The sequence below is a fragment of the Mesoplodon bidens genome (assembly GCF_964165515.1).
Source record: "Mesoplodon bidens genome assembly, chromosome: 14".
NCBI classification, from domain to species: Eukaryota; Metazoa; Chordata; class Mammalia; order Artiodactyla; family Ziphiidae; genus Mesoplodon; species Mesoplodon bidens.
The window spans coordinates 10,759,382-10,883,439 of NC_138170.1; the positions used below are offsets into that span (position 1 = coordinate 10,759,382).

Below are 124,058 nucleotides of genomic sequence, written 5' to 3' on the forward strand. Positions count from 1 at the left end.
ACAAGTTGAGAAGGTTCCCCTTTATTCCTAGCTTACTGAGGCCTTTTTGGTTTTTTGGGGGTTTTTTTGGCCACACCACTTGGCTTGCAGGATCTCAGTTCCCCGATCAGGGACTGAACCCATCCTGGCAGTGAAAGCACCAAGTCCTAACCACTGGATCGCCAGGGAATTCCCATTACTGAGTCTTTTTAACACAAACAGATGTTGGATGTTGTCAAATGCCTTTTCTGCATCAATTGATATGATTATATGCTTTTTCTTCTTTAGCCTGTTGATTTGGTGGATTTATGAGTTGATACTTGAACACTAATCCAGTCTCGTATTCCTTGTATTATGGTATATAAAACTTTTTACACATTGCTGGAATGAATTTACTATTTCATGGGTATTACTGCAACTAAGTCCATGAGATATATTGGTTTATAGTTTTCTTTTGGCTTACTGTCTTTATCTGGTTTTGGTACCAGAGTAATACTAGCTTCATAGAATGAATTAGGTATTCTCTGTAGAGATTGTATAGAATTGGTGTTAATTCTTCTTTAAAGTTCTGGCAGAATTCTCCAGAGACACCATGTAAGCCTAGAGATTTCTTTTTTGAGAGTTAAAAAATTATGCACTCAATTTCCTTAATAGCTGTAGGGCTATTCAAATGATCTGTTTAAGGGAATTCTCTGGTGGTTCAGTGGTTAGGACTCCACACTTTCACTGCCAAGCCCAGGTTCAATTCCTGATTGGGGAACTAAGATCCCACAAGCCTCACGTGGCCAAAAAAACAAAACAAAACAAAAAATAACAAGAAAATACAAATGATCTGTTTCATATTGAGCAAGTTGTGGTAGTCTGTGTTTTTGAGTAACTGGCTCATTTCATCTAAGTTGTTAAATTTATATGTATAGAGTTGTAGTATTTCCTTATCTTTTTGATGTCTGCAGAGTCTGTAGTGATATCCCATTTAATTCCTGATATTGATAATTAGTGTCTTCTTTTATTCACTGTCAGTCTTGCTGGAGGTTTGTTAATTTTCTTTCACTGATTTTCTCTATTGTTTTCCTATTTTCGATTTTGTTCATATCTCTCTTTATATTTATTATTTTCTTCCTTCTCCTTGCTTTCAGTTTATCTTTCACTTCTTTTCCTAGTTTCTTGAGGTGAGACTTTTCTTTGACCCATGTATTATTCAGAAGTGTGTTGTTTAGTTTCCAAGTGTTTGGAGATTTTCCTGTTATCATTCTGTTATTCATTTTTAGTTTGATTCCATTGTGTTTGGATAACATACGCAGTATGATTTCAAATTCTTTTAAATTTACTGAGAATTGTTTTATGGCCCAGGATATGACCTATCTTGATATATATTCCATGGACACCTCATAAGAATGCATATTTTGGAACTTCCCTGGTGGTCCAGTGGGTAAGACTCTGAGCTCCCAATGCAGAGGCTCAGGTTCGAACCCTGGTCAGGGAACTAGATCCTGCATACATGCCACAACTAAGAGTTTGCATGCCGCAACTAAGAAGTCTGAGTGCTGCAACTAAAAAAGATCCTGTGTGCCACAACTAACCCCAGTGCAGCCAAAATAAATAAATAAATAATAAATTAAAAAAAGAAAAGAATGCATATTTTGCTGTTATTGGGTTGGTACCTATAGATGTTGATCAGATCCTACTGGTTGTTGGTGGTGTTAAGTTCTTTTATATCTTTGTTTATTTTCTGTCTAGCTGTTCTATCAACTATTGAAAGAAAGGTGTTGAAGTCTCCTACTATTATTGTGAATTTGCCTATTTCTTCTAGCTCTGGTAGTTTTTGTTCCACATAACTTGCAGCTCTCTTGTCTGGTGCATACATATTTTTAATTGGTATGTCTTCTTGGTGGATTGACCCTTTCATTATGATATAATGGCCACCTCTACCTCTGGTAGTTTTATCTGCTCTGAAGTTGTCTTTATGTGATATTAACATAGCTACTCCTACTTTCTTTTGATTAATGTTTGTATGATATCTTTTAAAATTCTTTTACATTCAGTCTACTTATATGATTATATTTGACATGAGCTTATTGTAGACATAATATAGTTAGGGCATGTTTTTTAATCCACTCTGCCAATCTTGTCCTCTAATTGGTGTATTTAGATCATTTACATTTAATGTAATTAATGATATGTTAGAGCTTAAGTCTGCCATTCTATTTTTTGCTTTCTGTGTCTTCTCTTTGTTTTCTATTTCTCTGGTTTCTTTTTCCCAGACATACTGTGGATTACTTGAACTTTTTAAAAAACACATTTATTTATTTATTTATTTATGGCTGCGTTGGGTCTTCGGTGCTGTGTGCGGGCTTTTCTCTAGTTGTGGCAAGCAGGGACTACTCTTCATTGCAGTGCGTGGGCTTCTCATTGCGGTGGCTTCTCTTGTTGTGAAGCATGGGCTCTAGGTGCGTGGGCTTCAGCAGTTGTGGAATGTGGGCTCAGTAGCTGTGGCTCACAGGCTCTAGAGCACAGGCTCAGTAGTTGTGGTGTATGGGTTTAGTTGCTCTGTGGCATGTGGGATCTTCCTTGACCAGGGCTCAAACCTGTGTCCCCTGCCCTGGCAGGCAGACTGTTAACCACTGTGCCACCAGGGAAGTTCCTACTTGAACATTTTTGAAGAATTACATTTTGATTGATCTATAGTGTTTTTCCCCAACTTTACAGAGATATAATTGATATATAACATTCTGTAAGTTTAAGATGTACAACATGTTGATTTGATACACTTATATATTGCAAAATGATTACCACTGCTATGTTTTTTTAATTAACTATTTTAATTACCTATGTTTAAAATTTTGGCAAAATATACATAACATAAAATTTACCATATTTAATCATTTTAAATATGCAACTCAGTACATTCACTGTGTCGTACAGCTATCACCACTATTCATTTCGGTAACTTTTTCATCATCCCAAACAGAAACTCTGTACCCCTTAAACAGTAACTCCCCATTTTTCCCTTATCTATAGTATTTTTTTTTTTTTGTGGTATGTGGGCCTCTTACTGTTGTGGTCTCTCCCATTGCGGAGCACAGGCTCCAGACGCGCAGGCCCAGCGGTCATGGCTCACAGGCCCAGGCGCTCCACGGCACGTGGGATCCGATTCCTGGACTGGGGCACGAACCTGCGCCCCCTGCATCGGCAGGCGGACTCTCAACCACTGCGCCACCAGGGAAGCCCTATCTATAGTATTTTTAATTTTACTCTTTGTAAATTTTTTTTTTAGTGGTTGCTCTAGGTATAACATTATACATATTTATCACAGTCTACTAGTGTCCTTTTACCAATTCAAGTTAAGTATAGAAACCTTATCTCCCTTTATGTGTTGCCCTCCCTGTTAATTGTCTTAAATACTTACTCTACATACATTTAGAACCACGTCAAACAGTGTTATAATTTTTGCTTGCACTGTAAATTTAGAAATTTAGACAACCCAAGAGGAGAAGGAAAGTCTATAGTACATACCAATATTTTTGCTTATTATGTTCTTTATTTCTTTCTGATGTTCCAATTTTCTTTTTTGTTTTCTTTGTTTGGAAAATATTCTTTTTGGTATGTCTGCGGGTGACAAATTCTCCTTGTTTTCCTTCAACAAGAATGCCAAGATTTCCCTTTCATTACTGAAAAATATTTTCACTGGACATAGAATTCTGCATTGACAATTCTTTCCTTTTAGTACTTGAAAAATGTTGTGCCGAGATTGGTTCAAGATGGTGGAGTAGAAGGACGTGCGCTCAGTCCCTCCTGCGAGAGCACCGGAATCACAACTAACTGCTGAACAATCATCGACAGGAAGACACTGGAAGTCACCAGAAAAGATACCCCACATCCAAAGACAAAGGAGAAGCCACAATGATATGGTAGGAGGGGCGCAATCACAATAAAATCAAATCCCATAACTGCTGGGTGGGTGACTCACAAACTGGAGAACACTTATACCACAGAAGTCCACCCACTGGAGTGAGGGTTCTGAACCCCACGTCAGGCTTCCCGACCTGGGGGTCCGGCAATGCGAGGAGGAATTCCTAGAGAATCTGACTTTGATGGCTTAGTGGGATTTGATTGCAGGAATCCAACAGGACTTGGGGAAACAGAGACTCCACTCTTGGAGGGCACACACAAAGTAGTGTGCGCACTGGGACCCAGGGAAAGGAGCAGTGACCCCATAGGAGACTGAACCAGACCTACCTGCTAGTGTTGAAGGGTCTCCTGCAGAGGCAGGGGGTGGCAGTGGCTCAATGTGAGGACAAGGACACTGGCAGCAGAAGTTCTGGGAAGTATTCCTTGGCAGGAGCTCTCCCAGAGTCACCATTGGCCCCACCAAAGAGCCAGGTAGGCTCCAGTGTTGGGTGGCCTCAGGCCAAACAACCAACAGGGAGGGAACACAGCCCCACCCATCAGCAGAGAAGTGGATTAAAGTTTTACTGAGCTCTGCCCACCAGAACAACACCCAGCTCTACCCACCACCAGTCCCTCCCATCAGGAAACATGCACAAACCTCTTAGATAGCCTCATCCACCAGAGGGCAGACAGCAGAAGCAAGAAGAAATACAATCCTGCCTGTGGAACAAAAAATTCATTCACAGAAAGACACACAAGATGAAAAGGTAGAGGACTATGTATCAGATGAAGGAACAAGATAAAATCCCAGAAAAACAACTAAATGAAGTGGAGATAGGCAACCTTCCAGAAAAAGAATTCAGAATAATTATAGTGAAGATGATCCAGGACCGCAGAAAAAGAAAACAGGCAAAGATCGAGAAGATGCAAGAAATGTTTAACAAAGACCTAGAAGAATTAAAGAACAAACACCTAGAAGAATTAAAGAACAAACAAACAGAGATGAACAATACAATAACTGAAATGAAAAATACACTAGAAGGAATCAATAGCAGAATAACTGAGGCAGAAGAACAGATAAGTGACCTGGAAGACAGAATGGTGGAATTCACTGCTGTGGAACAGAATAAAGAAAAAGAATGAAAAGAAATGAAGACAGCCTAAGAGACCTCTGGGACAACATTAAATGCAACAATATTCGCATTATAGGGGTCCCAGAAGGAGAAGAGAGAGAGAAAGGACCCAAGAAAATATTTGAAGAGATTATAGTTGAAAACTTCCCTAACACGGGAAAGGAAACAGCCACCCAAGTCCAGGAAGTGCAGAGAGTCCCAGGCAGGATAAACCCAAGGAGAAACACACTGAGACACACAGTAATCAAACTGACAAAAATTAAAGACAAAGAAAAATTATTGAAAGCAACAAGGGAAAAATGACAACATACAAGGGAACTCCCATAAGGTTAACACCTGATTTCTCAGTAGTAACTCTACAAGCCAGAAGGGAGTGGCATGATATATTTAAAGTGATGAAAGGGAAGAACCTACAACCAAGATTACTCTACCTGGCAAAGCTCTCATTCAGATTCGACAGAGAAATCAAAAGCTTTGAAGACAAGCAAAAGCTAAGAGAATTCAGCACCACCAAACCAGCTCTACCAAAAATGCTAAAGGAACTTCTTTAAGTGGGAAACACAAGAGAAGAAAAGGACCTACAAAAACAAACCCATAACAATTAAGAAAACGGTAATAGGAACATACATATCAATAAATACCTTAAACGTGAATGGATTAAATGCTCCAACCAAAGACACAGGCTCGCTGAATGGATACAAAAACAAGACCCATATATATGCTGTCTACAAGAGACCCACTTCAGATCTAGGGACACATACAGACTGAAAGTGAGGGGATGGAAAAAGATATTCCATGTAAATGGAAATCAAAAGAAAGCTGGAGTAGCAATACTCATATCAGATAAAATAGACTTTAAAATAAAGAACTTTACAAGAGACAAGGAAGGACACTACATAATGATCAAGGGATCAATCCAAGAAAAAAATATAACAATTATAAATATATATGCAGCCAACACTGGAGCACCTCAATACATAAGGCAACTGCTAACAGCTATAAAAGAGGAAATCAACAGTAACACAATAATAGTGGGGGACCTTAACACCTCACTTACACCAATGGACAGATCATCTAGACAGGAAATTAATAAGGAAACACAGCTTTAAATGACACAATAGACCAGATAGATTTAATTGATATTTATAGAACATTCCATCCAAAAAGAGCAGATTACACTTTCTTCTCAAGTGCACACAGAACATCTCCAGGATAGATTACATCTTGGGTCACAAATCAAACCTCAGTAAATTTAAGAAAACTGAAATCATATCAAGCATCTTTTCTGACCACAACTCTATGAGATTAGAAATCAATTACAGGGGAAAATTTTTAAATACACAAACACGTGGAGGCTAAACAATACATTACTAAATAACCAAGAGATCACTGAAGAAATCAAAGAGCAAATCAAAAAATACCTTGAGACAAATGACAACAAAAACATGACGATCCAAAACCTACGGGATGCAGCAAAAGCAGTTCTAAGAGGGAAGTTTATAGCAGTACAAGCCTACCTCAAGAAACAAGAAAAATCTCAAAGAAACAATCTAACCTTACACCTAAAAGAGCTAGAGAGAGAAGAACAAACAAAACCCAAAGGTAGTAGAAGGAAAGAAATCATAAAGATCAGAGTAGAAATAAATGAAATAGAAACAAAGAAAACAATAGCAAAGATCCATAAAACTAAAAGCTGGTTCTTTCAGAAGATAAACAAAATTGATAAGCCATTAGCCAGACTCATCAAGAAAAAGAGGGAGAGGACTCAAATCAATAAAGTTAGAAATGAAAAAGGAGAAGTTACAACACACACCACAGAAATACAAAGCACCCTAAGAGACTACTACAATCAACTCTATGCCAATAAAATGGACAACCTGGAAGTAATGGACAAATTCTTAGAAAGGTATAACCTTCTAAGACTGAACCAGGAAGAAATAGAAAATATGAACAGACCAATCACAAGTAATGAAATTGAAACTGTGATTAAAAATCTTCCAACAAAAAAAGTCCAGGACCAGATGGCTTCACAGGTGAATTCTATCAAACATTTAGAGAAGAGCTAACACCCATCCTTCTCAAATTCTTCCAGAAAACTGCAGGTGATGGAACACTCCCAAACTCATTCTATGAGGCCACCATCACCCTGATACCAAAACCAGACAAAGACACTACAAAAAAAGAAAATGACAGAGCAATATCACTGATGAACATAGATGCAAACATCCTCAACAAAATACTAGCAAACAGAATCCAATGCACATTAAAAGGATCATACACCATGATCAAGTGAGATTTATCCCAGGGATGCAAGGATTCTTCAATATATGCAAATCAATCAATGTGATACATCATATTAACAAAATGAAGAGTTAAAACCATATGATCATCTCAACAGATGCAGAAAAAAGCTTTTGACAAAATTCAACACCCATTTATGATAAAAACTCTCCAGATAGTGGGCATAGAGGGAACCTACCTCAACTTAATAAAGGCCATATATGACAAACCCACAGCAAACATTATTCTTAATGCTGAAACACTGAAAGCAGTTCCTCTAAGATCAGGAACAAGATAAGGGTGTCCACTTTTGCCACTATTATTCAACATAGTTTTGGAAGTGCTAGCCACAGTAATCAGAGAAGAAAAAGAAATAAAAGGAATCCAAATTGGAAAAGAAGTAAAACTGTCACTGTTTGCAGTTGACATAATACTACACATAGAGAATCCTAAAGATGTCACCAGAAAACTACTAGAGCTAATCCATGAATTTGGTAAAGTTGCAGGATACAAAATTAATACACAGAAATCTCTTGCATTCCTATACACTAATGATGAAAAATATGAAAGAGGAATTAAGGAAACACTCCCATTTACCACTGCAACAAAAAGAATACAATACCTAGGAATAAACCTACCTAGGGAGACAAAAGACCTGTATGCAGAAGAACATAAGACACTGATGAAAGAAATTAAAGATGATACAAACAGATGGAGAGATATACCATGTTCTTGGATTGGAAGAACCAACATTGGGTAAATGACTATACTACCCAAAGCAATCTACAGATTCAATGCAATCCCTATCAAATTACCAGTGGCATTCTTTACAGAACTAGAACAAAAACTCTTAAAATTTGTATGGAGACAAAAAAGATCCTGAATAGCCAAAGCAGTCTTAAGGGAAAAAAACGGAGCTGGAGGAATCGGACTCCCTGACCTCAGACTATACTACAAAGCTACAGTAAGCAAGACAATAGGGTACTGGCACAAAAACAGAAATAAAGATCAATGGAACAAGATAGAAAGCCGAGAGATAAACCCACACACCTATGGTCAACTAATCTATGACAAAGGAGGCAAGGATATACAATGGAGAAAAAACAGTCTCTTCAATAAGTGGTGCTGCGAAAACTGGACAGCTCCATGTAAAAGTATGAAATTAGAACACTCCCTAACACCATACACAAAAATGAACTCAAAATGGATTAAAGACCTAAGTGTAAGACCGGACACAATAAAACTCTTAGAGGAAAACATAGGAAGAACACTCTTTGACATAAATCACAGCAAGATCCTTTCTGACCCACCTTCTAGAGAAATGGAAATAAAACAAAAATAAACAAATGGGACCTAATGAAACTTAAAAGCTTTTGCACAGCAAAGGAAGCCATAAACAAGGCAAAAAGACAACCATCAGAATGGGAGAAAATATTTGCAAACAAATCAACAGACAAAGGATTAATCTCCAAAATATATAAACAGCACATGTAGCTCAATATTAAAAAAACAAACAACCCAATCAAAAAATGGGCTAAGATCTAAATAGACTTTTCTCCAAAGAAGACATACAGATGGCCAAGAAGCACATGAAAAGCTGCTCAACATCACTAATTATTAGAGAAATGCAACTCAAAACTACAATGAGGTATTACCTCACACTGGTTAGAATGGGTATCATCAGAAAATCTATAAACAACAAATGCTGGAGAGGGTGTGGAGATAAGGGAACCCTCTTGTACTCTTGGTGGGAAGGTAAATTGATACAGCCACTAGGGAGAACAGTATGGAGGTTTCTTAAAAAACTAAAAATAGAATTACCATGTGACCCAGCAATCCTACTACCGGGCACATACTCAGGGAAAACCATAATTCAAAAAGACACGTGAAACCCAATGTTCACTGCAGCACTATTTACAATAGCCAGGTCATGGAAGCAACCTAAATGCCCATCAACAGACAAATGGATAAAGAAGATGTGGTACATATATACAATGGAATATTACTCAGCCATAAAAAGGAAAGAAATTGGGTCATTTGTAGAGATGTGGATGGATCTATGTCATACACAGTGAAGTAAGTCAGAAAAACAAATATCATATTAATGCATATATGTGGAACCTAGAAAAATGGTACAGATGAACCGATTAGCAGGGCAGAAATAGAGACACAGATGTAGGGAACAAACGTATGGACACCAAGGGGGAAAAGTGTCAGGGAGAGTGGTGGTGGTGGTGTGATGAATTGGGAGACTGGGATTGACATATATACACTAATATGTATAAAATGGATAACTAATAAGAATCTGCTGTATAAAAAAATAAATAAAATTCTAAAATTCAAAATAAAAAAGAAAAATGTTGTGTCACTTCCTTCTGGCCTGTGTGGTTCAGGTGAGAAATCTGCTGCAATTTGTTTTGGTTTTCCCCTATACAGAATGGTGTCATTTCTTTCTGGCTGTTTTCAAGATATTTTCTTTTTCTTTATTTTTCAGAAGTTTAATTGTCATATGTCTTGGAGTAGAATTCTTTGGGTTTATCTAACAGTATTTGGTATTTGTTCAACTTGAATTCGTAGGTTTATATCTTTTGCCAAGTTAGGGAAGTTTTCAGGTATTATTTCTTTGAATACTTTTTTGTTTTGTTTTGAGTTTTTTTTGGCGGTACACGGGCCTGTCACTGTTGTGGCCTCTCCCGTTGCGGAGCACAGGCTCCGGATGCACAGGCTCAGTGGCCATGGCTCACGGGCCCGGCTGCTCCGCAGCATGTGGGATCTTCTGGGACCGGGGCACGAACCCCTGTCTCCTGCATCGGCAGGCGGACTCTCAACCACTGCGCCACCAGGGAAGCCCTCTTTGAATACTTTTTAAGTCTTCCTCTCATTCTCCTCTCCTTCTGTGACTACAGTGATATGATTGTTACTTTAAAAAACAAAACACCCCACAGTCACTGAGACTCTGTCCATTTTATTCCAGACGATTTTCTCTCTTTTGTTCAGAGTGGGTAAGTTCTACTGGTCTGTTCCTCAAGTTCACTGATCCTATCCTCTGCTATCTTCACTCTATTATTGAGCCCAAACAGCAAGTTTGTAATTTTACTTATGTATTTTTCAGTTCTATCATTTCCATTTCATTCTTTTAATAATTTCTCTATCTTTGCTGAATTATTTGTCTTTGTTTCAAGAAAGTTTGTAAATGATTGAAAATTTTTTTTGATAGCTTTAACGTAATTATCAGGTAATTCCAACATTTGATTCATCTCATTGTTGGCATCTATTGATTGTCTTTTCTCATTCATGTTGTGATTTTCCTGGTTGCTGGATGAGTAATTAAAAAAAAAATGGATAGTGGACATTCTTGATAGCATATTAACAAAGCTCTGGATCACATTTCATCTTCGTCTTCTTTTTCCTTTTTCTTTAGCAGGCAGTCCCCTGTTGAGATTTAGCATATGGGCGGCTGGGTATGTATGTTTAGTTTCTCTCTAAGCCCTGCCAACACCACCTTGGCAAAAGTGGCGCACTGACTCACGCTGCCTTGTCACAAATAGGTGGGGTGGAAGTTCAGCACTCCCCTTGCTCCACTGACAACTTCCCAGTGAAATCGGGGCACCACCTCCCACTGTCTTGTTGCCTCTTAATGGGGTTGTAAGCTCAGCTCCCTGCTCAACGTGTTTGATACCACTTGCTGGGGGAATTGGAGCACCACCTGCTTTTGCCAGGCAGGAGATGGAAGATCAGCTTCCTGACTCAGCCCTGCCAAAACCATCCTGCAGAGCAATTGGAGTGCTGCCTGCACGTCCATGGATTAAAGGGTGTTGAGTGGAAAATTAAGTCCCTGCTCAGCTCTGCTGATACCATGCTAGGGGGAGAGGAGGCAGTTTTTTGTGTGTTTGGCTGGAGTAGGACGGATATTGCCAACAAAGTTTTCATTGTTAGGCCATTCTTTTTTCCATTTGTTGGTAAGGGCTTTCCTTGGAGCTTCTGTCTGTGCCTGTTTATGGTGCTGGGTTGAAGGCTTCTGCAGTGCCCCATCTGAGATATGAGAGGAAACCTGTGAATTTACCACCATGGCATTTCTCAAGTTCCAAGACCCCTACGCAGCCTAACTTCTTCCTACCTTTCAAAACATTCCTAAGTTTGTTTTCTGTGCTATGTCCAGAGTTTTTTAGGAACAGCCTGGAGGAATGGGATTACTTCATGTCTGTGGAACTGGAAGTCTTAAAAGGCCATTTTTAAGCACTTACTTAGTTTACTATCTGGAGTCTCCCCCAGGTTGTCAGAAGTCATGAATCTTGTACTTCAACAATTTACAACCTAGACTCTGCCCTGAAGAGATGCACAGTAAGATACATAAACAGATGAATCAAACGTATACATAATAAGAGGACATAACGGCACCCCAAATTTTTATAGGGCTTCATGGTTTACACTTTCTATATATCTACATATACATATATATTCTTCTACATTTACTAATTACCTGTATACATTTACTACTGAAAACATATTTATATTACTTTATGAATAAATATATATAACTCAGTGATGTTGCAATGTGGGTGAAATAGATATTGTTATTTAAAAAAAAAAAAAAGGATGTTTGGTTAAGATTCTTACCAAAGAATCTTAAGTAGAAGTGTTACAATTTTTGTGAATTTTAGCCCTAGACTCCTATTACCTAACCACACTACTTAGGATAAATGATCTTTTGTTTTATTAGAAACCCCATGTTAACAAGTAATCATGGAGCATAATTTTGCTTTTTTGAGGTACACTGCTTATGGGTTTTGGAGTCAGACAGATTCAAATTCAAATTCCAGCTCCACTGTGTATTAGCTGGGTAATCTTCGAGAAATTACTTAACCCCTGTCTGCCTCAGTTTCTTCATCTGTAAAATATGGATAAAAATATTTACTTCAAAAGATTGCTTTGGATAATCACACATTTAAAGCAAGGTGCCTGGCATATTGTAAGCACTCAATAAATGGCAGCTATTATTATTACTAGGATAAATAAACAAAGCCAAGGTGGGTAAAAAACCCATTGCATTTCCATAATGAGGAAGTAACGATTCAGAATCAAAGCTTTCAGAAGCAGGGAGGGTGCACCTACCCATTCCTGTTCTGCTGTGTAGTACCTCCCATGTTGCTTAATAAACACTGACATCTCTGCAATTCTAGAACTGGAAAGGACTTAAAGGTCATCTATTTCAAGCTTCTCATTTTATACATAAGGAAACTGAGCCTGAGAGGGGTTGAATGAATTACTTCAGGGTTACAGCGCTAGCAGCCTTCTGGCTACACCTGACCTGGTAAACCACACAAAAGAGTGAGCAGGAAACAAAGTACAGAAAGACACCAGGATTCCAAAAAGAAAAAGATTCAGACCAATAAAACTTGAGGGAGCAGGTCCAAAAGGTGTAAATACCTCCCTACGGGACGTCATATATGAGGGCAATGCCTACATATCATCCTCGTAGAGATCTATAAGGGGGTATCTAAACCAGAAGGCAACCAGTGAGTGGCTTACAGAAGGGGTGAAGGCTACATTGGGATGGGCTTTGCTGGTGAGAGAGGCTGTCTTCTACAAACATTACTGATGCTGAAAGAAGGTGGTAATGGATACAGAAAGAAAGGCATTATTGTCAACACTGCCTGTCCAATCCCTAACAGTAGGTTATTATGGCAGGCAAGTATCATCCATGTCGGCAAACAGGCATGTAAGTGGCCATATGCCCCAAACCACAGAGGAGATATAAAAGAAGTGAAAAACATTCAGATCAATATTTTTTGCTAGTAGCTATGCTTTCACCCATTTCTTTTTTTAAATTTTATTTTTGACTGCGTTGGGTTTTCGTTGCTGCTCGTGGGCTTTCTCCAGTTGAGGCGAGTTGGGGCTACTCTTCGTTGCAGTGTGCGGGCTTCTCATTGCTGTGGCTTCTCTTGTTGCAGTGCACGGGCTCTAAGTGCACAGGCTTCAGTAGTTGTGGCTTGCAGGCTCTAGAGCACAGGCTCAGTAGTTGTGGCGCACGGGCTTAGTTGCTCCGGGGCATGTGGGATCTTCCCAGACCAGGGATCGAACCTGTGTCCCCTCGAACCCGTGTCCCCTGCATTGGCAGGCAGATTCTTTCTTTCTTTCTTTCTTTATTTTGTGGTAGGCAGGCCTCTCACTGCTGTGGCCTCTCCCGTTGTGGAGCACAGGCTCTGGACGCGCAGGCTCAGCGGCCATGGCTCATGGGCCCAGCCGCTCCGCGGCATGTGGGATCTTCCCGGACCGGGGCATGAACCTGTGTCTCCTGCATCAGCAGGCGGACTCTCAACCACTGTGCCAACAGGGGAGCCCGTGGCAGGCAGATTCTTAACCACTGCGCTACCAGGGAAGTCCACCCATTTCTTAAATTATTCTTGGTAGCAATTTCCAGAAATGTCCATGTGGAGATTATTTTTTTGGCTTAAAAATGATGAAAATTGATGTTTAAAGAAATGATGAAAAGGAATGTTATTTTTTGTAATCCAGCATCTCATAATAATGCATTTTGTCAATTTAACCTTACTTTCATATTGGCTGTCAGCTAGAACAGTCAGTAAATGAGCAAGGTCTCTTTCACAAGGTCTGTTTTTTACAATTATAAACATAGTCTTTCTTACTCATATCTGAAAGTGCATTTTGCATAAAAGCATATTTTTAAAGCAGTGTTTTTATAGATTCTCAAATCTGAAAGATCAAATTTTGACTTTTTCTGTCTTACCTCTGTCTAGTTTCAAGCTAAGAATAAGTCAAAATGAAAAGAATACATATGAGAATAAGGGTGAATGCTAAGTTATAGTTAACTATTAAACATTTCAAAAAGATGGCACAAGCAGTTCTAAAAACTTCTTTTTGTTAGAGAAATGTTAAGTGGACAGTAAAAGCGGTTTACAAAATAGTTACATATAACGAGAGCTACATATGGGTCTGTGTGTATACGCAGGAAAAACTCTGGAAATTCACCCCAGATGTTAAAACTGATTTTTTTTTCTGGGTCTTGGGATTTCACGGGTTCATTATTTCTGCTTACCTATTTGTATTTTCTGATTTTCTTACAATGAACATGTATTTTGGTCATAAGACAAAGGGGTTTTTTCCCCTCTTCTTTCTTTCTTTGGATTGTTTTCTTAAATGTTACAGAGAAAGGAATCTGGAGTGGAGGGGAGGACCAATGCAAAGACCAGAATAATTGCAAATGAGAGGTTCTCTAGACTGAACAAAATATGGGGCAGGAGTCCATTTGATACTGGACGGGGTTTTTGTTTGTTGGCTGGTTGGTGTTCGTGTGTGAGTGAATTATTTTTTGTTGTGTGGTAAAAATGCAATCATAGAAAAATAATGTGCAGTTGTTCTGAAAATGGAATTTTTCGGTTGTTGCTTCTGGAGACCCTTCTCTGAGAAATCAAGGTTTAGGCTTAAAGCAACTGTGCACTGGGTAGGAAGGGCCAATACAAAGTAGGGAGAGAACATAAAGATCTCTGTCCTTAAAATTACTATTTTTCTCTCCTCGGTTAAATGTGAGGCCTCTTCTCTTCGTGTTTATTTTCTTTCCTTTAACAAATACCTAGAGCCCTATTTCTGTGCTGATTAAATCATAGGAGAGGAAAGAAGAGTCAGCCCTGACCTAGGTGCTAACAATTTAGTTGAGAAAACAAGGTACACACTGGAAAAGTTAACTAAACATACAGGGGCGGTATGCATTTAAGCATTAAATGACTGAAGAGCGAAGTCCTCCAGCAGTTAAAGGAGGGGCTGGTAACTTTACTATGGTCATGGTCTAGGTCAGTACTGTTCAACTGAACTTTCTACAGCAATGAAAATGTTCATACTGTGCTGAATTAACACAGTAGCTACTAGCCATGTGTGGTTACTGAGTAGTTGAAATGTGGTTAGTACAACTGAGAAAATGAATTTTAAAAAATTTTAATTAAAAAAAATTTTTTTTTGCATTTCTGCAGGTTGTTTATTCCGTGATCATCATTTTTTTTACGTCTTTATTGGAGTATAATTGCTTTACAATGGTGTGTTAGTTTCTGCCTTATAATAAAGTGAATCAGTTATACATATACATACGTTCCCATATCTCTTCCCTCTTGCGTCTCCCTCCCTCCCACCCTCCCTATCCCACCCCTCTAGGTAAATAGCTACTTATGGCTGATGACTACCATATTGGGGAGTGGTAGACCAAGATCTGGAAGGTATCGATAGTGAAAGGTATCAATAGTAATGGGAACTGTCCTGTTACATGAAGAAAGGGGAGGATCTGAGTAGCTGAGAATAAAGAAAAGCATTCTAGAAGAAGAAAAAGCATGAAGAAGCTGTACTCAGTTCACCTTGAACGTGTGAGAGTGCCCAGTGTTTGGAAGGGGGATTGTGATGGGTCACTATGCTGGGCAGACCATGCAGCTGAGAATTAGGATCTGAAGCTATAAGTCATGGGGAGTCGTGATTACTTCTGATCAGTGGATAATAATAGCTCTTATCATATGCCAGTCATTATTATATTGAGTGCCTTACATGGATTGTCTGATTTAATTCTTTTGTTTTTTGGTCTGATTTAATTCTTATAACCTTTTGAGGGGAATGAAGACTCACCTGGTGGGACTGCAGAGGTAAGAGATAAAGGCAGGTAAGAGAAGCGATTATAACCTTGGAAACATGTCAAAAGTACTAAGGGGGCTTCCCTGGTGGCGCAGTGGTTGAGAGTCCGCCTGCCGATGCAGGGGACGCGGGTTCGTGCCCCAGTCCGGGACGATCCCACGTGCCGCGGAGCGGCTGGGCCCCGTGAGCCATGGCCGCTGAGCCTGCGCGTCCGGAGCCTGTGCTCCGCAACGGGAGAGACCACAACAGTGAGAGGCCCACGTACCGCAAAAAAAAAAAAAAAAAAAAAAGTACTAAGGAAGGTGAAGGATGTAGACACTAAAAAGCCTCATTTAAGACATCAGGAAGTTAGACTCAACAGAACATGTGGAGGGTGAATGGAAAAGGGAGTGAGACAATCTTTATCCTTAGGGATACTGATGAGGACAAAATCCTGGGAAGCACCAATAATTCTGGGGTGACTGAAAGCAGCTGACTTAGTAAACGGATCTTGAGAAGGATGTAGTTGGCCATGGAAACAGGTTCTGATGGGGAACAGGTTTCCAAGAATCCCAGAGGTAAGTTAATGATGGGGATGGTGACGTGACAGACGGCCACGGGAGAGTTAAGGTGACGAGGACTCAAGAGGAGGAAAGTCTGTTGTGGAAGGGGCTACGGATTCCGTCCCTGACATGTTGACTGGAGGTAATGAGTCCTCTGGATGATGATGTCTTGCTAGTTGGGGGGAACGTGAAGCTGGTTTATGAGACAGATCAAGGCTGGAGAAGGGCCATTTTAATGTGTTCTCGCAGTATAGCAGGTAAAGGGAAAAGAGACGGTTGAGGCTAGAACCTGGGATGAATGCTCATCCACAAAGGTGACTAAATGAGAAAGAAGAGCCAGCAAGGGAGAAGGGTGACTGAACCATACCACGGCAATGCCCTGAAGGCGAAGGGAGAATTTTAAAAGTGATGGTGAGTCACAATGTTCACGTGTTGCAGTGAGGTCAAGGGAAAAAAGAGTGAGAAAAGGGTGACTGAGCTTATCAAGGAAATTCCTGGAGAAACAGGAGGAACAAGTGCCGAGGATTTGTTTGGGCAGTTTGGCCATGAATGGACTGAGAGGAAAAGGGAAACAGCTTGAGGAGGGTTACATGAAGGTTTCCCCCATGTCCCCAGGTCAGCTGGCAGCTTAGGAAGGGAGAAGGGACTCTTCTTCCTTTAGGTATTTGACAACAGTTAACAAAATGGATGCTATAGGTAGACATACTTTGAGAAGAGTGGCAGAGGGTGCTGGAGTTGGATGTGTTTCACTTTCTCAGTGAAGCCGGAATCAGGGCCACCTGCCAAGAAAGGAGAAAGGAAATCGGGTTAGGTGGGGAAGAGAAAGAAGATATGTAACAGCAACAGTTGGGGCTGCCCTTGAGAATTACCAAGAAATAAATTAAAGGATTGGGTGCTAGACCAACTTGATTCCATGACTTTAAACTGCCATCTCAGACTTACTCCTGGGAACTGACAATAGTAACCACCACCATCACTATTTATCATGTGGCTATCAGGTGCTTCTGGGTGTTTACATGAATTATCTCACTTAATTTTCCTAACAATGATGTGAAGTATTATTAATGCTGATTATTTCCAAATTATAAAACAAGGAAATTGAGGCTCAAAGAGGTTTTACCTTAATTAAAAAAAAAAAAAAAAAAAGATTTCATACTATGTTGCCGGGCAGTTCCAGGCACAGAAAAGACAGGCAAGGGGGCTGCCTTCGTGGAACTTTATTGAAGAGGTGCAGACAGAAAAGTAAACGAATAATTTAATCCGATCATTTCGGATTTTAATAAGTAGAGCAAAAAGAATAAAACTGGTAGTATAATAGGTATTATAATAAATGATATAGTTTATTATATCCAATGGAGGAGGGAGTGCGGGAGGGTAGAAGATACATTAGTGTGGTCGGGGAGGACCCTCTGTGGGACAAGTGAGCTAATGACAAGGTGGATGACAAGGTGGAAGAGCTTTCCAAGGCCAAAGAAAAGCTAAGTACAGAGGCCCTGAAGCAAGAACCAGCTTGGCTCCTCGTGCGGCTGCAGCTTAGTGAGCAAGCAGGTATAGGCCAAGGTTGGAGGCGCCATGGCAAGTCAAGGAAAGGATTTACGCAAAGGGGGTAACTCCATCCGATTCAAAGGAGTAAGGTGCCGAAGAGGCAGGGGCCAGTCCGTCAGGATCTCCGACGCGAGTTTGCATTCCGCGAAGCTGCCCGCATTAGATGCGGGGTGAGGCAACCGGTCAGGAGAGGCTCCAGGCCTAGGGACCAAAGGGCCAAGGCCTGCAGGGGTGGAGGTGTGAGGCATGTGACCTTCCGGTGTCGCAAGAGTCGAGCCAGCACTGCGGACCGCGCCCGGCCAGCAGGCAGCCCCCCTCTCCCGGCCCAGAATCACCCCGCCTTTCATTCTCGTTAGCGACCCTCGCCTGAAGCACCACCCACCACTCCTGGCCAGGCTTGATTTTTCCTCCGGGGCGGCAAGTCCGTCTTCCAAAACTTCGGAACGACAGTACCCCCAGGAGTGATGGGGAGATGAAATAACTCAGGGCTCGAGCGAAGTCCTACGGGAAACAGACCTTTTTATTTCTGCCTTGTTTTCCCTCTTAGCTTTCTAGAAACGACTTGCTTCCCGGGATGCTCTCCAAGTCACCCCCTCCAACAGCGAGTCTATTGGTTTGGCCCCTAGTCTCGGATTGGCTGAAGGGTTACTCCTCGGCCAGGGATTGGAGAATTTTTGTTCCTTACGTATTCCCGGCGCCCATTGGTTCGTTTTCCCCGTTTCTGGGCGGAGTGGTTCGGGACGGTTTCCACCCTCTTGTTTACGGAGCGCGTAGTTGTAGCGCTCTCGGATCGCTGGGGCTGTCTTCAAAGTTCCCTATTTAGCTCTTCGGACCAATTGGGTCCTTGCTCCACCCTTTCCCGCTCCCTTGCACACCTCCCGCGTGGTACGGCCCACAGCTTTAGAGCGGCGGCGCAAGCGGATGCTCGTAGCGTTCCTCCGCCCGCGCTCGCCGGATTGCCCTCCCCTCGAGGGTGCGCTTGGTACGGCCCGCGCCTCCTCCTTCTCTAGCTTGTGGTTGCTTCCCCCTCGGGTCGGCGGCGCTTGGTGCCGCCCGGGAGAACCAGGTCATCGGTCGGTTCCCGTGAAAACAAAAACAATCGGCGGCGCCCCGGCTGGCATCCGAACGCGGGGAGAGGGGGCGCGGGGTCGGGTGGGACCAGCGAGCGGGAGCAGCGGCGACGCGCCGGGGTCGGGGCGCCATGGGGCAGGCGGGCACGGGCTTCGCCGGGGTCCCCCGGCGCCGGGGCTAGCGCGTCCGCCGCCTCGGCCGCCCGCGCCGCCCGCCTGGGGGACGAGGAGCAGGACGCGGCCTCGGCCGGGCCCGGGCCGAACGGCTGCGGACACCCGGGCGCCGGGCAGCCGAACGCCGCCGCTGCCGCCTCCGGGATGGATCAGTGCGTGACGGTGGAGCGCGAGCTGGAGAAGGTGCTGCACAAGTTCTCAGGCTACGGGCAGCTGTGCGAGCGCGGCCTGGAGGAGCTCATCGACTACACGGGCGGCCTCAAGCACGAGATCCTGCAGAGCCACGGTAGGGCGGCCCGGGTGGGCGCGCGGGGCCGGGCCCACCCGCCCGCGTCCCTCAGGCCCCGGCGGGCTAGGAGGGTGCCCTCAGGGGGGCCCGGTCCCGCCTTCCCCGTGGCGCGGAGACCCACCAGGCCCCTGTGACTTTCTCTCCTTCTCTCGCCCGATTTGTCTCGAACCTTCCCCGTCCTCGTTGTTAATTACGAGTCAGCGCGAACCCACCCGGAAACCCATTCCGGAGCCACGGGCTCCAGCCCGCGTTAAACGGGGATAGGGGCCGGTCCTTCGCACCTGCAAACTGCTACCCTCCCGGGGTGGGCGCTCCTCGTCAATTGCCTTGGGCCCAAGGATCTGGGCCATGAGAGGGTCAGTGCAGCGAGCCCCCTCCTCCTCCCCTGCTCCGAACACTTAGCCTGGGGACTTACTTTCCTCGCCTTTCTTCCTCTCTGTTTTTTTCTTCTTTTTCTTAAATTAGAAACTCGAGTGTTATTCTTAGCTGTGGATTAACGGAACAGCCGCTCCTGCAAGTCCATAATTTGACTCTGTGTAGAAGTAGCTTTTCTTCAGCTCCGCAGCGGCACCGACACGATTCCTAGGAAACTGGCTAAATCAAACTGTTCAGCTCTCCTAACGTAGCCTGCGAAGAGACAAGAGGCAACTCTCGGGAAACACATTTTGACATAAGTTGTTAGTTACTTGCGTTACCTGGTCAAGTTTTTACTTGATTTCCTTTCAGAAAACAGATTTTCTCTAGAAGGTGTTTCCCCTATATTATTATTGCCCTGGGCCCTGGGGGCAGATACGTTGCCAGAGTTAACTTGTGGAAGCTGGTTGGGAAGGGTTTTGGGTTTTGGTTTTGGTATCCTTAGATTAAAATATCCATAGTGTTGATTCCTTCTGAGCAAGAAGTAAAGGACTTTATTTAATGGATTTATTGAAGAGGTTGGGGGGCCTTCTCAACTCAGAGGCTGAACAGAAGTTTCTGACGAGGGAGGTTTGGTAGCTGGGGTGATGGCGATACTGTGGCAGGTGCGATTGAGGACAGTGGCAATAGCCGAGCTTCTCTCCACCTCTCCTTCCTTCTTGTACATCTTCCTTTCCCAGACTGCTTTCAGTTGAGAGTTAGTGCTCATCCATGGTGAGGGAGTCTTAACAGCAGCATCTCATCGTGGACACCGGCAGTCACGTTTGAACTCCGGGGAAGAAGCAAACCAGAGACCATAGTGGGGGTAGGACTTGAGATATGAATATGGAAAAATGAGCAGACCTAGACGGCTGCCTGTGATGGGGAAGGAGAGGTGGAGCGGGGTGGGACTCCTGGCAAGGCTCTGGTGAACTTGGTTTTGGACAAAGTTGGCCTTGAAAGGCCAATGAAGATAGCCAAGGGCGTAATGTCTACTGGTGGCTGAAGATGTATAGATGGAGTTTGGGAGGAAAGTAAGGTTTAAGATGGTTTCCTGGTGTCATTCCTACAGAGGAGAGTGAAGGAGATGACTTAGGCTGCAGGGAAGAAAGACTCTAGGATCTAACCAGAGCCTTGAACTCCTCTTGAAGAGCGGAGGGCCAGGAGGTGCCCCCAGAAACAGAAAGGACAGGCTTAGAAAAAGAGAGGTTGGTCAACTGGTATTTGGCTATTGGGAGTCAGTGACCCTCTTTGCTTGCAGTTTCATAGAATTGTTAAAATAAACTAGGTGACTGGGAGTTAAGAAAAATAATGCAGGTTGAGGGGTAAGGGGCTGCTTAAGTAATGGGGCTGAAGGTGTGCCCCCTCTGCCTTCAACTGGAGAGGAGATCTTTGTTCTGTTAAAGACTGAAAGGGAAGGAGTGGGTGCAGGGTGCAGACTTGGAGGGGTGGAAGGAACATTTCATTTTTAGGGACCAGGTCAGAGATTGAGGGCTTGGATAGGCAGAGCTTGAGAGGCAGAAGATGGAAAGTAAAATCCCTTTCTTCCATGAGAAGACAGAGGGCATATTAATTGAGGGGGAATGTGATTGTGAGCCTCATTTTAGGGGATTTGGGGCCCATCCCAAATTTTGAGAACTTGCTGAAGCTTTAGACCTCTTTGCTTGGGAACTTTTCAAGGAACTTACGTTCAACGGGGTATTAGCCACAGAGTTTGCTGTGCTATTCAAACAGTCTGATGTGGTGAATTGTGTGTGTTCCCTCTTCAGTCTCCTATTTTTTACCTTCTTGTCTACAAAATTGCAGTCTTAAATTAATAATCTCTTTGACTTTTAAACAAATTCTTTAGTAATAGGATTAAGTGACTAAAGGCAGCTATAAAACATGAAAGAAAAATAAGTACCACAAGTGCCAGGTCTAGTTTTCAAAATAAAGTCTACTTTCTTATGGTGTTCTTATGTATAAACACAACAAACATCATGCTTTGTTATCTGGGTTATGGTATTTTTCAAAGCAGATAATTTCTAAAGTTCTCTGCAGGGTATTACATTGAATCTTAGATATACCCTTCTCAAAGTTATATCAACTGAAATCTGAATTTGGAACTCCATTTTCAAGTTTGAAGGGAAGTTTTCAAGGCTCTGAATGTACCTGTCTGGGCAAGTGATCTGGTGGCCTCTGGTGACCTGAGGGAGGGGCTCCAATTGGGACCCTCCATTAGGGCTTTGGATCTCATTCTCTGGGCTCATTTGTGGTGATATTCTTGTAAGAATGTGGTATGAATAAAGTAGAATCTTGGGGACTTCACAGATCCCCTAGTTTGCATCATACTGTTGGTGAGTGACTGCCTGATTTAGAAGTGTCCATTAGCGAGGGTCAGGGGATCAGGTCAGTTTTGGAGGCTGAATTACACTTTCTTATGTTTAAATTTCTTTTTTCTAAAGTTGTGAGCGGACAGCTATACCACGTGAGGACAGTTAGGACGGTTTGTGGTAGAAACTGATCAAACATCAGTGGAGTTTAATTTGTAAGCCCATTGACAAGCCAGGTCCACTCTCACCACTCTGATTCCAGATCGAAAACACTGCCCGAAGGGTGCTTGCCTGGCCTGCCCTAAGATCTCTCATTTGCTCTAAATTGCCCCATGGGGCATTTCCCCAACTCTGAGGGAAGAGGAGAGCTCTGCTGTCATTTAGTTGTATCAACCTTTCAATGAGAGTTTCCCTGTGAGTGTGAAGTTTGGACTCATTGAAGATTCAGTATAGTTGATGCCGTGGATGCTGTTTGGCGATTGTTCACAGAGTGCCCTTGATCTAATTTGGATAATGTGCTGGTTCTTCTCAAACTTCCCTCACACATGTGCACTCTTATTTTTCAAATGGATTCACAATTTCACTTCAGTAGATTTATCCTCATTTTAGGCAATGATATTTGCGAAATCATAGATTTGGTGTGTTAGGGATAATCAACTACGTATTGAAAATAAATTGGTAACTATTAAAATATTATTTCACATACAACTGAAGTCACCATTCACATCAGTGGTATTGGAACCACACTTTGGACAGCCCTTGATTAACAGATAAATGGTATAGATACATTTTGGTGATTTGACTTGTGATTATTTATTATCTTTTTTGGGCAAGTATATTTATATTTTGTTTCTCATTGTACGTCTATGGTGAAAGGGAGAACATAAAAGAACTATATATCGTGTATTGCTGATACTCTAAATTCATATTTCATGATAGAAAATTAGGCTGAAACAATTGGGTAACAGTTTTATGACATGTATGTGGTATACTTGAAAAAATCATAATCCTTGTAAGTGTAAAGGATGTACAGTATTTTTTAAAATTATTATTTTTAGGCTGTTATTAAAGGGAGTTCTAATATAGTTTCTGAAAGTGATTCTCAAGGAATTTTCTAAATTTAAAATTGTATTTATTTTGAGTAGATATTACATGTAAATGGTATAAATTCAAATGATAAAAAAGGATACCCAGTAAAAAAATCTCCATCTCAGTCTTTCTTATTCTTGGACCACTTCACAGCCAGAGATGCTAGTTTCCAGAAAAAATTTTAAGAGGATTCAGGGAAATGATAATTTATCACTGTTTATTTTTTCTTTGAGGCATTGGACATATGGTTCTACTTACTGTGATTTAGGCTTAGTATTATCTCAATTTGCAAGTTGGTAAAGACAATTTCATTTGTGGGTGTGATCAATACATATTATCATCTGAAACTCCTTGTGTGTGTGTGTGTGTGTGTGTGTGTGTGTGGCCTGACGCTTAGTAATAAAACTCTTTTAAAGTATGATCCTCTATCTTTATTTATCTCTTTGGTGAATCAAAGAGAATTTAGTTACTACCTGCAGAATTGCTTCCTTTTTTTTTTTTAAATTTGAGGATGACAAATGAGAAGTAGGCAGTTAAACATGAAAGAAAAAACAAAATAGATGGTCATGTTTCAAGCTAATTTTTGTGGTATTGTGTCAGTAGACAAAAACCAGAGGTCCATGGTCGCACGTTAGGCATAACTTGGCATTCTAGAATTTGGATTGTATATACTGCATACATATTGAAAAGTATGTTTATTTATATATGTAAATTCTCTGCTTTTCAGAGCCTACCAGTGTTGAGTGTACTGTGTTGAATGAATTGTAAAAGGATCAGGGTTTGGTGGACTGGTGCTTTGTCTATTTATTCACCCTTATTCTTTGGTGTACTTCAGGTAGACTCATAGCTTGGTCTTCCTTTTGTTAATCAAACTTTTTGCTAGACAAGACACTCTTAACTTTTTTTTTTTTTTTTTTTTGCGGTACGCGGGCCTCTCACTGTTGTGGCCTCTCCCGTTGCGGAGCACAGGCTCCGGACGCGCAGGCTCAGCGGCCATGGCTCACGGGCCCAGCTGCTCCGCGGCATGTGGGATCTTCCCGGACCGGGGCACGAATCCGTGTCCCCTGCATCGGCAGGCGGACTCTCAACCACTGCGCCACCAGGGAAGCCCCGACAAGACACTCTTGAGAGAATAATGCCTTTAAAGTTCTGAATTGAATAAAATTTGACATCCACGTTGAACATCTAGTCTGGAAGGTAGCAGATAAGTAGGTCAGAGAAGTTTGCGTGGATTAACAGTAGCCATTGTTCAAATACTCAAGGAAGAGAATAGACCAGTCACCAAGCTACTTGGGCCTATTTTATAGATGGTGAGAATAATAATAATAGGTTAGTGTTGGTGTTTCCAGTTGCGTTTAGAAGCAGTTGTAACTGTCCGCCATTCCTTTTCAAGCTCACTTAGGAGATAATCCTTTGTCCTTTGGCACCTTACTCGTTCAGACTAGTATATTACTCAGGACCCTTTTGGTTGCAGGTGGCCGAATAGTTTTAATTAAGATGGAGTTTGTTGACTCATAACTAAAAAGGCTGAGGTTAGGTCAGCGGCTCCAGGGGCACAGAGGGTGTCGTGAGGACTGGTTTTGTTCTCTTCCTCTCTCAGCTGTGCTTTCCATGGTTGGCTTCATTCTCAGCAGAGCTTTTTCCACATGGAAGTAAAGACGGCCAGTGGACTCATGTCACCCTTGTACTGCTTGTGTTCCCAGATACAGGAACTTGCCTGTTTTCTCTATTTCCAACAAAATAACCGGGGAATATCTTTATTGTCTTGGTTCAGGTCATAAGCTTTTCCTGAATCACTAACTGGGCCCGGTGGGTGGAGTCCATTAGCCGCCTTGGGCTGTGCTTAGCAAATGTCAGATGTATGGCCATGTGATCCACCGTTGCTCAGAGGAGAGAGTTCTAGAAAGGAAGACTTGCACCCAGACAGAAGTGATAGATGTCTGTGATAGTTGAGCAGCTACAAGTTACATTTGATGACAGTGCTCTCTGAGGTGGTTCCTTTACTTCTCAGCTTTTGCCTTGGCTCCTACCTGTGATGTTCATATAATTCAAATACTGAGGTGCTGGTATGCCCTAATCTGTAGACTAGAGAATACAACTCAATTCATGTTACCTTTGGGAACTTAGTTGAAATTGCTTTAGTGATTGGTATAATAAAATAATTTTCCTAGGGTTCTCTTATCTCTTCAGTAGTCTCTAACTCTGGATAATCGCATCGGTAAGGGAGAAGCTTGTCAACACTTCTGTGATACTGTGGTACTAGAGTTCGTAGAGAAATCTCCATTGTTTTCATGTCTTGATCTTAGTAGTTAGAATAGTGAGAGTGGTGTTTTAGGCAAACTACTATTCACTTGGGATATTAAAACTGTCTTGTTTTTATTTGGGGCCCTGCTTCTTGATCTGTAAAATCTTTGAAAATGACCCCAAAATGCAGTTGAGGGGAGAACTGTGTGTGGGGGGTGCCTGGCCCTGAGCTGTGTACTTGGAGTCCTGTGGTGCTCCATGTAACTCGCAGAAGTTGATAGATACCAGGGAGGTGATGCTCTTAACAGGGCATTTCGTCTGGCCTTCCTCTTAGATTACGTGCAGTCTAAAGCCTCAAAGAACAGAGACTAGAATCTCTGGCAGAACTTGAGGCTTTTAGAAATAAGCTTTCACCTTATTTGGGAACATTGTTCACGGAGTCCATAAGGCTTATGTTGCCAAGTCTTTCTCCACTTAAGAGGCCTGGGCACAGTGTGTTATCTTTGATGAGTTTGTTGTATCTATGGAATCCATATAGATTTAATATCTTAGTATTGGTATATGAAGACATTTGGGAGGAGATAAAGAGAGACTTCTTTAAAAAGAAACATTGTATTCATGGCCTCAGTCCTCCAGGAAGGTGGAGGCTAGTTCAGGAGATAAGAGGATGAGTCTGCGCTTGTGGAGAAGAACATAAAGCTTTGTCTGTCCTTGAGCTCAGGAGGTCTGGATTTGAGTCCTTGTTCACCCACTCCACTGGTTCTACAATCCTGCTTAGCCTCTTTCCTCTTCAGTAGACTGGTAAGTTATATTATGGAGTTATGGGAATTAAATCGATGATATGAACTGGCTTTGAAATCTGTAAAACAAGGTTTACTTGTTATTTTTAAGGTCTGTACCTTTAAGCAGTGTTAAGCAGTGTTTTAATTGAGACACTCTGACTATTTAGTTATCTTTATTACTGGTGTTTGTTAACTACCATTCTGTGTCCAGTGGTCTGCTTAACACTGTAAGGCAGGGGTCCCCAACCCCTGGGCCAGGACGTAGCCGGTTAGGAACCGGGCCGCACAGCAGGAGGTAAGTGGCGGGCCAGCGATCAAAGCTTCATCTGTATTTACAGCCGCTCCCCATCACTAACATCACCGCCTCAGCTCCACGTCCAATCATCAGGCATTAGATTCTTGTAGGAGCTCAACCCCTACTGTGAACTGCGCACGTGAGGGATCTAGGCTGCGCGCTCCTTATGAGAATCTAATGCCTGGTGATCTGACATGGAGCTGAGGCTGTGATGCTAGTGCTGGGGAGTGGCTGCAAATACAGATTATCATTAGCAGAGAGGTTTGACTGCACAGAGACCATAATAAATCAATGGCTTGCAGACTTATATCAAAACCCTATCAGTGAGTGGCAAATGACAATTAAGGTGCATCTTACGCAGTAGACTGGACATAAGCACCACACTTCAGGTGTCACTGTCTCCATCACCCCCAGAGGGGACCATCTCCTTGCAGGAAAACAAGCTCAGGGCTCCCACTGATTCTGCATTATGGTGAGTCGTACAATTATTTCATTATATATTACAAAGTAATAATAACAGACATAAAGCGCACAATAAATGTAGTGCACGGTAAATGTAATGCGCTTGAATCATCCCAAAACCAACCCCACCCCCCGGTCCGTGGAAAAATTGTCTTCCACGAAACTGGTCCCTGGTGCCGAAAAGGTTTGGGGACTGCTGCTATAAGGAATATTCAAAAGGTATACAAAACAGAGTCTTCAAGGAGCTTTATTTGGATAATGAGGCCAGACTTTTACATTTGAGAGGGAAAAAACCATGGCCATAGCACAGTACACTATAATAGATAACAGTGTTTCTGCTTGGTATAAATACCAGCAATTCAGAGAAATGGGAAGAGCGGACCCCTTAGAAGGAGCTGCTTGGAGGTGGGCTATTTCAGTTGAACTTGTAGAGCCCTTGATCAGTAGTTATTGATCACCAAGTATATGTGGAACTAGGCTAAATCTTGTGGGAGTTACAGAGGACAAGCAGTCGTCCTCATCACGCTGTAAGAACTTCCTGAGAAGTTGGGGAGATGAGCCCGGTATGTTTTTACAACGCAAGGCCGTGTGTAGAGGATAGGCCACACGCTGATTGAATGGTACCAACAGTAGGGTAGGGTTTGAGACAAGGACAGACTCTTCTAACCTGTGGGAAGTTTCAGTAACAGACTGAATGTGGAGAGTGGGAATATAGGGCGGGGGGCCAGGAGAGAGGTTGGCGAGAACAAAGGTGCGGAGGAGTGAGAGTACAAGAGGCGTCCTGGGAACAGTGAAGGGCCAGAGTGGGGAGATACGAGTAAAAAGAATGAAAATTAAATTGGAATCAGGTTTTATAGAGTCATGGCTCTCAGGGAGGGCGGTAGCCTGGGAAGATACTGAATGACTTGGGGCAGGGGAGGGGGGTGCATTTTGATCAGGGAAGGGACAGGGACATGATCTGAGACCAGTTAGCATTTAAGTTGATCGGAGTTGGGAGTGAGGTTTCACTCGAGGCAAGAAGCCTAGTTAAGGTTTATTGTCAACCTCGATCTGATGAAATAGGCACCTGTTTTGGGGTAGTGGTGGTAGACATGGAGACCCATGCGCGGGCTCTCCCGAGGGAAGGAGTTACCAGGACTTGGTGCAGAGTAGGAGAGAAGGGCTGGAAAAATCAAAGGCTAATCTAAGGTCTGAGCATGAATGACAGGTAGACAATTATAGAACCAGGAGGAAAATGGGAGGTTTAGGAGAGGGGAAGGTAGAAATTTGGGTTTGATTTTTAAATGTGAAACCCACATTCAAATGCTAAAAGAAGCCCTATCTGGTTCACCTATTCATTTCAGAGATAAATAGATGTCTAGAGATTAATTCTCTATATTTCTAATTTGAACGGAGCGAACAGGCTCTCTAAAAATATCTAGCAGAGGGGCTTCCTTGGTGGCGCAGTGGTTGAGAGTCCGCCTGCCGATGCAGGGGACGCGGGTTCGTGCCCCGGTCCGGGAAGATCCCACATGCTGCGGAGCGGCTGGGCCCATGAGCCATGGCCGCTGAGCCTGCGCGTCCGGAGCCTGTGCTCCGCAGCGGGAGAGGCCACAATAGTGAGAGGCCTGCGTACCGCAAAAAAAAAATATATATATATATATATATATATCTAGCAGACATTTAAAAACTTGTGCCTGCATCCTCCTCCTCTTCTTCTCTGGGTAGTTCTTGCCTCACAGGCTACTGTAGAGCGTCACCGTTCAAACTTGTGCCCATCATGTTGGTCTTGCTCTCTGCTCCAGGAGCGCTGTTAGTCTGTACCATGTCACTTAGCTCTTAAAGATAAATTTTTGTGTTTTTGTTTTCGCTTGTGGTTGGTTTTGCAGCCCACTAGGCTGTGATTTGGTGCAGTGGATCAGAACACCTATCTGTGAATCTACCTTTCTGTTCAGAAAGGTCAGAGGTTGACCAACAAATACTATCCTTTACTTTGTACATTTGCCAGCTATTAATATACCAAAAAGTTTGTTTTGTTTTCAGGATGTACTGCCTCTAGAAAAAAAAATGAGTGTTTTCTCTTTGTGCCTTTTCCTTTTCCTCTGAGTAAATCTCTGTTGAGCAGCTGCTGTGTTCTAGGTGCTGAGGTAGCTCATAAGAAGCTCAGAACGTCAATAGGCCACAGTGTAGTTTGCTACTCACGGTATGAAGTAGCCCTTTTATTATTATTTTTAATACCAGCTTTACCTTTTAGAGTTTCAAATTTTTCTATTTTAACATTTTGTAAGCACATCCATGTTCACCTTGTCAACAACTTCTTTAGAATCAGTCTTGGACTCTTATCCTTCATTCCCTTTTATTCCCATCCTAAATTTCTTTTTTTCTTTTTAAGCTTTTTTGTTTTTAGTCATGCTTACTGAGATAATATTTCATTTTATTTTAATTTGGTTTGGTTCGGTTTGGGCTTTTGGGATCTTAGTTCCCTGATCAGGGATCGAACCCGGGCCCCGGCAGTGAAAGTGCCGAGTCCTAACCACTGGACCACCAGGGAATTCTTCCCCATCCTAAATTTCTTAATTTGTATAGAACACTTAATCCGTACCCTCAACGCTGCTGACAAGGCATTCAGCACTCAAATGTTCATTGACTCTTAATGTTGTGATTTCTCCCTCCCCCTTTTTTTAAAAAATAAATTTATTTTATTTATTTGTTTTTGGCCGTGTTGGATCTTCGTTGCTGTGCGCAGGCTTTCTCTAGTTGCGGCAAGCAGGGGCTACTCTTCATTGTGGTGCACGTGCTTCTCATTGTGGTGGCTTCTCTTGTTGTGGAGCATGGGGCCTAAGTGTGCGGGCTTCAGTAGTTGTGGAACGCGGGCTCAGTAGTTGTGGCTCACAGGCTCTAGAGCACAGGCTCAGTAGTTGCGGAGCACGGGCTTAATTGCTCTGCGGCATGTGGGATCTTCCCAACCAGGGCTCGAACTTGTGTCCCCTGCACTGGCAGGAGGATTCTTAACCACTGCACTGGCAGGGAAGCGCCCCTCTTTAATTATTTTTTAAAGGAACTAATCTAGAATGAATTCTGGAGTATAGTTCTGTGAGGTCTGAGTTTTCATTTAGGTACAGTTAGGATTATGTTTAGTAAATGGATTTCTTTCTGTTTATCTGTATTAAAACTTGTGTGCCATTTTGCTTTCCCCTTAATTCCAAATTTAAAATCTCTGTCCATTTTATGAAAGCGGAGTTAACTTTTAATAACTCAGAAGAGCTCAAATGCCATATATGTATTATTTATAAACTTGAATATTTAAATTTTTTCCTGCCTCCACAATATTCATAAAAACGTTAAGTCAAGTCTTAGTGATTTCTGAGGAGTCTTATTTATTTCTACCAAAATGTCCTAATCCTAGGTGGTGAGGTTTTCAGCTTTTTGGGAAATGTTAATAATTGTCATCATAGCAATACCTTTCTATGTTGTGCCTCACCATCTTTTATAGAGTGGTCTCAATTATCATGAGTCTCATCTCTCATGTGTTTGACTCTTAGGCAGCATGTACTTTGTGGTGTAGTTGATACCTCTAAACTGCCTTTTATGGACCAAATTAGAACTTTTCATTATCTACTGATGAACAGACATATCTACTGATGGCATTTGTAGAGCTACCTACCAACCAGCTGTTCAGTTTCAACAACACTTTCTTAACTGTGTGGGTGTAATTTTTTGTGTTTTTTTCCCTGGGCTACCATAAAAATAAGTGGCAAACAAAATTGAAAATGCAAACACTGAGTAGGGATGCAAGCTTAGTTTTCAGTCTTAATGATATCATTGACTTGCTTGTATTAGGTGGACCAAAATGATGAGTAAATCATGTCACAAAGTTGTTCACATGGCTGTTTTAAGCCATGTGACGAGTAATACAGGAAAATAATGGAACAAATATATGAGCAAAATGATCAAACTGTATTAAAAGTTATTTGTAAAACCAAATTAAATTAGGAATTATATATATATAAATATATTTTTTTTTTTTGCGGTACGTGGGCCTCTCACTGTTGTGGCCTCTCCCGTTGTGGAGCACAGGCTCCAGACGCGCAGGCTCAGCGGCCATGGCTCACGGGCTCCACAGCACGTGGGCTCTTCCCGGACCGGGGCACAAACCCGTGTCCCCTGCATCGGCAGGCGGACTCTCAACCACTGCGCCACCAGGGAAGCCCGGAATTTTATAATTTTTTGCTTTGTGGGAACCAAATACCCTTTTTAATGTGCAATTTGTTCTACCTTCCTACATCCTGACTTTGGGTACACTTTTATAGAAACACATTATGTACTAAAGTTGAGAAGTATTTCATTTCTTTGGCAAGCTTTGGGATGATTTTCTTTTACAAACAAGGAAACTGTGGCTCAAAACACAAGCTTGTGAGTTCTTATTCCAAGTCTTCACCTACATGTGTAAGGGTTTTTTTGAGGGGGTGTCGTTTTTTGGAAAGAGAACGAACTTATAACTGGGGGGACTCTACTTTGTGAATGTGTTTTATTTGAAAATTGGTGTGTGTATTGATTGGTGTATTTATCTGGTGTCTGGAACATTCAGGGTGCAGTGCTCTTGGGAGTAGTCCAGCCTCAGCATCCTGGGAGAGAGCAGGAGAGCAGCGAGCAGCGAAACGTGGACGGTTGGCAGCGAGAGGGCGTCGGTTCACACTGTTGGTAGTGCCAGAGTCTCCAGGGCTGGGCTTGAAATTGAGACTGTGTAATACACGATCTGTTATTTTTCTGTTCATTCAGTAAATAGTTATTGAATGCCTGATATGTGCTGGTTGCCATGCTAAACGCTGGAGATGAAACACTCATATTTTCTACCTTCAAGTAATTTCAAGTAATGGGGGTGATAGACAAATAAATATTTACAATGTAGTGTGAAACCCTGATAGAGAAGTACAGGAAGCTATGCAAACACATATTTTTCTATTTTACAGTTTCCGTGAAACTAATGGACGTAAATCCTGAAATGGCTAGGCAGTGAAGCTGAGGGCAGAGCTTGAAGTCTTCGCTGGGCTCTATAAAAACAATTTAGGAGTTAACTCAAATATGTTCAATTTAGTTTGGCAGATGTCTGATTTTGGAGGAGACCATGCCTATTCCAATTTCTGAGAATATCATGCTTAAAAGTTGTTTATAAAAGGTACTATTCTATTGCACTAAAAGAAAAATTATCTTTAACTTAGACCAACCATGTGTGTTGGTTCTTTGTTTGGATATAAAATCTCTTACTGACATGCTAATTATTTTGCCTGTTGAATCAAGTCTAATAATAAAAGTGACCTGAAAAAAAAAGAAGTACTTTTCTGGTACAGCCACTTTGGAGGACAGTTTGGTGGTTTCTTACAAAACTAAACATTACTCTTACCATAAGATGCGGCAATCAGGGCTCCTTGGTGTTTACCCAAAGGAGTTGAAACTTAGGTCCACACAAAAACCTGCACATGGATGTTTATAGCAGCTTTATTCATAATTGCCAGAACTTGGAAACAACCAAGATGTCCCTCAGTAGGTGTATGGATAGGGAAAGTGTGCTTATATCCAGACAGTGGACTAAATAAAAAGCAATGAGCCATTAAGCTGTACACGTAGAGGGACAACGTATATATGGGAAATCTCAGTGCCTGCTCGCAATTTGTTGTAAACATAAAACTGCTCTCAAAAAATAAAGTATTAGAAAAAAAAAAGTACTCGTGGTGACTAAGTGGTGCGCACTGTCTCAGAACGATTTCTTTCATGTTTGTGTATGGGTTCTGAGTACAGGGAGGTTTATCGCATTGCCAGACACAGTTGGCACGGGACTCCATCCTGGGTAAAAAGTGGCCACTCCAGTGGCAAACCTGGAATCCAGCGTTCACCTTCATATCTGGTTTACTTATGGTAAAGATGGCTGTCACAGTAACTGCCCAGCTTTCCTCCTAGGAACTGAAGCCAGTTAGATTTCTTTCACAGAATGGTTCTCCTTGAAGCAGGTTTTGTTTTCAGACAAATAAATCAAAAGAACATGAGGACATTCCCTTTAGGACTTAGAAGTTTGGTCTCAGTGAGTTTGTTATTAGAGTGATTTTCAAACCTGTTTTTTACCTTTGGCTGCTTTCCACTGAATCCATTTGAAAATGCATTAGTGGAATCCTTTTCTCTTAACAGGGCTTTCCCAGGGTTCTCTTTCAGATTATTCCATTATACTTTTCTTGTGCTTCCAAATACTTTGTAGAAATTATTTTTCCTTGGGGCATACTGAAGACTCTCTCAGTGTTAATTAATTGACCTTATATTACTAGTATCTATCATTTATAAACTTAGCAAACTAAGTTGCTAAGATTCAAAAATATCGATGGATTTCAAGGATGGGGCGTAGAAGTTCAGCTGGTAAATTCCAAATGCCCTCTCCCCAGCTTGGGCTCTGCTTTTCTGTTCCTTAACCTTCTGCTTACTTTGTTGTCTACTGACTGTAGAAACAAACATGTCTGGATGGATAGGAGTTATGGTTTGCATTTTTTAGTTTTTTTTAAAAATTGAGTTAAAGTTCTCATACCATAAAAATCACCCTTTTAAAGTGTGTATTTCACTAGCTTTTAGTACATTCAGAGTTGTGCAGCCATAACCGTTATCTAATTCCAGAACATTTTCATCACTCCCAGAAGAAACCTCATATCACTAACAGTCACTCTCTATTCCACCCTTCCCCCACCCCCTGGCAACCACGAACCTCCTTGCCTATCTGGACATTTCATAGAAGTAGAATTAAAGAATTTGTGGCCTTTTGTGTCTGGCTTATTTCACTTAATGTTTTCAAGGTTCCTCCATGTTGTAGCATATATCAGCATTCCTTTTTATAGCTGAATAATACTCTGTCATATGGATTTGCCACATTTTGTTTATCCATTCATCATTTGGACATTTGGATTGCTTCCATTTTGGAGCCATTAAATGCTGCTATGAACATGTATAAGTTCGTGTACGGACATACGTTTTCATTTCTCTTGGGTGTATACCTCGGAGTGGAATTCTTGGGTCATGTGGTAACTTTGTTTAACTTTCTGAGGAATGTTTTCTACCGCTTTTGCACCATTTTACATTCCATCAGCAATGGATGTGGGTCTGAGTCTCTATATTCTTGCCAACACTTGTTGTTGCCCATCTTTTTTGTTAGAGCTATCCCAGTGGATGTGAACTAGTTTCTCACTGTAGTTTTTTTTTTAAACAAATTTTATTTATTTATTTATTTATTTATTTTTGGCTGTGTTGGGTCTTCATTGCTGCGCACAGGCTTTCTCTAGTTGTGGCGAGCGGGGACTACTCTTCCTTGGGGTGCCAGCTTCTCATTGCAGTGGCTTCTCTTGTTGAGGAGCATGGGTTCTAGGCACGCAGTCTTCATTCAGTATTTGTGGCACTTGGGCTCAGTTGTGGCTCACGGGCTTAGTGGCTCCGCAGCATGTGGGATCTTCCCGGACCAGGGATCAAACCTGCGTCCCCTGCATTGGCAGGCGGATTCTTAACCACTGTGCCACCAGGGAAGTCCCTTTCACTGTAGTTTTGGTTTGCATTTCCCTGTTGATTAAAGATGTTGAGGACCTTTTCCTGTGCTTATTTGTATATCTTTTTTTTTTTTTTTTTTTTGACTGCACTACACAGCTTGTGGGATGTTAGTTCCCTGACCAGGGATTGAACCCGGGCCACGGCAGTGAAAGCACCGAGTTCTAGCCGCTGGACCAGCAGGGAATTCCCAGTACATCTTATTTGGAAAAAATGTCTATTCAGATTCTTTGCCCATTTTTTAATTGGGTTATTCATCTTAATATTGATAAGTTGTAAGAGTTCTTTGTGTATTCTAGATACTAGACCCTTATCTGGTATATGATTTGCAGGTATTTTCACCCATTCTGTGGGTTCTCTTTTCATTTTCTTGGTATTGTGTGAAGCACAAAAATTTAGTTTTGATGAAGTCCAATTTAATTATTTTTTCTTTGGTTGCTTTTGCTTTTGGTGTCATATCTCAGAAACCATTGCCCAATCCAGGATCAAGAATACACCCACTTTCTTCCAAGAATTCGACAGTTTCAGCTCTTACATTTCAGTCTTCATTCCATTTTGATTTAATTTTTCTCTATGGTATGATTCTTTTGCATATGGATAGCTCGTTATCCCAGCACCATTTGTTCAATATGACTTTCTTTTTAACTTTCCCCCCTTTACTTACCATCAATCCAAATACTTATATTAATAGTGCCTGCAGATGTGCAAGGCATATAAGACTGTGGAGTATACAGTTTACAATAAGAACTTGTCTTCCCTTTGGGTCTTACATCTAGTTGAGATTGATGGTGGCATATATACATGAAATCGTTAAATAGTGTATGATTCCGTGCCAGAGGAGTGGTGGAGAGAACAGAATTCATTAGGAACTGAGAAGACTGAGTGAGTCTGTGTGGGCAGAGAAGTTCATAGAGAAGATAAAGCCATTGACCTTAGATAAGGTTTAGATACAGAAAGACCAGAAATGGTCAGAGCAGAGCTTACTGAAGCAGTTAGATTCTTTTGGCCCCAAGTATGTATGGGACACCTTTTAGACAGATTTTAAAATTTTCCTGGATTACCAAGTATTCTCTTAGCCTAAACTGTGTTATTAGAAATTGGAAGCACCTGATATATACTTTGTGCAGTTGTATTTAGAAGTAAGGGTAGTTTCTATTTTGGCCACCCCACATTGGATTGGGTACCTTACGGGCACTATCTCCAGTTTACTTATCTTTTTACTTCTCTCAGTGGTTGTCATTGAGCCAGACTTATTATATTCCCTCTTCACAGTCCCTACCGTCTTTGAGATTTCTTTTCTTAAAACTCTGGAAAAACTATTCTTGTCCTGGTCACTGATTACTTCTGTACTGTAGGTCAGTGGTCAGCTCTCAGTCCACATCTTACTTGATACATAGCAGCACATTTAACGCAGTTGGTTACTCCCTCCTCCTTGGCACATTTTCTTCACTTGGCTTTCTGAACACCATATTTCCTGATTTTCCTCCCACACCAGAGTTAGTATTTCAGTAGTCTTTGTTAGTCCCCTCTTCCAGTTCTACTTTGTCTTGGTCTCATAAACTTGGAGTTCCCAGGACTCTCCCTCCTTTTATCACTTCTGTGTGTCTGCCCCGGCTCTCTCTTGTTGATTTCATTTAGTATCTTATGTGTATGTATGCCAGTAACTCACAAATTTGTATCCAACCTTGACCTTATTCTTGAACTCCAGGTTTATATATCCGACTCACTTTTACACATATGCACTGGGGTGACTACTCAACATCTCAGCTTTCACAAGCCCCAAACTGAACTCTTTTATGTCTCCCTCCCCCTCATAACTGCTCAGCCTTTAATCTTTTTCATCTGAATTGAAGACAGCTTTGTCTTTCTGGTTGACTTGGGGTGAAAACCTTGGAGTCATCTGTGAGTCCTTTCCTTCCCTCATACCCAGGCAAAATCATGTTGGCTTTGCCCTCAGAATATGTCCGGAATCCGACCACTTCTCACCACCTCCACACCTAACACCCTGGGCTGAGCCACTGTTCTCATCTGGATTGCGGCCACAGCCTCCTGACTCATTGCCCGGCTTCTGTCTTGTACTCCTATCATCAGCCAGAATGACTGTATTAAAATGTTAGGTCAGTTTATGTAGCTGTTCTGCTCAGAACTTTGCAATGGGCATTCCTATCCCTCAAAGAAAGTAAAAGGCAAAGACTTTACAGTACCAGAAAGGCCCTACAAGATCAGGACCCCCGCCCTGGTCTCCTGGGCTTCCTCTCCTACTGATTTCCTTTGCCAGAAATCTACTTTAGCCACACTGGCCTCTTTGCTATTTCTTGAATAATCTAGGTATATTTCTGCAATAGGGCTTTGTCCCCCTCAGTCTGGAATGCTTTCCTCTGTAGGGGAGGAAAAATAATTTTCTTTCTACCCTTGCAAGTTCTTGGCTGAGAATATATGTTATACAGATCTAAGTCTGAGCTGTCATCATGATAAAAAAAAATTTCTTTAGAGGTTTAGAGTCATTCTTCTCTGCCTGGTACAGAGAGGGAGATACCCTTACGAATGGAGATTTGTTTTATAAGTTTAAATTTCCTTTACCAAAGGGTAACTTGTACTCTGTTCTCAGAGCTTCTGTGTCTGCTATTTCTCAGAATAATCAGCTCAAAATCATTCTTACGCCAAAGAAGCTGTTTTGGGGTGGCATATTCTCCTACCCTTCACCCCCCGAGGTATCCACGTGGCTAATTCCCTCGCTTCTTTCAAGTCTTTGCCCAGATGTCACTTTCTCAGTGAGGCCTACGATGTCCACCTGTTTAAGATTACAATTGCTCAAGCCACATACACTCCCCACTTGTTTTACTCGGCTTCCCCCGACCCCTGCCAGTGGCACGTATCCTTTTTTGTCATACTGTATAATTGACTAACTTTGTGTTTAGCTTCCTCACCAGAAAGTAAGTTTTAGGGCGGAGATTTTTGCCTTACACTTCTATACCTGTCACATAATTGAGTGCTCAATAAATAGCTGTTGAATGAATAAACATCCTAAGGCTACTGTACTTTCAGGCTTTTTTTTTTTTTTTTTAACTTGGCTGCGCTGGGTCTTAGCGCAGCCAAATTTCTGATATAAATTAAAGTTTAAGAACCACCAGTATGAGCAGGATTTCAGGAGCCAGGTCTGTTGCTTACAGGTATGGATGTGTAGATCTATGGGGTAATTGACAAGTATTACTGAATTTGTTCTCTCTTGGTTCTTCTCTTTCTCTTCCTCCTCCCTATTTCCTGAGGAAGTAACACAGGGAAAGAGGATATAAACTGTAGTGACTTCCAGTTGATTAATTGCACGTGTCAGGGTCCCCAAGACTACCTTTAGGTTCTAGTGATTACCAGGAGGATGCACTGGACTCAGCAGGTAGTCATACCCATACTTATGGCTAACATTTATTACAGCAAAAAGATACAAGGCAAAAATCAGCCAAGGGAAAAGTCACATGGGGCAGAGTCCAGAGGAAACCAGGAGAAAGCTTCCAAGAGTCCTCTCCCAGCGGAGTCACACAGGGCACGCTTAATTCCTCTAACATCAAATCCTAACAAGTGTGAAGTGTTACCTACCAGGGAAGCTCCTTTAGAGACACAGTATTCAGGTGTTTACTGGGTACTTGTCATACAGGCACCCTCTGTCTAGCAGATACCGAAATTGCAGGGATGCCAAGAAGAAAAGTAGTTCAGCACAAACCACATTATACAAACAGTTGAGGCACAGTGAGCCATTCTTAACCAGTTAGGGTGGTAGGAACCCTCCGGTTCCAGGCCTGCTTGCAAGGTTGACCCTTGACTGGCATCTGGGAACTTGGATTTCAGGAGGGTTCCTACTCCCTAACTGGTTAAGAATGGCTCACTAGTGCTTACAGGTGGGGATATGTTAACTCTTTTCTGCCGTGTTTCTCTTTTCACTGTTTTCATCATGGTATCCAAAGAAGTTTGTTTTTTCTTCTTTATGTAGAACATAAAGCATTTAGATTTATCTCTCTTTAGGACATTTAGTAATAATCAAAATGTGAGAATGACTTGGACAGTTTAAGTGGATTGAATAAGTGAGTTTATTCATGGAGGCATAGTTTCTGGAAAATGCCTTCAAGTATTATTGTCTCCTGATTTTAGTAATTACAAAAGTGGTTTATTTCATAGTAAAATTTTAAAATTTATTCCAAATGATAAAAAATTAAAATAGCTTTCTTAGAATTCACTTGAAAAATATTATCTATGAATGTGACCATCTGTTCAAAGCAGACACTGATTTTTCTTCACTTTACTTCCATCTTTCATGTTCCAAAGGGCCAATTTGTAACTTGGCATCTTTGGATTTGCTTTTGGGAATAACCAATCTTCTTCCTTTCTTTCTTTTTTATAGGTCAAGATGCTGAATTATCAGGGACGCTTTCACTTGTTTTGACACAGTGCTGTAAGAGAATAAAGGATACTGTTCAAAAATTGGCCTCAGACCACAAAGACATCCACAGCAGTGTTTCTCGGGTTGGAAAAGCCATTGATAAGGTATGGTGTTGAGGGGAGTGTCTGGTGTGCTTTAGCATCATCCTTCATCTCCTGTCACTGCTTCAATAACATTAGCTTTCTCAGATTATTTTATGTTGTTTCTTTTATCCTTGCTTTTAATAAACTTCTGCAGATCTGGTTTTACTATGTTATTCTTAAAGTTCCCTGTTGCTGTTATTTAAAAAACAAAAAGAAAACAAACCAAAAACCTCTTTTTACAACCTTGTTTTTTTACCCATTTGCTTAAATGATTACCGCTCCTAGTGTCCTGATGAGTAAATTTCCAAGAAATTTTAACTCACTATGAGGGAGTTTGTTTATAGAAGTAACTTTTCCTACTTCCTGAGTAATTCCCAGGCCAGGACTCTGCCTCTGTTATGGGAGGATGAGGATGGGATGATTACATCTGTCTCCCCTGCAGCATCTTAACTCTTGTTGTCTTCCTGTGAGCATGCTCGTCACTTTTCTCCAGTGTTGCTTTCTGTGTGAGTGGGTTGGTTGCTAGCTAGCAAGGCCCGTCACTTGTATTGGGTGATTTTTCTTTTTTAATGTTCATTGGAATATAGTTGCTCTTGTGACATCTCTTAAATCTTTAACTTGGTGGTTTACTTGTAAGCAGTTTTCACTTTTAGCACTGGGCCTGTTTTGCCCTTGGCGTTCATAGTCCTAGTGGCGACTGAGAGAAGTGGCCCAAGGTTACTGTGTGATACCTCTGACTCTTTCAGAGGAGTTTGAAATAGTCAAACACTGGGGAGTTTGTGACTGGTTATGGACATTTTTGTTCACACATTGTAAACTTCCGGGAGGGTAGGAAGAACTTTTGGGGAGAGCTGTTTGTCGTAAAACCAGTCTTATGAGCTGCTCCGTATGTATACATGAGAACAGCAGCTGTAACGTAGAAACTCGTGGAATCCAGAGAGTGGCTCTAACTCGTGGGCAAGTCTGTTAAAAAGAATCCTACAGAGCAGTCGTATTGAACAGCTAGGCTCGAGGCAGCCTCAGTGAGCACTAGATGCTCGTAAGGAGATGTGGTTAACCGGTAGGTACGGTGTGACAGGACTGTGAGTGGTGGGGCTCTGGGGACTGTTGGGGTAGCTGTGCCTTCAGAAGTGTTAGTGACCTTTTGGAGAGCTCTCACCACTCCCACGGCACCGTGGGCTTCGCCTCAGCCCAAGAGGCAGAGGAGTGGTGTTGGCGGCAGCAACCTCCTTTTGGGGTCAGTGATGGCCGTTGCCAGCAGAGGCTGGGAGGGCAGCAAGTGTTCTCTGAAATAGCTTTGAGGTTGTGATGCCTGTTTGTTAATTGCAGGGGAGTGAACACAGCTTTGGAAGTGGCTTCAGCCTCAGACTTCTGGGGGCTGTGGCGCTGGATGCGGTCAGCTGGTACGTGAAGTGATCGTTGGCATGTACTGCTTAAAGACCTCCTGGAATGGTGATGGGGGCACTTTAGAGGGGGTCTTAAATCACTGTGGGTGAGGAACCCTCTGTTTCTTTAGGGTGAGGTAACTACTGGTGGTGTTTAGGAAGCTTCGGATTTTGGTGGCCGACAGTGACCAAGGCTTTCTAATGATGGTTCAGACCCCAGGAGGTTCCTGGAGGCGTTGACCACCAGGCTGCCTGCAGTTATGCCAGTGTCGGGGAGCAGCAGGACCAGAACATGCCGTGACAGTGAGGGTAACTGACGGTTCCAAAGCAGCCAATCAGAGAAAGCGTCTGAGAAAAGATCCCAGATTCTGGGAATAGGTAGGGACGGCCTCAGCAGTCGTACCTCAAGTGTGCGGACTACTGGCCACCAGGATTTGGAACATTTGGGCAAATAATTCAGGAGCTTTGCATTCTGCCACTGGTAGGGTGACCAGACGTCCTCATTTCCTAGCTTATGTCTTGTCCTGTCATAATTATCATCAGAACCCTCTTTTACTCTTGTCCCCCAGCTACTGGTGACTTGCTAAACATGTCTTCCTCCTGATCTGGCAAGTCTTTATAGATATTCATAAGGGTTATCATAGTTTGGCTAATCATTGAGACAAAGCATTTAAATGTAGTTGGTGCTAGAAATGGATGTATCTTTTTGAGATTGGATAACAAGGGAACACATAGTGAGTAATCTATATTCTGACTGTTTTAGGGGGGATGTGTTTGAGGTGAATGTTGCTAATTAAATATTTTAATTTACTCATTTCTCTTTTGAATATATTTTTCAGGTACTTGGAAGTTATAAGGGCTTTTTCAAGTAATTTCTTTTTTTTTTTTGGTAGGTTTTATGTTCCTGTGAAAGTAGTTTAGGTTCTAGGTGACCTGGATTCTCGATTCTTCTGATTTGTCATATGAAATAAGATCATTAAGTTGATACTGGTGATATTTGTTGAATTATAGTCCTGGGGCACAGCAGAAAGCTTGGATCTCTTAGCCCAGTTCGCTAACATTTTCCAGTGCATTCTCTCCCCTTTTTTGGGGTGGGGGGGGCATCTACTTAGCCTCAGCTGTAAACGAAGCTGTTACCCTGCTAGAACTACCTAGACCTTGTACATGAGCTTCCCATGCATATGAGGAACTCTGTGTTGGCTGTTGTTGTCTAAGACTCCATTGCCTTGTAAAGTCTTCCTGCTCTTCTAGTTTGCACCTGGTAAATATGTGCAAGCTTCCGGGGCCGCCTGCTATAAAGGCTGGGTGGACTTGTGTGGACTGGTAAACAAACAGGATGAAGCTGAAGCCATTGTGGCTGAAGCCTTTAAAGGCTCAAGCCTTTACACAACAAACAGCCTTGAGTAATAAACTGGAATGTCATCCAGCGGCCTGTGAGTACCATGTTATGGACACATGTTCCCACCCTGCTGAGAGGAGGACAGTAAAGAAGCCGGTGACTCCTTTATGAGCAGGTTGGTTGTTGAGTGAGGAACTTCAGTAAGTTTTTGACATGCTTAAATGATTTATTTTTTCCTTTAATGTTTCGGTGCTCCTTTTAAAGTTCTTTAGTCATCACTTCGCTGAAAATGTACACAGAAAAGAAGTTTATGATGTTAACCAAGACATTTTCTGGCTTTTAATTATTGCCAACATAAAAAGTTATTGAAGATTTCTGCTTCAACGTGTTGACTATTTCCAGATGCTTGTAGTATAATCATAGTTTATAATATATAATAACAACAACCATTGGGTTTTGTGGTAAAATTTCTTTAAAATGTGTTTTTATTATTTATTTTATAATTTTTAAATTCCTTCTCTATTTTAAGAAAATCTAGAATTCTCTCCTGTTTAGTGTATTTTATTTAGTGTGTTACTTAGTCCTTTGACTTCTTTAAAGTTTAATTCCTAAGAAAAGTCAATAAAAGCAATTATTGCTTTAGACTCGTGTGTGTGTGTGTGTGTGTGTGTGTGTGTGTGTGTGTGAAATAGTGCTAAGATTTTAAAGAGTCTAAAATTTGCTGTGGGACAGTGGAAAGTGAAACATACAGTTCTTTAGAAGATTGTGGTCTAGTTTGTTCATGTAAGGGTGCTTTTTGTACACATAAAAGAACTGGAAAGATTCTGAGGCAAGATAAAGTAAGTTTGCATAGGATGGACTCTGCTTACTATAAAAAGGAAAGGGAAGATCATTATGCTCTTGATTAATCAAAGGTTTCTGGAGTTGATATTTTAAATTTGATTTGGAAGAATGGGTAAGATTTAGAGCAGCAGAGCAGTGAGGTGTGGTTCTTCTGTGGCACCCAGAAAGGAGCTGAACAGCTGAGAAAATGCTTGACTCCTGTTAAAGGCTCTCAGGGACTGACTGGATTGGAGCGGCTGCCCTTGTCGGGACTAGGACAAGATCAGGCTGGGGACAGGCCGGTGATGGAAGGCCTCAGGGATTTGTTCCAAGGAGATGAGGGGGAAAGGGAGGGAACGATGAAAGTATGTGAGGATTTGCTTGCCTTCGTTAGATAGGATGAAATTAGACTAAGGAGAGGTCAGGAGTAGGAAGATACAGGTCTCACTTAATGGAGTGTTGACCGTGTTCCAGACACTGAGCTGAGAGCTTTACGTACATTTATAGCCCATGATGCAGGTACATTATTCCCATTTCACATATGAGGAAACTAAGATTCAGAAATATTAAGTAACATACCCCAGATGTACAGCTTGGAAGTGGCGAATTGATGTTTGGGAAAAGCTATCACTCAAGAGTTTGTTCTTAAACACTGTGCTGTGCTAGGAAATCAGGCCATTGCAGGGCTGGTAATGTTTTAAGGGGGAAAATCTTCTGCCACTAGATGGAGCATCTACACTGGTGAGGCAACATGATGACTTTAAAAAATGGAGTAAGACTATAAAAAGTGAAATAGAGAATATTTTAAGATAGTCCTGGGTGAGCCGTTTGGAACTGCCTTTTATGTAGGTATGACTGGGGTATGAGAGGAGAAAAAGATACTGGCAGGAGAAAATTTGGGGGGTTTAACCTTAAAAAGTCATTTGGTTTGAGTGGGTGAGGTCAGATAAGTACTGGCTCTAAAGTTCTTACTATGTAATGGATAAATCCTTGTAGTAGAGAGACAGACGTTAACGAAGGAAGGAGATTAAGGAAGGAAATGAAGGAAATTAAAAAGGCTAGAAAATTTAGTCTAAGATGAAAAAGCTAAGTTTTGAGTTCTGAAATATAGGCAGATAGTTTGATTTATGTTTTGGGTGGAATTTTTAGAATTATTGAAAAGGAATGGTGAACAAAGTTATAAAAAGGCAACAGTGATTAGAAGCTAGGAACAAATTCCCTAAAAATAAAACATGTCAAACTAACCGCCTTCCCCCCCTCCCCGCCACCAATTACTAGCAAGGCATTTAATAAAAATCTCATATTTTTGTGGTCAGGATGGAAGATGTTCCTTTTTAAATTATGTGGTTTGAATAGGATCAGCCGTGTTCTCGATACCGTGTCCACTTCGGCCACAGTGCTGCATGGTGTGAGGATGGGCCTGAGCCATCCAGGCTTGGCCACCTTCTTCGTTTGCTCCAGGGTGGGTACCTCAACGTCCTTCCCAAGGATCTTTCTCATTGGAGCCCTTATGGAAAGAAGGGCTGGAAATACGTGAGCCCTGGAGTGATTCGTAGCCCTTGAAAGAATCTGGTCTCTTGTGGGAAGCAAAACCACATGTCGCGAGAAAAGGGAGGGGAAATCTTTGGAGACCCGTTTGTCCTCCTGTCTACCCCTGGTTACCTGTGTCTCTTTTTAAGTCCAACTTGCTTGGGCAAAAGAGATTTCTGTTTGTAGGAACCCAGAGTCCTGACTTAGGCAGCTAGTTGCTCTTCAGGTCTCTTCACTTGTACTGGGCTTCAGTTTCTGTGAAACGATATTGGTTTTGCCCTTTTCAGTCTGAAGATCATTCTCAGAAGAGGAGTTGAGTTCTGCTTTCTCTGCCATGTGTCCCATTACGTTATTAGTTTTAGGCTCTGAGCAGAATGAAACTCCATTATTTAGTTGGTAATGATAATTATTTGTTGAATTACAGTCTAGTCCACAGAGGAAAGCCTGGACCTTTGCAGTCAGGTCTCAGATGAGGGTACAGGATCAGAGAGCCCCACTGGATCTGGAGGGGGTACAAACCCACTTTTGCCTGAGTCTAGATGAAACAGCTTGCTTGGTCTAGCATCCAAGTTAGGTTGGGTTGAGAGGGGAAACAGACCCTATACCTATTAAGCTGTGCCAACTAATCCAGTCTGTAATTGTATTCAAGTGATTTTAAATTACTGAACTTATTATTAATGCCTCTGTTAAAGTGCTTTTGTGTTTTTATTTTTATTTATGTTTTCTAAAATGAAGCTCTTTTAAATGGAGAATCAGAAGATTTGGTGGCAAGGCCTGGCCCTCAGATTCAGCATCTGCGTTATTGAAGGCTTACCAGGGGATAGGTACTGATAGTAGATATCTTCATGTACGTTATTTAATTTAGTCTTTAGCAATACCTTGTGAGGTAGAGATTGTGGTCGGCACACACAGATGTGAAAACTAAGACTTTGGTTAAGTAACCTGCCTGAGATCACAGAACTAGAAAGCAAATGGAAGAGCTGGGATAAAAGCCCAGATTTTAAGACTTTGAAGAGCCTTTCCCAGCTGGAGTTCTTTGAAAAAATTAATTCCTAGTACCCTGAGGGCACCCACTATATGTATGCATTTCTGTCCTGTGCTTCTAGAGTGGTAAGAGGTGTGTGCCTTCTTTGGGAGAATTAGTAAAATAGTCGCTCAGATTTCTGTAGTTGGTTCAGATAAGGAGGAAGTTGACTGACCAGAGCAGAGAGGTATGTGAAATAACATGTAAAATAACTGTGAAGGATGGGGATGTAAATGTGACAGGTGGTTAGATTGTGGGGCATTTTAAGGATCTTAAAAGCCCAGCAGAGTAGTTTGGCACATGTCTGGCCATGCCACATGACTCCCCTTTGTTTATAAAGAAATAACTTATCAGTGTGCATCCCCTAACCTCCCCCCACCTTCCTTGATCTGGCTAATCTACCTGTCTCTTAACTTTGAAAACTAAAGGAGAGGTATGAATATCATGCAGAGGAGAGACTGGAATGTCTAAAAGGAGCAACATTTATAAATGCTCATTATGAGACACTACTAAATTTATTTTCCAACCCATAGTTGGCAAAGCACTGCTGTCTGGTATATACCTACATATGGATTATTTTATTACAGGGCGTATACCTCATTATCACCTTTACTAAGTTTACTAGTAAAAATTTAGCAATTTTCCCCTAAAGTGTTTGTTTATAACAATGTATAGTCCTACTGAACATATATAACAGTTTCTGTTTCCTCAATTCCTACTTACACTTGGTATTATCAGACTTTTTTTTTTTTTTTTTTTTTTGCGGTACGCGAGCCTCTCACTGTTGTGGCCTCTCCCGTTGCAGAGCACAGGCTCCGGACGCGCAGGCTCAGCGGCCATGGCTCACGGGCCCAGCTGCTCCACGGCATGTGGGATCTTCCCGGACTGGGGCACGAACCCGTGTCCCCTGCATCGGCAGGTGGACTCTCAACCACTGCGCCACCAGGGAAGCCCTCCCTATCAGACTTTTTAAAAATTTAAATCAATCAGATGGATGTGAAATAGTATCCATTTGTATTAATTTGCATTTCCTTCATCATCTTTGAAGTTGAGCACCTTTTCATATGTTTGACCATGTGAATTTTCTCCTTTTTGAATTTCTTGGTTATTTGTCCATTGTTTTCTACTGGGTTATTTGTCTTTTTTATTGATTGGTAGGAATTTTTTTTAAAAAAACGTCTTTTGGATACTAATCTTTTTGGGGTTGTAGTGAAGTAGGTATCTTTTCCCAGCCTGCATGGAACCAGAATCCAGATCTTTTTGTTCTCTGTTAAATATTCTTTGCAGTTTACCTCTCACTGCTAAATCAGATTAACTGGGTGCTTAGAAGGGAAGTTGATTCCTGGTGGGTGCAACAGTAGCACATAGTTAGGTTCACAGGCCAATTTTTCTTCAAAAGTCGATGGAGAAGTTTAAAAAAAATTAACAGTATTAAAGAATTGGCACTTAGGAATTAAAACAAATGCTGAGTTTTATTGTGTATGGTTATCACTACCTGCTCAATAATTATAATTTCATAAAATGTATTTCAGAAATGGATTTGTTTTGGATAGTGAGCAATGAAAGCCAGTCCTTAATTCTAACCAATTTGTAAGCATGTTCATGATACGGCAGAGAGGTAGGATGGTTTTAGATTTCATGGTTTCATAGTGATGGTCTGTTAAAGTTATTTACTCCTCCTCTGCCTAGCTTCCAGATTTTAAAACTTTTAATCCATCAAAAATGTGAATGATACTAAAAGTACATGAGGTGGTGTACGAATTTATGTGTCCTGATTTCTCTTTTTAAGCCATAATATCTTTTCTAGGCGGACACACCCTTGGATGTATGCTTTTTTGCTTTTGATTCTTTTTTGAATCCTGCCTTCACATTTAAGAACATCTTTCCACTTTTTTTTTCTTTTCCTTTAAAAATATAAAAGGAAAAAGTATAGTAAAACAGAAGTGGTAATAGATGTTTCTCTTCACTAGCCACTTCTTGGCTGGTTTGCGGTGCTGCCAATTTCCTGGGCAGCCATGCAAATGAGTTTGGTCACCTAGCAACAGGGGCTAGAACTGATCCTTGCTCTGATGCAACAGTAAGAATGTACAGTTAAAACAAAAGGAGTTCTGATACTATATTGCATTTCCTCAACCTTTTTTTTTTTTTTTATAATTTCAGCTTTAATTTTACTGCATGTGAGCAGAAAATAAGCTATGAAAAAAATTTACTTATCGACCTCAGTGGTTTAAACTGGAAAATCAGAACGGTAGAAGGGAGCTCAGAAATTTTCATCGAATGCATTGCTTATTCATGCTTAGTTGTATTTTCCAAGACTAGCAAATAAGTTCTAGAACTTGAACGTAGTAGAGGTATCCTGAGGGCAAGGGTATTCAATTTTTCTTACCACCTGTGTAGTAGTGACCATGGTACACATTATAGGAATAAAGTTACATGAAGAGCATCATTGTAAAACCATCTAAATTTGTTTAAATGTTAGACTCTTTCATTTTAAAGTCATCAAGTTTTCTAGATGAACATTTACCTTTGGCATGTATATTAAGGAAAGATTTAAAGGAATTGTTTTGTTTTATTGGAGCAGTTACTGTCTGGTGGTAGCTATTAAAATCCTGACTGAGTATATACTACCAAAAAAATTGTCTGTTTTAATGTGGTCTGTGCTTTGAGCTGACCATTGTGTCTTCCAAAGTTTTTTTTCTTTCTTTCCTGCAGAATAATAGACACCTGAAAAATGTGTTGGGGGTTGATGCGGTTGGGGAGTAATCATTGAATGAATAAGTAGAAATCCGAAGGTTGTATTTGGAGTGAATGAGGTTGATAGATCCGTGAGGAACCTTAATTAGTCTCTGTGATTCTTGCTTACAGGGTGCATTCAGCCAGTTATACAGTTATAGGCAGATTTCTGAGTTCATAATAAATTCTGTCATCTTCTGATACCCATTCCTTTAGTCATTTGAATGGCCATTTGTCAGGGGAAATAAAATATGGGAGAGTGTACATCAGTCACCCTTCTAGGCCTGTACCTTAGTCCAGAAGAGGAACAAGATAGCACCGTCTTCACTTCTAGTGTTCTAGTTGTCATAGACAGCATAAAGATGTAATAATTTGCTTAAAAGTATTGATGAACTGTTATGAAATCATCTCTCAACAGGTGGAATCTGATAAGCAGATGGGAAATTAGAGAACCTTATCCAGACAGTTCTGGCTTTCCTTCAGTGCTAGAGAGTCTATTCAGTATGGGCATGGAGACTATTGCTGTAGCATCTAGATACCCTGTATTATTTCCATTCTTTAGATTAAGTACCAGGCCAAGAAAGAGGTCTATAAAAAGAAAATGAATAAAAATGAAGACTCAGGGTAATTTTGCTTTTTGTTTTTGTCTGAGTAATTCCAAATGTTAATGTGCATATTTAGTTTTAGGCTACTGACTTGACATCTAAGAATAGATAGTTCTTTAAAGAAAAATGGGCTTACTTTTGGAGAGGAGAGCTCTCCTGCATTGTAGTGATCGTAAACGGTAGGTGGTTTGCAGTTCTATTACTACCTGTTCGTGTATGTACTGTAAAATAATCCTGTGTCGTGTGGGCTGTATTTAAGCAATGATTGACTAAGATTGTAATTTCAGTAAATCTAAATGATCTCGTCTAATTAAATTCATGTGCTTCAAAAAAAAAAAAGAAAGAAAGAAATGCAAGAGGTTTACCAGGGGGTAATGCCTATGAAAGATAAGGCGGTGGAAGTAAAATTGGGCAGGGAAAGCTTTCAGAGGTAGCTTTGTTTTTCCTTCACTCTTGATGTTCCGAGTTGTCTTCTACTAGTATAATTTCCCTTCTATCAGGAGAACTTTTAGCGATTCTTTTAGAGCAGGTCTTCTGCCAACCAATTCAGCTTTCCTTCATCTGAGAATGTCTTTATTTCACCTTCATTCCTGAAGGATATTTTCACTTGGTACAAAATTTGGGGATGACAGTTCTTTTCTTCTAGTACTTGAAAAGTGTGCCACTTTCTTCTGGTCTCCATGGTTTCTATTGAGAAATCTGTAGTCATTTGAATCATAGTTCCCCTATAAGCAGTGCATCACTTTTCTTGATAACTATTTCAAGATGTTTTCTTTGTCTTACGTTTTTAACAGTTTGATTACGAAGTGTCTAAGTGTGGATTTCTTTGAATTCATCCTTTTAGGAGTCTGCTGACCTTGAATCTCTAGATTTATGTCTTTTGCCAGGTTTGGGAAATATTAAAACCATTTTTTTCTACACTATACTCTTCTGTTGTCCTAGCACTCCATTGACATGACTGTTAGATCTTTTGTTATTGTCATGCAGGGCCCTGCGGCTCTGTTCGTTTTTTTTCAATCTTTGGTTATTCAGGTTAGATCATTTCTATTGATCTTCACTGACTTTTGCACTGTTGCCTCTGTTCTGCTGTTGAGTCCATGCAACAAGTTTTTCACTTTGATTACTGTATCTTGTTTCTTGCTGAGTCTTTCTGTCTTTTATTTCAAAGTGCCCTTCCTTCTTGAAGCAATTTTATAATTGTTCTAACGTCTTTGATGATACCAACATCTGTCATCTTTGCATTGTTGTCTGTTGAACATCTTATGTGAATTTAGATTTTCCTGGGTCTTCATATGACAAATAATTTTGGATTGTATTTTGGACATTTTTAATAGTATGTTTTGAGCCTCTGGGTCTTATTTAAGTTCTATGGAGAATATTAATGTTTTTCTTTTAGCGGACTTGACCTGGTGGGGTTCAGGCTACTCAGTCTTCTCTGAGTTTTAAAATAGTTTCAATGTCAGCTTCGTTTCCAAAGCCATTACAAAGCTATTCAGATATGTTTTGTTTGTGTGCCAACCAGTGGCCATTCTGGGACCTGGAAACTAGGGCTCTGTCTTAGTTCAGTTTTCAAAGTCTGTGGTATGCTGCTGAGGGTCAGACCCATGCCTGTATAACTTGAGGGTGAGCCCAGGAGTTCATAAACAGCTTGCTGGGGGGATCACTTTCCTGCATTCCTTCCTCTCTGTGATCTCCCTCCTACTTTTTTTTTTGGTATGCGGGCCTCTCACTGTTGTGGCCTCTCCCGTTGTGGAGCGCAGGCTCCGGACGCTCAGGCTCAGGAGCCATGGCTCACGGGCCCAGCCGCTCCGCGGCATGTGGGATCTTCCCAGACCGGGGCACGAACCCGTGTCCCCTGCATTGGCAGGCGGACTCTCAACCACTGCGCCACCAGGGAAGCCCTCTCTCCTACTTTATGGTTCTTGGGGGCTGCCTTTTTAGTTATCCAGCCAGAAATCTGGGGCTTTACTTATCCTGCTCTCCTGTATATTTACCATAACTCTGCCTACATCTGGGGCTACAAGGTGTAAGGACAGAGAGAAAAGGTGCAAGAGGGGTTTTTGCCCCTCACTCTTGGGACCATAGCTTCTCTGACTGGAGAGGAAGGATCCCTTTCTAAAGGTGCCTCAGAGTTTTAGGTTGCCTGCTGTGGTAGACAGAGTTCTAAAGGTCTCCCAAGATTCTTGTCCCATGGTTATTCAGTCAGACATAATCTAGGTACTGCTGTGAAGGGTAGAAATAGAAACTGATTTAACTACAGACTGCCTTGAGCTACAGTACAAGAAAAGGGAGGGGGAAAAAGCATGCGATTTCCCCCACTCTCTATGTGGTAGGAGAATACACTCCTGTTCCCCATGCCAGAACCGAAGGGCTTCTCTTGGAGCGCTCTGTCGACATCCTGGGTGCCCAGTTGTGGGTTTTGGCTGCATTGCATCCAGGCTAAGAGATGTTGGAGGGAGAAAAGTAGTAAACTCACTGCCAGTTCTTTGCCTTCCTCCTCAGTCCACTTACTATTGTTCATTGTTTTGTTTCCTCAAGTAGCTACTCCATTCAGTCCTGATTTTGTAACTGCATTCAGCGGGAGAGACAGGTTGGGTTTTTAAGGATTCTTTTTTTTTTTTTTTAACAAATGGAGTCATAATTTTGTAGTTTTGTAGAAGTTGCTTTTTTTTCACTTAAGGTGTTATGGACATTTTTCCATGTTAGTAGATACAGAGCAATGAACCTCACTTTTTAATTATGAATAGTAGTACTAGCATAATAGCAACTACCATTTCACTGAACCAATAAGGAAGTATATTAATTTATGAGGGCTGCTCTAACAAAGTACCACAGACTGGGTGGCTTACACCGACATTTATTTTCCCGCAGTTCTGGAGACTGGAAGTTCCGTATCAAGGTGTGGCAGGGTTGGTTTCTTCTGAGGCCTTTCTCCCTGACTTGTAGATAGCCATCTTCTTCCTGTGTGATCCTGTGGTGTCTTCGTCTGCTTGGGCTACCATAACAAAATTCCATAGACTGGGTGGTTTGAACAACAGAAATGTGTTTTCTCATAGTTGTAGAGACTGAGAAGTCCAAGATCAAGGTGCTGGCCAATTCATTGCCTGTTGAAGGCAGACACCCTCCTTCCTGGCTTGCAGATGACCACCTTCTCACTGTGTCCTCATGTGGTGGAGAGCCAGCGAGCCCTGGTGTTTGTTCCTTGTCTTTACAAGAGCACCAGGCCTACCGGATTAGGGCCCCACCCTTGGGACTTCATTTAACCTTTAGCACTTTCTCCCAGTCTCTGTCTCCAGATACAGTCACACTGGTTGCCGGGGCTTCCATGTAGGAATTTGGGAGGGACACAGACCTTCGGTCTGTAACACATGGTCTTCCCTCTATGCCTGTCTGTGTCCTGATTTCCTCCTTTTATAAGGATACCAGTCCTATTGGATTAGGGCTCTCTTTAATGACCTCATTTTAACTTTATGAAGTATTGGGAGTTAAGACTTCAACAGAGGAATTGTGAAAGGATGCAGTTCAGCCCATAAAAGTATTTTTCTCTGCTTAAGATAAGGAAACCTAGGCTCACAGACCTTGAGTAATTTTGGCCAAGGTCACACAGCTAGTACGATAGAACCAGGATTCAAACCCAGGTAGATTGGCCCCAGAGCCAGTTCTTTGAACTATCTGGCCGTTCTCCTATCCCCAGTCTCCACCTTGGCATGGCAGTTGTTGGGATGTGCCATGGATTATTGAATAATCCTATGCTGGACATAATGGGTTTTCTTTTTTTTTTTCTGTTAGACAGTGCTGCATTGAACATGCTTTTACAGGGATCACAGCACACCTCTGAAAATATTGCTATTGTATAATGCCTAGAAATCAATTTATTCACAGAAGTCTTTGTTAAATTTATGTATTTCCCCAAAATACCCCCCAAAATTGTGCTTGTTTACCCTCCCAGCGATAATGAGTGAGAGTGGCAAGGTTTAGAAAAGAGCAATAGAAAAGCTACTTCCTGTCATAGGCGACAGATGAATTGGAATTGGGTACTTATTTGAGGCGTCTCAGAGTGAAACAAAGGCCATTGTTTCTGTTAAGTTAGGTGGGGCGAAAACATACCAAGTGATGCATCCTGGTCAGTTTATGATTTGCTTTCTTGTTTTTCAGAATTTTGATTCTGACATTAGCAGTGTGGGAATAGATGGCTGCTGGCAGGCAGACAGCCAAAGGCTTCTCAACGAGGTGATGGTGGAGCACTTCTTTCGACAAGGAATGCTGGATGTAGCCGAGGAGCTCTGCCAGGTAACTGTGCCACCTGCGAGAGGATGAAACAGAAACAAGGGAAGTCTTTGCAGTTGTTAAGTCTTCTAAGCCATAGGCAGATTTTTACATTTTAATCATCTGGGCTGACTTCAGTTTACTAGGAAGTTTTGTTTTTTGGTTTTTAAGTTCGTGAAAATTATAGTTCTAGAACTTGTTATTCAAATTATTTCCTTATTCCTGCCCCAGAATGTTGGTCCCAGGTCATCAATCAAGGGTAAGAAGTGATGCTACTTTTTCAAACATCTCCTCTTTTTGTTTGTTTGTTTGTTTGGAATAAGCCAGGGCATTTAATTTATTTTTTTAATTAATTTTTTTTTATTGGAGTATAGTTGATTTACAATGTTATGATAGTTTCTGCTGCACAGCAAAGTGAATCAGCCATACAAACACATATACACACTTTCTTCTAGAGTCCGTTCCCATATAGGTCCTTACAGGAGCACTGAATAGAGTTCCCTGTGCTATACAGTAGGTTCTTATTAGTTATCTTCTATATACAGTAGTATGTATAAAACATCTCTTTTAAGAGGGAAGGTTAGTATAGCAGAGAAGAAAAGGACAAAGAGGTTTATATTTGCTTTTCTCCTCTAGCCCAGCTTAAAGAACTTTGTTTATCAAATGAATTTCAAGCTAAAATTTACTTCAAGTGAGCAGCATTTGTCTTTTATTCCTATTAGAAGGGGTCTCAGAACAGTTTACCAATACCACATAGTCATAATATTAGCAGCTGCCCTGTATTGAGTATTTACCACCTGCCAAGACCTGCCTTTATTCCTCACTGCAACCCTGTGAGGAAGAAATGACTGCTCCCATTCTACAGATGTGGAATCTGAGGTCTGGAGAAGTAACCAGCCCAAGGCCATACAGGTTCTTAGTGGAGGAACTTGGATTCAGTTCCAATTCGTGTGTCTTCAGACTCTGTTCTGTGGCTTACATTCTGTGCTGTTGTATTTTCCATTTAGAAAAATGAAGGACTATAAGGATTAAATAATTTAAAGCCAGTCTGTAAACCAGACCTCTAATGTAAGCCTTTTCTGTTAAACACTTCAGATAAGCAATAACTCAAGTCTTTCTCTGTACGTTATGGGATTTTGTGTGTGTGTCCATATACATTTCCTAAAATAAATTGTGTCATTTAGGACTAAGTTTTGTTTACAAGTAACAGAGACCCAAAATACCAATGCCTTAAACAAGGATGAAGTTTATTTCTCTTACACAGAAATCGGAGGTAGTAAGCCATCCACTGCATATATGGTAGCCATGTGCCGTGAAGCTCTTAGGGACCTTGGCTGCTTGTAGCTCTGCTGTTTCTAAAGTGTCCCTTGTCCACATGGTCCAGGATAGCCCGAACCCCAGCTAGATGTTTTGTATTACGGGAAGGGACAAAGAGTATATACTTATGTTTCATTGGCCAGAACTTACATCTTGCAAAGCCATGCCCAGCTTTATTCCATATGGTTATGTGCCCAGCTAAAATTTGGGGTTTTACTATTATAGAAAAGGAGGAAGAACGATACTGGGGCTCAGTCATCAGTCTCTGCCAGAGAAATGCGTGGTAAAAAGAAATTATCTTTAGTGATTTGCCTCACATTTTATAATGTAGAATATGCTTTCACCATATCTCTTTATTCTGATTACTGCTAATGAAAGTTCTTTCAATTTTTTCAGGAATCTGGTCTTTCTGTAGACCCAAGCCAGAAAGAACCATTTGTGGAGTTAAACCGAATATTAGAAGCGTTAAAAGTCCGAGTTCTGAGACCTGCTCTGGAGTGAGTTACTGAGTTTGTTTTCTTTTGAGTACTTTGAGAGAACTCTATAAGAAAATGGAGTCAGAAAACACATTAGAGATTTTGAGATTTTATATATATCTCACCTGGGGTAGACTTCAGAGGCATCAAGGGAGAATTATTTTATTTCTTTTAGCGAAGTGAGTTTGGGGGATATGCAATATGAGAAAATGGTTAGGGCTTATTTCACTTATCAGTTGGTCTGAATTCCCATGAGAGAAGAGGGTTTCCTCTAGCTAGGCTACACCTCCGCTTTAGACTAGCTTTATAACTGAAGGACTGTTGTTCAGATGGTCTGAGTTTGATATTTGAACTTCCATAATGTTCTGGGTTCGCTGCTTGCATTCTAACAAAAAAAAAAAAAAAAAAAAGCAATTTAATTGGTTATTGGAACCAAGTGGTATACGTAAAGAGAACAAATATTGTTATGGAGTTTTACTCTAATTGCCTTCATAAAATAATTCACTGTGAACTGGTCATTGTTGTGAATTACACGAAATTACTGGGTTAGCTCTGATAAATATTATCCTAGTACAGAGTCAGCAGAGTTTTTCATAAAGGGCCAGGTAGTAAATATTTTAGGCTTTGCAGGCCACATAAGGTCTCCGTTGCATATTTTTCTTTATTTTATTGTACAGCCCTTTAACAATGTAAAAAAACCGTCTTGACCATCTGGCATACAAAACAGGCAGCAAGTCCTGTTTGGCCGGTGGCCGTAGTTTGCTGACCCCTGTCCTAGAATTTTTTAATGTGAGAATTATCAGGTTATTTGTTTTAAAAAGAAAGAAAGGAGGAAAGGGAAGGAGGAAGGAAGGAAAGTTATAAAATAAAAGGAAGAAACTGGGTGATAGAAGCAGTGATATTATTTTGAGGTCACAGCCTTAGAATCCTGGGATTTTAAAACTGGAAGTATTTGATATCGTTGTTATCAGGAAAAAAAACAGTTGGGAAGATCCTTCATGAGTTTTAAAAAATACACTTCCTTTTCCTTCTACTAACCCATTTAATTTTTCATAGGTTAGTTTTCTGTTTCTCATCATTCCTCAGTTCTTAGAAAATTTTGCAGAGTTCTAAAACCAGCCTCGGTGAACAGGCAGAGATAGAGTCCTGTGTAAATTTATAAATATCAAATTTCTGTATAAATTGTAAATATGAGGTAACTCATTTATTTTATTTTCGTTGCTGCATGCGGACTTTCTCTATTTGCGGCGAGCAGGGGCTACTCTTCGTTGTGGTGTGGTGGCTTCTTGTTGCGGAGCATGGGCTTTAGTAGCTGCGGCGTGCGGGCTCTAGGGCACACAGGCTTTAGTAGTTATGGCATGCAGACTCAGAAGTTGTGGCTCACAGGCTCTAGAGCACAGGCTCCGTAGTTGTGGCGCATGGGCTTAGTTGCTATGCGGCATGTGGGATCTTCCCGGACCAGGGATCGAACCCGTGTCCCCTGTGTTGTCAGGCGGATTCTTAACCACTGCAGCACCAGGGAAGTCCCTCATTTACTTTAATTCTTTAAAGATGTAAACGTCACTTAAGCAGCACCACTGTGTACTATGCATGTTACCTTTATAGTTTGGTTTTTTTTAGATTTTATTGTGACATCCCTGTGAGATTAAATTTAATCAAGTGCCTCTAATAACACCTCTTAAACAAAATATGGCAGCCATTCTTCTGTCTACTTTTATATTCCACCTAAATGATTAAACAGTTATAAAGGACAGTGAGGGAGCCTAAATATAAAAATGTAATGGGTTTCCCAGTTGTCTTATAGTGATTTAGAAATAATATATGAGTTGTTATTTGAGGTAATAGTCATTTATCCATTAATTTCTCAGGTTCGTCATCAAACTTTTATTAGTGCTTATTATGTACCAGAGACTGTGCTGAGTATTTGGACTGCCTTAGCCCTCAAAATTCTCAAGGGCTTGTTCCTTTTGGAATGAAGAAAATTCATAAGACCCTTTTAACTTTGGGCTTTTTCTGTAAGATCTGTTTCTGACTGGTAACTATGGCATATATATCAATGATTTCTGTAAGTGTTTTCTGTTATTTGTAGCCTCAAGCAGTGCCTCTCAGGCAAAGGGAGGACTCATTCCATCCACTTGGCACTAACAGTGGAAACTACTGTACAGTAGTCCCTCGGTATCCGTGGGGGATTGCTTCTAGGGACCCCCGTGGATACCAAAATTCATGGATGCTCAAGTCCCTTATGTAAAACGGCCTGGTATCCTTGCCCCTCCGTATCCACGGCTGCAGAACCTGCGGAGGCCCTCCATAGCCGCAGGTTCCGCAACTGTGGATTCGGAGGGTCAACGGTACGGTAGAAATTTTCTCCTTTCGCTTTTCTGGGAATATTGCCATGTTAAGTATCTGCATATGGGGATGTAGTCATAATTATAGTTGTCTCTTCTGGAGTGCTTATTATATGCCTAGCATTGTTCTAAGCATTTTATTTGTATTAGTTTATCCAATCCTCATAATAACCCCCTGAAGTAAGTACTGGGTTTACAGAGGAGGAATTGAGCCTGGAAGTTGCTCCATGGAAAAAAGGATATGGAGTCAAAAGGTCAGTCGAGGAAAGCTTCACATGATATTCCCTAATATCCTCCTCTAAGAGAGTCACTTTAGAAGTAAGGGAGAAAGAGAAAAACGCACGAAAGTAAACGCATGTCACTCATTTCCCTGAAGATAGCCCCAAGACAGACTAGAAGAAGAAGGTATTTGTAAGCCTTTTTAAAACGCTGTGAAAGGTTGTAGTGGAATGTGCCGTAGGAACTGGAGGGAGGCATTTTTATTCACTAGTATCAGAAACAGATCCCAGCCCAGGCTGGCAGAATGGTGAGAGGAGAGATAAACAGACCAGCGCTGTCAGTTAGGTTTCTGGGAAAGAGCAGCTGGCTCGGAAGGTAGGATCTTGTTTTAATTATTTCTGGATTAATATGGAAATTCTAAACATGGAGCTCACAGTGGGCCAAGTCTTTTTGGAGGCCTGACGATGAAGACAATGAACGCTCCCTGTTTCTGTGGGATAATTGCGTCGATGTGGGTTGCTTCTGACTTAGTCACCTAAGTAAGTAGTAGTGTTTTGGGGTTTTTTAATGGCAGAGGCCCAGAAGGTCTCTCTAGTAGTCACTGCACTGGCAGTGAACAGAGAATTGTGACATAGGTGACCTTATTGGGTGTCATTTTTTTGGTCTACCGTGTTTCTCTAAACAAGGAATGGTTCCAAAGCTGGCAGGGCTCTTGGCACACATTGGAGATGTGGGAGCAGAATTTATTTTAGAAACCACAGTAAAGCTAATAATTTACCTGAATGTTTACATTTAGCTTGCTGGTGGTAGTATAGTGATCGTTAGTTTTTATAAAAATCAAAAATCAAAAGTCTTCTGCTAGAAATGCCATTAGCCAGAATACAGCACTTATTAACTGTTCACTTATTAACTGTTTTTTTTGGTCTTTCTGTCATATGTCTTCTAGTGCTTTGTAGACAAGTAGATTACGTTTTTGGTGCCGATTGTAGTTTTGTGCTTTTGCAGTGTCGTGTGCTTTGTTGGTTTTGGATTTGTTCTTATCAGGTTAATTAAGGCTGTTCTACCCCTTATTCCTGCTCAGTGAATCAAACAGTCCAATATTCACTATGAACTTCTAGCGAAGACAACTTCAAAAAATTCTGAAGGGGATTAACTGGTACATACTGATTCCCACAGAGTTGGTTCTGTAAAAATCAAAGCAGGGCTTTCCTGGTGGCGCAGTGGTTGAGAGTCCGCCTGCCGATGCAGGGGACACGGGTTCGTGCCCCGGTCCGGGAAGATCCCACATGCCGCGGAGCGGCTGGGCCCGTGAGCCGTGGCCGCTGAGCCTGCGCGTCCGGAGCCTGTGCACCGCAACGGGAGAGGCCAATAGTGAGAGGCCCGCGTACCGCAAGAGAAAAAAAAAAAGAAGAAGAAGAATGATACTAACATCTTCTACATGTTAATATGTTTAAAGAAATGAAGCAGTGCTTCTTACCACTTGCTTGCAAATCTGATTTTAACAGCTGGCTGATAATGCTTTTCTGCTTTAGTGCTCACCTTTAACTGGTAGTCCCAGCTCAAGATTGGTTATTCCAACTGTTTGTACTCTAGAGGCCTGCGTCACTGTACTTTGGATCATTCAAAACTGCATGTTGTTCTTTCCCTCATTAGCACTGTTTGTACAAATCTTTTTGGTGCTGTGTGTTGACACTATATGTTATTTACATAGCTTTATCTGCCTGATTAGACTGAAAGCATCTTGAGGGTAAATACTTATGATGACTGTTTTTAGTCTCAAAGCACGTATAGCACCAAATCTTGCACCAGTGAAAGTTTAAACATAGATGTTCCCCTTCAGCATCTTGTGTTTCATTTATAAACATGCCAGTTTAACAGGAAAAGAGTAGTGGATCTAGGCAGTCAATAGTGAATCTCATGGCTGACACCTACTTCATAGTGTGGCCTTGTACAGTTCCAAAAATGTCAGAGACAGTCTTGTCTTGGTGTTAAACCTTATTAAATATGTAATTGTCATCTAACTTAATATTTTTTCTTTCTTTCACTGGCTGCAGAGCATCTTTAGGTGTAGATTGTTTACTTTCTTTACCAAAGTCTCTGGGCCTAGGGCTTGATGTTACCACTGACTTCCACAGGATGGCAGACTAAACCCATTTTTTGGTGTTAGGTGTTTGAAACCATTTTTAACACACATGCTGGTGCTCTTAATTACTTTTTTTTGAAAAAAAAAAAAATCTTTTTTGCTTTTTCTTTAGATGGGCAGTATCAAACCGAGAAATGCTCATAGCCCAGAACAGCTCCTTGGAATTTAAGCTACACAGACTCTATTTTATTAGCTTGTTAATGGGTGGAACTACAAATCAACGAGAGGCATTACAATATGCGAAAAATTTTCAGCCATTTGCCCTAAATCATCAAAAAGGTGAGTCTAGAGTCAGCTGTTTTTAATGGTTGGAACAGGACCATGGCTGCCACTGGAATTTAAGTTTATCTTAACTAGATCTAATATACATTTGCTAATAAACTGAAACAATTGTAGATGATAAATCACTTAGTAAAAAAAGCTTCTTGGCTGGCTCTAGAACAAAAGTAAAGCATTAAACCTCTTAATTGAAAAGTCAGAGAGAGACACTGCATTTTGGGGGATTCTACATTAACCTAAGAGGAGACAGAGAAAACGTAAAGTATGCACTTGCCCCCGGCATCCCCCCCACCATACTGCTGTTATGGCCACGACAGAGTGTCTGAAGGTGCAACAGGGTAGCAGCAGTTACTCCCAGGTGTCAGTGTAGAGGGACTGACTAGTTTTACAGCCAAAGATATGTGATGACCCCATTTATGACATGATTATTACTTCTCTAGATAATGGTAATTATACTATGCTGTGTATAAATTATAAGTTCAATATTTAGTGCTTCCCTTTTCTTCTTCTTTTTCTCTGTGCTGTTTCTTTAATAGAAACCAAGCTTAAGTACCAGAATTTTAAAGGACATTGTCAGTAAGTTATTTTATGCCATGTCAGCTGGGGGAATTCTTGCCTTTTTCAATGTATTACTTGCAAGCTCTGTTTGGGGTGTGATCATTCACACCTCCAAATTGCTGCTGCTTTTGTTTAGACATTCAGGTTTTGATGGGAAGCCTCGTGTACCTGAGACAAGGGATCGAGAACTCACCATATGTTCACCTGCTTGACGCAAACCAGTGGGCTGACATCTGTGACATCTTTACACGAGATGCCTGTGCCCTCCTGGGGCTCTCCGTGGAGTCCCCGCTCAGTGTCAGGTATGGAAATTGTCCTGTTATTGAAATGTGCGTTGCATTGGTTAGTTCTCCTTAATTTGTTGTCTAGTTCTTGACGTTTAAAGCTGAGAGAACATGTGTCTTTCTGAAGAAGAGTACAGTTGGTATTTCAAGAGATCATCACAATTGGCAGTGACCTAGTTCTAAGTGTGGTCTGTGATCCTTTGGGGGGTCTCTGAGAGCCTTTTCCACTGTGTTCATGTTGTGGGTTAAACTGCTCCAGCCTTAGCACAGATCGGGGCAGTGGTCCCAAACCCCACAAGGACTTGCTGTATTCCTCATCCACCACACACTTGCAGATATTTTAGTTTTACTTAAGAATGTTCTTGACGAAACGTTAAAAATCACTCACTTTATTAAATTTCGACCTTTGAGTATACATCTTTTTAACATTCTGTGTGCCCAAATAGGAAGCTCAGATAAAGCACTTCAACTCATGCCAAATCATGAGACAGAATGATGACTGTCTCAGGAAAAAGCATCTGTATAATGTTTGAGTTATGAGCTAAAAACTACTTGCTTTTTTCCTGGAACACAGTTTTTACTTTTACTGTCTTAGAAGACAGACTATAGGTACTCACACTCAGGTTTTTGGCAGATATTTATTCAGATGAATGAAGCAAGCTTGTCACATCAGGGAAAGTAACTGGTGGTATCTTTTGCTACAGTGGTAAAATTCAAGATTGTAAGCTAAAATAGAAAGTTGGGAAAACTTGAACCGACCACTGTAAGCTTGACAGTTCCCCAATGCTTAAAGACATTTCCGATGAGATTGGTGGTAATAATAATGAATTTGAATTTTTTGATATTACATAATGAAATGTGCTAACACTTGGAAGATCAGTAAGATCTCACAAAATCATACATGAGTAAAAGATTCAGAGTATGAGACCATTGGATTTTAGTGGAGCAGGGTACAAAAAGTACAATGGCAAGTATTCAGATTCCACTTTCCAACTAACCTTTAAAAAAAACTAGTACTTGTTGGGACTTCCCTGGTGGTCCGGTTAAGACTTCATGCTCCCAATGCAGCGGGGGGCGGGGCGGGGGGGGGGGTTGGGTTCGATCCCTGGTCAGGGAACTAGATCCCGCATGCCACAACTAAAGATTCCACATGCTACAACTGAAGATCCTGCGTGCTGCAACCAAAGACCCAGGGCAGCTAAATTAAAAACAAAACAAAACTACTGTTTGTTGAGTTTTGGTGTGGCATTAAAGAAGAATATCCACAGTTACCTGAAAAGGCGGTTTAAGTACTACATATCTGTGTGAGGCTAGATTTTTTTCACTTACTTCAACCAGAAGAATACATTGCAACAGACTGAATGCAGAGGAAGTTGTAAGAATCCAGCTGTCTTCTGTTAAGCCAGACATTAGAAAGATTTGTAAAAATGTAAAACAATGCTGCTCTTCTCAGGTTTTTGGTTTGGAAAATACAGTTATTTTTTGTGAGACTGTTATTTATAACATGTTTTTTGTTTTTAAGTGATTAATCAATATTTTAATTCTCAGTTTTAATTTCTAATACAATAAATAATGATAGAATAACCCACAAAACTAAATGTTCTTTGAGATCCTTAATGTTTAAGCCGGTAAAGGGGTCCTGAGATCCAAAAGGTTTAAGAACCAGTTTTAAGCAATAACTGTTTGGGGACTTCCCTGGCGGTCCAGTGGTTAGGACTCTGCTTCCACTGCAGGGGGCGGGTTCGATCCCTGGTCGGGGAGCTAAGATCCTACATGTGCCTTGCGGCACGCAGCCGAAAAAAGAACCTTTTTAGCTCTTCTGTTTATTTGGCTCCTCCGGTGTTTTGAATCCCTGCTGCGTGCCAGGCATTGTGTGGGACACAGAGATGAATAAGGCTCAGCCTGCGTTCCATAGGGGCTCCACCTGAACGGAGGAGACAGACTCGTGCAGTTAAACTGTAAGGTGTGGTGGGGCTGCAGGTCTGGTTCTCTGGGACAGACTCTGAAATGAGCGGAGACCCACGTGCAGGAAGTGTCCTGGGATCAGCCCCTGTGGGGAGTGAAGGCAGCAGGGTCAGAGGGAGAAGCTGGACTGTGATGCGGTCGTACCAGAGGCCTCGGTCCACCCCTGCGGAGCTCTGGAGCTGCAGTGGCCTGTGCAGTTGTCCCAGATTGGTGCAACTTTTGTATCCTCAGGTGGAGCAGTCATCGAACGTGTCCCTGGTCAGGTCGCTTTCTCCAAATGAGGACAGTCCTGAAGGGGGACTCAGTGGAGAGCTGACTGCCAGCACTTCTAGATGAGAAAGGTGCTTCTGCCCTGTACACGGGTGATCTGGGTCTGGAAGGAACTGTGCAAGAAAATGTTTCAGAGTGTCGTTAATGTTAAGAATGCCATTAATGGACTTCCCTGGTGGCGCAGTGGTTAAGAATCCGCCTGCCAATGCAGGGGACACGGGTTCGAGCCCTGGTCCAGGAAGATGCCACATGCCGCGGAGCAACTAAGCCCGTGCGTCACAACTACTGAGCCCGCACTCTAGAGCTCGCGAGCCACAACTACTGAGCCCACGTGCCACAACTACTGAAGCCCGCGTGCCTAGAGCCCCTGCTCCGCAACAAGAGAAGCCACTGCAGTGAGAAGCCCAGCCACTGCAACGAAGAGTAGCCCCTGCTCGCCCCAACTAGAGAAAGTCCACGCACAGCAACAAAGACCCAATGCAGCCAAAAATAAAATAAAATAAAATAATTAAAAAAAAAAAGAATGCCATTAATGACTGGTAGGCAGAGCTTATTAAACCTGGTGGTTTTGTAAACTGTAAGACTGCGTGTGTGCGTGCGCGCACGCAAAATAGAGGGCTTTGTAATGCTTTGAATCCAATGGCCGGGGTCCTCTGCACATAGCATGGAGTCTGGAGGAGTTGGCGTTTCCTAGGACCAAGCTTTCTGACACCTGGCCTGGCATTAACATTTCCTCTTCTGCCTTCCCAGTTTCTCAGCAGGTTGTGTGGCGCTGCCAGCTTTAATTAATATCAAAGCTGTGATCGAACAGAGGCAGTGCACTGGAGTTTGGAACCAGAAAGATGAATTACCTGTGAGTGCCATTTTCTGTTAGTCATTACCTCTCCTGTCATTAGAAGAACGTGGATGTTAAGGATTTTCAATGCCTGTCTTGCCTTTCAATCAGGGAACATTATTGTAGCCTTTTGACAGGGGTCCTTTTATGTGTATGTAGACATGATTAAACAGTAGAAGTGGGGAGCTAGTACATTTTGGAGGCACTGGAGGAGCTCTCTTACCATTTTGACTTAGCGTGGCAGTGACAGCTGATGAAGGAAAGCATCAGAAGTGGGGAGGGTGGATATACTGTAGCGTGTGGTATGTTCTAAGTGCAGTTGCTAAACCACTCGTACTGTGAACTTTTTAAAATACGAAAGCAGTGAGTCAACTCGATTTAGTTTTGTCTGAAACATTGATATTTATGAGATCATGGGCTTGTGCTGGTTATATTTTTCTAATACCAATTAAAATAAGTGCATAGCTGTTAAAGGTCGTCGCAGTGACACCTGCGGTCATCAGTGCCCCTCCCGTGCTGTGTGTCCACTGTTGTCATGGACTGGGCCATGGTTTTAAACGTCTGCTCCAGTCACTTGCCAACTCTCTAACTTCTCAAAGCAGTAGTTTGTCCACCTCTGAAAGGGGACCATCCTTCTCTTTATGGGGCTATTAAAGGCTGAAGGTAACAGAGGGATGCTTAGAATAATACAGGACACATAGTAGGTAGTCAGGTTTTGTTGCCGTAGTAGTTACGACATGGAGCAATAACAGAGGTCATCGTGTGTGTATGTTTCCATCAGGCCTCTGACAGGCACTGCAACTTTGACAGGGATTATCATTTCTGTCATGACTTGGTCACAGATCCTAAAGGGCTACAATATGCATTTGGCTTTTTGCTTTTTTTCTGCCACCCCTGTGCACACGTTTATCTGCAATTACCCTGTTCTTCCAGCTGGTAACTGTCGGTTGGTTGCCCCAGCTTCTCAGAGATCTGTCCTGATGAAAGGCGCAGGTGCACTGCCAGTCCTGAGCGTGGTCGGGACACGAGCAGTACCCTGCAGGGCTGCTGCTCATCTGAGCAAGCGAAAGGAACTTGAGCCTTCACTCGCTTGGCTGAGGCAGGTGCCTGCAAGAACCTGGCAGTTTCCCAGGTGTATTGTCAGTATCTTTGACACTTGCACACTAGAACGAAGCACACTGAAATCTGAATTCACCCAAAGCCTGTGTGTCAGGGTAATAAACGGTTGCAGGGGGGCGGCGGGGGGGGATGATCTGGTCATTTTTTCTCAGGATTATTTTTACACTTTGCCACCTTTCTTGAAAGAATCTGAGCAATAGACTTTTATGTTGATACAGCCATTTTAGATTTAAAAGGAAAGAAAACAGAAAGAACTGATGTTTGTGGAGCCTCTGTCCTGTGCTTAACCACTGTGCTAAGGTGATTTCATAGCCTTTGTTTTGTTCACTGCAAAGAGAGATAGCCGATACAAGCGCTGTGAGCTCAGATGGATGGGTTGTGAGTTCTCCTGCTGAACTTTAGTTTAAAGCCCTTGTTTCAGGTTGTTTCTCTGGACAATTACACATAAAACATGGAAAAGATCTGGATCTGAAGCCCACACAGCAGTAAACAATGTTTAGTCTGCCTTTAAAGGGATTATCACACTGAATTGTATCACCTAGCTAAGGGTCCTGTAAAAACAGTCAGGATTGCTGGTGGGTTTACTCTTCGATATATCCTGATGAATTTTCGAGAGTATTTGACTTCTAGAGCGTTGCCTTGCCTTTGACTCTTGCTCTCAGGCATCAGAGTTTGGCTTGATACGTAGTGTTAAAAATAATTTAGAATTATGAGGTAATACTTTGAATCCCAAAGACTGTCCATCTTTGGTTAGTTTAGAAGAGTGCTGTAAAAAGGTACCTTCAGATGAGTAGGTTTGATAAATGTTCTTTGCTGCAGAGCACGTATTGACATGTGGATGGTTTTCTGTAATATAACTTGAGCCTTTTACCTTTTTTAAAAAACAGATTGAAGTGGACCTTGGTAAAAAGTGCTGGTACCACTCAATATTTGCCTGTCCTATTCTTCGTCAGCAAACAACAGATAACAATCCACCCATGAAATTGGTCTGTGGTCATATTATATCAAGAGATGCCCTGAATAAAATGTTTAATGGTAGCAAGTAAGTGTTTGACTTTTTCAATGGCAGTAAAAAAAAAGAAACAAATAGTCTTTTGGAACTTAGTGGGAAGATAAGTAACAAGGATAAATAAATGTAGCTAGAATTTAGAAATAAATAGATTTCTTAACTACTTATTTAGTTTAGTGGGTGGTATCTTTTCTCAGTCTTTATTAGTCTTTGTTCGTGAATTTATTGATTAGATTTATAAGCATGATCTTTAACTCAACTTTTTGGGTGGGTGGTACATTGTCATCAAGGCCGTTCCCCTCCCTTTTACACAAATGGTAGCATACTATACACTGTTCTGAACTTTGCTTTTTTTCACTTAGTGATACACCTTGGAGATTTCTTTATGGTGTAGAAAGAGCCCTCATTCTTTTTTAAAGCTGTAGATTATTCTGTCATATGGAAATGTGATAATTTATTTAACCAGCTCCCTGATGATGAGCATTTAACTTTTGTTACTATGAAGTGAATTACCGTATCTATATGGGATTTATAAATTTGTAGAATTGTAATTCAACAGGTATATACATTTATAATTTCTATACATGTTGAACCCAAATTTAAAAGTACAGTCTCAAAACCCTATTTCTAGCTAAGGCAACTAGAAAATTTCTCATTGGAGTTCATTTCAGACCCATTATGGTGAAGTCTTTCTTTTAAGAGAAGGCCCTGAAGCTGTTCATGTTCTTTCCCAGAAACCCTGGGAGTGCAGGTAGGTGGTGACTTGAAGCCAGAGCTTGATCTTGGTTCAGACCATGCTGGTTTCATGTGCCATTGCAGGGTATTGTGTGCCACGACAGGGCATGTAGGCTGCTCTGGGTAGGCTGCATGCCTTGTAGGCTTAGCAGCTGGCATCAGATTTGCTGCATGTGAGTGGATTGTGACACCAGTACCTCTGAAAGTCATTCTGAGATAGGTATAAGCTAAACCTTGGAGAAGAAAAATTGGATTTACTTCTGAAACCCCAAAAGCAATTTTCAGAACAGTTGTCTTTGTTTTCAAAATAGTTTTCACTGATTTCCACTGAAGAAGAGCCTTGAAGTTTAGCGTCTGGCTTGGATGGTGTTTCTTTGTGACCCTTCAAAGCTTGGCTGTTACATTAAGGGAAAGCACAGTTAATCCTCAAAGCAAAAAACAGACGTGTGTATGTGTGTGTGTGTGTATGTGTGTAATTGTTAAAGACTCTATAACTAGGTAAAAATTGAATGCTCAGTACTGATCCTGTTCCTTGATTTAATGTTTTCTTTCTTGTCTTTAGATTAAAATGTCCATATTGTCCAATGGAACAAAGTCCAGGGGATGCCAAACAGATATTTTTCTGAAGAAATAACTTTAGTTTGCAATTTGTAAGTGAAACTGAAGCGAGAGAACGTTCCATTTAATGCAGCTAACCAAGGACTCCCATGTTTATATAAGCTAATGCTCCGGAAACTTTGCCAACATTTTAGTGTATACACACTGAGGGGAGTGCGCCAGATGAATATTATCATAGGGCTTTATTATATTCTTGGTCTTCATTTCTGATCAAGTAAATACACCAGCAGTTGTCATTCAATGCAGGTTTTTGTACTTAATTATATGGTGATTTTTTTACTTTTTAAGAGCAGAAACAGAAATTTACCTTCCTGCCATGTGTTTAATATCTCTCCTGCTTTTACTTTTGTCATTCTCCTGATAACTGTAAGCCTTGAGAATGTTTGTGAAAAAGTTTTATTTCCTGTTACGTGTACATAATTAAATGAAAATTCTTCAGAAAAAGTTTGAAAACCTGAATTGTGGTTATGAAACTAATTTGCAGGGGTTTTTGTGCTTAAGGAAGAGAGCTGTGATTGATTCCAAATTTGCTTTTTGATGTTTTCCTCTGCTGCAGCTCTCACCAAGAAGTCAGCAGACCTGCATCTGAGGTCTGCTTGTAGCCCCAGCAGGCTGCCTGTTATAAAGTTCCATCACCAATTTATTAGCAGGTTGGTGTGAGCGGTCTTCCACTAGAACAGAGTGGAAGCAGTACTATTGTTTCTTTGCTTTTATTGCCAAGAGGTGCTTGTTTTAAAAGAGTGTTCAATAAAACAAAATTGTGAAGTTAGAAGTGTTCTTAAGTTGATATTTGCTCTCTTGGTCTTGGTAGCCCTCTTCTCTAAAATCTGCTTTCAGGACTTGGCTGTTTATATTGCATTTGTATATCATTGCAGGCACAGTGTTGCGTGTATGTATATATATATATGTGTGTATATATATATGTGCACCAGCATCAAACATTGTGTATCTGGAGGGGAAGAAGCATGTTCCAGTCCTAAAATGCAGTTACCAGACTCATCACTTTCAACCCTGAAACTTAGAAGCTAACAGATTTTCTGTAGCGCAGAATATGTTTATTGCCGTTTTTGTATTTGAATAGTATACTGTTCAATGCCTCTCTTCTGCAAAGCATATCATCTCATTGACTGTGAATCTGTATATTATTCTAATGGATACAGATTATGATCTTTTCTCTTGTGAGGTATCTTCATTTAATGCACTGTCCAAAAATAGCCATGTGTAAGAGTCTTTCTCTGTATGCTGAACTACATGGAAAAGACTTCTGTGGACATAATTCTGACTTAAACCCACGAAGTTACTTCATTTTGAGAAGAACGTCATATGGAAATCACCAAATACTTTGCAACTCTGTGTCATCTGACACGGAACTGAATATCAGTAGAGGAAAACTTTCATGAGAAAATGAAGAAAGAAGAACACACAGAAGCAGAGAGAAATGTGACGCTTCACATTTTAAACTGCAGATTGACTTCGTTTGCCGGGGAGGGAGATACCAGATTTGGTGCTAAGTTAATTGGAAACGGGCAACATTTGCTGTAGTGTATCCTAGCCTGGATGGTTTATCCTGAAATGTTCACCTGAGGGAACGGGGATTTGTCTGTAAAGGAAAGGGGTACTGCTTGATTGCTGTGTGTGATCAGGCTGATGGCAGGAGTCACTGTGTGCTGGGGGGCTTAGCCAGGGATCGATTGGCCTGCCGAGCCGCTCGCTGTGCCCAGCCTCCGGCTCAGCCTCATGGCTTTCCTCTTGGCACCCTCTGTCCACTAACACAGTGAGGGAAGGGAGCAGAGAGAAGCTCCTTGGACTCCAGGAGAAGGTAGAGAACTCCAGGCGACACTCTGGCCGAGGATGTAAAATTGCTTTATTATGTTATTTTTTCCTTTGAATGAAACCCAGAGTGTCTTTTTTTTTTTTTTTTACCTTTTTCTCACTAGGCCAGATGTAGTTTTAGTTTTAGTTACAACTTACTCTCACCTTTCCACCTCAAATACCTGCACAACATTTAGGCTTTACATAAGGTTGGAACAATACAGACATTGCTCCAGAGGCTGGTGGTCAATGTCTGTTGGCGGCCAGACCCTTCACACAGCTGGCTCAGGCCAGTTTCAAGGAGAAAATCAGGAGAGAGCTCTGTTCTGTCCCTGTCCCCGTCCCCGTGTTGGAAATCCTGTTGACAGTTTTCTGTGCAGCTCATGAAACTTTAGACAGAATATGCTTTAATGGAAGCGTTTGATTTTACAGCTTCCTGTGCAAGGTCCTTGGGGTCCCCCTGGGCAGGGTTTGGGCCAAAAATTTGAAACTCTATTGACCTGACAATTTAACGTGCAAATGATGTCTTGTAACCTTCTTTAATTAAATGCATGGACTTAAAATTCACCGGTGACTAAATGTGAAGGAGAGAGGTGGATTTGAAGAGGCCAGGCCTTAACCAAAGATGCTGAAATAAAACGTGCTGCCCTTTCTGCTCTAGTAACACCTTCACCAGTGGTGTCAGGACCATGTCATTACCGAGGCTGTGGGTCAGCTGTGCGGGAGGACGCGCTTCGTCGCTCTCTGCTTCCTCTTGCAAAAGGTCGTGAAAAAGAGCCAAGGTTTTTACAGTCAGACTAATTATGTCCATTGAAAACAGAATTTCAGAGTGGTTTCTTAAATTTCTTTAGGAAACCATTTCCATTTACCAGTCATGGACAAAGGCCATGGGACTCTGCTAAACCAGTAAAACCTTATCAGATTCTTAGATTCTGATTTAGAGCATCTGTGCTTTCAAGTACAGACCTGAAGTGCAGTGGCTAAGGTTGTCTTTTGACCTTTTTTTCTCCTTTGTGTGATCATCACAAATGCCATTTCTGTTGCTTTAGTGGTGATTATATGATACTTCTAATATATAAATGAACGGGTATTGGTGCCTCTTGATTTTTAAAATTTCGAAGAAAAGAGCCACCTCATATTCATAGGGTGTGTGAGTATTTTGTGGGTGTATGAGCATTTGATTGAAACTAAGGAGATTATGAAGTAAATCTTTTGTTTTGCTTTTTGTATAGCAGCTGATGTATACAGAGACACTAAACCCCACGCCACATTTTGTGGGGGAATGAGGATCCTTCTTTCTCTCCAGGTAGTCCCACAGGTTATGCAGTTTAAGTTCAGTATATTTTACGCTGTGAGTTATTTTCCACCTCGGTGGTTTCAGCCTTTGGGACAGTAGATACTGCAAAAACCAAGAACTCTTGGTTTATCTGCACAAGACAAGCTGCTGGTAGACATTAGCCCTGTGGTTTTCCAGCTCAACCTCTGATTAAGTGGATTGACAGTCAGGCTGGCCAGTCTGCTTAGTCAGCTGACTCAGGTTATTTTCAGGGAAGGCATGGAGGCATGTTTTGGTTAATTTCATCACTAGGATGTGTAAGGTGAAGACACAAACCAAATACCTTTAATTACTTTTCATACATTATCTTTGGTAACACTAGAATGCTCTGGTCTTGGGGGAATGTTAGCAAGGAACACAACAGAAGGTTTGGCGCTTCATAAGCCTGTCCAGCTGTGGCAGGTTTTATGTAGTACATTGGTGTTTACCATAAGCAGGTACAAACTTCACGAACTGTTCTTAACGGTAATTGAATAGATACCAAAAATGGAATGACACATGTATTTTAATAGCAGATGAGGCAGTTAGTTTTAGGGCGGGTTTTTCCGCTGTTGATTTTACTTCAAGACATAGGGAGGGAAAACAGTTTAGTTTTCAAGACATCTCCCTCTACAGTTTGAAACTGTAGTGAGCATATGCTTCATTTACTTCCAAAGAGGCAGAAGCAGCTGGAACTGGCTTACAGCACATGCTTTGTTTCATGTTATGGGTGATGACCTACACCCTTATTTTAATGTTCTCCAGCAAGGCAGAGGTGGGGCTCACGAGGACTTAGTGCCTGATCTTTTCTTTTGGGAAGGGGTGGGAGTGAATGTATCGGGGACGGGAGGGAAGCTAGGAGAAGAAAATGGGAGCGTGAATGAGTGTGCATGTGTCTGAAATTCACCATTACCCCCACCTGTGTCTAGCAAGGAACAGGTATTTAATGTATTTTGCTCCTGACTGCAGTGTGCATGTATTTTTTTGCCCTCCTCCATGTTTTCTAGACTTATACTAAAAGGATTCATCAAATCATCTTGTTCAGATGGCTCAGGATTGTATTTCTTTTGCTTACCCTGTGCTCTTGGGTTCTATAGTATTTCTATAATTATGTAACAATAGTGTTGCACTGTAATCTATCATATAGAGCTATATGTATGGAAAATTTTGATCAGTTTTTTTAAGAAATGTATCCTGTTTGCAAAGGCACAATAAAGTTGCATCTTATAGACTATAGGCAATAAAGCTAACAATAAACCTTATTTAACACAAACCATATTCACATTCTCTGTTCATTTGATCTTGAGACAAGTCTAGCATATCCAGTAGTTTCAGGGATATCATTTTAACTTAAAAGGTTCTGATATATTTAATTTATAAATCTCAGACTGATATAATAGAGTTTTGGAAAACTATAAGAAATGCTTTGTTAATGTGTGTATTCCTATGTAAAACACATGGCTTCTCCTGTGTATATTTTTAAAAATTAAAAAGAAATGCACATTTGAAAAGTGTTTTGTGGAACCAGTCTGTATAAATGTGACAGGTGCCAGAGGTAGGAGGGAGGGAGTATGGAGGTAAGAGAACATCGCTGTCTGTATTTGCTGAGGGTCTGCATGTAAAGAATTTAAGCAAATAACTTTGTCACCATCTCATCCTGTTTCTGGGCCACCAGCAGTGTGAGAAGAGGAGGTGGCTGGGCACTGTCCCCAGTTCCTAAGGGGGGAATTGGGTTAATGTTTACAGCTTCCTGCCCCTCATACTCATCCTGTGGATGCCTGGGACCCTCTGACCAAGTGAATAGCGTGTGACTGGGAAGAGGGGTCTGGAAACAGCTCTGCCCAGGCTGCTGCTGGAGTGGGGCGTGAACACCCAGCTTTGCCAATCAGGAACAGAGGACAAATTGTCTCGTCATTCACCGTGACACACTAAGGTGGCAGAGACCAAGGATCTATTTGTGCTGCTTCCGTATGTTTTCTCAGAGAGAAAGACTCATTCTCATCTGAAATTTCAGAATGTTTCTACCTAGGGGAATCAGGGTGGGTTCCACCCAGCCGCATTTGGAGATAGTGGTCCAGGGGGTATAGATGCGGCCTGGCATCACCACCTGTCCCTGCATTTGGGGCTCTCCAGACTCAAAGTGTGCTCGGTCTCTAGCAGCCTTGGCATCACCTGAGAGCTTGTGAGAAATGCAGAATCCCAGGCCTCAGCCCAGACCTGATGAATCCACATCTGCATGCTCGTGAGAAGACTGGCTTCCCTCACAAGGAGCTTCTTGGATGCTCCCTTATTTTATGCAGTATCCTTCCTCTTAAATGTGGCAGGTAAGGATCACATGTACTGAACAAAATTTACCCCGATGACTAAGTCCAGAGTCATCAAGAAAAGTTAAATTGAGTGTGCTTTGAACTCTCTTTTAGTATGGTTATTGTAGAAATCAGTGTATTTCTTTAGGCATCCAGGTAATCGAGGGAGTGTTTGTTGTACTCACAGCCTGGCAAAATGCATTTTCCACCCCTCTCCAAATGGGGAAGGTTGAGCACCAAAGATGTAAAATAACCGATTTTTGTCATGGCAGAGTAAAGACTGAAAATGTACCTTCAGATGAACAGCTTGATGCTTCTCACCCTCAACTCCCAGTAGAGAAGCTTGATGATAAACAATATCCCAGCAAACACAAGTGTCACTTCCCAGAGGACACGCTTTCCTAACTATTTTTCTGGCACTCAGTAAGAAATTAATGTAACCCCATATACACATAAAAGTTTATAACTCTGAAACAAGTTTTACAGAACTCTATATTTAATGCTTATGTGTGGTGCGCTCTGATATTTTTTATTATTTGGTTAATGCTCGTCAAGACAATTGATTTCATGACTCTAATGGGTCGGGATCCACTGTTTAAAAAAGCCTTGCACTGGGAATTCCCTGGCAGTCCAGTGGTTAGGATTCTGCGCTTTCAATGCTGAGGGCCAAGAAGCCGCGAGGCCCGGCATGAATGGATGCATGCATGCATGGATGGATGGATGGATGGATGGGTGGTTAGGCAAGCCAGCCAGCCTTGCATTAAGGGACAATAGTGTAATGATCCGTTCACAAAGCTTCACTGAAACCTGTCAGTATGTATGATAGAAAGTATTTTTTCTTTTTCCAAAAAACCTTTTCCTTGCAGCAGGGTGTTATGCTCCCGTGAGCCTTCCATGCTAGCAAATGTAATATTCCTGAACATTAGAAGCACTGCCTAAGCAAGGGCTCATGTGTGTCAGGGAATTTTCTATCTCCTTAGCTATGCTTCCTTCCAGCTTAGAAAAGTGCAAAGTGCTTCAAGCTAAATACTGGCTTGTGCAATAGAATCCATTAGTAACTTAAGCAGTTGTGTGCCTGTTAAATGCAGAAAGTATTTAACCTATCATGGAATGACACCTTCAGTCATTCAACACGGAATTTTTTTTTTTTTTTTTTTTTGGCGGTACGCGGGCCTCTCACTGCTGTGGCCTCTCCCGTTGGGGAGCACAGGCTCCGGACGCGCAGGCTCAGCGGCCATGGCTCACGGGCCCAGCCGCTCCGCGGCATGTGGGATCTTCCCGGACCGGGGCACGAACCCGCATCCCCTGCATCGGCAGGCGGACTCTCAACCACTGCGCCACCAGGGAAGCCCTGGAATTTTTTTTTTTTTGAGCGCCAGGCACTGGGAGGAATCAAGTTCCTGGGCCTCCAGGAGCTTATGGACTGCTGGTAGGTGCATAAAAGTAGAAAAGTACGAAGACCCTGTAGTGAGGTTAATTCCCACCAGTGACCTAACTACTGGAGGACGATGGGAGAGAAGAGACAGGAGAGGTGTAATGATTGGTGTGTGTGTGGTTTTTTTTTTTTTTTTTTTTTTTTTTGGCTGCACCCTGCAGCTTGCAGGAATCTTAGTTCCCCAACCAGGGATCGCACCCGCGCCCTCGGCAGTGAAAGCGTGAAGTCCTAACCACTGGACCGCCAGGAAATTTCCTGATTTGTGTGTCTTTAAGGTCCACTCTGGCCACAGTGGTCTGAAAGGTGTTTGGGGAGAGTTGGAGTTTAGACCCTGGGAGGCCAGTACAGTAGGTAAGGAAGCTGAGAGTGAGTTTTTCTCGAGCACTCTGGGTTCCGGGAGGAGGGTGGTGAACAAGACAGACTTGGTCTCTCCTCTCAGTGAGGGTGACCTGAGAGAAGTGTAGTGAAAATGCAGCACGGTGGTGCTTTGGTCACACACAGTGCTGCAAAATCTTTTGTAATATATAGAGGCATTGAAGCGTTCTTGTCTCTCAAAGCGATGGGACTCCTTGCTCTGGTGTTCTAGAAGATATTCCCATTTCTTTCTATTGTCTCCAGTTTCTAGGTGAGTTTCTAACTTCTCCACGCTCTGCTTACTTATACTGGTCCCCTACACTATGGGGGTTGTGTAATGATAGGCCAGTCTCCCGTTGGGACTGGGCTTTTTACTCCATTTGAAGACTGCGTTCAGCCACAGAGCAAGTGCTACCCTTCCAATGAAGGTCTTTGGTGTCCGTTCCCCCCTGAAGCAAAGATGTACCTTAAAAGGAAACAAGTTATTTGTTAGCGTTCGAGACTGTTTCGGGAGCTCTCCCCTTTTGATCAGGTTAGAAATGCATTTTAGGTTTCCTTTCATTCTTAACACCAGACTGTTGCTTTTAGTTATTTTAGATTTGTGAGCTAATCAGCCCTACAGAGGAATTTCACAGGAAATTATTACATTGTCGTGAAAGCTTTGAGAGGTGGTTCTGGAAATTTGGGCTGAGGGTCCGTGTCTGTGCTAGTGTGTATCAGTTAGCACCATGTGTGCTGCAGGCAGTCTGGGGTATGTGTGGTGGCTTCATGCTGTCAGGGGACCCAGGCTCCTGTCATTCTGCTCCACAGCCTGACGTGTGGCCTCAGTTTCACCTCTGATCATATCTGTGTTCCAGGCAGGAAGGAGGAGGAAAGGAGTGGGGAAAGAGCAAGCTTTCAGCTGAGTTAGCCCCTTTGAAGCCTTTCCTGGAAGCTCTACCCAGCGACTTACTAGCCACGTTTGGCTGCAAGGAAGTCTGGGAAATGTAGTCTTTGAGCCTGGCACATTGCCACCTGTAATAAAATGAAAGTTCTGTTGGGGAGGAAGAAGGGGAGAATGTTGTTAGGAAAGCAACCTGCAGTCTCTGCCACACTTAACTGTGTATTTCAGCCAGGAAACAGGTGAAATTTGATTCACAGAATGGAATTAAGTCATCAGCACCAGTAGTCAATGCTTTCACCTGCCCTGAGACGCTGGACAAATGAGGAGTGAGTTGTCAGTGCTATTCACTGACAGTACGTCTCCTTGAGCTGCATTTCTTGGCCCCTGGTGGTATTCAGAAGCAGCAACCTCGGCCTAACTTCCAACAGAACCCCTGTTCTACTCTTGTTGTAGAACATTCTTCCCATTTGTTGAATTTCAGAGCGGGTGGTGACCTTTGTTTTCTACCTTGGGCTGCATAGGTTAAAAAAAAAAAAACTACATTTGGTTTTGAGATGCTTTTAGACTTTTAGAGAACTTTTAAGTGCTCTATAGGCAGACATCGTTTTATTGCACTTCAATTTATTGTGCTTCACGGAGATTGTGTTTTTTACAAATGGAAGGGTTGTGACAACTCTGCGTTGAGCAAATCTATTGGCGCTATTTTTCCAACAACATTTGCTTACTTCATGTCTCTGTCACATTTTGGTAACGCTAGCAATGTTTCAAACTTTTTCACTATTTTATGTGTTACGGTGGTCTGTGATCAGTAATCTTTGATGTTACTGCTATGACTTGCTGAAGGCTCAGATGATGGTTAATACTTTTTAGCAATAAAGTTTTTACAATTAAGGTATGTGCTGCTTTTTTTTTTTTTTTTTTTTTGCGGTACGCGGGCCTCTCACTGTTGTGGCCTCTCCCGTTGCGGAACACAGGCTCCGGACGCGCAGGCTCAGCGGCCATGGCTCACGGGCCCAGCCGCTCCGCAGCATGTGGGATCCTCCCGGACCGGGGCACGAACCCGTATCCCCTGCATCGGCAGGCGGACTCTTAACCGCTGCGCCACCAGGGAAGCCCCAGGTATGTGCATTTTTTTAGACATAAAGCTATTGTACACTTAATAGACTACAGTATAGTACAAACATAACTTTTATATGCACTGGGAAACGAGAAAATTCGAGTGATTTGCTTTATTGTGATACTTGCTTTATTGCAGTGGTCTAGAACCGAACCTGCAATATTTCTGAGGTTTGCCTGTATTTGCCTAATTTTAAAATTAAAAACAGACTGTAAAATATTCAGTATAGCAAAGCAGTTAAGAGTTTGGGCTATGGGATTAGACCTGAGTTCAAATACCGATCCCACAGATTCTAGTTGTAGAATCTTGGGCAAGTGATAGAAACTTCCTATCTATGCCTTAGTTTACTCACCTGTAAAGTAGAATAAAAGTTCCTACCTCATGTTTTTGATGAGGCCTAAAGGAGATACCTGGCCCGTGGTGAGTGCTGAGTAGCTATTATTTCGTTAAGTCCATGAAACATAAGACTGATGACATACGCGGGTCACAGCCAGCTCAGAGAGAGCAGAAAAGGGGAATTTGTAACTGACATGCAAAGGTGAGATAGGCCTACAGGGATGGGGCCTTCAGTAGATGCTGAGATGACCAACGGTTGGGCCCATCCTTTTCCCACTCTGCTGGCCTCAGCCAACTGTTCTAAGGATGGTAAGACTCTCCTGTGCAGTGGACAAGCACAGCCCCCACCAGCACAGGGAGGGTGGTGGCACTCAGGATGCCAGTTGAAGGGAGCTTCACATCACACCGTGCAGAGGCCACGTCCATCTGGGACTGAGCTCTTGTGAGATTTGTATGAAGGGCTGTCTTCCTCACACAGGGGTGAAGATCCCTGGGTATACTAGCCCTTGGATCCATCAGGAATGACTTATTGTGTACCCCTTTTTGCAATAGAAATTGGAAGAATCAGACATGAGTGGCTGCATTCAGAGTGTAATTGGTACAACAGTAGTTTTGAGAAATTCAGCACAAGTTCATTTTTGCAGTATACATTTGTTACTATGTTCCAGGACCTGTTCTAGGCACTTGGAAAATACATATAAACGTGTGTATTCTTGCCAAGAACCTTTTGAGATAGGGACTATTGTTACCTTCATTTTACAAGTGGGGAAACTGAGGTATTGAGACGTTGTCATTTGCTGGAGAACACCCAGTTAATAAGTAGCAGAGCCAGGAAGCTGCTTTAAGAGCCTCTGCATGTAACCTAATCTCAGGTTATCGTGGCCTCCTGCAGCTCCCTTTGGTGGAGGGGCACTGCTCAAACCTGCTTTTCGGAGCAGGTTAAGAGGTGCCGAGGTGCCTGTCCCTACCTGTTGTAAAATCGTGTGCAGGAAGGATTTGCATACAGGCCCAGGGCAGAAGGTAGGGGCAGCTTCTTGCTGGTTTTTAAAAAAAAAAAAAAAAAAAAGAGATCCTTCTCCCTGAGCCACTTGTTGAGAGTCGTGGGGGATTTCCAAGCATATGGTGGGCTCTCCTAAAAACAGTTTAAAAGCTGGAGAAAGAAACGACCAATTTCTCTGTTTTTTTCTTCCACAAATAGGATACATTTTGTTAAGAGAACACGCATGTTTGTTTAATGAACCACACTGAGGCTGGATTCTGGCCAGCTGATAAACAAGGGTACTGCCTAGGACAGAAGTCATTTCTCTAGTTCCTGTTCTTCAGGGTCCAAAAATGTGCTGTGGGCCTCTTTCACATAGGAGAATTTGTAAACCCAGAGCTTCAGGCTAGAGATTGGCAAACAAAATACGACTTGGACCTGAGGCCTTCGGCTTTGAACTGCAGGTGTAGAACAAGCAGGCTGGATGTCTGTGGTCTCCGGAGAGCCCTGAGCCTAGATTCGCAGCCCACCCCTAGCATGCTTTAGGCCTCGTGGTCTGCAGACCGGCATTCTGTTTTCTTCCGGGTCTCGAGGGCCAACTCTAATGAATGCTTTTTCCTATGTTGATGTTTTTAATCTCTAAATTGTTGTTTACCGTATTATTTGTGGTAAGTGAAACCCTTTTGTAGGGGGTATGAAAAAAAATCAGTAAGTATAATATTTAACCCTCTCTGGAGCCTCCCTAGTATGGCTCCCATACACCTGAGCTGCAGGTTGCCGGAGTCCAGCTCCAGCGAGTCCAGGGATACCTGAGGGATGGATAGCGTCGGTGAAGGAAATAAATCTATTACACTTCTTAAAGTATCAGCATTGCATGTTTCTCTCTCTCATCCTCTCCTTTATTGTTTACAATCACAGGTTTATATATTATAGTTGATTACATTACCAGGTACGTGGCCAAACAACCTTAGCACAATCAAATCTCAAAATGTTCTATAAAATTTTTTTTAAAAAATATCCCCTAGTTTCTAGATATCCTATTAAAATATTTCCCCAAGTTCCCATTAATCACAGGTTATTTCTTAGTAACCAAGCCAAGCAGTTATATGATTATTTTAATTGTAAAAGTTGGAGCTACTTGTTCCTATTTCTCTTCTTGCATGGGCAAACTTTTACAATGGTTCCACGAAAATATTTACAATATACCCTGCATGCTCTTTCTCGTTGTTTCCTTCAACGGAGACAGTGTTTTCTCCCTATCCTAACAACCAGTTCTGCTCTAGGCATTTGCTTTTCTATAATTAATCTTCCTTTATAATAGAACCATAAATTTCCTATGTCATCAGGAACTCCGGTCCATGGCCATAACTCCATACTAGAGGGTGTTTTTCATAAAAACATCCTCTTAGTTCCAGGCTCTTAATTCTTTACCCATTTCCCTGGGGCTTTAGTGGGTACTTCCCATTCTGTGGTAGTTTCAGGAGGGGGAGTCCTAGAGGAATTTTTCTTTCACGTGGAGCAACATCCCCCCAAAATTGCCCCTATATGTAAATTTATTATCATAAAACATAACAACAGAGCTGTAGTCCACCTTCCTGGCACGGCGCTGCCTTGCAGTTTCGCCTTCCGTTGCTTCATGACTTTGTCATGTGCAATGGCTCCAGGATGGCTTCCAACAGCAGGTTGGAGAGGAAATGCTCTTTTCCTGGCCCTTCGCCCTGGCTCATGTTCTCTGACATTGGTGCTCCACGGCCATCCTCTCAAGTTAGTCCCATGAGGACAGCCATCCTTACAAGTTTCTGCCATGAGGAGAGGAGTGCCCTTTGTGGGATGCTTCTCTCCTCACCTCCTTCAGGGAACCCAGAGACAGCCCAGAGCCTGGCACCTGCTCCAAGCTGGGCCTCAGTCCCTGGAGTGGCCCCCGCCAACCCTGGTCTGGTTAGCTTGATATGTTCAGCAGGAGGGGTCAAGCACCAGGTTTTGTCTCCAAAGGAACTTTGTCAGCTTTCATTTCTGCTTTCCCACACTCAAGATACTTTTTCCCCTAGAATTTTGTTCTCTAAAAGTAGACTGGGGCTTCCCTGGTGGCGCAGTGGTTGAGAGTCCGCCTGCCGATGCAGGGGACACAGGTTCGTGCCCCGGTCCGGGAAGATCCCACATGCCGCGGAGCAGTTAGGCCCGTGAGCCACAACTGCTGAGCCCGCGCATCTGGAGCCTGTGCTCCGCAACGAGAGAGGCCACAACAGTGAGAGGCCTGCGTACCGCGACGAGGAGTGGCCCCCGCTTGCCGCAACTAGAGAAAGCCCTCGTATGGAAACGAAGACCCAACACAGCCATAAATAAATAAATAAATAAATAAATAAATAAATAAACCTTTTAAAAAAAACTGACATTTCATTACCCTTAATTCTGTCATAAAGTTCTATATTTTAAAAATGTAGACTGTTTTTAAAAATTAAGGCTGTGGAAGGCAGTTTCTGGGGGGCAGGGAAAGTTCTCTTTCTGCCCTGGTGCTGGCTATGCGAGTGTTCATTTAATAACGACTTGGAGCTGTATGCTTACGACTTGTGCACTTTTCAGTATGTATATTTTACCTGAACAACAGAAATGAAGATTTTGTGATTTACTATGAGAGGAGTATCAGCTCATCTGCTGCCAAGAAAGAACAAAAGGAAAGACGATGGTACAAGAAGAGATGAATCCATTTCAATTGATGTGAAAATGGGGGGGTCCAAGGTGAAAGTGGGCAGTGACCCAATAATTTTAGGTATTCCTCCTAAAGATGTGTGCAGCATTTTAGTAGTGTTTGTTATTATAGTAGTGGAAAATTGAAAACAATTAAATGTCAAGTCATGGTTAAATGATGGCACAACCAAAAATGGAATGAAGTATGCCATAGGACTTCCCTGGTGGTCCAGTGGTTAAGAATCCGCCTTCCAATGCAGGGGACGTGGGTTCTATCTCTGGTCGGGGAACTAACATCCCGCATGCCATGGGGCAGCTAAGCCTGTGCACCACAACTACTGAACCCGCACGCTCTAGAGCCCGCGTGCTGCAACTAGAGAGAAGCCCGCACGCTGCAACGAAAGATCCTGCATGCCGCAACGAAGATCTCACGTGCTGCAACTAAGACCCGATGCAGCCAAGTAATAAAAAAAGACTTTGCCATAAATGTTTGTTTATTAAAGCCACTTATAAAAGCATAGTGCAATCCCATTTTTTAAAAGTATATATATTATATATATATATATATATGCATAGAAAATAATCAGGAAGAATGTACACCATAATATTAACAATGGATTATTCCTGAGGTAAAGAATTATGGGTGATGCTTATTACCTTATCTGTTTCAGTCTTTTCTTCCAATGAGCATGCATTTCTTCTATACCACGGTAAGAGGGGAAATGCGTGTGTAGGGCTGCAGTCTGGGCTCTTACCTTCCTCACCAGAGTCTGTCTGCTACGTTCCCACATCTGTTGGTCCGGGGAGGGCAGGGCCTGTACCAGCTGCTGTCATAATTCTGCCTTTACAAACCATAAAAACTCACCGATGATCCCAGGAGCATGTTCAAATACGAAATCTCAAGTTTAGAGAGAGCTGACTTCCATTCAGCTTTCCTGATGCTCAAATCTTGTTTGCAAAGGGCAGCCTCTCCTCTTTCATGGGTCCCTCTGCAACGCAAGGGCTGGGAGAACCATCCTGCCTCCACTTTGGGATTTCACAGAGGTTTTCTTCAGAGGTCTAGCTGTTCATTTTCCAGGATTCAGTTCACCCCTTCCACTTTGCTTGAGGAATTCCTGTTATCTGTATTGTTTCATGCTTGATTATTAAAAAGTCTGATCCTGTTCAGCTACATCATAGAACTCTGTCAAGTTCTCTTGTCTTATTGCATTACCTCCTCGGGGCTCTGGGCACAGTAATGGGTCTATCACAGGTGCTCAAAAAATCACTTGTTCTCTTGAGGCTTGAGACACAGCTCCCCCATTCTGAGACAGAGGCCTCCAGAAGAGAGATCTGAACTGTGTGGAGGTCGAGACCTGAGCCCTGCTGGGACTCTGATGCAGCTGCTCCCCATCTCTGGGCTTTTTTTAAAAATGGCTGGGGAAGAGGTTGGGGCTGAGTGGGTGCCGAGGCCCCCGCCAGCCCTCACAGCCTGGTTCTGAGAACACAGCTTGCGGTAGCTCTGGCCTACCTCCCCTTTACCCCAATATGGGAGCACAACGGTATTATAACCCTTGCGGTGTACCGTAGACATGGTACAGTCTCGTTTTATGTCAATTAAAGTAAACACGTAAAGAAAAAGTTAACCCTTCCCACCCCACCCCCAGGAAAACAATAATAATGAGAATGAATACATATGGAAGGAAGGAAGTCTGGAGAAACCGAAAGGGAAGGACTCTTGCTCTCCCTGTCCGGAGAGTTCTCAGTTTGAAGTCTTGTAGTGGCTGTCACGCGGGGCCCATCGCCATGTTAGGTGTATCTCTCTGAAGGGCTGGGCTTGCCTCCCTGTCTGACCACAGGCCTGGAAGAGAGGCAGGTGACCATCACTGCAGCAAGAGCCCCTGCAATGCGATGCAGCATCCACCCGTGTCTACCCACCCCTCACCAACCTCCCAGCCTTCATGGGGGTCTGAGGACTTGTCCCTGCGGCACCAGCATGACACTGGGTGAATGACCTCAGCAACCCTGCCAAGAGCTTTCCTTGTGCCATCTTGGTTAATCCTCATGGCAACCTGAGGGGTAGCCACCGGGGATGAGAAGTTAGAGAACGTGCCCAAGGTCACATAACTAGGAGGTGGTGGAGCCAGGACCTGAAGCCAGTTAGCCTAGCTTCTTAGAGACTTTGTCAAGGTCCCCATGGAGGTGAGAGAAGCAGGCTGATAACCAAGCCATCATCTGACTTGATTCTCAGCCCTCAGGAGGATCACAGTGACAGGGGAGGAGGTGAAAGAACCACCATCGTCAACCAAGCAGAGCTACTTTACCTGAAAGTCCCTTTGACGACCCAAATTTGACGCTGCACTAAAAATGTGTTAATTCAGTACTGGGCTGGCACCTTCTAAATGGGCTGATTCATCGTGAGTGTCATGTCTACGCACACCATCCTCCAAAACCTCTGCGTTGAAGCTGAGCTGCCCTTGGTCATCACTGAGTTTATTAACTCATGTGTGAGTTCCTCATATTTTTATGCAGATTTTTAATCTGCATAGCTTTGTATTTCAGGGCAGAGGGTGTTTTTTTTTTTTTTTTTTTTTTTTTCTTTTTGCGGTACGCGGGCCTCTCACTGCTGTGGCCTCTCCCGTTGCGGAGCACAGGCTCCGGACGCGCAGGCCCAGCGGCCATGGCCCACGGGCCCAGCCGCTCCGCGGCATGTGGGATCCTCCCAGACCGGGGCACGAACCCGTATCCCCTGCATCGGCAGGCGGACTCTCAACCACTGCGCCACCAGGGAGGCCCGAGGGTGTTTTTTTTCTTTTCTTTTCTTTTTTTTTTTTTTTGCGGTACGCGGGCCTCTCACTGTTGTGGCCTCTCACGTTGCGGAGCACAGACTCTGGACGTGTAGGTTCAGCGGCCACGGCCCACGGGCCCAGCCGCTCCGCGGCATGTGGGATCTTCCCGGACCGGGGCACGAACCCGTGTCCCCTGCATCGGCAGGCGGACTCTCAACCACTGCGCCACCAGGGAAGCCCAGGGCAGAGTTTTATTCTCAGTTGCTCATTTCAAAATGAGAATTTTCAGAAAAGATAGAGATAAGGGACGATTCTCCTCCAAAAGCTCCCAACTGTACCCTGAATATTGAAATTGCTAAAAATCCTTCTCTGCTTTTAAAGAGTCTTTATCGCCTTGGTATATCACCTCTAGTATATGCATTGGAAATTCATTACATTTCCACTGTTAAAAATAATGATGTATAAGATAGTGAACTTGGGTTCCTGCAGAGAAATAGCAAGGAGTGTGAAATGCAAACCCCAGGTATAAAACATTTTCACCTACCGAAAGGAACTGGTGAATGTAGTTGGTTATCGTTAACGCCCTCTGCCTCGGCCTCCAGCCACAGAGAGGAGCCTGGGCTTTGAAGAGCAGTTGCAGCTCTGCTACTTGCTAGCAGTATGGCCTTGGACAAGTCACTAAATGTCCTAAGCCTCAGTCTCCTCGTCTGTAAAATGGTGGTCACAGTAACTATTTTAAAGGTTGTTATGGGGCTTCCTTGGTGGCGCAGTGGTTGGGGGTCCGCCTGCCGATGCAGGGGACACGGGCTCGTGCCCCGGTCCGGGAGGATCCCACATGCCACGGAGCGGCTGGGCCCGTGAGCCATGGCCGCTGAGCCTGCACGTCCGGAGCCTGTGCCCCACAACGGGAGAGGCCACAGCAGTGAGAGGCCCGCATACCGCAAAAAAAAAAAAAAAAAAAGTTTTCTTAAGAAAAACACAAGACCCAGCTGGAATCATCCAGATAAATAGACCTCAGGTCCTTGGAGGAGCTAGGATTAATTGGAGGAATTCTTCAGATGGGCTTTTTGATACTAGGCCAGATAAGACAGACATTTCCTGAAGTCATACTTCTCTCCCCCTAAGCCCAACCTGGGCCTCCATTTTCTCCCCAGTGTCAGCCTTCTTCTGCCTCTCTTTGTTCAGGCGCTATGCTGACTCCCTGGCCCCCAGGACTCCACTGCCATGGCCTCTCTCTGGGAAAGGTTCCCACCATCTGCTGCTTGGGAAGCCAGGACCTGTGTCCAGGGCTGCCTGGGGTTAGCAGGCCCAGAGGTTATAAGAGACTCACCTGGGACATTTGCAGACGCGTCTTCGGTTCCCTGGATAAGGAAAAGAAGGGATAAAGTGACTATCCCATCACGACGAATAGTTCCCAAATATGGTTTCTCATTCACTTTTCCTATTTATTTAGGATTATAACTTTTTTTTTCTAGTGCGGCTATGACTATTTTATTTAAAGCAAACAATAAATACATTGACATTATAAAAAAGACAAACTTGTAAAATGACATTAGTGCACAATGATGATTGACATTGTGAAGATTAATTTATATTATAAAGAAATAAGCTGTAAAGATAGCATGATATAATATTTATATTTTATGGTTTTAATAGTTATTATTAAAATTTTAAAAAATTGTATAGTCGGTTTACAATATTCTGTTAGTTTCAGCTGTACGGCAAAGTGATTCAGTTATACAAATAATACGTATATATTTTTTCAGATTATTTTCCATTATAGGTTATTACAAAATATTGAACATAGTTCCCTGTGCTATACAGTAAGTAAGATTATAACTCTTGAGAGTCCAGGTGAGGGCTTCTTTCCTATCCCTCTTTGTATCAATTTAAAAAACATTACATATATACACTACCAAATGTAAGATAGATAGCTAGTGGGAAGCAGCCGCATAGCCCAGGGAGATCAGCACGGTGCTTTGTGACCACCTGGAGGGGTGGGATAGGGAGGGTGGGAGGGAGACGCGAGAGGAAGGAGATATGCGGATATACGTATATGTATAGCTGATTCACTTTGTTATACAGCAGTGAATATGTAACACACCATTGTAAAGCAATTATACTCCAATAAAGATGTTAAATAAAAAACATTGCAAATACAGATGTGGGTGAACGTGGGTTAGTACAATCACCTGCGTGGGATCCAAGACGGGGTGGGGGGCTCGCAAGCAGGGGGACAAAGGATAAACCACTGCCTGTCGTGGTTGTGACCCAGCCCTCCCGGGCACAGGTCCCAGGGCCACAGAGCACCCCCCCCCGCGCCCCCCGCCCCCTGTCCCAGGCGTTTGTAATCAGCCCAGACCTGTGCGCTTGCTACAGGCTTTGCCCATGGAACATCCCACCCCTGCTGCCGCCGCTCCGGGGCACTGTCTTCCTAAAAACCTCCCGGAGAGTGGAAGGAGCAGCGCGAAGGGGTCTTCCCGCGTTCTCTCTCCAAGAAAGACAAAGGCTGCGCCTGGCCCTGCGGAGCAGCTCAGAGTCCCAGGAATTGCAACTCCGACTCCCGGCAAGGGCTGCCTAGAGCGAAGCCGCGCAAAGGGCGGGAGTCGGGCTGACTCTCCCCGCCGCGATTCCCTAGGACTTACGACGGTGGCAGATGACCGTGATGACCAATAACAGGAGAAGGATGGCGCAGGTCCCGGCCAGGGGTGCCCAGATGTAGATATCGCAGGAGAAATCCAGCCCCCTTGTGTCTACTGACGACACAGAAGACGCCGACATTTAGGAGCGGGCCCGGGATCCCTCACCCCACCCAGCCAGCCGGGGCGCTTCCTTCTCCCGGCTCCGTCTCTCGGTTTCCCCACCACTCGGGCTGCCCTCGGCTCCACCTGCAGGATCAGGGCTGCCCCTGGCGAGGGCTCTCCCCGCGCCCGCCTCACCTGCGCTGCCCGCCGAGGGCCGGCACACTTCTGGGCGCGGAGACACAGTCAGCAACGATTTGTTGGGCGCCCGCGTGGATGGTGGCGTCGCCGGCGTCGTGGTGGGCTTCGCTGCGGGAGCAACAGAGAGTGGTTAGGGGCCGGGCTGGAGCTGTGCACGCGAACCCTCCCCACCGCTCCGCGCGCCTTGGCCAAGTGGGCGCCTCCTCCCGATTTTCCGCTGGAGGTGCCGTAGACCGCCGCCCGCGCGGAGCTCTGCGCTCAGGGCAGGGGAGATGCGGTGGGACCTCCTGGTCCGCGAACCACACCCGGCGCCTCGGACGTGAATGCAGGGCCCGCTCCCCTCCGCCCGGCCTCACTCCAGGGCCCCACCGGAAACCTCGTGGGCTTGGAGGTGATACCGCATTTTACTGACCAGCAAAGGGGGCTCAGAGAATTTAAGTACAACTTGCCCAAGGATCACACAAGCCCGGAACTCGAGCCCTGATCAACCGGACCTAAAAAGCCATCTTCAGTTCCTATCCAGTCGCACTCTAGCCCCTAGCCTCAGTTTCCTCATCTGTGAAATGGGAACAGTATCTAAGTAGCCCCGAGGGGCGCTAAGAGGCTCGAAGCGTGTGAAAAATGGACTGAGACTGTGCCCCAAACCCCACACCGAGGGGTGCCACGCCCCGGGCGCCCGGACCTGGCAAGAAGACAGGCACGAAGTTGCTGAAGTACATAACCGAGTTGCTCATGAACGAGCAAAAATAGTAGCCTTGGTCCTCCTCGCGGAAGTGGTGCAGAGTGAGGTGGAAGTTGGCGCCCTGGGCCTTGGCGCCGGAGATGTAATTGGTGTCCAGCCCCTCGCCCGGCTTGGACCGCGTGCTGGAGAGGTACATTAGGAAGATGGGTCTGGAGGCGGCCCCGGGCTTCTGGTAGAGCCAGGAGCAGCTCGACGTCACGCTGGACTGCAGCACCTCGCAGTGCAGCTTCACCGTCTCGCCCAGGCGAGCCTGCACCTGCACCGGCGACATCCGGAACGAGAATGACTCGAGGGCCGTGGCGGCATCTGCGGGGCACAGGCAGTGAGGCTGAGCCGGGAGCCCCGCGCCCCCCGCCAGCCCCGGCCCCGTCTTCCCCAGGGGTCGCCAACTCACGGAGCAGCAGGGCCAGCGGCAGGAGCAGGGCGGTCACCGGCGAGGCCATGGCGCGCTCCCCGCGGCGCCGCTCCGCTAGCGGCTCGAAGCTGCGGAGGAGCGCAGGAGCCAGTGGGACGCCAACCCGGGAAGTTGCGCCCTTCGGCCGGCCGCGGAGCCGATTTCGCGTTTGGAGGATGTGATGTCACGTGAAGCCCCGCGGAGGAGAGAGTCGCCCTCCTTTTCGCGGTCGTCACCTTCCAGCCCAGAGAGGGGGCTGGGGTCCGTGAATGGGGGCCGTCGAGGCAGCCTTGACGGGAAGCTGGGAATGGTTGAGAACCACGGGTTTGAGGACAAGGGCTTGGAAGTGGCCCTTGGAACGGCTCTCCTGTGGGTGTGACAGCGGCAGAGGATAGAGATGAGAGGTTTCAAGAAGGGAGGGTGAGTGAGCAAGAAGGAGAGAGAAGTGTCCACTTCCTTTGCCCTCGCTTAAAGTGGCCCTAGCACCGGCACCTTGGGGCTTTGGGGCCGTAAAATGGGCCCTGAGGGCTGAAGAGGAGTTCGTGACTGGCCCACTCCTCCGGAACTCCAAGGGGCAGCAGCCACTCAAGCCTTGTGTGACCTCTGCTGACCATACCCTTCAGGCTTTCCCCAGCAGCTGAACCCGGCCACACAGCCTCATTCCTTCCGGGGTCCACTCAGCAGCCTCCACCCACATCAGCCCCTCTCCTGGCCAGTCCCCCAGCCACCCTGCTGTGAACATTATTCTCCGAAAGGCGATCTGATGGTGTCACTCCCGCAAACTTCCACGACCTGCAGGACTGCGTGGCAGCTCAGCCCTGGCTTGGCTCCGAGCCTTTGGGTGCTGGTTCCTCCCAAGCCTCTGCCCTGGTCTTTCCCATCCAACTACCACTGCATTCCCACGGGGCCTGAGATTATCTAAATGGTGGGCTCCTCTTGCCTTTGCTGTTCCCTATGCCTGGAATGCTGTTCTGTTTCCGCCCTGGACCCAGCTCCCGTGCTAGGGGACTTGGACCTCACTCCTCTGTACCTCTGGCTTGCTTGGTGGGGACAAGTGTGCAGCCTGGGTGAATGCTTGGGTGGAGACAGTTCTCCCTGTCTGAACCTGACACACATTTGGCCGCTTCCTTTTTGCCTGCTGCCGTCCGGAAACCTTCCGCCCCATAGTGGCTGCCCTCTCTCATTTCTTCAGGGTCTTCCCACTTTGCATCCCATAGTGGGTGCCCTTCATGATGCTGCTGCCTGATTCTAGAGACAAGCTACCTGGCATTATCTGTTCCATGTGTCTGCCCCACTCGTGAGTTCTGCCCCGCGGCAGTGGCGAGAACTATGTTCCAGACACCCCACCCCCGCCCACCCCCACCCCCCCGCGAGGTCGCATGTCACATCACAGCTTGGGCTGAGCTGTGTTTGCAGAACTGTACTCCCCTCGTGCGGTCTGAACCTAAGTGTTGGGTGGGCTTCTTTTTTTTTTTTTTCACTTTGATTTCAACCCTCTCTCCCCGCCCTCCGCCAAAGCATCCAAGGTGCTTACTCTAACATGGACCATTTATATTTAGACATGTTTTTTAAAGTGTCTTTTAAATGACAAAAGTTATATATTCTTGAAAAACTTCAGACAATACAAAAAAGAGTATGGGGAAATTTCCCTGTCTCATCTCTTCTCACCATCGTCCATTCTCCAGAGAAAACTACTGTTAACAGTTAAGTGTGTTCCTCAGTTTACAGTTGGAAGAATTGTCCCTAAAAAAAAAAAGACTGAACAAGACAACTATAAAAAAAAAAAAGTGTGTTCCTCAGATATAATCTATGCATAAACAGCTGTTTATACATCATTTTTGACACATGGTTGTACTATGCACATATTTTTTGCAACTTGCCTTTCTTGTCTAACAGCAGAAGAAAGCTTTCCATGTCAGCACCTGTAGATCTACTCCATATTTCTAAAGAGGCGCATTTTATATGGGTGTTCCCTAACTTAGTTTTCCTATTAATAGACATTTAAGCAGTTTCTCAAGTTTTGCAATTACTAGTAAGGCTGTAGTAGATACAATGTATCTGTGTCATTGAGGAGCCACTCATGCACATGTAACATTTTCAGATGGAAGACAGGCAGGTTGGGGAAGGAAAACTCTTTGTAACTGTAAATATGACTGTGGCACACAGCAGTGGGTTCCTGGCATATCGATATATGTGTGTGTGTGTGTGTTCCTGGCTGTGTAGACACAGTGCTGTGCCTTAACTTACATCAATGAGGGTGACAAGGAAACAGCCAAGTCCAGATAGGCCACTGACAAGGCAATCCTCTTTTTAGATAATCTAGTTTCCCATTTTGCTTCGTCTCTGTTCCCACTGCAGGAATGTTAGATGGCCCTTCTGGCCAAAAGATGCAGTCAGGAGGGTGGTGAAGAGGATGGTCAGCCACAAAGGTATACCTTGTTGGTGGAGGAAGCATTGGAGGGGAGCCAGAGTCAACCTGCAGATATTTGGATCATGGGAACCAGGTCCCTGAGTACGATGATGGTCAGATTCTGGGGTACAAGACTTGAAAATAGAATCGTCCTATCCCAGTCTCCTGGAAGTGAACTGCAGCTGGTTTGGAGGTCTTCCAGCCTTGCAGTTAAGAAAAGTGTCAGCCGTGTGTGTGGCAGCCCCTTTTGTGCAGAGCACAACAGAGGATGGGGGGATGTCAGGGCAACATGTCAAACCCACCAAGGAGGCTTTGCGACCCCAATGATATTTTTCACAGAACTGGTAGATTCTCAATGAAACCACAATGACATCCGCCCTGCAACAGGCAGGAGAACAGATGCAATCGTGCAAGTTCTGGGGATGCTTGTTTGCTGCAGGGCCAGGTGTGCGGAGGGCTGGGTGGGGCCTGCCAGGTAAGCTTCCACATCCCACACTGTGTGGCAGTCACCTGGGGTGGATGAAGGAAGGGCAACAGCAGCACTCTGTCAAATAAACTCCTTATTTTTAGATATCCAGAGAGAGAGAGAGAGAGAGAGGGTAAGAGAGTTAACCCGTTTCTATGCTGAATTTAAACAGGTCTTTGTTTTTTCTCAAGGTATATGTTCTTAAGCCATGGAAATACTTTTTTACAGTCATTAAAGACTATTCAGAACGCATAACTGCGCAGGGCAGTGGTAGGAAATTAATCAGCTCCTAAGACGCTGACTCAGGGCCAACCTGGAATCACGGTGTTGGAAGTTGCCTGCTGTTTCCCCTTGCCGGTCCAAGAGATGTTACCATCTCCTTGGAAAGAGTTAGCTTGTTTGGGCCTGGGAAGGCCTTGGAACTCCAGAATTATCAGAGCCTTGCTTTCTCTCAATCACAAATACCTGTTAATTCTACCTCACTTCTGCCATTTCTACTTTTCCAGCCCCCAGACTCCCAAGTTCAACACGGTTACCGTCATCTCTTGTCTGGACTTTTGCAGTGGTCTCCTAACTGGCCACCCCACTTCTACTCTGGTCTCTTCCAGTGCTTCTGGCCCCTTTCAGTGAAACTCTTGTCCTGCCAACCCTGCGCTCCATCCTGCAAGGGCTTCCCATGGTCCCTAGGAGAACACTGGGGGATCCCGGGTGTTGTCTGAGGCCCTGCACACCCAGCTCTGCAGCCCATCTTCATCCCCTCCCACTTGCCTCCTTCACACGTCCTCGGCCTGGTGCCTCTCTGTTTCTCAAAGGAGCCTTGCTCCTTTCCACCTCAGCGCCATTGCCTCCATGCTATTCTTTTAGCCTGGCTTGTTCTCAGCTCTGCTCTCTGCTTAGTAAACTCCTCTTCCTTGAGACCCAATTCAAGCATCTCCTCCTCATGGACTCAGCCCCTTGCCCCTTCCCTGTGCTCCCAGGCACTACAGACCATATGCTTCTCAGTGTCACCTGGACCTTGGGCGTCCCTGGACTGAAGCACTTATTCTGCACAGCAATGGTTTGTTTGCTCATCCACCTTGATGACCAGACCCTTGGTGTCTTGAGGAAGTGACCTTGTATTGTTCATGTTTATATTGTGGTACCTAATAGGCCATGGTACACACTTGGTCTTCAAGAAAACCTTGTTTTGTAAAAGCTAAATGCAGCGTAGAGCAGATCAGAGGAAATAGAGATTGCTCATTTCAGGTAAGAGTGCTCAGGAAAGGCTTTACAAAGTGGCTGGTTTGTAGATAAGGTAAGAATTAGGAGAGAGGTTGCTTAGAATGAGGCACTTGACTTCTAATCAAGATGGTGCTGATACCATGTTTTAATACGTAGTCATGGTATGGTTGAAGGTAAAAGAAGGAGACGGAGGAAGGAGAGAAGATAGATGCATTCAAAAGCAAGGCGAGTGTCATCCTGGTTGTAGGGGTGGAACCAGGGCTGAAATCTGGGGCCATCTTGTTGGGATCTGTTCTTGAGTCTGTGTCTTGGGTCAGGATTTCTCTTGGTGAAAGTCTGGAGAAAGCTGTGTGCTTCTCCATAGTCATGGCTCACATAGGGCTGCTCCCGTATAGTGTCAGGAGGGCAGGCCAGAGACTGGAGCTGTGGCAGTGTCACCACTGGACAGGAGCCCAGAGCCATCAGAATAAGGCCTGGTTCTGAATGTGGGTCCTGAAAAAACCCAGGAGGATGCAGTATAAAGAGAGAGAGATTTTTTAAAGTTCCCATTCAAGATGAGATTACGTAGACACTCAAAATTCAAAATATATGTAAAGATATTTAACTAAAATTGGGATGGGAGTTCACTCCAAAAGAGATGCAAATTATAGAACAATCTGAAAAGGGTTTGAAACAGAGAACAAGAAGGTGTAGAAAATGCAGAAATTAAACAAGAACAACTGAATAAATAGTGATAAATACTGAGCATATTGGAAATGAAAATATAGATTAGATATAAACTAGGATACACTCTAGATTAGACATAGTTGAAGGGACAATTGGTGAAATGGAATTTAGCCTTGAGGAATTCACAGAGACTGCAATGCAAAGAGATAAAGACAGAAGCAGTTTGAAAAGCTATTGAGATGTGAATCAGCACTGTGAAATGTTTAATGGGATTTCAGAAAGAGGAGAATAAAGGGAGTATGGAGAAGGAAAAATGGAAGAGATCATTGCTTATGATTTTCCACAATTAAAGACACAAGTGATCAGTTCAAAAGTGCTCCCAGAATGCCAAATAGGATAAGTAAAACTATGTCCATCTCTGAACATATCAAGATGAACCACAAGACTTCAAAAGCAAAGAGAGGAAGGCAACCCAGGAGGCCAGAAGAAGTTGAGATGATGTTTAAAATATGCTTGGGGGAGCCTTAGTCACAGTTTGGATGGGGTGAAGAGAGTAAGAAGCTGATCTGTGATGGGAAAACCCCACATATCGGTTGACAACTTGTATTCACGCCGTGTCATTCTCCTCTCTTGGTGCAGACACACATTTGCTGTAAAGTTGCATCAACTTGCTACAGATCTTTAATGCTGAGAACAATCAAACAGAAGCATCCTGAATGCAACTGGAGAGCCAGAATTTGAATTCAAGTGAGGGGCCAGGGCTGGGGAGGCAGCCTCTGCGAGGGGGTAATAATTTAAGTTGTGAGAGTGGGTCTGATTGCAAAGACAGGTAGAGCGGAGGGGAGGGGCAGAAGAGGATATTGAAACTTTAGGGAAGGCGCATATTTAAGGAGAGAGAAGAAAACACTGGCATTAATTCAGGTGGTGTAGGAACTTCAGAATGGGGCTTGAGAAGTTGTTGAGCCTTTATGGAGAGGTGGCTGCTGCAGGTGTGGGCTATAAAGGAGCTTTGGGAGGGCATTCAAGCTTGGGACAGCTTGAATACAGCCTGTAGCAGGAAGAGATTGTAAGCCTGTGTTCAGTGCTTGGTCCACTTAAGGACATGCTTATCAGAGGAAGACTCACAGGTAAGGAGGGAGGCGGGGGAGGAGGGTAGGCTGGGGAGGGTAGGGAGTTGGAGTAATGTTGGATGAGGTGACATTGATGTCTGTACCTCATTTATTGTTCATTCACTTAAATGTTTCTTCCATTCACTTTTTTTTTTTAAGTTACGAAAAAATAACACCGAAAAAATAGAGCAAATAATATAAAACACTCACATGCTCCTCGGAAAACACCCCTCAAAACTAATGTGTTAGCATTTTGTCATATTTGCTTCAGATAAACGTTACAGATACAACTGCAGCATCCTCAAATAACTTGCCTCCTCCCCAGAGCAAAAATTGGGTTTTTGTCTATCAGTTGTGAAAGAAGGATGTTACATTTCCAACTATGATCCTGGATTTGTCTATTTCTCCCTTTAACTCTGTCCACTTTTTGCCTTGTATATTGTGAAGCTTTGTTGTTGGATACATACACATTTAAGATTGTTCTGTTTTCTTACCAGATTGACCCTTTTATCATTACAAATTGTCCCTCTTTATCTCTGGTGATACCTTGTTTTGAAGTCTACTTTGATATTCATATGGCCACTCTAGCTCTCTTATGTTTTCTGTTTGAATGATATCTTTTTCCATCCTATTACTTTCAACTTGCCCCTCTCTGTTTCAATACCTTTACTGTATATATATATATATATATATATATATATATATATATATATATATTAGCTGTATATAATTTTTGAGAATGTTTCAATATACAGAAATATTATCATATTGAATGTCTTTGAGTTTGAGTTATGCTGAGACGTAAATTTAGTTCATTTAACTTAAATGCTGTATAGTAGTACTACCTGGTGAATATACCACAGTTCAGTAGTTCTCAATCAGGGTCTTCATACCTCTGGGGGGACGTAAAGACTGTCCTTAAGGATACACATAACTTTAAAAAAATTTATTCTATTGAAGTATAGTTGATTTATAATGTGTTAATTTCTGCTGTACAGCAAAGGGATTCAGTTATACATATACACATACATACATTCTTTTTCATATTCTTTTCCATTATGGTTTATCACAGGATATTGAATATTGTTCCATGTGCTATACAGCAGGACCTTGTTGTTTATCCATTCTATATGTAAGAGTTTGCATCTGTTAATCCCAAACTCCCAATCCATCCCTCCCCCACACGCCTTCCCCCTTGGCAATCACAAGTCTGTTTTCTATGTCTGTGAGTTTGTTTCTGTTTCATAGATAAGTTCATTTGTGTCATATTTTAGATTCCACGTATAAGTGATATCATATGGTATTTGCCTTTCTCTTTCTGACTTACTTCACTTAGTATGATAATATCAAGTTGCATCTATGTTGCTGCAAATGGCATTATTTCATTCCTTTTTATGGCTGAGTAGTATTCCATTGTATATATGTATATATACCACATCTGTATTGATTCATCTGTCGATGGACATTTAGGTTGTTTCCATGTTTTGGCTATTGTGAATAGTGCTGTTATGAACATAGGGGTGCACGTATCTTTTTGAATTACAGTTTTGTCTGGCTATATGCCCAGGAGTGAGATTGCTGGATCATATGATAATTCTATTTTTAGTTTTCTGAGGAACCTTCATACTCTTTTCCATAGTGGCTGCACCAATTTACATTCCCACCAACAGAGTATACGCATAATTTTAAGGAGTTTGTTTTCCATATCCCGAAAGCCTGTTTATCCTTTTTCCTGAGACAGATCTGCCCAAGAACAAATGCATTTTTCAAGTTTTCACACAGATTCTCCTTCCCCACCCCACATTTCATAATTGCTCTTTTCCTGCTTTAAAACAAAACAGCAGACTTCCCACCCTCCTGTACCTTACTGTAGTGCAATCAAAGAGAAACACCCAAATATTTTTCACTTAGTATCCATCTGCTTAGGAATTGCCAAAGAATGCATTTCTCCTGAGTAGAGTCCCCGAGATGCTGGAAAACAGGGCATGCGGGAGAATACTAGAGGCAGAGCTCCTCAGGACGGACTCCTAAGCCTCATCACTCCACCTGCCTCTCCACTGTAGAGCTGGAATTCAGAAGCGAGATAGTTATCACGGGATGCACATTAACATGTTCATTAGAATTGCAAAAGGAATCAGACTTCTTTTTTTAACAGAACGGAAGCCTGATTTGCTAGTTGGTTTGACATTGAAGCCTTTGCCAATGAGGTTGGCTGGCAGTCTTTTTATTTTCCATGAATCCCATGAGGGAAACCTTTAGCTCCAAAGTTGCTGTGAAAACAAAGTGTAAAGCCTTTGATAAGATTAAAATATTTTATCAAAATATAGTTTTGGTAAATTTGTATGGTAATTAAAAATATTTCTATTTCCCCAACCCTTTCTAAGTTCATCAGGGTAGGCAAATGCTTTTGGTGAGAGAGGAACAATGCAGTTGATAGCTACTTGATAGGCTGTAGTATGAAGCCTATTTCGGTGGATTCCAGAAACTGAGAAGTGAATAACTCTAAAGATCATGACCAATCCACATGCAGGTCAGTGCTCCCTGAGTCTTGCCTTCCAACATAATTGGAAGAAGACCTACTAGAGCTGGCAACTGTTAGAGATTGAAATGAGTCTCCCCACCCCCCAAAAAAATTTACATATGCTGAAGTCCTAACCCCCAGTATCTCTGAATGTGACCTTATTTGGAGATAAGGTTTTTACAGAGGAAAACGAGTTAATATGAGGTCATCAGGGTGGGTCCTAGTCCAATATAATTGGTGTCCTTATAAAAGGGGAAATTTGGTTACAGACACATAGCCAGGGAGAACATTAAGTGAAAATGTTGCCAGATCTCAGCTTCTCTGTGCACCGATGCTGAACAGAAATACCGAGACAGAGATTTTGGAGGATGAGAGAGATGGCTTTATTTTTCTTTGCCAGGCAAAGGGAAGACAGGGTAGGCTAGTGCCTCAAGAACTGTGCCCCCCCCCTCCTTGGGGGACTGGAGAAGATTTTATACTGGGGCTCACAGGAGGGGTATGTGATAAGGATCAAAATAGTGAAGGTCTTGCATTCTTTTTCCTTTGCATTATTTCAAAACAGTCATAGCTGGTGTCAGGCAGCCCGGTAATTGGGGTCCAGCATTCTGGTAATTGGGACCGTTTGTCTCTGGTTCATCCGCCGGCAATCTTCTTTCTGAAATGCAGAAGCTACAGGGAGTGATTTGTTAACTAGGGGGCATAGGGAATGTAGTGATAGGCACAGGATGTAACTCACACAGAGTCAGGGGTGATTGGTGCAGAATGTAATTTACATAGTGTGAGGGAGTGAGGTTAGTTTTGTGAAGTACAAATCTAGTTACAGACACTACAGATTAGTAACAGTTAAAATAAAACTAGGAGTGATTAACTCTTTCAGGCCAGGTTATGTTTCTTCTCTGGCCTGTTCACTGTTCTCTTTGTTTTCCTTGCTCTCAGGAGAAGGAAAACTTCATTTCTATTTTTGCTGCAACAAAAATAAAGACAGAGATAGGGGTGATGCTTCTACAATTCAAGGAACACCAAAGACAGCCAGCAACCCACTAGAAGCTATGAGAGAGGCATGGAACAGATCTTCCTTTCAGCCCTCAGAAGGAACTAAATGCAGTCAACACCTTGATCCCGAATTTCTAGCTTCCAGAACTGTGAGACAACACGTTCCTGTGGTTTAAGCTACTTAGTTTGTGGTACTTTGTTAGTTGCAAAATAACAAAGCAACTAATAGATCATTAAAATTACCTTCTGATGATGGGTCACTATTGTGGGGTGATTGGGTTTTTTTTTGGCCGAAAAAATTTTGGAAAAAGGTAAAAGATTTAGTGACTCTGCTGTACCAAAACCAATTGTTTATTTATGGAAACCAGATTTTTCGGTGCTTACTTGTTATGAACAAAACAAAAACAAACAAACAAAAAAAGGAAAATAATTGATGCTGAACTCCGTCTTATTCTAATGATATTATCCTGTGGGTTCATTAACTAATTGGACTCTATCCATCTCATTAAGAGCTGAATTTTCCCTTATCATCAACTTAAAAAAAATGCACAACATGAGAGGAGCGAGTTAAGTTTTATTTGGGGCAAAATGAGGACTGCAGCCCGGGAGACAGCATTTCAGAGAGCTCTGAGAAACTGCTCCAAAGAGGCGGGGGGAAGATCAGTATATATGTGATTTTGGTGAAGGGGGAGTACATGCAATCAAGCACATATTTCTTACAGAAGGTTGCTGCTAGTCTCGTGCAGGTTACTGCCAGCCAAGAAGAGCAGACGTGAGTCACCATGAAGGATTTTACTGCTTTTCTAGATATGAGGAGATACAAGAATTGGGCTCATAAAATGGGCTCCTGAAAATATCTAACTATCTGAAGCCCTGTTCTGCCAGTTTTTCCCAGAGCACAGAGTGCCTCATTTCTGCTCTCTACCTGAACTCCTTTCAGGGGGTGTTGAAAGTCAGCAGCTGTAGCAGCTCATGATTTAATCCTTGTAGAGGTCGATGGCAAGTGCCAATGGGAAATGCCAATTCGTAGTTGACACCCTCAAAGTTACTTTTTTATAAAACTTCTTATTTTGAGATGATTACAGATTGACACTGCAATTATAAGAAATAATATAGACAGATTCCAAGTATCCTTCATCTACTTTCCCCCAATGGTAACATTTTGCATGACTGTAGTACATTAGAACCAAGGGTTACTTTTTATGTTTAATAATTACTTTTTAATAATTTAAATTTTTATAATTTAAAATTAATTTTATTTTTAATTTGTTATTTTTGAACAATTGTGTACTACTGATAGTTGCAATGATGACATAATCTAAACTTTTAATACTTAGAAATTTATGATTGTAGGAAATTAAAACTTCAGTTTGTATGCTTATTTTTTTTGGCAGAGAAGTATGATCAATAAAAGATCTTCAAGCATAAGAACGTACTATATTAGAATAAATGTCTATGGAGGAAGTGGGATAGAATTCATAAGTTTGAGGGAAAAAAGGAATGATGGAAAATTTCCAAAAGTTAAAGAACTTGTTCTTGTATTTTTAAAATGGGTGATGGTGTTGCAGCAAAAAGTAGAAACGAGACTTTTCTTTTCTGATAAACAAGGAAAATAAGGAAACAGTGAACAGGCTGGGGAAACAGCCCATAAAGAGTTAAGCAATCTTGGTTATTCTTTAGCTGTTACTACTAACAAACACTTGTAGCTAGACTTGTCCTTCACAAAGCTGGTTACCCTCTGACTCCATCCAAATTACCCTTTGCACCTGGCATTTCTTCTCCCCCTACATTCCCTTGTAGCACTCTTCATTTCAGAAAGAAGGTTATGGGCTGATAACTTCAGGGACACCAGACGAGGTTCCTTCGCTGCCTGATGCCAGCTTTGGCCATGAATTTGCAGAAGAAAAGAAATGCAAGACCTTATTTACTTTGAGTGTTACCACCTACCCCAGACCATGAGCCCTAGGCTACAAAAACCTTTCCCCATTCCCCAGGGAGGGGGGCACAGTTCTTGAGGTGCTAGCCCACTGTGTTCCCTCTTTGCGTGGCAAATAATAAAGTTACTCTCTCTCGTTCCTCCAAAACTCTGTCTCCGTATTTCTTTTTGGCATCGGTGCACAGAGAGCCAAGATTTTTGGCATCAGTGGTTGAAATAAAATTGATACATCATCTGTTTATATTCTATTAGAAATAAGAAGAGTGATGTAAAGTTTTATTTTAAAATACCAATATTTACAACACATTGGAAACTATATACTTTACAAGTATACTATGATGAAAACTGTTTGGTGTCAAGTTGAAACTGAGTGAAGAGGTACACCACATTCATAGCAGCAGTATTCACAGTAGCTAGAACGTGGAAGCAACCCAGATGTCCATTGATGGGTGGCTGGATAAACAAAATGTGGCATATACATACAATAGAATATTATGCAACCTTAAAAAGGAAGGAAATGTTGACATATACTGTAGTCATGGATGAACTTTGAGGATGTTATGCTAAGTGAAATAAGGCCGTCACAAAAAGACAAAGACTGTATGCTTCACTTACACGAGGTGCATAGAGTAGTCAACATCAGAGACAGAAAGTAGAATGGTGGTTGTCAGGGGCTGGGGGGGAGGGGGAATGGGGAGTTGTTTAATGGGTATAGAGTTTCAGTTTTGCAAAATGAAAAGTTCTGAAGATGGAGGGTGGTGCCAGTTGGACAACAATGTGACTGTACTTCATACCACTGAGCTGTGCCCTTAAAAATGGTTAGGATGGTAAATATTATGTGTATTTTACCACAATAAAAATCATCTAAATGCGTGGAGCACATAGTCTTTCATATTTGGGGGGTGATACAAGAGAAGTAAGATTTGATGACAAATACCACTGTTTACTTCTCTAGTCCTCTGTTGATGGACCTTTTGGCTGTTTCCAGTTTTTGCCATTATAAACAACGCTACGGTGAACATCCTTGTACATATACTTCCTAGAGTCCATGTACAAGACTTTCTCTAGGGTATCAACCTGGAAGAGGAATGACTTAAGGAGGACACTGACCTTGAGAGGAATGATGACTTGAAGCATCTTCTTCTCTTGCCCCTATAGCTACTGGCAAAGTTCTCTCCAAAGTGATGGTACCCACTTACACTCACACCAGCTATGGATGAATTTCCATTTATCCACATGTTTTCTAATTCTTGGTTTTGCCAGTGTTTTCAATTCGGCCAATCTGATAGGTGTGAGTTGGTATCTTATTGTTGTTTAAACCTGCATCTCCCTAAACAAGGATGGGTTGAGCGTTTTGTCAGATGTTGGCCATTCAGCCTCTTCTGAAAAGCGCTTGTTTGCTTTCTTTGCCTTCTTTGAGTGTCAACAATGTTAGTAACTTCCACACACCAGGTGCTGTCCCTATCTTCCAGAACTCACATCACTTAAAATACAAATTTCATTGGTGCTTAAAGAACATGCTTTCTTGCCAGTCAGTTGTTCACTACTAATTTCAACAACCAAATGAGGCTTCAGCTCTTTTCTCTGTTCAGACTGTCCAGAGTCTTATGGTATTCACAGTTCAGGCTCTGACAAAAAACTCTGCAAGGCAAAATAAACTATCAAAAGGCCAAGGCTCCTTTCTTTCCCCTCGCCTTCTCCCTCCTCCCCTCCTTTTCCTCTTTCACCTCCTCCTCCTTCTTTTTTGGTGAGACAATTTGTCGTCTTGAAACCGTTTACCCAAAACAGAAACTTTAAAAAGTCAGTGGAAATTTTTCTTTTTACACAAGAGGGTTAATTTTTTTTATTTGGCCGCTGGTGGAGCATCCATGAAGTAACCTCAACTCAACCGTAAAGCTTTTCAAGCTCACATTTTACAAACTATGACAAGCCCCTCATGCAACTTTCCAAGGGGACCTGAGTTGTTGCCTCCGGTTACCTGCGGGGTGAGCTGTGGAAGCCGGAGGAGGCAGCAATGGAAACATTGCAAGAGGGGAGAACGACTGTTTCCACGGCTAACCACCAGAGCCAGAGGGCGGGCCCTTTAAAAGCGCCCAGCAACTCCCGTAGGACGGTGACCCATTTATCAGAGTCTTCTCTGGGAAGAGGAGGAGGGAGGTGTGGATCACTGGGAGAGGAAGGAGGGCAGAAAAGGCGGAGCTAGGGAAGGAAGGAATAGACGAGGGAGGCCAAAGGCTTCTCCCTCCCTTCTCGACTCGTCCGGTTCCTCCCACCCACCGCCTTGGGCGGGGGCGGAATGGTGGGGCTTAGAGGATTTCTCAGGGTGGCTTGCACCTTCTCAGTTTAGCAGGAAGGAGAGAAATGAGCTGCTTCTTTCACACCCCGGACACTGCGGTAAACTGCCCTTCAGGAATGCTCCTGGCTGTGCTCAGAGGCAGAGGCATGAAATAGGATCTCCACGCAGAGACCCCCAAGCGATCGCGCAATGGAGAGGAGCTACAGGGGGCTGGGGTGCGGGACTGTGGCGGGGGTGGGGGGCGTGCCGTTGCCGTGGGTGTCTCTTGCCGTCCGGGACACCGGCTAAGCAAATGGGGACAGACAAGGGAACACGTGGTACCACGATGAGGGTGCCAGGATGTGGTGGGTGCCGCCGCGGACAGGCGCACGAGGAGCCCAGCCTCCCGCCTCCCTCAGCCGGTGGGGTGGGGACTGGGGAGGGCGATCAAAGCGACTAGAGCCAGCTGGGCCCGGATTCAGTCTTCCTGGAGGCGAAGAAGCAGGCGTGATGGGAGTGGGGGGGTCGGGTGGCGAGCCAGGCTGAAGGCAGGCGGTGCTGCCGAGCTACGGTGGCCCGAGGCGGGGCTGTGGAGGCAGAGTTGATGCCGGAGAGGAGTTGGGGGCCGGTTGACACTCCTTCCCTTCTCGTTCTGCACAATTCTCTCGGCCAGACTTGGGCAGAGGTCTCTAATATCCACCCCGATTGATCCAAGGCCTGGATTCTCCTCCACCGTGTCTCACAGAAATTTTTTCTGCGGACAGCCAGCCCTGATCGGAGGGGGCAGCACGTCTCCCACTCTTACCCCAGGAAAACAGGGGCCCCACACGAGGGGCAGGTGCTGGCCTTCTGCAGCTGCACGCACAGGGCACAGAGCTCAGCCCGCAGCACTGGGGTAGAAACTGGGGTGCCGTAGCGGGTGGGCAGGACCTGCGGGGGGCGGGGCGGGGCGGGGGGGAGGCAGGTGAAGAAGCGCCTGCGGGCCCCTGGCTGGGGGCGGGGGGGTAGGAGAAAGGAGAGTGCTAGAATCCGGACCTGGAAGTGAGCGCAGAGAAGATCCGATCCAACACATTTATTTTATAGAGGAAGAAAATCGGAGGCCCAGGGAGGGTGAGCCTAGAGTAACTCAGGAGGCCAGGACTGAGCCGGGACCACGTACCACGGGACGCTCCTTCCCGCTCCAGAGCGCTGCCTGCCTTGAATAAAATCTAATGCCCCCTCAGTCCAGCAGGAGGCGATGTTGCTCTAGTTTGGGCCTGGTTGACGGAAGGGCGGGGCGGGGTGGGGAGGGAGGAATTGTGAATTCAGTCCGCGCGTGCCCCCAAGCAAAACTGAAGCCGGTTTACGCTCCGTCCCAGCCCGCCGGTGCCCAGCCCTCTTCAACGACCCCACCTAGCTGTTCCTCGGCTGTGGCTTTGGCCTCGCTCTTCTCAGGATTCCCACCCCGACTCCCAAGAGTCCTATTACAGGCCCCTAGAGTTCTACTTTTCTTCGGCGACCGAGGGTACATTGGGGGATGGAGTGGCGTGGGGTGGAGGGCAGGAATTGCATTTGACTGGGTATCAAAAGACTGGTTGAAGACGGAATTTCTGGCCCAAGATAGGGCGGGGAGGTATCTCGGGTGGACTCCTAACCTCTCCCCATCCCTCAGTATCTACCAATGAAGGCTAAACCATCTGTGCGATGCATCGTCCGTAGAAATGAAATGTCAACGCTTTAATGGTGGAGAGGAGTCCCCAATTTGAGAACCTCTCTTTGTGCCAGGCTGTGAGTTCTCCCAACTCTCCTTCCCTCACTTGTCAAAAATGAAAAGGGACCGGACTGGAGATCCTGGGCCGTCGCAAGCTCCAGGAGCCCCGCCCGGGGCTGACCCAGCAGCTGTCTGCTGGTCCCTGGCGCGAACGGCGGGACCCAGGCGCGGAGGGGAGGTGGACAGGTTCCTCCAGCTTGCTCATCCAGACCAGCAGCCCCGAGAGGGGGCCTTGGGCCCGGGGGGAAGGCAGGAGGGGTGCACCAGGCAGGAAGCGGACGGGGTCGGGGGGCTTGGGATGCCCTGGGGTCAGGTGGAGCGGCCGGCCCCTGGTTTCTCTCGCGCAGGGCGCGGTGGTCACTGTGCAGGGTAAGGTCCAGGCGGCGGGTGGGGTCTCGCCCGCACTGGGCTCGGGCGGGTCTGGGAGAAGGGAAAGCCTCGGAGCACTAGGTGGGAGGTTACAGGGGCCAGGGCCTCTCTGAGGTTCCTTGGCCTATTCACCGATTTTGTTCCGCTCTTGGTTTTAGTTTATGTGGAAGGCTCAGCCCCGCACTGGCCCAGGAGGTGCTAGGAACCAGAGCCCCTTGGTCAAAAATTTTGAAAACTAGAAAAGAAAAAATAATTGCTCATAGTGCCAGTATGGAACTATAACCTCTCAACATTTTGGTGTATTTATTTTGTTTTTGTTTGTTTGTTGTTTTTTTTGGGGGGGGTTTAAGCCTTTTTTTGTTCGAATCCTATACTTATATATTAAAATTTTTTATCCGTCATTGTCATCATATCTCCTCTTCAGGTTTCCAGGCTGCTTTTTACAATTCTTGTATCGCACACAGTTCTCTTCTAACATATTCTTCATGAGTCTCGCCTGATATCTGCGTAATATTCTGTTTATAGTTTGACCAATTAGTCCCCAGTTAGTTGGACATTTAGGTTGTGTACTTTTTCATTATGATACAGTGGTTTCCAAATAGTATGTAATTTCAATTTTTGTGTTTTAATTATCCTAAGCGTTCTTTAAAAATGTTACATTTTTTTTTAATTAAAAAAAATTTTTTTAAGTGGATAGATTTTTTTCCCCATTTGTTTTTAATTTTATTGTCCTGTGGTCTGAGAATGTGGCTTGTATTTATGCTTTTGGAATTTACTGAGCTTTTGATAGATGGTCAATTTTTAAAATACCTTTAGGCATAGTTTTGAATGAATGAATAAAATATTCTATATATTAGATCAAGCTTAGTAAATATGTATTATACATATTTGCTACGTTCTTTATTTTAGTCTACTTGATGGGTTAATTTTTGAAAGAACTGTAATTTTTCAAAATATGTTTGTGGATTTGCCATTTCCTTTTTATATTTCTAACAGATTCTGCTTTACATATTTATTTATTTAAAAAATTTTTGTTCGAGTTTTATTGGGATATGATTGACGTGTAACATTGTATAAGTTTAAGGTGCACAACGTGATGGTTTGAGATACATATACATTTCAAAATTATCACAATAAAGTTAGTTAACACATTTATCACTTCATATAGTTACATTTTTTTCTGCGTGTGTGAGTTGAGAATATTTAAGATCTACTCTCTTAGCCACTTTCAAAAGTGCAATACAGTATTGTTAGCTATAGTCACCATGCTGTACATTACTTCCCCAGAACTTACTCGTCTTACAGCTGGAAATTTGTACCCTTTGATGGTTTTATTTCTGTACTTTAAAGTAACATTATAAGGCGTAAAAACCATGTGGCTGCTGAGATGACAAACAAATACACTCATTGGCATATATATCTTTTTATGCATTTTGAATTATTTTCTTGACCTGGATTTTCAGAAGAAAATGGCCTTGAAAGCCAAATTGGCCTCTTAAGGATTTGACAAATGCACATTGTTGGCTTCCACATGGTCAGCAAAAGGTATAAAAAGAACACAAACAAACAAGATGGTAAGAAATGGGGATACTTTAAAAACTTTGATTTTTATTGAGGTTGACCTTCTTTTTTCTGTAGGTCTAATCAGTTGAATTTTCTTTTTTGTGTGTGTGGATAGTCCGTTCTCATCTTTTTGTGCTTCTGTTTTCTAACTTTTAATTTGTGGAGATTAATCTCTTCCAGCTCTTATATTCTAAGAATTATGTTTTTGTTTATTCTACCACAAAACACCTTATTGAAAAAGAAAAAATCCATCCCTTCAAACCAGACACCTTGAATTCACCCTGACTGCCTCTATCCCTGCTACCTGAGCAGATCTTTCAATGTAGCACACAAAGCTGATAGGGGTCCTGTGGAACCTAAAACTTATACAGTTGGGGGGAGGGGCTTCTTTAGCTCTTTTTTTAATAGTGGTGAGATTTTAGGGTAACTGGGCTGAAATATGGGAAAAATGACATCTAATGAGATTACATGATTTTCCCGGGATTGATAGGTTCCTGTTCCAGTGTCCCTCAGTTAAAGGGGGTGTGGTAAGAGGGAGGGTAGGGTAAGGTGTGGGGAGCTGGAGTCCTTTGCTTTTTTTTTCAGCACTAAGAAAGAGGAGGAATGGCCCAGCTTGTCATACACAAGTAGCTCCATCGATTTACAGTATTCCTTCAGTATACCTTTAATGTCCACACTATCAGTAGATATGACCCTACCTTCATTTCTCTATTAGTAATTTGTGTTTGCTCTCTTTTTTCCTTGGTTGGCCTGGCTAGAGATTTATCAATTTTATTGATCTTTTCTTAGAATCAACTTTTAGTTTCATTGATTTTTCTCTATTGTTTCCATTTCCAATTTCACTGATTTCTGCTCTAATTTTTATTTCTTTTCTTCTACTTGCTTTAGGCTTAAATTGTTCTTCTTTCTCTCATTTCCCAAGGTAAAAGCTTAGGTTATTCATTTTGAACCTTCCTTCCTTTTTAATATGTGCATTGAATGTTATAAATTTATGTGCAGTGCCTCTAAGCACTGTCTTTGTTGCATCCCACAAATTTTGATAAGTTGTGTTTTCATTTTCATTTGGTTCAAAATATTCTTAACTTTCTACTGAGACTTATTCTTTAGCCCATGTGTTATTTAGAAGTATGTTGTTTAATATCCAAATATTTGGGGATTGTCCAGATATCTTTCTGTTATCTGATTGCTAGTTTAATTTCATTGTGTTCTGAGAACATACTTTGTATGGTTTCTATTTTTAAAATATTGTTAAGATGTGAGTTATGGCCCAGAATCTGGTCTATTTTGGTGAATGTCCCATGTGAGCTTGGGAAGGATGTATATTTTGCTGTAGTTTGACGGAGTATTCTATAAATGTCTATTAAATCAAGTTATTTGATAGTGCTGTTCAGGTCAATTAACTCATTACTATTTTCTGCCTGCTGGCTCTATCAATTACTTATAGAAGGGCATTGAAATATCCAACTATAATAGTGGATTTGTCTATTTCTTCTTGTAGCCTCAGTTTTTGTCTTATATATTTTGATGCTCTGTTGTTAGGTGCATCCACTTTAAGGATTGTTAAGTCTTGGAGAATTGATCCCTTTAACATTATGTAATGCCCCTTTTCAACCCTGATAATTTTCTTTGTTCTGAAGTCTGTTCTGTCTGATTATTCCAGTTTCTTTTGATTAGTGTGAGCATGATATAGCTTTCTCCATCCCTTTACAACTTACCTGAGTCTTTACATTTAAAGTAGGTTTCTTAAGACAACATAGGGTTGGGTCCTGTATTTTTATACTCTGACAATCTCTGGGCAGTACTGGAGGAAGGAATGAGGGTGAAGTATGAACATTTATTTCTGGAAATAAAAAACTGAAGCAAACTGGAAAAATGTTAAATTTTCTAAATCTGACAGTGGTCCCTGGGCATTTATGATATGACTTTCAGTACTTTTATTTGACATATTATGCAATTTATTTATTTTTTATTTTTTTACATCTTTATTGGAGTATAATTCCTTTACAATGGTGTGTTAGTTTCTGCTTTATAACAAAGTGAATCAGTTATACATATACATATGTTCCCATATCTCCTCCCTCTTGCATCTCCCTCCCTCCCACCCTCCCTATCCGACCCTTCTAGGTGGTCACAAAGCACCGAGCTGATCTCCCTGTGCTATGCGGCTGCTTCCCACTAGCTATCTATTTTACATTTGGTAGTGTATATATGTCCATGCCACTCTCTCACTTTGTCACAGCTTACCCTTCCCCCTCCTCATATCCTCAAGTCCATTCTCTAGTAGGTCTGTGTCTTTATTCCCGTCTTACCCCTAGGTTCTTCATTTTTTTTTTCTTAGATTCCATATATATGTGTTAGCATACGGTATTTGTTTTTCTCTTTCTGACTTATACCCTGAGCAAACCATAATTCAAAAAGAGTCATGTACCAATGTGTTCATTGCAGCTCTATTTACAATAGCCAGGACATAGAAGCAACCTAAGTGTCCATCAACAGATGAATGGCTAAAGAAGATGTGGCACATATATACAATGGAATATTACTCAGCCATAAAAAGAAACAAAATTGAGTTATTTGTAATGAGGTGGATGGACCTAGAGTCTGTCATACAGAGTGAAGTAAGTCAGAAAGAGAAAGACAAATACCGTATGCTAACACATATATATGGAATCTAAGACATATTATGCAATTTAAAGCAAAAATTCAAAAACTCTGTCCTCTTTTGAAGTTTTTTATAGAATAATTACATATAACAAGTACCTGCTGTGTCCCAGGCACAGTCTGAAGTACTGGAATTCGCAAGGTTAATGAAACATCCGTTTCCTGGCCTTAAGTCGGGGTGGGATTTAGGCCGTTCAAAACTAGCCAGGGAAATCATGTATATGAGAAGGGGTTAATATCCAAAATATATAAACAACTCATACAACTCAATAGCAAAAAATGGAACAATCCTATTAAAAAGTAGGCAGAGGAACTGAACAGACACTTTTCCAAAAAGACATACAAATGGCCAATTGGTACATGAAAAGGTGCTCATCATTACTATTCATCAGGGAAATGCACATCAAAACCACAGTGAGATATCACCTCACACCTGTTAGAATGGCTATTATCAAAAAGACAGGAGATAACAAATGTTGTGGAGGGTGTTTGGAGAAAAAGGAACCCTTGTGCACTGTTGGTAGAAATGTAAAGAATTAAAAATAGAATTAAAAATAGAGCTACCATATGATCCAGCAATTCCACTTCTGAGTATTGATCCAAAGGAAATGAAATCACTGTCTTGAAGAGATATCGGCATCCTCATGTTCATTGCAGCATTAGCGACAATAGTCGAGATATGGAAACAAGTTAAATGTCCATAGATGAATGGATGGATAAAGAAAAAGTGGTGTATATAAACAATGGAATATTGTTCAGCCACAGAGAACAAGGAAATCCTGCCATTTGCAGCAACACGGATGGACCTTGGGGGCATTAACTGAGTGCAATGAGTCAGACAGAGAAAGATAAATGCTGCATGATCTCGCTTATATGTGGAATCTAAAAAAACTGAACACAGAGAAACAGAGAAAAGATGGGGGGCGGGGATGGGTGATGGGGATCAAAAGGTATAAATGTCCAGTTATAAGATAAATGAGTTCCGGGCATGTAATGTACAGCATGGTGACTGTAGTTAGCAACACTGTATTGTATATTTGAAAGTTGTTAAGAAAGTAGGTCTTAAAAGGTCTTATAGGCGCTTCCCTGGTGGCGCAGTGGTTGAGAGTCCACCTGCCGATGCAGGAGACGCAGGTTCGTGCCCTGGTCTGGGAGGATCCCACATGCCACGGAGCGGCTGGGCCCGTGAGCCATGGCCGCTGAGCCTGCGCGTCCAGAGCCTGTGCTTCACAATGAGAGAGGCCACAGCAGTGAGAGGCCAGCGTACCGCAAAAAAAAAAAAAAAAAAAAAGTTCTTATAATGCAAAAAAAAATTGTAACTGTGAAATGAGGGACATTAACTAGACTTAGTGTGGTAGACATTTCACAATATGTATATATCAAATCATTATATCGTACACTGTAAACTAATACAGTATTTTGTCAATTATCTCTCAATAAAACTGGGGGGAAAATAACCAGGATCACTTGCCCAGGGTCACACAGCAGCCCAAGTCTGCCAGACGCCAGCCTCTGTCCTGAACACTGAGACATTCTGTCTGCCCCAAGAGCTCCGACCATCCCTCCTCCAGCCTCACCTCTTTTCCTGAACCACGCTGTGTAGCTGGAGTTAGTTGATTTGAAAAGACCAACTTTATTCTCAAATAATCCAATAACTCAGACTTTTATCAGGTTACACAGGCTTCTTGCAAGTTTTTCTCCAAACTCACCTGCTTGCTGCCCCTGAAAATCTTATGGAGCGGCTGGGCTATTTCTGGGATAAGTGGAGAGTGGGTAAGGCATTGGAGCTAAGTGTTGCATAGTAGTGCTTCAATTCATTAAATGCTGTGTGATTTTGATCATGGTGGGGAACCTCTCTGAGCCTTGGTCTCCTTGCCTGTTAAAGGGGTCACTAATATCTACTTTAAATAAGGCTGTTAGGAAAGTAAAGAAGAAAAGGAACACACAGATCTCAGCATAGTGCTGGCGCCTGGGAGGCACTCAGCAGATGGGAGCTTTATTACTCTTCTTCATCTTGTGGTGAGGAAGCAGCTGGGGTCTAGTCCTTGCGCACTTGACCTGAGACACACTGGGGATCCTTCATGCCCCAGCCCACGCTGAGATGCAGGGTGAACTGGGGTCACTGCTGTAGGGCTTGGTAAACGAAAGCTGGAGGATTGTTTTTAAGCCAGTGTGGGCCCCCAAGTGGAACATCTTCCTTCCCAGGGCAAACCCCTTCAGAACCCTTGGAAAATCCCAGTTTCACTTTTAGCAAGACCCTGCCGCAGCGATGGAAAGCCCCCACTGTAACCAACCTTCTCCAAAGGCAGAGTCCCCTTGTGGGGGGATGTGCTCGTTCTATGCCCCTTGCTTCCTGCACCCTTCTCTTCCCACTGCTAATGCCTTAGCTCCATCCCATCTTGCCTTCTGTATCCTTTTGCCTTTTCCAGTTCTGCTTCTCTCTCATTTTGGACAGCTACTGCACTGCTTTCAGGTTCTGGATTGTCCATCTGCCCTCTGCCTGGATGAGGAGTCTCTGCCCAAGGACCTCAGTGAAGCCTCTCTTGCTGTCTCCTCAAGCAACTCAGTGTAACCTTGTACTTAGGTTACCGCTTCCAAATAATCCTGCCCTAATTTGCCTCCAGGCACAGGGTGGAGTAAACCAGGTACCCTCCCTAGGGCTTTGAGTTCCTGCAGTGTTTCTAGCATAAGCTCTATGCTTTAGGTCTATAAACACAGCAGGATGGTCTGTGTACTACAAGGAAAGCTGTTCCACTTGGGAAACACAAGAGTTTTAAAATGCTGCATTTTTCTAAGTCACGATCCATGAAAGAAGTAACTGACAAGATGGACTTCATTAAAATTAAAAACTTCAGCTCTGCTAAGACAATGTCAAGAGAGTGATAAGACAAGCCACAGACCGGAAGAAATATTTGCAAAAGATACATCTGATAAAGGACTGTTATCCAAATTATACAAAGTACTTTTAAAGCTCAACAATAAGAAAACAAACAACCTGATTAAAATAAGAGCCACAAGCTTAACAGACACCTCATCAAAGAATATATGAAAATGGCAATTTAGCATAAGAAAAGATGCTCCACATCATATGTTATTAGGGAAATGCGAATTAAAACAACGAGTTACCACCACACACCTATTAGAATGACCAAAATCCAAAACACTGGCAACATCAAATGCTGGCAAGGCTGTGGAGCAGCAGGAATTCTCACTCGTTGCTGGTGGGAATGCAAAATGGTGCCGCCACTTTGGAAAACAGTTTGCCAGTTTCTTTCAAAACTAAACATACTCTTATCGTATGATCCAGCAGTCATACTCCTTGTATTTACCCAAAGGAGTTGAAAACTCACGTCCACACAAAAAACTGCACAGAGATGTTTATAGTAGCTTTATTCATAATTGCCAAATTGGAAGCAACCAAGATGTCCTCTAGGTGAATGGATAAATAAAGTGTGGTACCTCCAGACAAGGGAATATATTGAGTGCTAAAAAGAAATGAGCTATCAAGCCATGGAAAGACATGGAGGAAACTTAAATGGCATCTTACTAAGTGAAAGAAGCCAATATGAGAAGATTCCCTCTATGTGACATCTGGAAAAGGCAGAAGCATAGATACAGCAGAAAGACTAGTGGCTGGCAGGAGTAAAGGGGAGGGAGAGACGGACAGGTGGAGCACAGAGGATTTTTAGGGCAGTGAAACTCCTCTGCACGATGTTATAATGATGGATACATGCCATTATACATTTGTCCAAACCTATAGAATGTTCAACACCAAGAGTGAACCTTAATGTAAACTATGGACTTTGGATGATAATGATGTGTTCATCAGTTGTAACAAATGTACCACTCTGATGGGGGATGTGGATAAGGGACGAGGATATACATGTCTGGGGGCAGGGAGTATATGGGAAGTCCCTGTACTTTTCAGTTTTGCTGTGAACCTAAAATTGCTCTAAAAATATAAAGCCTTTGAAAAAATGTGGCAATCGTCTAATACAAAATCATACCAACACTGAAAAAGTATTTCCCACCTATAACCCAGCAGGGCGATAAAAAAGTGATAACCTTTTTTATTGTGGGTGAAAGTGGTGTAAAACTGGTACTTGCTGATGGCCTGGAAAGCAATTTGAAACCAAGTATTAAAAGCTACAAAAATATGTATACCCGTATGCTCAGTAATTCCAATCTGGAAAATGCCTCCAGTGGATATACTCTTAGACTTGTCACAGTAGGGTATGAACAGAGATGTTGAAGGTTGAAAGCAATTGAAATGTTCAGAAATAAAGGGTCATTTAAGTAAACTATGATAATCCACTCAATACAATCTTAAACATTAAAATCATGAATTGATGGGACTTCCCTGGCAGTGCAGTGGATAAGACTCCACTCTCCCAATGCAGGGGGCCCGGGTTCGATCCCTGGTCAGGGAACTAGATCCCACATGCATGCCGCATGCCGTGCAACTAAGGAGCCCCCCTGCCGCATGAGAGCTGGTTCAACCAAATAAATAAATAAATAAATCTTTAAAAAAAATTATGAATTGTAATTATGAAAACTATGTAAGAACAAGAAAAATGCTTATAGTATACTTAATAAAAATATACACTCAGCATGATTACAACTAAAAATGTTTTTAAAACATTAGGTGAAAATACATCAAGATGCTTTTTCCTCACTCTTTTTTCTTGTTTCTAAGTTTCTGCGATGTATATTACCACGATTATATTACTTTTACAAATGGAAGACTTAAAAATAACTCACTTCCCCTCCCGGGGAGCAGTGCTTTAGTGCCGAGCTGCACTCTGCCCGGAAACAGCCTTCAGAACTGGCCTTCTTTCTTTCTGGGGCTGAATCAAGTACTGTGTGTGTGTGTGTGTGTGTGTGTGTGTGTGTGTGTTGTTTTCTGTTCCATATCGTCTGTGTTGTGTATTCCTATGTCGTCTCATAATTTTCCAGTTTAGTATGTTTATGTCTTTCCCACAACTATTAACATTTTCAAAAACTGTGGCAAAATGTATATAACATAAAATTTGCCATTGGAATCACTCAGTGTACAGTTCAGTGGCATTAAGTACATTCACATTGCAATATCAGTGGCATCCATCTCCAGAACCTTCTCACATTCCCATCAAAAACTAACTCCCCCTCCCAACATTCTACGTTCTCTGTCTCCATGCATGTGACAACTCTAGGAACCTCATCTATGTGGAATCATATAATATTTATCTTTCCCACCATCATTTTTAAAGCTCTCTAATGATAAGGACCAAGTCTCCGATTTATTTTCATTTTAAACGTAATGTTTATTTGCTCATTTATGTCAATTTCACAGTGCTAGGCAGAGGGTTCAGCAACGCTCAAGAAACGCACGTGGTCAGTCTCCGGGGCTGACAGTGCAGTGGCGCAGAGAGATCAAGGGAAAACAGAGAAAGGACACAGCCTGAGAAGGACACTGAGTGTGGCGATGGAGAACCAAAGGGGGCTTTCTGGAAAACCTAAGTGTTGTCGGATGAGTGGAGGAGGGGTCCTGGAGGGAGGTGAGGAGGAGCCCTAGGGGGTCCAGGCAGAGGGAGGGGAACACAGGGTATGAGGATGAAGGGGTCTTTGCGCAGGGTGTGTGTGTGTGTGTGTGTGTGTGTGCGTGTGTGTGTGTGAGCGCGCGTGCAGGCAGGAGTCCTGGGGGAGATGGCAGGCCCGGGGGCTGGGGGGTGCAGGAGTGTATTTTAGGTGTGGTGGTAGGTGTGGAAGACCTGCTTCTCTCTCGCCTGGTTGAGAGGAAGAAGTGTCCCAGGCTTGGCCAAGTGCACAGCCAAGAGCAGGAACAAACGCCAGTATCTCGTGCGGGGTGCTGACTCTACCACACTCTGTACCCGCACGACCTCCCGGGCCAGGTGCCAGGGAGCCCCGTTTCCCAGACACCAAGGCCCAGGCACAGGTCAGTGCAGCCTCTCACCCAGCACGGCCCAAGCCCGGAACCGCCACTTTGCTCCGCATCTTGGTTTACGGCTGGGCGGCTGTGGGTACAGCGCCTGCGGTACGGCAGGCAGGCGATTGTTATCTCTAAATTTGTAGGAGTGAAAACAGGTGAGGGACCAGAAGCCGCCCGCCCAAGGTCGAGGAGCAAGTGAGTGAAGACTGAATAAGTGATTGCATGAAAAAGCGAATGAAAAGAGAAAAAAAGAGTCCTACGCCCCTGCATCCCCCTCCCTCATTCTCTCCCAGGGTCCTGGGGGAGGGGGGTTTCATCACTCCACTGGGCCTGGGGAAGACAGAGGGAGGCCTGTGGGGGGAGGAGGGGAGAGGAAGGGGGAGCAGGGCCCACCACAGAAGATGAAAAGAAGATTCTAGACTCTTCAGAGCACACTTGGGCGTGCTTCCTCCTGCTTCTTTCCTAAAGCCTCGTCTAGACCTTACTTACTGTAAATGCAACGTTATGTCCTGTTTTTCCATTTCTTATTTGCATAAACATTCTCTGAGCCTCTTACAAAATCTTTTTTTTTTTTGCGGTACGCGGGCCTCTCACTGTTGTGGCCTCTCCCGTTGCGGAGCACAGGCTCCAGACGCGCAGGTTCAGCGGCCATGGCTCACGGGCCCAGCCGCTCCACGGCACGTGGGATCTTCCCGGACCGGGGCACGAACCCGCATCCCCTGGCGGACTCTCAACCACTGCGCCACCAGGGAAGCCCTTACAAAATCTTTGACAATTGTTGAGTGTTGAATAATTGTCTGCCAAGTAAATGGACCACAATTTATGAAAATTTCCTCTTACTGTCAATGATTTACATTGTTTCAATAATTTCTAAAGTCCGCAAACAATGCTGTTAAATAATTCGAATAACACCAAGAGTAACCTTTCCTGAGACTGATCTCCAGACTGGGTTTCAAAGGTCTGAGCAGTTTCTTTGGGCCCTGTCGGTTTTGACCTTCCAAGGTACCTAAGGTGTCTGTGGGCCTTTCACAGAGGTCAGAACCGAGACATTGCATCTGTGCTTGTAAGTGAACTTGTTCCTCAGCCCAAACAGCTGCTGGAGGGGGGCCGCCCTATATAACGTCCCCACATAAAAGGGGCAGGTGTGCGGGTGGGACCCAGGCAGCAGCTCTGCCTGACTCCCCTTGCTCATGGGGGTCCAATGCCTGCCTCAAGCGTCCCCCAATCCCTCCTTGGGTCATTCCCTTCAACTTCCCTTGGGAAAGAGTCTGGAGTACAGGAATTCTTGCACGTTTTAATCTGACCTCATCTGAAGGACAGCCTCAGAGTCCCCAACTGTTACAGCAAACCCCAGGCACGCAAAGACAGAGGCTTGTGGCTGGCTTGCGGTTGCTGTGATCACAGACTGAAGTCAGAACGGCAGCCCTGGCAGGCACCACTCGGCACTTCTAGGAAGGAAAGCTCTGTGCTAGTGGATGGTGTCCTGAGGCCTTGGGGGAGACCCTGCCCTGGGAGCCTGGGCTCCCGCCAGCTCAGCCTCTGACTGGCCGATGCCCATGGGCCAGACACCTCTGGCAAGAAACCGACAGAACATACAAGGGAGAAGAAAACTGCTGAGACCCGTTCTTGGTACCACCTCCAAGTCCGAGTGCTCAGCAGACCATCTCCGAGGTGTGGGAACTTTCCAGAAAGGACCACCTCCTTCCTGGTCGGCTTATCTCCTGCCCATCCACCGTCACCCTTTATCGCCCTTACCTGACTGTATCAGGCCCAGTGACTCAGCAGGTGTCTGTCAGCCACCCCCAAAGAGGCACGGAGGAGGGCAGCCGTGACCCTGTCCTCAGGGAGGGGACACCATTTGGTCCCGAAGGGGAGCACGTACCTGAATGTGTGGACGTCGCCGGCTGGAGCTCTTGGAGGAGAACATCCAAGACCGTGCCCCCCAAACTCTGATAAATCTGTAGACCCAGCAGACTGAGGCACCCGTGTTTTTAGGTGGTTTTTTAGAAAGTCTCATTTTTCTTGTACTGATATGCCCTTGAAACCCTGGGAGGAAGTGAGGTCTTGTGGGGAGCACTTGCCGTCGGAGGAGTCCATCTGGGCCATGCGAGTGAAGGTCACACTGTCCCCTGCTTAACCAGCGACACCACCTGGCAGGCTGGCAGGGTGAGGGAGGTATGAACAAACATAAAGTGGTGACTTTCTCGCAAACAATGGAATATTCAGAGCATCTGTGATGTGTGGGTTTGTCAATGAAGAGGAAACAGGAACCACTGCTCAATTCATAGTGATTCAATTGAAAGTTGCAGTGGTTCTGGGCGAGGGGAACACCAACAGATGTGCTGGGAAAGCAGATGAACCCAGGAAGGGTGGCGGCACATCTGGGGGCATCGCCTGAGCCCTGTCACATGGAAAGGACCCCAACTCACTCTCTTAACCTTCTCTGTATGGGTGCCTTACTGTGCCACGGCTGGGTGTGAAGAGTGGCAATTAACAATACCCACTTCCTGAAAAACAGGAGAGCAGGTTCAAGATTATTCCTGAAATAGAGTGTCACTTGCATTGTCGTCGGCTTCCTTGAGTGGGCTAGAAAGGGATGAAGTGAAAGCTGGCACGCTGGGCATTCGCCATGGAGATGGTCACTCGCGGATATCACTGTGAATTTTGTGGCAGCACAAAGGTCACCTTGGTGCATTAGTGATTCAGAACTGCCGTCAAATATCAGTCATTGAGTAGACTTGCTTTTGAGCGGTTCTTGGAAGCTTGCTGGGACTTCCTTTGAGAAAAACATTTTCGAGTGGAATTAGTTAACTGTGAACTGGGTTGCCCAGAGAATGTGAGTTCCATGTCACAGGAGGTATTTAAATGTGGGGATGAGGGTCGAGCTCTTGGCAAGGTTGTAGTAAAGGGTGTTGAAGTGTTATTTTGGAAGCTGAATTAGATAGGCTTTAAGCTCCTTTCCCAACACAGAGATCTATAACTCTAAAGGATAGGATTTTACCAATTGCAAAGATTTACGAATTTTATTTGCAGTTTCCTGCTGCTCCAGCCACAAGGAGAGTAGGGAAAAGAGCCCACGGGATGCCTTATATGCAGAGATCATGAACTGTGGGGATTTGTATGGTGAGAAGACTAGGTAAGCTTGTGCAGGACCCAAGATTAAACTGCTCTGGCTCTAGTCCTCACAGGTTGGGGTGGGAAGAGGGCATCTCACCAGGCATCACTGGGTGGTGGTATTCCTGTCTCTGCCTTTTGCTTTCCAGCCCGGGGACTTGTTGGAGTTTGGGCTTAGCATCCTGCTTATAAAATAGCAAGAATGCATATGTGCATGAGGGGTTAGTTGAGACAGTGCAGGTAAAACAGGACGGTACCAAGCACATAATAAGTGCCTAATAAGTGGAGATGGTGGCTGGCAATTGAGGTCGAATCGAATGTCAGTAAACAGTGCGTGAAACAGTGCGTGAAAGTGTGGGTCATCTGGTTTTAAACTTTTATGAGATTAGAGGCAGGCCACCCTTCTCTGAAAACAAGTAGAAATGTGTGTGTGTGTGGTCAGACCCACGGACAACTTTAAAAAATAGATGCATAAAGTAGAAATTTTAGATTTCTTTTTATTGTTTGTTATGTGATGATGATTTTTTTCCTCTCAGAGGAGATTTTGCAGCTGCAGGGAATGCTGTTGATGAGCTCAGTTTGGAGGGTAAGATGCCTTTCTGACAGCCATGGACTCAGAGATGTGAAATCCTCAGGGTAGCTAGAGAGGGCGGATCTGTGATGTTCAGAGCCAGCATGTGAGTGTGAAGTTCTGTATGTTTAAAATGGTTATGTTTTAAATAGTTACAGCCGGAAAAACATTATTTTCAAAGTCATGTGTCTTTTTAGAGAAAATTTAGGATATAGCAAAGCAAAGAGAAGAGGAAAAGAAAACATTCATGCAATTCTACCCCACAGATAAAACCGGCAACCTCTGTTAGGTCACCTTCCAGATTCTCTCTTTTAAAAGTGGAGCCGGGTCTTCCCTGGTGGTTCAGTGGTTAAGAATCCACCTGCCAATGCAGGGGACACGGGTTTAAGCCCTGGTCCGGGAAGATCCCACATGCTGCAGAGCAACTAAGCCCGTGCGCCACAATTACTGAGGCTGCATGCCACTACTACAGAAGCCCGTGCGCCTAGAGCCCGTGCTCCGCAACAAGAGAAGCCACCGCAATGAGAAGCCCGTGCACCGAAACGAAGAGTAGACCCCACTTGCCGCAGCTAGAGAAAGCCCGCGCGCAGCAACAAAGAACCAGCACAGCCAAAAATAAAATAAATAAAAAAAAACAAAAAACAAAAAAACGTTGTGGGATGTTATGGGGCAGCCTGAATGGGAGGGGAGTTTGGGGGAGAAAGGACAGATGTATATGTATGGCTGAGTCCCCTTGCTGTGCACCTGAAACTATCACGACATTGTTAATCGGCTATACTCCAATATAAAATAAAAAGTAAAAAAATAAAATAAAATAAAACTACATTGTGGGGACTTCCCTGGCGGTCCAGTGGTTAAGACTTCGCCTTCCAATGCAGGGGGTACAGGTTTGATCCCTGGTCGGAGAGCTAAGATCCCACATGCCTCGCGGCCAAAAAACCAAAACATAAAACAGAAGCAATATTGTAACAAATTCAATAAAGACTTTAAAAATGGTCCACATCAAAAAAAAATCTTTAAAAAAATACATTGTGTACATAGAAAACAAATTCATGGTTACCAAAGGGAAAAGGGGAGAGAGGGATAAATTTGGAATTTGGGATTAACAGATACAGACTACTACGTATAAATAGATAAACAATAAGGACCTACTGTATAGCACAGGGAACTATATGCAATGTCTTATAATAACCTATAACGGCAAAGAATCTGAAAAATAATATATATATATGTATAACTGAATCACTTTGCTGTACACCTGAAACATTGTAAATCAACTATACTTCAATAAAAAACAAAAATTAAAAAAACAACAAATATATTGTGAATATCTTTCCAGTTATTAAGCATTCTTGCACAGCATCATTTTAGGGGCTCTCTTTACATTGTATTGATGTATTTGTTTATTTCACTGGTGGATACTTAGGTTTTTAGCATGTTTTCAGTATGCTCACATGTCTTTGCAGTTAGTAATCCCTATGTGTAACCATAGTGACCTTTTCATGATAAATTCCCAGAAGTGGAATTGCTGGGTCAAACAATATAAACAACTTTATGGCTCTTGATACGTGTTACCAAATTGCCCTTCACGGTAGTGGCACCAGTCTGTACTCCGAGCCATGGAATACTAATGGGCTCACTTTTCAGTACTCTTATCTACCTGGAATATTCTTTTCTGGTGTAATCTGGTAAAATGCATTTTAAAAATGGATTCCTTTTTGTTTATTTTTTGTTTGAACAACTCCAATCTGTATTAGAAACAAGTTTGTCTTTCATTTTTATTACAGTTTATTATTCATTAAAATACTGATCTTCTGGTTTCTGTTCTTCAGTATATATTTTTAAAACATTCACTTATGGAAACCACCTGGAATTTCTTTTGGTGCAAGATGTGAAAGGCTAAAACTTGCTTTTTCCCTAATAGTTACTAATTGTCCCAGCACCCTTTATTATAGAATCCAGTCTCTCCCCGTGTATGTGAATGCCACTTGTAGCATGTAATCCATATATTCTACTGGGGTCTGTTCTTGAATCACTGTATTTTAGTTACTGGGATCAGTAATTGTAAACTGACCAGTATATGGCTAGTAGCTGTTAATCCCTTTGGTAGGGAGAGACTCTTACCTCTGAGAAAGAAAACCTTTCTGATTCTCAAAAGATGACTTAGTCACACATTCTTCCATCTCTGCAATTTTTCCCTCTGTTGGGATGTAAGGATGGGAAAAACAGGCCATCACGGTGAGGAAGAAGGAATCCAGAATTCAGAATGTGGCCGACCAGTAACAAAAGCTCGTGTGAAAACTTAAGATCCCCCAGTCTCAGAGGGTAGGGGTGGTCACAGAAGAGAATGAAGATCAGCCTCAGGGATTCTGACACTTTGAGAAGTCAGCCTGATTCTGGGACCCTGATAAGAAATTAAAAACTAAGAGTTTGGGGAGATGAGAGAAGTTTTGTTCTCAAGCTTTTAGAAAAAAATAAAGTTTTTAAAGGATCAAAGAACAACCTCTCAGTTAGTCAATAACTTCCTTGTACCTATATACTCAAAATGCATCTTTTTAAATGCAGGAACTATAATATGTTCAGCTACTGCAATAACAAATTCTACTTCTGTGGAAAAAAGTACAGATGAGTGGAAATTGTTCTCTCTCATCTCACCATGCTTCTGAGCGACCTGAGTGTTCATACCACGAACCCACAGCTGGAGCAGTACGGACTTTGGGGGGAGGTGAATTGTCATTTTAGATAAATTTAGAGGAGAAACTAAATTATCTGGAGTGATTGGAAAACTAAAACTGGAAAGTAAGAGGCGTTATCACGTCAGGATGAAGGGTACAGAGACATCAAGTTTTACGTGCACCAGATTAGCCAGCAGAGAGATGCTGAAGGCCAGTGGGTGTTGGGTCGCTGGGATGTTGCCTCGGTTCCATCCCATTGCTGGTTTGTCCTTACTGCTCCCTTTGTGCATATAGCTTTGTAAGCTGCCCCCAATCCTTTCTGGAATTGGACAGTGCCAGAATAAATTAAAATATCTATTCTTAAGTTCTTTCTGATGTGTTGTGAAATTGAATTTTAACTAACAGTCAAGTTAATACAAATAAAAGGATTACTTTTGTTTTAATCTCTCATTACTTAAAAGACACTAGTTCCTTTTTCAGTGCTTTTTAGCACAGTGCCTCATGTTGGTAGTCAGTTAGGTGTCCTTCTACAGCGGCATATATTGATTGATACCTCCTCATGCAGTCATATACGCTCAGTTTTATATATATATATATATATATATATATATATATATATATATATATATATATATATATATATAGGGTTTTCTGCAGCTGATTATTTGCTTTACAGAATAGGATCATATTTTAAATACATTCTGTTTTTGTTCTCTGAGGATCCCTGGCAATCTTGCCAAATCATTTTTTTAAGTCATTCTTTTGATGGCTGCATGATATTTTAAGGTGTAGATAGATCACAGTTTATTTAGTGATTCTCTACTCATTAACTTGGGGTTGTTTCCAGTTTTTATTTTACCCAAATAAAGGAAATTGAAATAATCATCAATTGTTTGTATATTTATTTATATTTATTTATATAAATAAATATATAATATTATTTATATTATATATTTGTATATATATTTGTATATTTATTCTTAGGTAGCGGTATATTTATTTTGTACATTTATCCTTAGGTAGCGGTGCTTTTACTTTATAGGGGATATATTCCCAGGAGTGCTGAGTTAGAGTATGTGATTTATATTAGGCGCTACTAGATACTGCCAAACTGTTTTCCAGGCGTTTGCAGTGTCTCATGATACCATCGACAACTCCCTGGAGGCTGTTCCCATTCTTTCCAGCAGTGAGTGGCATCCTGCTTTTACATTTTCACCCAGTGACCATTTGTATGCAAATGACGGGTTTCCATTTCCTGGAAAATGTACTCTTAACCTTGACCAAGTCGCAACTCATTCTACGATGATGAAATTTTTCTGTAGAGGTTATGGCAGGAGATTGAGAACATGTGAATCAACCTTCTTCTCATAAACACACAGATACACACAAAGGTCTTAATTTAGTTTGGATACTAAAAGCAGGGCAGGGAAGCCGTTGGGGAGATTTTGTGTTAACATCAGCAGAGTCTGAACAGGCTCAAGAATGGGACAGCTGTCCGTTGAAAGGCCCCGTTTATCAACAATCAGGCCTAGTTCACAAGGCAAACATCCTCTACGCCCCTAGCACACAGGAGCACACTCACTCGGGTATCACCTAGATAAAACCTCTGTAGCATCACTCCCTCTTCCACGGATCAGCTCCGTATGCGCTGGCTGGGCTGGCAGAGTCCTGATAGAGGAAGATGTGCAAAGCCCTTGGAGGAAACACTGGCTGCAGTCTGAGCCCCAGAGTGCTTTTCTTTGCGCCTCCTTCAGCACCCCACACGGCTGGGTGGGCCACCATAGATGGGGTTCTGGGTTTCTGGGGAGGTGGGCTTTGAGCGGGGTCCAGAGAAGTCTTCCACAAAGGCCTGCTCCTCTTGTGGAAGTCTCCTTTCTTCCCATCCCCAAATCTCTCTGGGTCCCCCAAGCTTGGCTGAGGCCCGGAGTGTGATGAAGGGAGAGAGACAGGAGTCACATCCTCCCTTTGGCCCCGCCTGGCCCTCCCCCGGCCAGCAGGTCTAGCCAAACCGCCAGCTTTCGGCCCACAGGATGCTGCGGGGATGCAGGGGGGTGAAGGAGGGTCTTCCGCTTCCCGCCAACACTTCAGATCTTCCCCTCCTCACGGTCACCCAACCACAGAGACCTCCACGAATCTGCTGTGAGAGTCTGCAAACCCTTCTGACAGCGGGAACACGGCTCCTCTGTGAGGAAGCAGTTCATGCCTTTGCCTGTGTTCCCATCAGCTGGGTATTTACCTGGTGGCTTGTTTACCATCTGTCCAGGCCTGGTTCGAGGGTGGGGCAAGTGAGGTCTCCCAAGGGCACTCACTCTGGGCATCACCCAAGTGCCAGCCCTGTGTCCGTGTCCCCGAAGATGATGTAAGCCCAGGATTCGTGCCAAGGATACATTAGGTGCTCTATTAGCATCTAATACGTTGAGCTTGTGTTCTCCAGGGGGTTTGTCGACTATACTTGGCAGAGTAAACGTTCAGAAAGTGGAGAAGTTGAGTTCTCACCGCCTTGGGATGCCCAGTAAGGTTAGGTGGGGTATCCAGGAGGAGAGGTGCTGATGGGGCGGGGAGGGAGGGCGGTGCTCCCGACCCACTGACCTCAGAGCAGCCAGCCTGTGGGCACATGAGGCCTCCTAGACGAGCCTTCTCGCTTGTTTGTTTGTTTGTTTTTTTAACATCTATATTGGAGTATAATTGCTTTACAATGGTGTGTTAGTTTCTGCTTTATAACAAAGTGAACCAGTTATACATATACATATATCCCCATATCTCTTCCCTCTTGCGTCTCCCTCCTTCCTTCCCACCCTCCCTATCCCACCCCTCTAGGTGGTCACAAAGCACCGAGCTGATCTCCCTGTGCTATGCAGCTGCTTCCCACTAGCTATTTATTTTACGTTTGGTAGGGTATATATGTCCATGCCACTCTCTCACCTTGTCACAGCTTACCCTTCCCCCTCCACGTGTTCTCAAGTCCATTCTCTAGTAAGTCTGTGTCTTTTAGTCCCATCTTACCCCTAGGTTCTTCATGACCTTTTTTTTTTTTTCTTAGATTCCGTATATATGTGTTAGCATACGGTATTTGTTTTTCTCTTTCTGACTTATACCCTGAGCAAACCATAATTCAAAAAGAGTCATGTACCAATATGTTCATTGCAGCTCTATTTACAATAGCCAGGACATAGAAGCAACCTAAGTGTCCATCAACAGATGAATGGCTAAAGAAGATGTGGCACATATATACAATGGAATATTACTCAGCCATAAAAAGAAACAAAATTGAGTTATTTGTAGTGAGGTGGATGGACCTAGAGTCTGTCATACAGACTGAAGTAAGTCGCTTGTTTGTTTATTCACGGAGACTCTGGCCTCAGGGCTTGGGAATGCTGACCACTTGTGCAGGTGGCAGGATAGGGCCAGAGGGCTCCCACATATCTTGGTCCCCTCACTCCAGGAAATGAGGGAATGGCTAGAAAGAAGGGAACTGCAGCCTAGAAGCCTCTTGGTGGAAGATGTGAGTCTGGAGGGCTGGGCTCTGTCGCCCTGGCCACCTTCATCCCAGCACAGGGTGGGCTGGGCACACAGAAGTTGCCCAAGTTAATATACTTGAAGTGGCAGCAAGCAGCCTAAGGAAGAGGGCCACTAACTGCAGGGAGAGGGACAGGTAATTATTTCACATAAATGAGGGACAGGATGGGAGATGGCCTGCAATCAATAATATATGAACATAGAGACTGTCATACAGAGTGAAGTAAGTCAGAAAGAGAAAAGCAAATAGCGTATATTAACGCATATATGTGGAATCTAGAAAAATGGTATAGATGATCTTATTTGCAAAGCAGAAATGGAGACACAGATGTAGAGAACAAATGTATGGATACCAAGGAGGAAGCGGGGTGGTGGGATGAACTGGGAGATTGGGATTGATTTATATACACTATTGATACGATGTATAAAATAGCCAAGTAATGAGAACCTGCTGTATAGCACAGGGAGCTCTACTCAGTGCTCTGTGGTGACCTAAATGGGGAGGAAATCCAAAACAGAGGGGATATGTGTATACGTATAGCTGATTCACTTTGCTGTACAGCAGAAACTAACACAACATTGTAAAGCAACTCTACTGCAATAAAAATTAATTAAAAAAAATATGAACAGAGAGGTAGGCAGATTCCATTCAAATTTAGAAGCAGAAGTTAAGCTCTAAAGATGAGGACTCGCATGTAAAATGCTGTCAATTGGAAAAAACACGACCCCGGAGAACCAGTGATACTGTGCAGGAACAGGTGTGCCTTTTTCAGCACTTCTGCTTTTGGCTTGATAAGAATCACACGTGCTGGGCTTCCCTGGTGGCGCAGTGGTTGAGAGTCCGCCTGTCGATGCAGGGAACACGGGTTCGTGCCCCGGTCTGGGCAGGTCCCACATGCCGTGGAGCGGCTGGGCCTGTGAGCCATGGCCGCTGAACCTGCGTGTCTGGAGCCTGTGCTCCACAACAGGAGAGGCCACAACAGTGAGAGGCCCGTGTACCGCAAAAAAAAAAAAAAAAAAAAAAAGAAAGAATCACACGTGTCACGCGTATTTCTGTGAATCTCAAACTGATCCAGTGCTGGGGACTATGGTTTCCTTCTGTTGGAGTTGATGCACCGAGCTTTGTAGCAGGAGGACACCAGGAGCCAGTGACTCACAGCCACTGAGGAGTGTCAGTGACGCATCTGAGGAGGTTTCCCAAGAA

At 43.1% G+C, this 124,058-nt stretch overlaps 2 protein-coding genes across 2 annotated transcripts; one reads left to right on the forward strand and one right to left on the reverse strand.

The window, feature by feature from the left end:
• The first annotated feature begins 18,900 nt into the window (after nucleotides 1–18,900).
• Nucleotides 18,901–69,011, forward strand: RMND5A (required for meiotic nuclear division 5 homolog A). Its single transcript, XM_081254455.1, has 9 exons — nucleotides 18,901–19,525; nucleotides 39,044–39,186; nucleotides 52,759–52,893; nucleotides 54,583–54,683; nucleotides 59,482–59,648; nucleotides 60,343–60,508; nucleotides 63,476–63,578; nucleotides 65,567–65,721; nucleotides 66,986–69,011. Exons 1-9 carry the CDS (start codon nucleotides 19,384–19,386, stop codon nucleotides 67,047–67,049), a joined length of 1,176 nt encoding a protein of 391 aa, XP_081110581.1. The 5' UTR covers nucleotides 18,901–19,383; the 3' UTR covers nucleotides 67,050–69,011.
• Nucleotides 69,012–81,912: 12,901 nt separating this feature from the next.
• CD8A (CD8 subunit alpha) lies at nucleotides 81,913–87,228 on the reverse strand. Its single transcript, XM_081254002.1, has 6 exons — nucleotides 87,110–87,228; nucleotides 86,656–87,021; nucleotides 85,971–86,081; nucleotides 85,677–85,787; nucleotides 84,362–84,392; nucleotides 81,913–82,103 (listed from the first exon to the last, which is right to left on the reverse strand). The coding sequence occupies exons 1-6, from the start codon at nucleotides 87,156–87,158 to the stop codon at nucleotides 82,052–82,054; spliced, it is 720 nt and encodes a 239-aa protein (XP_081110128.1). The 5' UTR covers nucleotides 87,159–87,228; the 3' UTR covers nucleotides 81,913–82,051.
• Between the last annotated feature and the right edge of the window lie 36,830 nt (nucleotides 87,229–124,058).

Bases quoted from the DNA above. Each gene is read 5' to 3' on its own strand.
- RMND5A (XM_081254455.1), top strand. From the start codon at position 19,384: ATGGATCAGTGCGTGACGGTGGAGCGCGAGCTGGAGAAGGTGCTGCAC. The intron at 19,526-39,043 runs GTAGGGCGGCCC...TCTTTTTTATAG, and splicing joins CGAGATCCTGCAGAGCCACG to GTCAAGATGCTGAATTATCA. The intron at 59,649-60,342 runs GTGAGTCTAGAG...GCTTTTGTTTAG, and splicing joins TGCCCTAAATCATCAAAAAG to ACATTCAGGTTTTGATGGGA.
- CD8A (XM_081254002.1), bottom strand. From the start codon at position 87,158: ATGGCCTCGCCGGTGACCGCCCTGCTCCTGCCGCTGGCCCTGCTGCTC. The intron at 86,082-86,655 runs GTCCGGGCGCCC...TTGCTCCCGCAG, and splicing joins CGTGCCTGTCTTCTTGCCAG to CGAAGCCCACCACGACGCCG. The intron at 82,104-84,361 runs GTGAGTCTCTTA...CCTCTCTTCCAG, and splicing joins CGCGTCTGCAAATGTCCCAG to GCCTGTGGTCAGACAGGGAG.